Raw genomic sequence first — 121,896 nt, forward strand, 5'->3', positions numbered from 1 at the left:
CTGCCTCTGCCTCCCGAGTGCTGGGACTAAAGGTGTACGGCACTGATACCCGACTGAGAATTAATTTTTTGCAGCACTAACGTGGTGAAATTCTGGGGACTTGTTAGTTGTAGCAGACTGTGTTTACCATAACAAATACACAGTTCACAGTAGCAACAGAAGCAGATAAGATCAATTGTCTCTGGGAAAATCTGGATGTTTGTAGAACAATGTTGGGACAGAAACATCCACAAACAAAGAAAATGTTGGTGTTACATCTTTCTGTAATACACACAACAACAAGAAATATGTATATATGCATATTTTTTCATCTGTTGCATATTGATAGGGACATATTTGAAGAAATGTGCTGTTAGTTTTCCAACATATGAACATCATAGACTATACAAAAACTAATATGGCTATAAAGTCTCTAGGCAATAGAATTTTTGCCATATTTATTTATTTTTATGAGTTTGACAATTTGCCTTCATGTATGTCTGTGAATATATGCGTACAGTGTTCTTGGAGGCCAGAAGAGAGCATTGGATCCCTTGGAACTGGAGTTACACATTGTTGTGAGATCCACATGGGTGCTGGGAACCAAACAGAGGTCCTCTACAAGAACAGCCATTACTGCACACCAAGTCATCGCTCCAGTCCCTAGATGATCAAATCAGTGATGGCAGACGCCTTTAATCCCAGCACCCAGGAGGCAGAAGCAGGCGGATCTCTGTGAGCTGGAGGCCAGCCTGGTCTACTAGAGTTAGTTCCAGGATAGGCCCTAAAGCTACAGAGAAACCCTGTCTCAAAACAACAACAACAACAAAATCTTATGAAACAACTGTTGTACACATGATCTTTGAGCATTGCTTTATTTGTGTTCAGATATAGCCAACTCAAGATAGAGAACGTCTTTAGCAGCCAGGGAGAATCCATTACATATCTTTCCAATCAGTGCCCACCTCCTCCCAGATAACCACTCTTCTGAGTTATATCATGGTCAGTTAATTCTGTATATTTTTAACATTTATGATGGATTTAGACATTATTTACTCTTTTGGGGTCTCTTACACACCACAGAGTGTAAAATGATGTTGGTACAATAGTCCATCTTAGCCGGGCGGTGGTGGTGCACGCCTTTAATCCCAGCACTCGGGAGGCAGAGGCAGGCGGATCTCTGTGAGTTCGAGGCCAGCCTGGTCTAGAAGAGCTAGTTCCAGGACAGGAACCAAAAGCTACGGAGAAACCCTGTCTCGAAAATCAAAAAAAAAAAAAAAAAAAAAAAAAAAAAAAAAAAAAAAATAGTCCATCTTATTGTAATCTATGGTGTGATGCGACAGGGTCTGAATTTACCAGATAATGACTCATTTTTTTCTCTGTAGACATTTAAGCTATTCACGGTTCATGGCTGTTGTAAGAAAAACTGAAGAATAAGGCTATGAAAATTCGTGTATTTGTCGTTGTTGTTTTGTTTTGCGGTCAAGCTTTGTTAAGGAGATTCTTTTCTGGTTCATTTTTTTTTTCCAGGCTGTCCTGGCACGCTTCTAATGGCATCAGGATCAACTGGATCAGTGACAGCAGTGTGAACACTGTGTAGTATTTTCCACATCCAGTGCCCAGCTCAGGATTATTGCCCCTGCCCTGAAGGACACCAGTTCTGGCCGCTGTGCCATAGTGTTCTATTTCAGACTTTCCCTAAGCAAGGCACTTGGCGAGAATAACCAGCTGTGCTTTGCCCTGTCTGATTCTCTTCAGAGTCAGCTTGTCCCCCAGTGCCTACTGTCTGCTTTTCATAAAAAGTCATCGCTATGGTTGATCGATGCCAAAAAGTTGTTTTTTTTTTATCATCTTCGTGACCACCATTTTTTTGCTTTAAGTGCAAGATGACTCCCAGCCTAGGGCCATAGCCACCATGACCCGAGAGTGAGATGTGTGCTCTCAGTTTTTGAAGCTGCCTATCTATTGGTGGAAATCCTAAGCACAGGCTAGGCATATGCTTAGCATCTTGCTGGCTTTCTCCATGAAATCTGAGATTTGTTTTTCTAATTCTGTGAAGATCACTGGAATTTTACAAGTGTTTGGAATCTTGTCACAATTTTAATTCTATCAACCATGTTCATGAATGACTCATGAATGACCCATTCATGGGTCATTCTAGTGTCTTCTACAATTTTCTTCTTCTTCTTCTTCTTCTTCTTCTTCTTCTTCTTCTTCTTCTTCCTCCTCCTCCTCCTCCTCCTCCTCTTCCTCTTCCTCTTCCTCTTCTTCTTCTTTTGGTGTTTTGAGACAGGGCAGGGTTTCTCTATAGCTTTGGAGCCTGCCCTGGAACTAGCTCTTGTAGACCAAGGTGGCCTCGAACTCACAGAGATCCACCTGCCTCTGCCTCCCAAGTGCTGGGATTAAAGGCGTGCGCCACCACCGCCCTGCCCTCAGTTTTATTTCTTTCTCTTGACTTATTGCTTTGCTAAGACTTCAAGCCAGGCATTGAACAAAAAGAGTGTAACAATATTAGTGGCATATTTCTCAGTGTCTACTGAGCCATGTAAAGATGCCTTGGGCTGGGTCGGGTAAAGGGTTCAGTTACTAGGCTGCTTGCCTGTATGCATGAGGCCCTAGGTCCTGTCCCAAACATTAACATGGTAGTTCACACCAGTAATCCCAGCACTCAAGAAACAGAGGCAGGAAGATCAGAAGCTCAAAGCCTCAGGCTAGAGAGATGGCTCAGCAATTAAGAGTACTGACTGCTCTTCCAGAGGACCAGGGTTCAATATTCCCAGAACCCACATGGCAGCTACCAACTGTCTATAACTCCAAAATCTTGATCCCCTCCCACAGACATAAATGCAGGCAAAACACCAATGCAAATAAAATAAAAATAAATGATTTTTAAAAAGAAGTTCAAGGTCTTCTTTGGGTACACAGCTGGTGTTAGACTAACCTGGGAAACATGAGACCCAGTCTCAAACAAATAAATAATCCCGGCACTTGGGAGGTAGAAAGAGGCAGGTGAATCTTTGTGAATTTGAGGCTGTTTTGTTCTACACAGTGAATTACAAACCAGGTAATGGCTACATAGTGAGACCCTGTGCCAAAATAAAAAATTTCAAAGGCCCAGGAGATGGCTCAGCAGGTTAAGGTGACTATCAGCAACTGTGACAACCTGATTTCGACCCCACAACCACCCATTGGTTAAAAGAGGCAACCTACTCCTGCAAATTGTCCTCTGGCCTCTGCAAGCTCACTGTGACTCCACTAAAGAAGTAAATGTAACAACAAATATAGGCTAAAAATGTCTTGGACTGAGGATGTAGCTCAATGGTAGGAGGTGCTGGGATTGGTCCTTAGAACCATGGGGAAACAAGAAGACATTTTGTGCCTTTACTGTAAGATAGCTGTGTTGTAAGATGTCCTCTGTGTCCTCATTATTCAGTCAGGGGACTAAAAACAAAGAGACCTTGGAAAATTATACTAGTGGTTCATAGTTCTCTTGCCTCACTCCAGATCCACACAGCAGCCTGTCATGACTACACAGAGAAGACTTCAGAGTTCTGCAACAAGTAGTCTTCCTTTGTTTCCTTGGAAATAATTTTTCACTTGACATTCCAACCTACGGGCTTAAGTATAGCTCAGAGGCAGAGAGCTGTCCAATATATACAAGGTCATGGTTGTCCAAGTCCCAGCACCTAAATATATTGAGAGCACAAGGAAAGACCTTTATACACAAAGTTTTTTGTTTGGTTTTCTTACTGGGATTCCTTAAAACTGTAAATGACTGTCCTGTGGCTCAGTGGGTCAAAGTGATTGCCATGCGAGCTTGATGACCTGAATTCAGTTTGCAGAACCCACAGCAGAAGGAAAGGGCTGACACCCAAGGCTGTTCTCTGAACCCCACGTGCAAACACACCATACATATACAATATTAAATAATTTTTAAAAATCTACAAGATAATCAGAAGAAAGAAAGGTTTGAGACATGATCACAGCCAGGATGAACCTAAAGACACATCACAGCTGAATAATGTTTCTGTGCTGGCTAGTTTTATGCCACCTTGGCACAAGCTACAGTTATCGAAGAGGAGAAAACCCCAGCTGCGAAGATGCCTTTATAACATGGGATGTAGGCAACCCTGTAAGGCATTTTCTTAATTAGTGACGGATACGGAGAGCCCAGCCCCTCGTAGTTGGTATCATCCCTTTGCTGGTGGTACTGGGTTCTATAAGAAATCAGACTAAGCAAAGCCAGGAGGAACAAGTCAGTAAGCAGCACCCGCCCCCAGCCTCTGCATCAGCTCCTGCCTCCGGGTTCCTGCCCTGTCTGAGTTCCTGTTCTTACCTCCTTTGATGATGAACAGAGCTTATTAAAGGAATAAGTGAAATCAACCTTTTCCTCTCCAAGTGTTTGGTCATGGTGTTCCGTCACAGCAATAATAACCCTAACTAAGTGTCTTTGATGGGACTTTGGGTTTTCAGGCAGATAATTTTCTTGAATAAATTCTTTTCTTTTGTTCTTTTCCTTTTTAGAAGTTTGTGTATGTGGGGCATGTGCTCAACTACAGGCCAAAGATCAATGCTCAGGTGTCTTCTTCAGTCTCTCCCCACATTACTGTAGTGATAGGCGGCAGGCTGCGTCCCGCCACCCGGCTAGCTTTACACCCGAAATAATTACACGGATACTGTATTCTTTTAAACACTGCCTGGCCCATTAGTTCCAGCCTATTATTGGCTAGCTCTTACATATGGATCTAACCCATTTCTAATATCCCTGTAACACCACGAGGTGTCTTACCAGGGAAGATCTTAACCTGCGTCTGTGTCCGGTAGGAGAATCATGGCGACTCCTTGACTCAGCTTCTTTCTCCCAGCATTCTGTTCTGTTTACTCCACCCACCTAAGGGTTGGCCTATCAAATGGGCCTAGGCAGTTTCTTTATTAATTAACCAATGAAAGCAACAGATCAGAAAGAAAGCACTCCCACATCACATTACCACCACCACTACTACTACTACTACTACTACTACTACTACTACTACTACTACTACTGTTGTTCTTTCTTTGTTTTTTTTTTTCAAGACAGGGTTTCTCTGTGTAGCTTTAGAGCCTGTCCTGGAACTTGCTCTGTAGACCAGCATGGTCTCAAACTCACAGTGATTCGCCTGCCTCTGCCTTCTGAGTGCTGGGATTAAAGGTGTGCACCACTTCCTGGCTTCCACCATATTTTTCTGACAGGCTTTCTCATTGAACTTGGAGCTCACTGATTGGGCAGACTGGCTAGCCAGGGAGCCACAGGAATCTTACCCGTGCTGAAATTACAGATGTGCACTGGCCAGCTTCTCAGAGGGTGCTGGGGACCCAAATTCAGGTCCTCATGTTGATATGGCAAGCATTTTACTGTCTAAGGCATCACCAGAATCCTCTGAACAAGCTCATGTTTCACCAGGGCATCCCCAGTTCAGCTCTACTGGAGTGCACAGCCTGTTAGGAGCCCACGGCCCAGGAGGAGCCCAGTGCCCAGGAGGAGACTGGTGCCCAGGAGGAAACTGGTGCCCAGGAGCCACTTAGGTTCTCTGGTTTCCCTGCTTGCTTTCTGCTTAATGGAAGCATTCATCACTCACTTTAAAGCCTTTTCTCCCCAATATAAATATTTAATGCAAAAAAATATTTAATGCTATACTTTTCTCTGAGAACACTGCTTTAATGGCATTCCACATATTTTAATACTTGTGTTTTTAACCTTAATTCAGTTAAAAATATTTTTTTCTGATTTTTCTTGATCCAGGTATTTAAAGGTGTTGTTTTTATTCACTTCCATTACTTGTAGGGGAGTTTTAAAATACTTTTTCTGTTATCTAATTTAATCCTTTGTGCATGAATTCATTCATGTAGATGTGTGAGCATTTGCTTTATGTGTCAGTGTATAATGTAATCTAGTAATGTGCAGCGCTGTCTGGATGAGAAAGCGTCGTAAGTCAGGTTGATTGATATTCTCTGCTTTTCCTGATTTTGTTTGTTTGTTGTTGTGGTTTTCCAAGACGGGATTTCTCTTTGTAGCCTTGCCTATCCAGAAACTCAGTTTGTAGATCAGGCTGGCCTAGAACTCACAGAGATCTGCATGCCTCCTGACCCCGCAAGTGCTGAGATTAAAGGCGTGTACAATCACTACCTGGCCTGTGTTGCTGCTTTTTTTTTTTTTTTTTGATTTTTCGAGACAGGGTTTCTCTGTAGCTTTTGGTTCCTGTCCTGGAACTAGCTCTTGTAGACCAGGCTGGCCTCGAACTCACAGAGATCTGCCTGCCTCTGCCTCCCGAGTGCTGGGATTAAAGGCGTGCGCCACCACCACCCGGCTGCTTTTTGTTTTTAAATATAGAATGCTTCATGAATTTTTTATATTTATTTATTTATTATGTATACAATATTCTTTCCACGTGTATGCCTGCAGGCCAGAAGAGGGCACCGGATCTCATTACAAATGGTTGTGAGCCACCATGTGGTTGCTGGGAATTGAACTCAGGACCTTTGGAAGAGCAGGCAATGCTCTTAATCGCTGAGCCATCTCTCCAGCCCCTGCTTCATGAATTTTTGTGTCATCCTTGCACAGGGGCCATCTAATCTTTTCTGTATGGTCCCAATTTTAATATATGTGCTGTCAGAGCGAGCACAACTTTACTGTTAAAAAATTATTCTGTCAGTTATCAATAGCAGAGCTAAAATCACTAAGTCTTTGTATATTTCTCATTTAAATTTTGTTGTTTTGATGGTTGTGGGAGTACATTCCTTTAATCTCAGCATTTGGAAGGCAGAGGCAGGCAGATCTTTGAGTTGAAGGCCAGCTTGGTCTATATAGAGAGTTTCAGGTCAGCCAGTGATCCTGGGTAAGCTCTTGCCTAAAGTAATGACAACAGCAATAATAAAGCCTGAAGAAACGGTTCAACAGTTAAAAGCACTGGTTGCTCTGGCAGTGGTCCTGGGAGTGTTTCTTAGCACCCACATGGTAGCTCATAGCCATCTGTAATTCTTATTCCAGGGGATCTAAAACCCTCTTTTGATCTCTGTGGACACCAGGTACAGACATTGTGCACAGACACAAATGAAGGCAAATAATCACACACATAAAAATAAATAAATCCATCTAAAAACTAAAGCATAAGCTGAAACTTTAGACTGAAGAATTGAATGACACATAGATATAAATCGGATTGGTATGCCTCTTTGGGCTTGGAGTTCCCATGAAATAACAGGGTGGAGATACAGACTAGGCAGTTGAACAGATGCATCTGGTGTTCAAAGAAAGATGAGGACAAAGATATAAAACTGAGATATCAGCACACATGTGAAGTTGCACACATAATTCCTTAGGGAAAGACCGTACAGGCAGAACATCTGGGCGAGATAATTGGCACTTGCCGTCCCACTGCAGATAAGTAAAGAGATTTAGAAATCATGAAACATCTTGTAATTTTCTAAGAATTAGAAGCAAGACCTGAGCTAGAACTGGGGCCCAGAGTGAGCCATTTGTAAGCAATGTTTTTTTCCTGTGTTTTGTGCAGACCCTGTAGAGATGAATGAGTCACTAAACTGCTCATAAAAGGCTTCCTAAGCTGCAGGAATGAAGGCTAGATTACGAGTACCCCTCCAAGGATGGTGATCCACATCGATTTGAATAGGAACGTGGAGAGCTGTATTCTGAGAGGGAGGGTGTGGACCACAGTCCTTCAGGCCAGGGGTGATAGAGGAAACCACACACCTGTGTCCCGCACTGATGACTGCTTTGAGCACTTGGCAGATACAACTTGAATCTTTTGAGAAGGAAGCTAGCTAGCATCAGGTGATGTCTGTAAAAATCATTTCAAACACAGTATCCTGAACTCAGGAAAAGAGACATACAGAGATGAGAAGTCACGAGTCAGAATCATCAGAAAAAAAAAAGTTGTGGGCTGAACATGGTGGCACACACTTTTAATACCAGCTCTTGGGAGGCAGATCTCTGTGAGTTCGAGACCAGGCTTGCCAAAGTTCCAGTATAACCAAAGATGCACAGAGAAACCCTGTCTCAGAAAAACAAAAGCAAAAACAGAAAACAAAAAAGTGATGGGAGTCTCCAGAAACTGGAATTACTAGTCCCAGACTTGGAAAAACAATGACGAGTACTGTAGTTACTGGACAAAAAACCCTGAAATGTTTAGCAGGAAGCCATGAACTATATTTTTAAAACAATGACACAACACAGCATATTTGACACACACAAAAAATCTAGAAATCAAGAATTATAATCCCACCAGGTGGTGGTGGTGATGTACACCTTTAATCCCACCACTCAGGAGGCAGAGGCAGGTGGATCTCAGTGAGTTTGAGGCCAGGGCGGTCCTGAGTTCCAGGACTGCCCTGACTATACAGAGAAACACTGTCTCAAAAAATAAAGTTAACACCAATTTTTAAATGGCTTTAGTAGATTAATCCCCTACCAAAGAGAATGGAATGAAATTCCAGAATGAAGCAAAAAGTAATTTAAAATGAAAATAATTAATGTAGACACGGGAGTGATATACATATATATACATATATATGTGTGTGTGTGTATGTATACATATACATACATTTAAATATATAACACTCCCTGTGTCTGCATTATTTTCATTTTTAAATTACTCCTTGCTTCATATATATACATACACACACACAACAGAGCCATAAAGAAAAATGAAAGTTCTACTAGATATAAGTTTCATTGAAATTCTTAGGGAAAAAGAGAAGAAGGATTGGTCTTAGAGAGATGATGTGTAGTAACCCACTGACTCAAGAAACTCTACAGAGGCACAGAAGGATCAATAAAAAGAAATACTCACATCCACATTAAAACAGAACTTCAGTGAACCAAAACAGGCTCAATGTAGTCATAAAAAAAGCAAAAACAGTGTAACACGTTACCATTGAACTCAACACTGCCCTCACGGACAGAAGACAACAGGCTTCAAGAACAATAAAAGATCTATATTGCCACTAGATAACTACGTAAAGGATGCCCTGTAAGGAGTTCACCATGAAGAAAAGAAAAGAATCTGCATGAAAAAAAAAAATCAGGTGAGCCAGTGAGGTGACTCAGAGAGTAAAGGTCCTTGCTGCACAAGCCTGGTAACCTAAGTTTAATCCCTGGAACCCACAGAAAGGTGGAAGGAGAGAACTGACGCACACAGATGTCTTTCGGTCCACATGTTTAATGTGGCACATGCACTAACTTCCCATTATGCACACACAGAATAAATGATTTTTATGAGCCAGGCGGTGGAGGCGCATGCCTTTAATCCCAGCACTGAGAGGCAGAGGCAGGTGGATCTGTTGAGTTCGAGACCAGCCTGGTCTACAAAGAGAGTTCCAGGACAGTGAGGCTGTTGTTACACAAACAAAGAAAACCTGTCTCAAGAAAGCAAAAGAAGGCTGGGTGGTGGTGGGGCATAGCTTTAATCTCAGCACTGGGGAGGCAGAAACAGGTGGAACTCCTGTGAGTTCGAGACCAGCCTGGTCTACATAGTGAGTTCCAGGACAGGCTCCAAAGCTAGAGAAACCCTGTCTTGAAAAAACAAAAACAAAAACAAAAAAAAAACCCAAAAACAAAAAGGGATTTTGTTTGTTTGTTTACTTATTTAGACAGGGTCTTACTTTACAGTTCTAAATGACCCGGAACTCACTATGTAGACCAGGCTGACCACAAACTCATGGTGATCTGCCTGCCTCTGCCACCCTAATGTTGATATTAAAGGCAGGTACTACCACATTTGGCTATAAATATATTTTAAAATAAAAATAGAGGGAGGAGGCAGAAATTTAAAAAAAATAAATAAATAAAAATAAAGATAACAAAACAAAAGAAAAATCAGAGGTATAGAAAGCAATGGAAGCCAGGCGGTGGTGGCACACGCCTTTAATCCCAGCACTCGGGAGGCAGAGGCGGGCAGATCTCTGTGAGTTTGAGGCCAGCCTGGTCTACAAGAGCTAGTTCCAGGACAGGCTCCAGAAGTATAGAGAAACCCTGTCTCGAACCTCCCCCCCCCAAAAAAAAAAGAAAACAAAAGAAAAGAAAGCAATGGAACTTAAATAATAATTACAGCTGAGCCTGGTGGCCCAGTCCTATAATCTCAGCCATTCAGGAAGTTGAGGCAGGAGGATGGTAAATTCAAAACTTGCCTAGGCAATAGAGCAAGGTTGAAGCTAGCCTCGCTAATTTAAAGAGTTTGTTATCTCAAGAAACAGGGGAAGTTGGAGGGGATAGAGAGGGTAGTGAATAAGAATAGATCTAAATCATATTGTGCATGGAATCATATTGATTGTAAGCATTGTAGCTTGGACGGAAAGGATCCTGGCAGTCAGGAGCCAAGGAATACCACAAAGGCATTACAGCTCCGCTCTAGAAAAAGGTTATAATTTCAATTCCTAAACATCCTACCTTGACTTCTTCATGACTTCTTGTTTTGTTTTGTTTTGTTTTGTTTGTTTTTTTCAAGACAGAGTTTCTCTGTAGCTTTGGAGCCTGTCCTGGAACTCACTCTGTCACCCAGGCTGGCCTCAAACTCACAGACATCCACCTGCCTCTGCCACCTGAGAGCTGGGATTAAAGGCGTGCTCCACCACCACCCGGCCCTCTTCATGACCTTTTGTCCCTCTTGTAAGACTACAGTGTAAACCAAGAATGACTCAGTTGCTAAGAGCCCTGGCTGCTCTTCTAGAGGACCCAGGTTCAATCCCTAGCACTGACAGGGTGGCTCACATGTCACTCCAGTTCCAGAGGATCCAATGCCCCTTTCTGGCCTCTGTGGATGCTTCACACATGTGATGCACTAACAGAGACGCAGACAAAATACTAATACACTTTTTATTTATTTATTTATTTTTTTGGTTTTTCGAGACAGGGTTTCTCTGTAGGTTTGGAGCCTGTCCTGGAACTAGCTCTTGTAGACCAGGCTGGCTTCGAACTCAAAGAGATCCGCCTGCCTCTGCCTCCCGAGTGCTGGGATTGAAGGCATGCGCCACCACCACCCGGCTACACATAATTTTTTAAAAGCTAAATTTTAAAGACTGCTGCATGTGAATTTAAAATATTTTCCTTCTATTCGTTGACTTACCTCCACCCATTCAAAAATATTTACCTGTGTCTCTTTCATGTTACAAGCTTCTCATAAAACTGGCATTTCTAGCTGTCAATAAACATTTACAAATGTTGTAGCTGAAAAACCAAGCCTGAAGTCTGCACAAATGGTTGCCACCTACTGCTAGGCAGGTGTGGGCAGGTGGGGCCCCTGAGCATTAGAATGTGAAGTATTTATCACAGCTTGTCACACCAGCTGCTCTGGTTCTCCACAACTAGTTTAATCGGTTTCTCTGCTCAACTCCCTGCCCCAACTGTTAGCCGGTATTCAAAGGCCCAGGTACTATATTCTTTCCGTGTGGTGAAGAGACGCGTGGAGAGGACTGTCCCTGCCACAGAGAGACCTACAACTGCCCCTTCCACTGTTTTGCGTCTTGGTCTGAGTCCCAATCCTCTCCCATCCAGCCAGGCAGCTACCAGGCCTCTATGGCAGGAATCTGCTGCTGCCTTTCCCACCGCACTGCAGTTCGCACGTCTTGCACCTCTTCTCTGAGTTCTTTTCCAGACATTCAACAGAGGAACTGGCTTACTGATGACCTGATCCCATTTCCTTGTGTTAGGTTGGTACCTTTTTAATTCCCTTGTCAGGGTGACACTGGGGATGATAAACACCTGTGAACAGTCGTCTGCCTTTAACTGAAGGGAAAGATTAAGTTAAATCAAAGAATATTTGCTGTGTGAAGATCCTTTTAGATGTACTTTTTTTTCTTTTTTTAGATTTATTTATTAAAGATTTCTGCCTCCTCCCCTACACGGCCTCCCATATCTCTCCCCCTCCCCCAACCAAGTCCCCCTCCCTATCAGCCCGAAGGACCTCCCACCTCCTTCCAGGTCTAGTAAGGTGAGCATTCAAACTGCCTAGGCTCCTACAAAGCCAGTACGTGCAGTAGGATCAAAACCCAGTGTCATTGATCTTGACTTCTCAGCAGTCCTCATTGTCCGCTATGTTCAGCAAGTCTGGTTTTATCCCATGCTTTTTCAGACCCAGTCCAGCTGGCCTTGTTGAGTTCCCGATAGATCATCCCCAATGTCTCAGTATGTGGGTGCACCCCTCGAGGTCCTGAGTTCCTTGCTCATGCTCTCTCTCCTTCTGCTCCTGATTTGGACCTTGGGATTTCAGTCTGGTGTTCCAATTTGGGTCTCTATCCTATCCCTGGACCCAGCAATACCACTCTTGGGAATATACCCAAGAGATGCCCTATCATACAACAAAAGTATATGTTCAACTATATTCATAGCAGCATTGTTTGTAATAGCCAGAACCTGGAAACAACCTAGATGTCCTTCAACGGAAGAATGGATGAAGAAAGTATGGAATATATACATATTAGAGTACTACTCAGCAGTAAAAAACAATGACTTCTTGAATTTTGCGTGCAAATGGACGGAAATAGAAAACACTATCCTGAGTGAGGTAAGCCAGACCCAAAAAGAGGAACATGGGATGTACTCACTCATATTTGGTTTCTAGCCATAAATAAAGGACATTGAGCCTATAATTCGTGATCCTAGAGAAGCTAAATAAGAAGGTGAACCCAAAGAAAGACATATAGTCATCCTCCTGGAGATTAACTTTCATTGGGCGATGAAAGCAGACAGAGACCCAAATTAGATGTACGTACGTTTTTTAAATATTCACGGGGGAAGCCATACCGTGCACATGGAGAAAGTCAGAGGACAACTGACTCTTGCCTTCCACCGTGCGGGACTTGGACTCAGCTCATCAGTTCTGGTGTTGAACATCTTTACCGGGGGAGTCATCTCACAGGCCCCTAGATGTACATTTCTGGGAAAATGAACACGTCGCATTCTTCGAAAGGAACTGGTTGTTGAGACCATTAGCTTTGCTTCAGTAGGTGGCACCATTTCCCGGTTCAGCACTCCCATTTTGGAGACTGAGCAGTACCAATCTGTACAATTGAAACAAATGGGTTTTGGTGTTCGCCTTTATCAACATAAACGCACATCTCAAATCAACTGAAATCTCCAAACTGGTTCAAGTCTCTGAAGCATTAGCATAACGGTGACTTATGCTCTGTAGGCTGGCTGTTCACTGATAGAACACTTCCCAAGCCTCCATTAAGATCCTGGGGCTCCTGTATTGAATCCCCAGCACCTCAAAACATATTACCAGCTGTGCTCAGTACTAGAGGCATGCAGATTCAAGCCGTTAAGTAGTTCTTAAATCCCTGTTGAGGGGATTTGAGGAGATGACTCCGTGGTTAAGAGTCTGGACTAGTCTTGCAGAGAATCTGAATTCAATTTCCAGCACTCATGTGGGCTGGTTTCTAACAACCTGTTACTCCAGCTCCAGGGGCATCTGATGCCTCCGGCCTCATGAACACTGCACACACAAAAATCCTTTTTTTAAAAAAAAAAATCCCCTTTTAGTAATTGTACATGGCCAATTACAGTTCTCTGTTCTTTCTCTTTTATCCTATCACCCCAAGTCAGTCAAGATGTACTTACATAAGTAAATCAATACTAGGGCAATACATTTTAATGTTTTTAGAATATTTTGCCTGGTCTATGAATAATAATAAGAAAATGCATAGGGGCATCTTTACTTACTATTATAAATAAAAAAAATTAACCAGTATGTAGAACACATGTGAAATTATAATCTTCACAGGATTCATATAAACCTGGCTAATAAACACGAAATGTTAGAACTCTGAGGGCCTTTGCCATGTATGGAGTCTTATTTTTCAATAATCAGAACCTCACTTTCTTCTAGTGAGCAGAGATGAAGACTTCAGAATCTGTGGGTTTCAAAACCAGCATGGCAGAGCATGGAAAAGCACATAAAGCAACCTAAAGTCAAAGCTCAGCGCGAAGCCTGTGTTGGTTTTGACTGACTTTAGGAAAAGCCACAGTGACTAACAGACTAAGCCACCTCTGAGAATGGTTTTCACTCACCTGAGACTCTTCAGTCATGATTCTGGGCATTTGTCACCAATCGTGGGACTCTCGCGTTCTCTTTCATCTTTTGACAACCTTTGCTTAAAAACACTTTCCTGGAACCAGCGGTCCTCATCTGTACACAGAACTCAGCTTAATAACCAGAATGTTTGGGGATGCATGAACTTTCAAATGCTTGTCTTCAAAGTTCCAGGCAGGCTTTTTGTCTAAAGGATGGGTGGACTAAGTAGGTAAGACAGTCTCACTATGCAGTGTAGGCTGGCCTTGGTCGCAATAGGATCTTCCCGCCCCTATCGCTTGACTACTGGGGTCACAAGTGTATGCCACCATGTGCAACTAAAATTGCAGGTATTCTGTATCATTTTATTAGATGATCATTTGTGATATTAGTTTTTCACATGCCAAGCCACACAGTATTAGTTACTAATGAGTCATAATATCTTGAAGGCCATATTCAATGCAATTAGAGAAACCTAAAATATAGTAAATAGTCTTTAAAAATCTATTTGGATCCACATTGGTGGCGCATGCCTTTAGCCCCAGTACTTGGGAAACAGAGGTAGGTGAATCGCTGAGTTCGATGCCAGCCTGGTATACAGAGTGAGTTCCAGTATAGCCTGAGATAACAGAGAGACTCTGTCTCAAAAAATCAAAACAAAACTTCTATTTTGAGGTTATCATTATATCAAGCAGCTTCTTAATACAATTTACTAGAAGAAAATGAAAGCTGTGTCTGTTGACTACCTTTGTCTCTATCTCTTTGTATTTACAATAAAAGACCGTGTAGTGTACATGAACTACATGGTCTCTGCCATTAAGTAACCTAAATAAAATCTCATTTCTATATAAACAAACTTTTAGGGCCCAAGTAGAGAGCTCATTCAAATAAAACACTTGCCATGCTAATATGAGGTCCTGAGTTCAATTTCCCAGCACCCATGTAAAAAGCCAGGTGACGTGGCACTGCCTGTAACCCCAGTATAGAGAAGACAGAAGCCAGAGGATCCTGGGACTCGCTTGCCAGTCAGCCTAGCCTAATGGGTGAACCCAGGATCGATGAGAGACCTGATTTATAAAAACAAAAAGGATGGCTCCTTCAAGGTTGAGCTCTGGCCTCCATGAGCACATATGTATACATGGACCCACACACACATGCATAAGCGTCCACGTGCATACTTGTGTGTGCACACAGAGGAGCTGGAACCACATAAGCTAAACTTGCAGTTATGGGGTCTATAATGTTCTTCTCGGCTTAAATTTCCAGTGCATCCAAAAGGAGTTTGTTGTGAATCACTGAGTTTGTTCAGAAGCCCTTTGAGATCCTTCCCATCCTGTCCAAAGATTTCATGAGGAAAAGTAGTTCTATGTATACTCTCTGCGGTCTCCCAGGGTCTTCCCATATCACTGCCTTGAATCACTAAGTTTTGCTTCACTGTCTTCATTAAAAATCTGACCACATCTTTGGTTAATCTCAGTGGTAAAGTTGTGAAGTATGCAGTGGACTTTGGGTACTCCCCCCACCCCCCATTCACTTTCTGGTTTTTGTTCATTTGTAGAAACTATTCATTCCTTTATTTCTAGTGACTTAGTATGTCCACGTTTATTTTTGTATTAAAATTTTGTAATTGTTTGGATGTGTTTGGGTGTTTTGTCTGCATGTATGTCTGCCCAGAGAGGCCAGAAGAGAGCATCAGATCCTATGAACTGGAGTTATAGAGGTTTGGAGATACCATGTTGGTACTGGGAATTGAACCCAGGACCCTTGGAAAAAGAGCAAGTTTTCTTAACCACTGGGCTATTACTCTAGCTCCACGTTTGTGCTCATTTGCTTGGTTGGTTGGTTTTAGTTTTGTTTTTTTCAAGACAGGATTTCTCTGTGTAGCCCTGGCTGTCCTTGAACGTGCTCTGTAGACCAGGCTGGCCTCGAACTCACAGAGATCTGCCTGCCTCTGCCTCCCTGAGTGCTGGGATTAAAGGCGTGCGCCACTACCGCCCACTTTAGCTCCTCATTTCTTATTAATAATTTTTAATTTTGATTTTTACATTTATTCTGGGGAAGCATCACATGTGTAGGTCAGAGAACACTCCTCAGAAATCAGCATCCCCACCTCCATGTAGGCTCCAGGAATGAAGCTCCCATTATGAGGCTCAGTGGCAAATCCCTGGGCCCACACAATCCTGAGTCATCTCACTCCCCCCGATATTTCCATGTTTAGACCAAGCTCCTCAAACTCCTGCCTGAAATTAGACACAGAATTAGATGCTTAAGGCCCATGAACTCAGGCTAATGTGTTAAACTTCATTTTGCTGCAGTTCAAAGAATGCAGATTAGGAAGTTGGAGAGGCAGCTCAGTGATTAAGAGCATTGGGTGCTCTTCCAGAAGACCCTGGTTCAATTTTCAGCAGCCACATGGCAGCTCACAACTGTCTATATCAACAGTTCCCAGGGATCTGGACTCTGCAGACACTGCACACACATGCTGCACAGACATAAAAGTAGGCCAAACACCCATGCGCATAAAGATAGATAGATAGATGATAGATAGATAGATAGATAGATAGATAGATAGATAGATAGATAGGGAAAGCAATCGGATTTGGCCTGGAGTGCATACGAATGATCCTGACCCTTCCACAGGTGATAACTTCAATTAATTGCCAGTGATTTCAGGTGATTTGGTCAAAATTATAGACTTGTAGTATCTTAGTAAAAACGATACTAGAATCCAAAGCTTATTTCTCATTACAGTTCAATAAATACTTGTGGAATACCAGCTTTGTGCCAAAGAAAGATTTTTTTTCGAGTTTAGTGTTTTGGAAGATAGGTGAGTTCATATAAAAACTCTAATGAGTAACATATGAACATAGATGGGAGAGACTACAACAGAAGGAATGGTTACTGTCGGGTATGCAGAGAGGAAGCGTGTTGCACGAATTCTAATTGGTATTAATAAATAAAACCTGGAGTCAGATATTAGGTGGTGAACAATGAAGGATCATAGAAGCAGTGTGGCCAGCCACCAGAGAGATCTTTTACCTCTACCAATGTTCAGACCTAAAGGACGATCCTGTCCTCAGACTGCAACTGTCGCCACCAAACCTCAGATTGCACTGATTTCCTGTCTTATACCTTCTTATATTCTTCTCTCCCCAGCCATATCACTCCTGTCTCCACCTTCCTAGCACTGGGATTAAAGGCATGGGATCCCAAGTGCTGGGATAACCTTTGTGTGAGCTCTTTTTCTCTTTTAGATGGATTCAATCTCATGTAGCCCAAGGTGGTTTTAAACTAATAGAGATTCATCTGCCTCTGTCTCCCAAGTTCTGGAATTACAGCTGTGAGCCACCACTCTCTGTCCTCTAGTGACTTAGCTCTGCACTTTGGTCTTCAGGCAAACTTTATTTTGTTAAAGTTTGTTAAAGCCCTCAGAGAGGAGGGCTCTCGGGAGATGGCAGAGGCAGATAACACATGATGGCAGTGTGGAGGGAAGGGAAGGGTGTTTTCAGACAAAAGGGACAATGGGTGCAAAGATAGAGGGATAGGAAATACAGGCGTACATCCAGCAGGTCTGGGGTCAGGGAAGGGCAAACCTTGAGTCCTCTTGGTTTGTTGAAGGGAAAGAGTCAGCTAAAAAAGAGTGGAACAATCTCCTGGGGGAAAGTTTCGATGGAGGCAAATGGTTACTGATCAAATGAATTAGCCTTGGGTAGGAAAAGGGATACTCCTTGCACTCCAATGGCAAACGTAACTGTACAAACAGAAGGTTGTTAACTTCAGGGAGCAAACCCAAGGCTAGGACTGGAATGCTGAGATATACATTTTGTTTACCTGTTTCGTTTTGAAAAAGTTACATGAAGTTTAAGAAGAGCGCTGAAATCTAAATGGGGTTGTGGGCAGGATGGTAAGACCTGACATGAAAAGACACCACAGAATCTGGACTTTGGGTGGTTTTGTTTGTCAAACTAAGGATTTAGGACCTGAAGATGATGAAGAGTTATTAAAGGATTTTAAGCAGTTTATTGTCTCAGTTTTTGCCCTGTCCTGACAGTTATTTAGTGTACAACTGATGGGGGGATGGGAGTATAGAGGAAAACCCAGAAAACCAGAAGGCGGCTATTGTATTTCAGGCACGAGCTCTCTCCTTCCTTACTGGCCATGGTGGTGGCGGCGGTGGCGCACACCTTTAATCCCAGCACTCGGGAGGCAGAGGCAGGTGGATCTCTGTGAGTCTGAGGCCAGCCTGGTCTACAGAGCGAGTTCCAGGACAAAACTGAAGCTGCAGCACCTGACCTCTTGTCTCAAGTGTTTTCTAATGGGGCATCCTGTTTCTTTTGTCATCATTATCTCTGCCACTATGTCAGGGGCTAAGACAGGGTTTCTCTGTGTAGCCCTGGTTGTCCTGGGACTCACAGAGATCCACTTGCTTCTGCATCCCGAGTGCTGGGATTAAAGGCGTACACCACTATTTTGATGTTTTTTTCCCTGTCTTTTGTTTGTTTGTTTTCATTTTTTGAGACAGGGTTTCTCTGTAAAACAGCCCTGACTGTCCTGGAACTTGCTTTGTAGGCCAGGCTGGCCTCGAATTCACAGAGATCTGCCTGCCTCTGCCTTCTGAGTAATGGAATTAATGGCATGCACCAACACCACCCAGTTTATTCTGATGTTTTTAATCTGTGTTCCAATCACTCTATCCAGTCAGTCACTTCCAAACTTTCTACCTTGATAAATGGTACCTTGTGATTCATAGAGAAATCAAGGACATTCAATGGGCAGGCTTGATTTACCCCCATAAGCAAACAAACCTAATTTCATTTATCTTATCACTTCTTCTCACCTGTTTCAGTAGAATGAACTAATTTTATGTATCTGAGAACCCATTATTCTCCAAGAATTATTGGGTCCATTTTCATTTGCTTCTTTTTTCTTAACTTTCCCCATCAACATACCAAAAGGATTTTTTTGACTCTCTATTCTGCTAGATTTTTCTCTTTTTCATTCACTATTAATTTAATGAAATAGTACCAATTCTAGTGTAACTAATGTTCAATACTTTGTATACTAGGAATTCTCAGCTGAGATGCTGACATCTTAGTCCAGATGACTCTTTGCTGTGTGTGGTACCCTGCCTACTGTCTAGTGCTTAGCACCTCTTACTAGATATCAGTAGCATTTCCCCAGTTGTGACAACCCAATTGTCAAGTAATTCCTGAGTGTCAAAACCACTTTTATCAAGATAATTTATGAAACTGGTCATGTTTACAGATCTCTTTATTGTTGAACCAACAGGCATCTCATGAATCCTTGATCACACACTTCATTGTTAAATTCCACTGCCTGTGTATCTTGAGCTTCCTCCCTTCATCCTAACACATTAATTTCCTCTTGGAGTTTCTTTTCATCTTCCATTCTGTTTCCTCTCCCTTCTACTCTGGTCAAACTCATCAAAGTCATTGCTTCAACTGTCTAATGGAACATGCTAATGGATCCAAAGGTCCAACATTAGCCCAGTGGTCACCTGAAATTCAGACCTATGCACACAACAACCAAATGGAATCAACCCTTTAAGTAAACATTAGACACTTCAAAACTCTACTGGACAGAACAGACAAATCTGCCTCTAATATAAAGTCCCCAACCCAAGAAACTGAGTTTGGTAAACCTATCTTTCTTGAATGGCATGAGCACTAACCACACACCCATCACCTTAAACTCAGAAGAGACTTCTTCATCCTTACATACCATTGGCCACCATCTTTCTTCTCATTCTTATTTATTTATTTGGTTGCAGATCTTGTTTATATTGCTCTTCATAAAAACACAAACTTTTGTCAGAGAATTCATATTTTGTAAAATAGTGTGAATTATGCAATTAAAACATTCCACTTTAAGGCTGCAGACTTGGTTTCTTTTATTGATTAATCAATTAATTTTTTCACAGCCTGATCAGTTTCCCCTTCTTCCAGTTCCTCCTTCCACACCGCCTTCATATACTTCCTCTCCCATTTAGAAAAATGCACGCTTCTCAGGTATACGAATCAGCCATGGCATATCAAGCTGCAGCAAGACTAGGCATTTCCTCTCCTATTAAGGCTGAACTAGGCAACCAAGTAGGACGAAAGGGTCCCAAGAGCAGGGAACACAGCCAGAAACAGCCCCTGCTCTCTCTACCAGAAGTCCCACAAGAGGACCAAGCCACACAACTGCAACACATATGCAGAGGGCCCAGGTCAGTCCCATGCAAGTTCTCTGTTTGGTGGTTCAGTCTCCTCGAGCCCCCATGAGTCCAGGTCAGTTGACTCTGTGTGTTTTCCCATGGTGTCCTTGGTCCATCTGCCTCCCATAATCCTTCCTCCTCCAGTTCCACAGGATTTCCCAAGGTCTACCTAATGTTTGGCTGTGAGTCTCTGCATCTGTCTCCTTCTGTTGCTGGTTGAAGCTTCTCTGATGACAATTGGGGTAGGCAATTATCTTAGGTCCATAGATCTGGCCTGGATTCCAGTAAAGGAGCTGGAGGTGTGAGCGGGGATAGAGCCAGGGGAGGAGATCCCCATTCTCATTTCTATCATCCTCATCCATATTCAGTTGCAATCCTGGCTTGTCTCCTACCACTGCTCTTCCCTCTTCCCAGCCCACCCTCTACTCTACACTGCAATGTTATCTCCAGGACTCAATTCTGATCACCAGTGCTCAGATTATGCTTTTTTTTTTTTTGAGATAGGATCTCACTATTCAGACCAACTTTCCTTAATGGCTTTCCATAATTTTAAGTAAAAACTACACATATTAGTATTTTTTACCTTTTTTTTTAAAATTTCAGATGTCCTCAATCTACTTTTCTCTGTTCTTCTCACTCATCTTTTAGTTACTCCCCAGTAAGTCAGCCAGTAGATATTGGGAGGAAATTTGCTTGGTGCTGTTTCTGGCACAAAATTCGCTATCTTTTTTTTTTAAATATATTCTTTAACTTTATTTTATGTACATTGGTGTGAAGGTATCAGCTCTCCTGGAACTAGAGTTACAGACAGTTGTGAGCTGCCATGTAGGTGCTGGGAATTGAACCTGGGTCCTCTGAAAGAGCAGCCAGTGCTCTTAACCACTGAGCCATCTCTCCAGCCCCAGAATTCTCTATCTTACTACAAGTGACTCTCTGTCCAGAGGTCTCTATTTGCTTCATGTAGCTATCCTTTCTCGTGTTGTAAAATTTGTTTTAAAACTTACTTCCTCCAGGTTCCTCTGTCTTGTTCCCTCCTCTTGTTGTCACAGCAATCTGACACTACCTAAGCATGTCCATGTCAAATATAAAGGATGGACTTCCTTCTCAGAGCCTAAGGAAACAGGGCAAGTAGGGCAGTGGTGATGTAGTTAGTACCTGCAGGGTCTGGCATATTCGCAAGTGCTTGATCAATGGCCACTAAACAAACATCAGAGACACTGGAAGTTTAGACATGTGAAAAATATGCAGAGGGTAAGGGTGGGTTTGAAATAAGACAGAGGCAGAGCTGGAGGGATTTACCACTCAATTACAGGTAGGAAGTGAGGAAGACAGAGGACAGCAGAAGAGGAAGTTCAGGTTTCTATTTGGTGCTATTGACAGACAGGAGAGGATGAGACAGTGGAGAGCAGATTCTATAACAAGTATATTTTCTCATTTGGGGTATGATGTATATGAGATGCCTGTGTCAAAAACATATAATCATGAGATAAAATTACCTTTTGAGTTACTGGAAGTGATAGTGAAGAGTTTCTTTTTAAAAGCAGGTGGATAATATTTAATAGTGTATTTTCTTGTTCTGGCTGTCCTGGAACTTGATCTGTAGACCAGGCTGGCCTCAAAATCAGAGATCCACCTGCTTCTGCTTCCAAGTCCTGGAATTAAAGGTGTGCACCACCACGCCTGGCTAATAGTGCTTTTTCTTTAACCCAGTATCTTGATGTGGGAAACACATGCATATGTGTTGCTTTTATTTTTTTATAATTTATTTTGCCTTCAAAAATTTCTTTATTCTTTAGCTGAGCATGGGGTAAGGAGTATGTTTTCACCAGCTACAGTTAAAAATAGCAGCAGCAACAACCAAAAATCATTGTCAGTTTTTGTGCCCCACTATGATTGAATTTTCAACTGTGGCCCTGGGGGTTGAGACATGGGCTTTGCATACTAGAAAAGGTTCTACGACTGAGCCAAAACCAGGCCCAAAGCCATTGTTTTAAACCTGATGTCTAGGGCCAAAAGCCTAGAACCATCCTGTTTGGCCCTCAGGTGAATAAGTTTGTCCCTCTGTCATTACGTCTCAGCTCAGGGCCACTCAGTCTTGATTGCTGAACTGGAAATTTTAGCAAGGAGTTTCTTATAATTCATAAATATTTTTCCTAATTACTTTATAGTGAATACAAACAAACATTTTTCAGTTGGGGAACAATTGTTAAGTTATTCTCTACTTGGAGAACAATAGTTTTTGACATGTTTTTAGATGAAGCAACTGAAATTAGAGAGAGAAAAACCTCTTTTTGTATCTGTGTAGTTCAGATGGTGTCACTGTCCTTAACTGGAAACAGAATTCCGTGGTTGAGACTGTAGCTCAGAGGTAGAGAGCACTTGCCTCTCTGGGGTTCAATTTCCAGCACCATGTGTTGCTTTAATTGGTTAATGAATAAAGCTGCTTTGGACAATGACTTAGCAGAATATAGCCAGGCTGGAATATATAGAGAGAGAGTAGGCGGAGTCAAAGAGGTGCCATGGAACCTTACCAGTGGGCCACAGCTTCGTGGTAATACATAGATTAATAGAAGTGGGTTAATTCAAGATGTAAGAGTTAGCAAGAAATACTCCTGAGACATCTGCTAAACAGTGTTGTAACTAATATAGTTTCTGTGTGATTACTCGGGTCTGGGTGGCTGAGAAACAAACGAGCAGTCTCCACCTACAGGGTTTCTACTGTTGTGAAGAGACTCCATGATCATAGCAAGTTTATAAAGGAAAAACATTTAACTGGCTTTCATACATTTTCAGAGGTTTATTCCATTTTCATCATGGTGCGACATGGTGGCATGCAGGAAGACATGGTGCTGGAGAAGGAGCTGAGAGTCCCGTATCTTGATGCAATGGAAGCAGGAAGTGGTCTGCTTCACTAGGTGTGGATTTAGCATATATGAGACCTCAAAGCTCTCCTCCACAATGACACACTTCCTCCAACAAGACCACACCTACTCCAACAAGTTCACACCTCCCATTAGTGCCACTCCCTTTGGGGCACCATTTTCTTTCAGACCACCATACCCAGAGTTTCTCAACCATGAGAACACGTTAGGCCCAGGATGGGCATGTGTTTCAGTGGTAGCACACATGAGGCTCTCAGTTTGATTCCAAGCACCACAAAAAGAAAAGAAAAAAAGCAAACAAACGAAGAACAGTTTTGGTCTAGAGAATTTCATTGAAGGCAATCCTATGCAAATAGGTGGCATTGGCTGTATCCTTTTTTCCTGCTTAGATGGCCACTCCCTTCATGTTACAACACAAAACATTTCCAGGTGTCACTGGCCAGTGGGAAGGGATTAGGCCATTTGTATCTTGGCATGTGAGTGTTTCTATGATGCATAGCCAGAATTCCTGGCCGTTTGATACCGTGTTGGACTTGATTTCAGAATCAATTCACCTGAGTATTGAGTTCTTCTGATTTGTATTCAGTATCATGTGTGATTTGGGAATCATTTGTTGTGAAAACACCACAGACAATTTTGGTATCCATCAGTTTAATACAACAAAGTAAAAATATTCCTGAAACATACAATCAAAAGTAAAACGTGTTGGGCTTTTCACATTTTTGGACCGTCGCTCTGAAAGTTGATGTAGCTAATACAAACTCAATGGTGCTTTATTTCAAGAGTTCAAGAGCCATACGCGGTACGTGTCTTTACCTCATTAAAGAATACATCAAAAGCTTTAGGAAGAAAAGGAGAGGGCTGGAAATAGAGGCTTGAGATATCGTGAGTCAACATGTCAAGGGTTCAATAGTCCAGGTGGTATTCTATGTTTAAAGAGAAGCAATTAGGGGCACTTAGGAAATCTAGAACCAAAGCTCTTTCATTTTCCCTCGTTTTTAATTTAAAAACATCTTCTTCACTGAATATAGAAAACATGAGTGAATAGAATTATTGAAAAGCCGGTGTATAAGAACTTTATATGAATTGTCATATTTGACCTTACAAGATCTTTTTTTTTAAATAGCATGTAAGGATATCCTGGTTTATAAAGGAGGAAACTAAGAGTTAAAATGGTGTACTAAATCAGCTCTCCGACCGAAAGTCTGTCTGACTGCAGAACGCACACTCTGTCCTTGCCTCTTGTCCTCGTAGGGCACACAATGAAACATTGGAATCTTCTTGCTTTGTGAGGTTATTACGAAGTCTTCTGAGTATAAGCTCCCAGGCTATCAAATAGCACTCTTAAAATGATTCTGGAAACAATTCACTTCAACAGCGAGATGTGATCTCCGGTTTAGGTATCATTTGCTGGGAAAGACACTCATGTTTTTGCTTTAAGAGCTGCAAGTGCAGTCAAGAGGTGTAGTTGTAATTTCAAGCAGAGAAAAAGTAACCACGATGTGGGCAGAATTATGTTGAAGTGTTGTTGAGCCCAAAATCACCGAAGAAAATGAACCCAACGAGCTTATTTTTAACAGCGCTCATCTGGGCCAACAGTCCGCGAAAGCCAATGCAAAGGGGAAAAGGCTGGGACACGGCCGGGGGCGGGTCCGGTAGCCGCCGGTCCACGCACGCGCAGACAGATCGACGTGAGAGGGCGTGTAGGTCCGGCGCGCTTGCTTTCCGAACTGTCGTAAAAGGCCCCCGGTGTCGCGCTCGCGCAGTCGGGGAGGGCCGGGCCAGGCTGCGGCGGCGGCGATGGTGGCGGGGAGCCGGGACTGCGCGGCGTAGACACGCCGGCCGTTCAGGGTCGCGAGGGCGCGTGGGCCACGATCAGGTGTTCTGAGCGGTGTCGGGCCGAGCCGGGCTCAGCCGCACGCTCGGCCGCGGCGTTGACAGACGCCCTCCTGAGGAGAGCCACCCGGTCCGTCTCAGCCTCGCCTTACTTGGCCGAGCGGTGTTTGCCGGCCCGCGCCAGCGAGCCCCGGACCTGGCCGCACGGGGGCTGCGGACTCGGGTGAGGGCGCCGGCGGAAAGAGGGGTGCGGGGGAGGGGAGCGGCGCGGCGGCGCTTGCGCGCTGCGGGGGAGGGGCCGAGCCGTGGGGGGAGAAAGAGGAAGGGCCGCGGCCGGCGGCCAGGGTCGGCGGCAGGGGGATGACCGCGGGTCCCGGGCGGCGCGGAGCGGCTCATTGTGTCGGGGTGAGAGTCCGCCCGCGGACACACCCACAGCCTCCTGTGCGGGAGTGGGTGAGGGGATCGCGCCCTGTCGCTGCTGCTCGCCGGCAGGACGGGGGCTGAAGGCCGAGGCGTGGGGGTGACAATGGAGTGAAGAAGGTAACCCGGGCCGATGCCGGGAGCCGCCCGGGGCGAGCACGCGCAGTCCGTGGAGCAGGAGACAGACGCGTCTGATATTGTGTGGAGTTGGCTGGTTAGTCATTAAAAAAAGATGTTTTCTTTATCCTGCCTAGATAATTGATCGCAGTCAGCAGTGGTGCGGTGGAAGCATCGGTTTTTGTACTGAGAAATAGAGGTTTGTCACCACACTTCCTAGATTATAGGGCTTTGTAGATAACGTCTTAAAGCAAGTGTGAGTTTTAGCGTTTGAAAAACAAAACAAAACAAAAAAAAAAGAACCCCAACAACCAGGAAGTTATAGCGCCTTCATCTAATTTGCTCATGTCTGTAATTTGGGGTGACTCCATTGTACTGTTGAGAGCTTTCCTGTTATTTGATTTACGTACAGAGTGAGTTTAGAACTCCCGAGTAGCGGCGAGCCAGCTGACAGAGACTTCATTGTAAGAGTTCTGATAGCTCTTAAACCAGACTTGGCGTTTTGTCTTTAATTTTCGGCACCTCTTTCACCAAAACGAACAGAATGGGAAAAAAGATGAACTGAGGTTACCTCTCCTTGCCCGTTTGTGTTTGCAAAAACTATCTTGTGATCTTGAGTTTATGTAGGCCTTCTTTCCATAATTCTTACTTTACTTAGCCTTATTAGAATCGGGATCTACATTTAAAAAAAGTCGTTCGAATGAGTGTATGTCAGTGTGTGGGTCCGTGCGTGTGTGTGCAGGTGCCTTTGGAGGTCAGAAGAGGATCTAAGAGCTGTAATTAAGGGAGATTTTGTACTGTGTAGGTGCTGGAACCCCCATGTTGTGTCCTCTACAAGAATAGTAAGCACTCTTGAACCCGAACCATTTCTCCAGCTCCGGATCTATATTTTGATAGTTTCTTACTATGTGATTTTTGTTTTTGCTTTTTCTTTTAGTTACCAGTTTCTGTACAAACTGGTAACTGTAGTATTTTGTTACATTGTGACATAGGTTATAAGGAAACTCTTATAACATCTGAAGAGAGAAAGAAACAAGTTAGCTTTAAATGTTACCTTTGTAGCAGGAGTGCTGGGATGGCTCAAGCCTTTAATCCCAACATTCGGGAGGCAGAGGCAGGGCTAGCTCTGTGAGTTCAAAGGCTAGCCTGATCTACCTAGTGGGTTCTAGGATGGCCCCAGCTACATAAAGAGACCCTACCCTGTCTTAAATACCTACCCCAAAAATATGTATTACTTTTGCTACTCCGTTAGGGTTTAACCATGAACAAATTATTTCATTATATTCTGATTGCTTGTCACCTAAGAAGAGTCTCAGTAGTATTTGAAAAAAAAAAATAGGATATTTGTGAATTGGCCTGAATGACATTGGGAAATATTAACAAGACTAGCCAGGGCTGGGCGTCATATGTGTGTGGTTTCTTTTGTCATCTTTCCTCTTGGTCTCTGTCTGTTGGTCACTTGTATCTCAGATGTTTCCTGTGAACTAATTGTCCTTCAGCTCCTAGGCTCAGGGATCTTCTCGCTTTGGCTTTCTGAGAAGTTTAGACTACAGGTTTCTAATTCTGTATTTGGGTCTATATTTTAATGAAGAGTGCACGGGTTATGTTCAGCAGGTTTTGCTCTGGAACTTCATGTTTGTGAGAAATTGACATGTTTCTACTCATGTTCCAGGAGAATAGCAGTTACTTGCATGAAGCAAAGGAACCATAAATTATTCAGCAGGTGCATCTGTGTATGTTTTTTCTTTCAAGTTGAAAATATGGAATAGAAAACTCATTCCATCAAAACAGTGCTTTAAGTGTTTATTTTATATATGTCATGGTAAGGAAGGGCTTTGGTATTATATTTTAGTTATGGCTTAGTTGTATGTGCCCCTGCTTTGACCCTAACCTGGTGGGCTGGAACTTTAATAGGGAGAAATATGACTGGCAGTACAAAAAATAATAATTAAGATTTGTTAGACTATGGCATTCATATTCTGGGGGTGACGTTATCTTTAAAGAAGAAAAACCAAAACCGGTCTAGCCAGTGTTGGTGGCATATGCCTTTAATCCCAGCACTCAGGAGGCAGAGGCAGGTGGATCTCTGAGTTCGAGACCAGCCTGGTCTACAGAGCGAGTTCCAGGACAGGTCCAAAGCTACACAGAGAGGCACCCTGTCTCGAAAAACAAAACAAAAACCAACCAACCAAACAAATAAAAAACAGGTCTAGAGACAGTAATGTGGGTTTTAGGTGTAGTGTGGTTGTTATACATTGGCTCTTTGAGTGTATTGTTAACTTTACCTGAGTTTATAGCTTTCTCAATTAGTAAAACAAGTGTATGATTGATAAATGTTCATTTCTGGCCTCTGTTTTAGGGTGTGTGTGTGCTACATATAATAGCTTCTATTTTTAGTTCTTTTGGTATTCACTGTTAGATTCCTAGATCTCCAGAAATGCTCTATGGGGAGTATAAATGCAGTCATGATACATGTATGCAAATAAAAACCATACATATGTATTAACCTATGATGAAGCCATATCTGTTCTAAATAGTAATTTCTATTGGAGAAATTACTAAAAGTTTTTTGTTTGTTTTCTGTTTTCCTGAGATTTGGATTATAAGATTGCTTTAACCTGATTTTCACATATCTCAGGCTGGCCTCTAAGTCACGACACACTCCTGCTTTAGTCCCCAAAGTGACGGAGATTGAAGTATGAACTGCTATCCAGCTTTACCAATTTTTGCAGTTTTTAATAAGTTCTAAATACATGAATGTTCCCTCCCTTCTTCCGTCTCTCCTCCATCTCTCCCTCTGTTTTTTTGAAACCAGGTTTTCAGGTATCTCAGGCTGACCTTGAACTTGCTGTAAAGCCAAAGAGTGTCTGTCTGTTTTTTTTTTTTTTGAGACAGGGTTTCTCAGTCTAGTCCTAGCTGTCCTGGACTCACTCTGTAGACGAGGCTGACCTCAAACTCACAGAGACCCACCTGCCTCTGCCTTCTGAGTGCTGGGATTAGAGGCATGTACCACCACTGCCTGGCTGGTGATGGTGCTTTTAATTAAAAACAACAACAACAACCCCCCCCACACACAAAAAAAAACCCCTAACCAACAAAAGTCCCAAATAACATATTTTTCTTTCAGAAATGTATGATTATTGTTCAGCAAAGTCCAGAATTATATTTGACTGCCTTGTACTCTCTTCTCTCTCTTGTATCTCCCAGGTTGGTGCCCAAATTCCTACAGGTACTCAGAAATTGCCATCAGATGAAAAGCAAGTTAAAAATGATAAAAAACACATAGCAGAACTAATATTTTACACAGAGTCTGTACATGATTTTCTCAAGAAGTATGCATTGAATGTCTTATGCTGTAGGTACTGCCACTGACTGGTCGGCAAGGATGAAGGTGCTGTCTTCATGAAACGACATTCTGTTGAGTGGCAACCTCATAAATAGGATAGGTTGTGGTGAGTGCCTCAAAGGAATAAGATCATGGAGTAGAGAATGAGGGGAAGTGGGGTTCTTGTATGGATCGAAAGGTGGTGCAAGCACTTTTTAGAGGTGATCTCAGATGGGATAAAGATACTTTGTTTACTGATAATGTCCATAGATTTTGTAGGTGGAGACTGGAGAGCCGGGCGGTGGTGGTGCACGCCTTTAATACACCAGCACTCAGGAGGCAGAGGCAGGTGGATATCTGTGAGTTCAAGGCCAGCCTGGTCTATAAGAGCTAGTTCCAGGACAGGCTCCAAAATAAACAAACAAACAAACAAAAAGGATGGAGATTTAGTTCTGGGGTTGAGTTCATTGAGTGCTTGCCTTAATTTTTCAAGGCCCTGAGTTCAATAATCTTCAGCACTGAGAGAAAAGAAATGATATGGGTGGTTCAGTAGTAGAAATCTTATCTGTATCTATACATGTGTGCACATCTTCATGTGTATATGGAGGCCAGAGGACAACCTTGAGTGTTGGCCCTCAGGTGCCGTATTACTCAGGGTTCTCAAGAGGTACAGAACTTACTGAATGGATCTGTTTAGTATAGAAAGGGGATGTATTGGAGTGACTTACAGGTGTGACCCTGCTAGTCCAGCTGTGACTGTCTCCCAGTGGAAAGTTCAAGAACCAGACGGTTATTCAGAGGGTCTCAGCTCATACTGGTGTATGAAAGCATAGGTATACTGGATGTCTTCGTGTACTCCAGAATCCAGCAGAAGTAGGCTCCTATGCCAGTGAAGAAATAAATTTGCCAGCAAGAATGAGGTCAATCAGGCAAAGAACAAAAGCTCCCTTTTTCCATGACCTTATAGGCTGCCACCAGAAGGTGTGGCCCAGATTAAAATGGATCTTCCCACCTCAAAAGATCTGGATTAAAGGTAGGTCTTCAATGAAAACATGTTAATTTAAGCAAAATCTCTCACAAATGTACCCAGACACTTAGGTTTTAGTTAATCACAGATGTAGTCAAATTGACAACCAAGAATAGCCACAACGTATGCTGTCCACCTTTTCTGGGATTGGGGAGGAGATAGAGGTAGGGGACAGGGTCTGTTATTGGCCTGTCATTCAGTAGGCTAGAAGAGTTTCAGGGATCCACCTGTTTCCCTCCCCAGCACTGGTATTACTATGGAGTAATAATTATAGGCAATTCCTGTAATCTTTTAGTATAGTTCACAGCCATTCTACCACCTGTATATGGGTGTTTGTTTTATTATTTATCTTAAATTTATTTTGTTTTGAGACAAGGTCTTACTATGTAGACTTGGGTGGCCTGCTGCCATGTAGACCAGGCTGGCCTTGAACTTATAGAAAACTACCTGTGCTTCCCTAGTGCTGGTAGTAAAATTGTGGCACCATGCCCAGCCTTATTTTTAAAAATTTATCCATTTTTTCAAGCAATGTTTAGTTTATTTTTTTTAATTTTTTTAAAGATTTTATTTATTAAGTATACAGTGTTCTGCCAGAAGAGGGTACCAGATCCCATTATAGATGGTTGTGAACCACCATGTGGTTGCTGGGAATTGAACTCAGGACCTCTGGAAGAGCAGCCAGTGCTCTTAACCTTTGAGCCATTTCTCCAGCCCCTATTTAATTTACTTTTGAAACAACTGGATTACAGGTGGATGTTGCTGTGCCTACCTGTTATATATAACACAATCTGTTTGTTTTTGCAAGGTGTGCATTATTCAGTATTTTATTTGTTTATTTCAAGGCAGGGTTTTTCTGTAGCTTTGGAGCCTTGATTTTCTTAAAATTTAACCAACACAACCTATCATAAGTTCAAAGCTAAAGCAGATAATAGGAACTTGCTTACTGCTGTGAAACCAGACATTAAGAGAGTCATCAAAATGTATAGCATTTATTTCTCATTATTTTGGAAACTTTTATGTGTTAGTTTTTTAGGGTGTAATGCTATTACTTTTTACAAATGTACTCAGTTTTACTTTTGAATGTATCATTAGTAGATAAAAGCTGTATCTCAAAATTGGGATCCATAGGGTGTAAAGACCTTCAAGAGCCAAAATAGCTAAGAACTGCTGCTCCAGAGTGAGCATCTTTAAAAATCTTTTTTTACATTTATTTGTTTGTTTGTATACAGTGCATACACATGCAACATGGCAGACATGTAGAGGAAAAAACCACAGCGTCAATTCTTCTTCTATCATGTAGATCCTGAGGATTGAACTTTGGTCGTCAGGGTGAGCAACAAGCACCTTTACCTGCTGAGCCATCCTGTGGGCTCTGTCTTTTGGTTTCTTATGGTAAATGAGACTATGCTTCTTCATTTTTTTCCCCTTAGTGTAGTTAGTGGGCAGGTGGGGACAGGGCGTGGAGCCCCTGGGCCTCTTTCCAACATGCTAGGCAAGTGTAGCACCACTAAACTGTACTGGTTGCAATTTTTCAGTTATTTTTAATAGAACTCAGCAAACACTGATTGAATGCCAACTCTTTGTTCTACCTAACCTTTGGAATAGAAAATAAATAAAGTTTATAGAAATGAAATAGAGGAAATAGTGGTTGAAGTTAACTTTGTGTCTTTGTTTCCTTTTCATAAGCAGGTTAAAATTGTGATAACTCTTTAGAATTTGAAGTGGATAAGGCAGGTCTCTTGGACAAGGAAGCAGCTGAACACAGACTTAAAGGGAGGGAGGGAGCATTCCGGATGCCTAGATGCTGTTGCAGTCAGTTCCTTCTGGAACCCCGCTAGTCAGGAGGTGGTGGAGAGGGTGGGGAAAAAAGTAGGTAACTCTGGGGACAGAGCTAGCAAGGTTCTTTGATTTCTATCTCTATTTTGAGAATTTCTATCATTTGGATGACATTTATTGTCATCTCTTGCTTTTTGTTGTGAAATTTTATTTTATTTTTTTTAATATTTATTTATTTATTATGTATACAATATTCTGTCTGTGTGTATGCCTGCTGGCCAGAAGAGGGCACCAGACCTCATTACAGATGGTTGTGAGCCACCATGTGGTTGCTGGGAATTGAACTCAGGACCTTTGGAAGAGCAGGCACTGCTCTTAACCTCTGAGCCATCTCTCCAGCCCTGTTGTGAAATTTTAAAGGATTGAAGAGTATTTGAGGTGAAGCTATGTGAATCATTTACTTTGTCTAAACAGAGTAAACCTTTGTTTGTTTGTTTGAGTACTGGGATTAAAGGTGTGTGCCACCACTGCCCAGCTCAAAATGAACTTTTGATAAATATGGTTAAGTTAGATTACTGATGTGATCCCAGGCTTTCTTTGAAAATTTTAGTGCTAAAATAATGTTTATAATACGTAAAAAAATGCACTCTTTACATTTAAAGAGTAGATTGAGTTTACAAAAACTAAACCTAATACCTAATTCTTTAATATAGAATGTTTGTTAATGAAAAATTCATGTGTAAAATATTTAATTACAGAACATAATACATTATGTATTTGGTGATGTTTTCTTTTTTTATTCATTTTTATTGAGCTCTACATTTTTTTCTGCTCCCCTCCCTGCCTCTCCCTTTTATGATGTTTTCTAGGAAGTTACATTTCCTTTTAATTTTTTTTTTCTGGTTTTTCGAGACAGGGTTTCTCTGTAGCTTTGGAGCCTGTCCTGGAACTAGCTGTTGTAGCCCAGGCTGGTCTCGAACTCACAGAGTGATTCTCCTGCCTCTGCCTCCCAAGTCCTGGGATAAAGGCGTCCTCCACCACTGCCCGGCTAAAATTTTTTTATTTATTACTGTATATGTGTATATGATACCTGTGAGTGTGTATATGAGCATATCACAGTGCACACGTAAAGGAAAAAGGATGACTTTGAAGAATAGGGTCTTCCACAATGCAATCCAGGGACAGAACTCAGGTCATTGGCTTTCAGCGAGCACCCTTACCCTGAGATGTCCTACCAGCCCCAGTGCACCACCCATCAAAGCCCACCAGCTCTGCTTTTTCTTTCATAGTTGGAACAAATCACATTTTAATTATAAAACACCAGATAAGTATAGTCCATTGTATGTAGGAAGATAAATGGCTTGAAACATTAGGATCTGACAGCACAGCAAGATGCTCATCGCCTCAGAGGCAAATGAGAAAGACCAGCTCCAGAGCAGAACAGCCGTTGTGGGCATCATGACTGAGCAAAATGGCAAGCTCAGTCTATGTGGTTTAATTTACTGTTTTATTCAGATAGTTAAATTCTCATTTTTGTGTATAATGTCTGTCCAGTAGTATTCTATCAGAACTAGTTTTCAGTATTCTCCTGTCAGAGCCCCAGTTCTTAGTTTTATTTCTTTAGAACATATTTTCTAATTTCTAGATTATATACTTTGATGGATTTAAACCATATATGTAAAATACACACTTTATCTAAACAGCTTAAGGAACAGTTTTTCTCCCCAAACTAGATACTACATTCATTGAAGGGAAGGGAATTGTTTGTCTTTTGAGACAGGGTCTCGCTCTATGGTCCTAACTTGCCTGGAACTATATAGATCAGACTAGCCTTGAACTCATAGTTGACCTGCCTTCGTCAGTCCCCAAGTGCTGGGCTTAAAGTAGAGTACACCACCATTCCCTGTGTTGATCCTACATCCTAAGACCATCACCATGCTCTTTAATTAATTTTCTGGCTTTATTTTTATTCCAACCTTTTTTACCAGCCCCCCCCCCCCCCCCCCCAAGGATTTTCTGTGTAGCCCTGTCTGTTCTGGAACTTACTATGTATGTAGACCAGGCTGGCCTGTAAACAGAGATCCACTTGTCTCTGCCTCACAAGTGCTGGGATTAAAGGAGTGTATTGCCTTGTCTGGCTTTTTTTAAAAAAATAGTAAATTTTTTATTTATTTATGTTTGTTTCTTTGGGATAGGCTTTCTCTGTTGTAGTCCCAGCTTTTCTGGAACTCAGTCTGTAGACCAGGCTAGCCTCAAGCTCCGAACTCTGCTGGAGCTAAAGGCATGAGCCACTGCATCCTGATAGTTTTTGCCTTTTTTAAAGGTGGATTTTGAGATTCACCACTTGAGTGAGGTAGACTAGCTTGATGTAGGTATACTTAGAGAACCGAACTGTTTCTTCTCTCACCCCTAAAAGAGGAAAAACTGGAGGAAAGAAGGTTGTGGGCTTTTTTGCTTAGATGATTTCTAAAGCTATTTGAATTTTAACTTTAAAAATAGCAACATTTTAGCTTTAATGCACATATATTGTTTTAAAACATTTACAGCTTTTTGAGATAATAAATATTATCTTTTGAGATAATAAATATTTTCATTTTCAGATAAAGAACTTTAGATAGAGTTCAGAACTTGCTAAGATGAGACAAGGTGGTGGAACTGCAGGTCTTAAGGCAGTAAGGCTTGAGTCACCAAGTCAGAAACCTTCCTTTTGGGAATTCCTTGTTTTTTTATATCGCTTTCAACGGACTCAAATGTGTTTTTGTTTCTCATGGACATGGTCTTTATCCAGCAAGAAAGGGAGGCTGATGACGCTTTGGGAGTGTTATCATCCTTGATTATGCCGCTTCTTGGTGGTTCTTATTGGTTGGGAGGAACTTGATTTTTTGTGTACTAGCTTTTTACAGTGGACTTTAAAAATCACATACCTTACAGGTCAGTGAGTTTTGACAAATGTGTGTACATCCATGTAATGAACTGCTAGGCAGGAGTAAAATGGTTCATCATTCTGGAACATTTCTTTGTAGGCCTTTATCCTCAAAGTCACCTCCGTCTCTAGACAACCACTGGTCTGATGCTTTCTGCCTAGTTGTCTTTGTTTGGTAATTCATGTGCTCAGTGTCTGGTGTTCATTCATCACATATTTTCCTTCTGGTGTTTTATTAACAATTGCAAATGCTGTAGAAAACAAGTGGGTGGTGCATTGAACACCCAGAGTCTCTAATTAATTTGCTGGGTTTGTTTTTTCTTCAAATTTCTAGTCATCTGTCTATTCCTCTGCCAGTTAAGCCTTTTAATCACCTCTTTTGCAATAAAAAAATTATTAGATTTACTCATTTTATGTGTTTTCCCTGTATATATGTATATGCACCATGTGTGTGCTTCTGACCTTGAAGGAACTGGAATCATTGTGAGCAGCCAGCGTGGGTGGTGGGAATAGAACCCTGGTCTTCCTGTAAAAGCAACAAGTGCTCTTAACCACTGAGTCATCTCTCCAACCTCATTTATTTATTTATTTATTGATAGGATCTTCCTGTGTAGTTCTTGAAATTTGGAATCCTGCCTCCACCTCCTTGAGTGTTGGGATTACAGGCATATATCACCACACACAGCTAATATTTCTTTGAAATTAAGTTGGCAGGACTTGGGCTTTAGGTCAGTCTAGAGTTTCTGCTTAGCACATACAAGGCCCTGAGTTTAATCCCCAGCACCACAGTAAACAGAAAGAAAACAAATTATAGGCATCCATGCTATTTATTCCCCATCCTCCAGTTTCTAGCTGCGGCGGTGTGGCTGTGATACCAGCACTGGAAAACTGAAGCCTGAAAAATGGCAAGTTTGTAGCTAGTTTTGGGCTGCAGAGCAGAACTTTGAAAACAAGCAAACAACTCCCCACGCAAATAAAAAGAACACAAGTTCATTTCATTAACCACGGATGAATACTTGTTGATATTTATTTGCCTTTGAACTTTACTTTCAGTGAAGTGCCTCATTTTTGTTTTTGTTTTTAAAGCTTTGTCTCTTCACTACACTGAGCAGTAAGTGATAGTAGATCACAGAGTGCCTGTTATTCCAGAAGGGAAACAAAGGCGTGTTTCTTCACAAATCTCCTTGGTATTTAGCTCAGTCTGCCTGGAATATGCAGTGTGAATAAAGGAGAGGTTTCACAAGGGATTTGCCCCAATCTGAATTACTCTAAGTGAACAGTAGTTTCAAGTGCTTAGGCTGATCTCATCCATTCTAGAAGTTCCTCTAGAGGGAGTCACACGTCTGCTTCCCTCAGCAAAGGTTCTGAGGTTCTACTGTGTTGCTACACATCTCACTTTTATCTGTGTTCCGTCTAGAATTCACCATGGAAACTGTGAACATCCATATGCAAGCTTTTTATTCCCCCTGTGAGACAGGGTTTCTCTGTAGCTTTGGAGCCTGCCCTCAAACTCAATTGGTAGACCAGGTTGGCCTTGAACTCAAGATCTACCTGTTTCTGCCTCCCTAGTACTGTGATTAAAGGTGTGTGCTGCCACCACTTGGTTTATGCAAACTTTTTGTACATGTGTTTTATGGAGTTGTTGGATGATAGGTTAGATGTCTGTATAACTATTAGGAGCCTCAGAGTGTGTAGTATTTGATTGTGCCGCTTCTTAGTGGTTGGCTCTTTTTACTTTAGCCTTTTATTGGTTGTACAGTGGAGCTTACTGCCGTTTTCATTCATGTTTTTCTGTAATTTAGAGATACTGAGCACTTTCCAGATATTTTTATTGACTTTTTTTTTTTGCAGAAACGTCTGTTTACATCTTTTGTCTCTTTTATCCATTTTTTTTTTTTAGTTTTAGTTTCCATGAGTTGTTAGAGGTTCATATATATATCTTTTTTTTTTTTTTAAGTTTCTCTGTGAAACAGTTCTGTCTGTCCTAACGCTGTAGACCAGGCTGGCCTTGAACTCACAGATCCACTGCTTCTGCCTCCTGAGTGCTGGGATTAAACACATGCGCCACCACCACCCATTTGAGTTGTTAAAAGTTTTCATACATTCTGTGTGTGTGTGTGTGTGTGTGTGTGTGTGTGTGTATAAATTACATATACATTTATAATGTTCGCTTCTTTCTCAGTTCTTCACTGGTATCTCTGAAGAACAAAAGGTTTTGATTTAAGTGTTGCCTAGTTTATCAGTTAAGAAAGAAACAACACCTTTTGGGGGGAGGGGCTTAATTGCCTGCCTTTTTTTCTTGTGGAAGCTTTTATGGCACAGCTGTTAGGATAGATTTTGCGTTTGGGATGCAGATATTGAGACTCTTTTCTCCCATATTGCTTTCTAGTTGTTTTATCACTGTTTATTGGAAAGATTATTCCCTCCCTGTTGTCATTCTTGATAGAAATCATATGATGGTATTTATAGGTATTTCTAGGTTCTCTGCTTTTTTTTGTTGTTGTTGTTGTTCTGGGGATGGAACTAGGGCTTGGACATGCTAGACAACCACTGAACCACAGGTCAAGTTACCCATCATCCTCTAGTGCCGCTGTAAGTCATTGAGAGTATCTGTCAGTTATTTGCTGTTTGTTTCTACTCTTTGGTGTTTTAGTTTTCTTCCCTTCTCTTGCCTCTTTCCCATTGATTACAATGTATTTAACTCCACTGTTGGTTGATTTTAATTATTTTTAATTTTTATTGAGCTTTACATTTTTCTCTCCCTCCCTGCCTCTCCCCTCCCCCGGTTGATTTTAATTTTGTCTTTGTTTGTTTTCCATTTTCATTCACTTTGGGCTTATCCTATACCTTTTTTAACTTTATTACAGTCTGTCTGCCTTCAACGAATAATGGACTGTTATTTCATGTATAATATAAGTAATTTTGCTGCTCCAGAGGTTGAGGCATGAGGATCACAAGTTTGAGGATAGGCCCTGCAACTTAGGAGATACTGTGTGAAAATTAAAAAAAAAAAAAAAAAAAAAGCGGGATGTGTCATGGTAGAGACCAGCCCATCACTTTTTTTTTTTTTAGATTTATTTATTATGTATACAACATTCTGCCTCGATGTATGCCTGCACGCCAGAGGAGGGCACCAGATCTCAGTACAGATGGTTTTGAGCCACCATGTGGTTGCTGGGAATTGAACTCAGGACCTCTGGAAGAGCAGCCAGAGCTCTTAACCTCTGAGCCATCTCTCCAGCCCCCAGCCCATCACTTTCAAGGCCCTCTTGTACCAGAGCTGCCAAAGTGAGAAAATATTAGAAGTATGTCTGAACCTTGTGCTAGCATCTGCCTCTCACTATGACTTGGGGAGGGTTTCTCTGTGATGTAACAAGAATAATCCTTGTGTGTTCTGAGGGAAATGCTAACAGTTCTTGTTAGTTCATCCTACTTTTATGTGTTGACAAGATGGTGGTGATTTTATTCGGTAAGCTCTGGTTTTTGTATGTTTTTTGTTTTTCGAGACAGGGCTCCTCAATCACACAAAGATCCTCTTGTCTCTGCCTACCAAGTGCTCGGATTAAAGGCATGTGCCACCACTGCTCTGCAGAGATGTGTTATTTTTATTTCTTTTTTCAGATTTTCTTGCCTGGGGCCAGAAGATGGCTGGGTTCTGTATCTATCTGGAGCTTGGTAGTAGTGTAGAAGAGAAGGATTGGAGAGCTTCACATCTAGTGGATGCCTTCCTCTTGTTAAATTTATGTGCAGTTTTAGCTCTTTTGCGATTATGTAAGTCTTTATCTAGTCTTTCAAGTGGTGAAAAGTTCCTTATGAGAGGTGTAGAGATGGCTCATTAGTTAAGAGCCATGCTCTTCTGAGAACCTGGGTTCATTTCCCAGCACCATATGACAGCTCACAACTCCAGTTCCAGGGGATCTGACCCTTATACACATCCTAAAGGCATACAGAACACCAATACATGTGAAATAAAAATAAATACATGTAAAAAGAAAAGAAAATTACTTTATGAAGTCATCCCAATTCCCCTTTCTCTGCAGTAATCATCATTCTGGATGAGTAGCTGTTTGAAGTCGAATCCCACCTTTGAAGAATGTCACTTATCAGGTGTTTTCTTTTTCATTCTTTCAGGTAACTTGTGTGTTTGCATATACTTCACCATTAGACATATGGTTCTTTCAGGGAACCTTTGTCTACAGAAAGTAGGCAGTTGAGTTTTCTCTTTCCTTTCATTTTGATTTTTTTCTTGGTGGGGTCAGGTCCCCCGAGAACTTCTTTTCCCTAAGGTCTGGCATTTAGACAAAATCCAGCATACCCTCAAGGGCTTGACGATAGTTTCTACTTCCTGAGAGGAATTCTCCTTATCTTTGGCAAAAGGGGCTCTTCCATTAACATGTGACATGTGCCTGCTCACAACCTGTCCCAGGCACAGACTCCTTTCATCCCAGATACCCTATTCCCTTATAAACCTGGAACAGTTTCCCCTGCTGTTTCTCTCTGCTTTCCAGTGAGACAGCCTCAGCAGTTTGGAACAATTTTTTTCTCTTTCACACACTGAACAGCTATTTTTGGTTTCTTTCCTGTGTCCATTTCACTCATTTTTTGAGACATTGTCTTGCTACTTTGAATTCATTCTGTAGCCCAGGCTGACCTTGAATTTGTAGCAGTCCTCTGATTACAGCCTCCTAAATGCTGGGGTTACATGGTTCCCTTTTTTCCCCCTATGGAATGCTTTTTCTGGTCTACCCTCACTTTAAGGATTAGACATGCTTCTAGGACTGTTTCAATGCCTGTGTCTGCCTTAACACCTGCTTTGCTAACTTTGAATTACCCAGTGATAAGCCTCCTGTCTGCTAGGCTAGAATAGAGTAAGCACAGTTCTGTCTTATATTTGTCTCTATAATAACACACAGAGCATATTTAAGGTATTCAGACAGTGTTTATTACAAAGTCACCTAAACAGTGAAACTGCATTTATTGCCTTAGTGCTCTAGAGGTGAGGTTCAAGATCAAGTATTTGGCTGTTTCTGCTGAGACCTCTCTTTGGTTTCCAGTTAGCAACCTTCTTGCTTATATCTTCATATGGTCTTTTGTTTGTATGCTTGCACCCCTCCCCACCCTGTGCTTTTGAATTTCCTCTTAAAAAGTTAGACCTGGGAGGGAGTGGGTGGGGCTTGTCTCTTAAAGGGACAGGACAGATTATTACAACCACCATTCCATGGTAGCCACATGGCTATCAGTGTTGTTGACTGAACGGGAAAGGAGCTAGCATTTGCTAGGTTTCTCCTCGCACTTGCTCTCTTGTCCACTTGGGGGCGCTGGGTGAGGAATTGTTGTCTAACTCCTGAATGGGAGAGGATGGAAATAGTTGGCTTTCTTCTGGAAGAAAGCTTTGCTTATGGAAGTCTGATATTACTAGGGGTTAGAATCCAACACTGCATTACTTGCGTGGTTTTCACATTATTTTAGCTTTGCTCTGCAGAACTTTCACATGGGTTAAAAAAAAGTTTTGTTTTCTGTTTTGTTTTGTTTTTTTAAAGTCTTGTAGACTGTGCTAGCTTTGAACTCAGTATGTAGGCAAAGATGATTTTGAACTTCTGACCCTCCTACCTCCAAGCACAGGGATTCAAGGAGTTTGAAACTGGGGTTTTGTGCATGTAGGGGAAGCATACTGCAACTAAGTTAGAGCCTCTAGCCCCAAGGATCAGTCTTTCCTTTTTTTCTTTTTTAAGAGTACGAGTAATACCATGTGTGTGGGTACATGCATAGGTCAGAAGAGGATTCTCCCAGTAGGGTGTCTCTGGTTGTGAGACACCATACTATGTATGCGTGCTGGAATTGAATTTGAGTCACAGAGCATCTCTCCAGCCCCTACTCAGTCATATGCTAAGGCATTTTTGTCCATTTTGTTGGAGACAAATCAGTGTGGATACTGTCCTCGATAGCTCTTTTTACTTAACCTCAGTTCTGGGCCTAGGAAGTTTGAATCTGGATATTTGTATGAGTGGTGGAGTTGGTTCAGCATCATGCATTTGTATCACACTGCTGGGTAGCATCAGTGTGGTAACTCTTCTGCTATGGTAAGTAGTAGCTTTTTGTTTGTTCTGTGACATGGTCTCTCTGTGTAGCCTAGGCTGGCTTTGGACTCATTCTATTAGCTGCAGTCTCCAGAGTTCAAAAAGCCACATTTTCTTTGTTTTCCTTTCTTCCTTTTCTCTTTCCTTCCTTTCTCCCTCTTCTCTTTCCTTCCTTTCTCCCTCCCTTCCCTTTTTTTTCTTCCTTCTTTTTTTTCTGAGCGATTTGACTGCCTCTGCCTCCTGAGTGTTGGAATTAAAGACTTGCACCACTGTACTACAGTAGCACCACTTTAGGAAGTAGCTTTTAAAAATCTCTGTGAAGTTTTTTTATTTTTAAAATCTAGAGGATCAGCAAGATGTCTCAGTGGGTAAAGAGGCACTTGCTGCCAAGCCTGAGGACCTTTGACTCCAGCATGATGGAAGGAAAGAGATGACTTCTGCTAATTGTCCTTTGACCTACACACACACACACACACACACACACTAAATTTTAATAAGAATTTAAGTAAAAATTGCTAAGAAACTACAATGAATGCTTTCTTGTGTCATGGGTGAGTAATGAAAAGTTGGGCTTTTCTATTTTGTTCTTATTCTAAAAAAAAATTGTCTTGGTGCGAAGGGTAACTGCACTGGACGATATAGTAGTTATGAGATTTCCTAGGGAATCATCATCATTAAATAATGGACGCTCCCTCTCTTCTGTGTCCTTCCCTTCTCCTCTTTTCATTTCTCTGTTTGTCCATTACTGATTCCCATAGGCTCTAAAAGCTTTTTTTCTTTTAATAATGCTGAGAATGATGTTACGTCCATATGTGTATGTGTATGATTTGTATGTGTAGAGGTCAGAGAATAACTTCAGAGTCAGTTTTCTGAGGATCAGGCTTGAAGCCAGAGTTGAAATAAGTGCCCTCACAACTGAATCATTTTACCACCCCTTTCCTTTGTTTTTGTTAATATTTTATTTTTATGTGCATTGATGTTATTGCCATGGGTGTCAGAGACCCTGAAACTGGAGTTATAGACAGATGTGAGCTGCCATGTGGGTACTGGGAATTGAACCCAGGTCCTCTGGAAGAGCAGTCTTAGCTCCTGAGCCATCTCTCCAGTGCCCCCCCCCCCCCTTAATTTCTTTAGACAAGGTTTTCTCTGTGTAGCCCTAGCTGTCCTGGAACTAACTCTCTTGACTAGGGTGGTATCTAGCTCATAGATTTTGCCTGCCTCTTACTGTCTGTCTGTCTGTCTGTCTCTCTCTCTCTCTCTCTCTCTCTCTCTCTCTCTCTTTTTGTCTGTCTGTCCTTACCTACTTGCTAAGACAGGGTCTTACTGTATAGCTCAGGCTGTTCTGGAACTCACTATATAGTAGTCTAGGCTGGCCTCGAACTCCCAGAGAACCATCTGCCTCTGCTTTTGCCTCCTGACTGCTGGGATTAAAGGCCTGCACCATTATACCCAGCTCACCCCTTCCCTATTTATTATTGAAGTTCCTTAGAAGTGACTTAGGGGTTAAGGCAGGTGAGGGGGTGTGGCATCTTTTTCATTGTTGTAGTTCCATTTAATAGGAATTGAAACATTCTGCCTGTTTCCTCTTAGAAACCCTGTTAGACATTTAGAAAATAAGTGGATTGGTTTTTAGAAGAGTTTATTGTTGATTTTTTTTTTTAAAAAAAACATGATTTGAAATATCAACTGTGTTTTTTTTTCTTTTTATTAGCTGGAGGGACAGCTGTGGTGTTGGGAACTGAACTTATTTTTGGTTGTGAACCTAACCTTTAACGGCTAAGCCATCCCTCCAGCCCAACAACTACTTAAGAAAGGTTTTGGTTAGAACAATAGTTTTTCCTTGTCATGACAGTTAAAGGGAGAGCCAATAAATTTTACAAAAAAAAAAATTAGATTTTTTTTCTCATTTTTTGCCATTTTAAAATTCTATACCTAAGTCTTTGCTACTTTGTCTTAGATTTTAGGATTTGTACATACTTAGGGTCCAGAGTAGAAACTTAATTTTTTAAATTTTCTTTTTTTATTTTTTTTCAAAATGAACGATAAAGAATAAAAATGAACATGCTATTTTGATAATACAGAAGCCTACTTTTCTTTCTAGCATCCTGGTACTGGAAATGGGCAAAGAGATTATTAGTCACTCTTGCATGCTAACCCGTTCATTAGAGAGCTTTTCCCTGGGTGTCCTGGCTTTCCTACTAGCTTCCACCTTTCATTCCCTCATTATTAGTTAGAGCTCCATAAATGATGTTAGGAAATGTGATCCTTCATTCCTTGATAATGATTCCTCCTACAGAAGAAACAAAATCAGAAAAACTCCTTAGTGGTTAAGGTTCCTGCGTCTCTGCATTGTTAGACCTGAATGGCCTGCCTGTTCTCTCACCCTTGCTTCAGTCTCTCTTGGGCTTCATGGCTCCATGAGTTGGTGCCAGAGTCTCTGTTTGCTGGATCCATTGTGTTCCTCCAGAGTGTAATTTTGTGCATTTTGGCTCATTAAAGTCAGATTCTGTTTGATAGTAAATTTTGAGCTTCTTAGAGTATAGGATTATTTTTCTCTTTGAGACAGAGTTTCTTTGTGTAGAACTGGGCTATCCTGGAACTCACTGGGTAGGCCAGGCTGGCATCCAACTCATAGAGATCTACCTGACTCTGCCTCCTGAGGCACCACTGCCAGCTTTTTTTTTTTTTTAACATTATCTTGCTTTTCCCTCAACCCGTATCTCTAGCACATGGTTGTTTTGTAATTATCTGAGTAACTGAGCACAGAAACATTTTCATTTTAACTGTGGCTTACTGTAATTTTGCTTCACACTGCAAAATTCCCACAGTAGTTTTCATATCTGACAAAGGAGCATTTACTGCTTCAATGGGCTTGTTCTCTTTGAAGAGTTCTGTTGAAGCAGATCATGGTGGCATACATCTGTCATCCGAGGTAGGATTGGGAGTTTGAGGCTACATACTGAGACCCTGTCATAAACGAAATACTGTATGTGTGAACCATACTAAGTGTAGTTATGTATATTTTGAGATCTTTGTAGTAATTTAGCAGAATGGCAATGCTATTTATTTACATTATTGATAGAGATTTTTTTTTAAGTTCAAAATGTTAAATGTGCATCTATAAAGACTTTTAGCTTAGTGGTAGTTTGCTTAGCATACCTGAAGCCTGAGTTCAATCGCCAGTACTAACACACACACACACACACACACACACACACACGAGCTGACTTAAGACCCTGTTTAGCAATGTGGTTTCTGTTACTTCTTGTAGACTGTTATATATTATAGGCATGTAAAGTGAGCCATCGTTCTGTATTTTATAAAAACATTAATATGGGCATGGTGGTTTACACCTATAATCCCAGCATTCAGAAGACAATAACAATAATAATAATGAATATATAAAATAACAATTACTTTAAGTTTACTTCTGTTACTTTAAAATAGAGCAGCCTTCAGCTTGCTGCCTGCCAGTTAACCAAAGCTTGCATTTCAGTTTTAGGAACTGGAAGATAAAAACAAAAAAAAACAAAAAAAAACTCCACTGTTGTTTGTAAATTTAAAGCTTTGAACATTAGCAGGTAGTTACTTGAAGGGTATGGAGATTGTTTTTCTTACATGTTATTTTCTCAACTTTCTTTTTCCTCAGTGTTAGGAACTGAAGCCAGGCAGGTCCTTGAGATAGGTAAGCTCTTCCACTGAGTGAAATCCCCAAGCCTTATTTTTTTTGTTTGTTTTGTTTTGTTTTTGGTCTTATAGACAGTCTTTCTCTGTGTATCCTGGCTGTTCTGGAACTCTGTAGACAAGGTTGGTTTTGAATTCAGAGACCTGTCTCTGCCTCCTGATTAAAGGGTGCATCATCACTGTTGGACCTATTTTTTGGTTCCTTTTTTTTTTTTTTTTATTTTCGAGACAGGGTTTCTCCGTAGCTTTTTGGTTCCTGTCCTGGAACTAGCTCTTGTAGACCAGGCTGGCCTCGAACTCACAGAGATCCGCCTGCCTCTGCCTCCCAAGTGCTGGGATTAAAGGCACGTGCCACCACTGCCTGGTTCTTTTTTTTTTTTTTAATTTATTATGTATACAACATTCTGCCTCCATGTATACCTGCATGCCAGAAGAGGGCGCCATATTTATTCAGTTCTTATTGACCCTTTTTTTGACTAACTCAACAGTAATAGTTATTGTACTTTTAATGATATCAGGTTGTGTGAAATGGATAATGGTTACTCTTTAATATTAACATATCTAAAAATACTAATTTAGAAACTGTGGGCTCATACTAGTAATGAGATTACAGCCTGTATATTGTTGTACAACAGTTTCCTCTGAGATTGAAACATTCCATCCTGCTGGAAGCTCCTTAGGCAGGAAGGTAAACAATTCAATATGTATTCAGGCAGTCCCTGAAACTGACTAGATCTACTAGGCCCCTCCCTGCCAGAGTAAACAATAAGAACTCAGAGTTCTCAGACAGCTAGAATGGCAAGGAAGACTTAGAGGAGAAAAGCTGCAGAGAAGATGTGACCAGACCAGCTGTCTAGAAAAGGTTTAGACTAGTTACTTGGAAAGGACACTCCCCAATCTGTTGAGCTGCCTGTTGGCTGGACAATGAGCTCCAAGTTCCCAGCTTTTGTAAGCTGTCACTCATGCTGGAGTAGGCTTTGGTGATGCAGCTGTCTTTGAATCATTTCTGCTCCTGTAAGTAACTCCTCACTTATATTCCTGTTAGAAACTTCAATAAAACTCATTGCTTCACCAAATTGGACTTTGGTGGTGTCCATAATTTGTTATTTTGTCGGATCCCTATCTGGAGTGAGTAGGTGTGGGTGTGTGTGTGTGTGTGTGTGTTGCGTTCTCCAGGAAAAGTTTTGTCACACAACAGTTGTGCATCCTGGGATCACATTGAATTCCCTATTAAGTTTTTGTGTAGTAGCATAGTTTATATAGTTGACTTAGGTCATATAGGCTCCATGTGTCCCTTTTTGTTTTTGTTTTTTGTTTTGTTGTTTTTTTTTTTTTTTTGGTATGGTGTTTCTCTGCGTAGTCCTGACTGACCTGGGACTCACTCTTTTACCAGGCTGTCCTTGAACTATAGATTCACCTGCCTCTGGGATTAAAGGTTTTTGGCATCACCACCCCGCTTTATGTGTCTCTTATTAGTTTTGGTAGTTTGATAGTAGCTACTTTACCCATGTTTGTGGGTAGTTTGTTATTGTATGTTTTCTGACTAGCTGTTGTTTGTATATAAAGGACAGTTGGTGATTCGTTTTTGACCATGGTAAACATACGTACAATGGCCTGTTTTGTTTCCAGTTGTTTTCATCCGTCAGTTTCCTGCAAATAAAAGTTTCCTGATTTTTCATTTTCTGTTCATCTTCATTTGAAAGATATGGCTTATAGTTCCAGAATAATATTGTATAGCAGTGAATACTCATTCTCTTCCTGACTTTGATTAGAACACATAGGCATTTCAACATTTATCACTGTTTGCTCCCTCCTTCTCGCCATTCTTCCTTATTTTCTTTCAGATTATGATGGACATTCAAAATGAACCTGTGAGCAGGATCTAGCCAGTCCTCAGATTTACTATGTAAACTTGAAGCTTGAAATCTTAAAGGAATCTAGACTTTCTAAAGACATGGTTATTTTCCTTAGAATATTTGCTATTAATTATAAAGTAGCATGTGCTGGCTGTGTGTGGTGGCATGCAACTTTAATCCGAGCACTCAGGAGGTAGAAGTAGGCTGATCTCTGTGTGTTTGAGGCCAGCCTGGTCTATAGAAAGTTTCAGGACAGTCAGAGCTACATAGGAAGACCATGTTTCAAGAAACAAAAAAAAACCCTATAGCAAAAAAGTGTTGTGTGGTTTGGCTTAAGGGTTTAATACTTTGATAAAAAAGAAACTCACTTGGTTCCTTGTACTTCTCTTTTATGCTTACTTTTTATGTTTTATGATATGATGGACCCCAACTATAAGATAAATATCTTCCTTAGACCCAGAGCCCCAAGACTGAATGTAGCACAATGGTGAATATTTAAGAAACATGTACATTGTTGCCTAATCTTGACTAATATAACTTTTCTCATCCTGGAGATACTGTCTCTTGCTGTCTTAGTGATGGGTGTCAGTTTTTTTTTTGTTTTGTTTTGTTTTTTTTGTTTTTCTTTTTTTGTTTTGGTTAATTGAAAGAGTTTCTCTGTAGCTTTGGAGCCTGTCCTGGAACTAGCTCTTGTAGACCATGCTGGCCTTGAACTCACAGAGATCTGCCTCTGCCTCCCGAGTGCTGGGATTAAAGGTGTGCGCTACCACCGCCCGGCTTCAGCTACTATTTTTATACCTTTCCTTTTCTCATTAATGCAAAAAGAGGTCAGTTGAGTACCTAATATGTGTCAGGCAACTCTCCTTTTTGTTTGTTTGTGTTTTTTTAAGTAGTAGTTTATTGAGAAAGGGGTAAAGGGGAGGAAAGAGGGAAAGATAAATACAGAGAAAGAGGAAGAAGAGTCAAGGAACAGCCGGTCTCTTTGGCATAACAGTGGGAAAGAAACCTTTTTTGGTTTTTCTGAGACAGGGTTTCTCTGTGTAACAGCTCTGGCCATCCTGAAGCTCACTTTTTAGACCAGCTGGCACAAACTCAAAAGATCTGCCCACCTCTGCCTCCTGAGTTCTGGGATTAAAGGCATGCACTACTATGCCTGGCTCTCAACTCTCTTTTCTTTTTATCTTTCTTCCTTTCTTTCTTTCTTTCTTTCTTTCCAGGTTTATTGAGTACACTACAAGAAGCTGCTAGCTTGACAGTAGTGAAAATGTTGTCTGCTATTTAAAAACAATTTTTAACATTTTTTTTATGTATATGGGTGTTTTACCTGTATTTATGTCGGTACCATGTGTGTACAGTGCATTTGAAGACCAGAAGATGGTTTTGGCAACTCCTGGAACTGGACATAAAATTAGCTACCATATGGGAACTAGGAATTGAGATGAGGTCCTCTGACAGAGCAGCCAGTGCTCTTAACCACTGAGCCCCACTGAGGCATCTCTCCAGCCATCTCTCCCTGTTTTTTTTTTTTTTTTTGTAGTCCAGACTGGTCTCAAACTTAGAATTTCCCTCTCTCTGGGTGCTAGAATTATAAAGTATGCATTCATACCTAGCCTAGCTTGTTTTGTTCTGTTGTATCCTCCTGTTCCTTCATCTTCCCCAAAAGATGCAGGTCTCATGTTGTCCAGGCTGTCCCTGAACTTGTGATAGCCTGCCTCAACCTCTCCACTGTAAGTGGCTCATCTTAATTATACATAACCATTTGGCAGTAAGTACATTTTCATTGTTGTACAGTCCTCTTCCCTCTCTGGAAAATTTTCATCTCAAGCTGAAGCTCTGCTCATTAAACACAAACTCCCATTCTTCCCTTCCCCTGCCTGTCACATTATCATTCTCCTTTCTCTGTGTGATTTGACTGGTCCAAATCCTTCCTGTAAATGGAATCGGTGTTTGTCATTGGGCCTTTAAGGTTTGACAGTATTGTAGCATGTGTCATGATTTCCTATTTAAGGCTTGCTGCTATTCCATTGTGTGTATGTATCAACATGTTGTGTAGCTGGTCATCTGCTAGATGCTTGGGCTATTTCTACCAGAACTTAAATTACTACATTATGTGGTTCCATGTTGATACTTGAGGAAACATCGTACCATCTTCCACAGCTGCCATTCTACAGTCTCACCAGCACTGAACAAATGTTCCAGTTTCTCCACATCCTTGCCTGCATTTGTTATTCTGGGTTTATGGAATTGCTACCCCAAAGGCATTCATTCCCTTTGCAGTGTCATTGAGCATGTTTTCCTGTGCTTACTGGTTTTGAAGAGCTGACTGTCAAGATGATTGTCCGTTTTACAATCAGATTTTGTTGTGTTGTAGTTCTTTTGTGTCCTAGAAATCAGTCCCTTGTCAGATAAGATTTGGAACATTTCCTAGCACATTGCATGAGTTGTTGTTGTTTTACATTATTGATAGCTTGTGTTGTGCCTTCTATAGGTTTTGTTAGGGAAATACCTGTATGGAAATTTGGGGGTGGGAGAGACAGAGAAGACAGAGCTCTCAGACTGAGGTGGAAATCTGATTCTCAGTGAAGGACATTGGGCAGGGATTCTAAAGTCCAAGGCAGTTGCAACATGTTCGCCAGGGTGCCATGGAGGAAACCCTGTGTTTCCCACTCACTACCTTTGCCATTCTCAGTTATTCAGCAGGGTACTCAGTGAGTGGTAGTAAGTGGGTTGTGGCTGGAGGCTGCTCGTTTGTTCCTGGCAACTCAGACCCAAAATAATCACACAGAAACTATATTATTTGCAATACTGTTTGGCCAATAGGTTAAATGTGCTTCTGGTTAACTCTTGTCTTAAATATTCCCATTTCTATTAATCTGTGTATTGTCAACGTGGCTATGGCTTACTGGCAAGGTTCTAGAGTGTCTCCATCTCCAGCAGCAGCTACATGGCTTCTTTTTGACTCTGTCTCCTTTCTCGCTATATCTTCCTGCCTGGCTATATTCTGTTAAGCCATTGGCCAAAAGCAGCTTGCTTGCTTATTTATTTATTTATTTATTTATTTATATCTACTTTATCTTTTATCATAACTAAGGAAAACTATAATTATAACCATCTATTTATTCTTCAACTCCATCAAATACTCCAGAAGTATACAATATTACCTAAGTAAACAAGAAGTGTAATGTAAGCAACTTTCAAAACTCTAGAATTGATAGAGACATGTCACTTCCTGGACAGTAAAACAGAATTCTTCTGTAATGTTTCGTCATCCATCAGCCTATAAGTCCATAGTTTCTGGCAGACTTTTCCATGAAACAGGAAATTTGAAGATTTGTTCTGCCTTGTAATGGCAAAGTCCATTAGTTGCTTTCTTCTATGTCCTGCAGAATGTCTGGCAGACTTTTTCATAAAGCAGGAACTCCGAAGGACAGTCTCACCTTTAGGCAAGTTCAGCAGTCCTTTCTCTGTGGGTCCTACATATCCAGTTCACACAACATCAAACAGTCCAGGCAAGAGCAGTTTCTTGACCAAATGGCTAACAAACTCCATGAGAAGAACTCTTGGGTGTCCATCATCCTCTTGAAGTAGGTTGATGCTGCCAAGAGTAGATGTGTCTCATTGTCATAAAGAGTCCTAAGTTATTGAAACAATTTAAATGCTATATTCCATAGGTCTTTGAAAGGTTTGAAGGTTATCTAACTGAACATATCTATATATCTAGAAAACCTAACTACCATGACTACAAACTTGACTATTATAGATGACTATTAACCTGTATTTCTTTTAATTATACATTACTTTTTAAAATGAGTGGCACAATACCTTAAAAGCAGAAATATACATGTAACAAGATTGACCTAAAATTTGTATCAGTAGACCAAGATCTATACCAATGCAAAGTATTCATCTCTATGGGTTATCCCCCTTTAAATGTAAATAAGTGTTTATAAACAATATTTGGGAATTTGGGCGTAGTTCTTTCCAAACTACTGCCTGCTTTTTGTTGGGCGAAGTAATTTTGGAGGTTCACGGAGACCTTTCAGGGGGTCTTGGCCCATCAAACAACATTAGTTTGGAAGGAGTCCACAGGTTCTCATCCATTGGAAACAAAAGCAGAACCTCTTTTCCAAAGCAACAAATTCTTGGACCCAAATTGTGAAATCAAATACCTTAAAAATATATGTTGGTTAAACAGCCAATATAATGAAATGTCTGTCTGTACACAGACAAAAAAATTTAAAGAAAACACAATAATGTACATAATCCAAACTCTCTGTGTATATTCCATCTTTATGTGACTTATTGTTTTTACTCCTTTTAATCTATGACTGTCTGTATTCTGTCTCTTTAAAGACTTTACTTAAAAAAAAAAAAGATTTCTTTCTTTTTTTTTTTTTGTTTTTGTTTTTTGAGACAGGGTTTCTCTGTGGCTTTGGAGCCTGTTCTGGAACTAGCTCTGTAGACCAGGCTGGTCTGGAACTCACAGAGATCCGCCTGCCTCTGCCTCCCGAGTGCTGGGATTAAAGGCGTGCGCCACCATCGCCCCGGCAAAAGATTTCTTTTTATAGCTGTCTATATTCTTTTTCTTTTCTCTCCCAAGCCTTTGTACATTTATCCAACACTGTGACCTATCTAGAGATTTTTTTTTATTCTGATTTGTCTTTACTGTGTATCTAATTATTTTCTGACCATAAGAGCCCCTCCCCCCTTTTTTTAATGCTAAGCGGGCATGGCTAGGACCAACTCTGCAGCACTATCTGTTGGCTTCACCCAGTCCAACATGGATGGCAGGGGCATGTTCACTGTCTCTGAGAGTTATTCCCTCTGACCCAGATCCAGGGTCAGGTCACAGAGGGCCTGTGTTGCCATTAAGCAAGTTGTCGCACTCTACTTAGAAACTCCACTTAAATGCTCCATAGCCAGACCTCCCAAAAGAGTCAGAGCCTTTTGTGCTGGCAAACCAGGAAGCCACCTTTTTTTTTTTAAAAAAAAAAGCCTTGTAGCCGCGCACGCCTTTAATCCCAGCACTCGGGAGGCAGAGGCAGGCGGATCTCTGTGAGTTCAAGACCAGCCTGGTCTACAGAGCTAGTTCCAGGACAGTCTCCAAAGCCACAGAGAAACCCTGTCTCGAAAAACAAAACAAAAAAAAACAAAAACCAAAAAACAAAAAAGCCTTGTAGTAGTTTTTACTGCTAAAGCTGAGTCAGAAAACCCCTTAAAGGAGCTACATCTCTGCTTTCTGCTAGCAAACAGAGCAAGAAGCTGTGTTAAACTCTGTTTTTTTTTTAATTTGTGTGTGTATGTGTGTGTGTCTAGAATTCCTTTTCAAGCTCTCTCAAGTTTTTAAGTAGATTTAGTTGATCACATTGGGCACCTATTTGTAGCTAGAGGCTGCTCATTTGTTCCTGGCAGCTCAGACCTGAAATGATCACACAGAAACTATATTATTTGCACTACTGTTTGTCTAATAGCTTAAGCATATTTCTGGCTAACTCTTATATCTTAAATTAACCCATTTCTATTAATCTGTGTATTGTCATGTGGCTGTGGCTGTGGCTTACCGGCAAGGTTCCAGAGTGTCTGTCTCCATCTCTAGTGGCAGCTACATGGTTTTTCTTTGACTCTGCCTACTATTTTGCTATATCTCTTTCAGTCTGGCTATATTCTGTTAAGCTATTGGCCAAAAGCAGCTTCTTTATTAACCAATGGCAATAAAACATATTTATAGCGCACAGAGGGGAATCCCACCTCAGTGGGTGACCTGTGTGGCCTGTGCAGACACAGGGATAGATTTTAGATTTGCAGCTTTTAATCGGGTACTTTTTTCTTATTTGGAACCCTGCCAGGCACACACTCCTTGTTGCCATAGAACACCCAGGAAAAACACTAGAAAGATAGGACATTTAACACAAGATCTCAGGCCTTGTTGGGCAGATCAACAAAGGCCCAACCAAGACTGAAAGCTTTGTCACAGGTAAGAAAGGAAGAAGAACAGTTTGACTGTGGTGGTGACTGAAAGGGGAAGCTAGGAGTAGCTGAAGACGGAGTGTGAGGTCACTCAAGAAAGAGTTGCGGCTTTATTTTTTTGGTATATTTATAAACCACTGAACGATTTCAGTGAGGGAATGGAATGTGATCTGATTTATATTCTTGGAGTTCATGCAAGTGTATAGAAAAGAACTGTTAGAACGAGAAAACTAGGCCTCTGTAGCAGGGATCCGGGCAGTTCATACTAATTCAGCTAGGATGACAGCAGGAGGTGCTTCCTGTACAGAGGCCAACAGAACTGTGGTGATCCTGGATTTTATGATTATTGTGTTTTAAGGAGTCTAGTGTCTCCTTGTCTATCTTTGTATGTCCTTGCTTTGTAGAAGTAGTGACCTTTTAATTGTTATTCTGTCTCCAGTTTTGGCCTCTTTTGATCCCTATTTCATATTGTGCTATACTATATGAGCCATTGAAAATGTAACTGTAATGATGTAAATTTCAGTTTAAAGTTTTAAAGGTTTAGAATGTTTTGCCTCTTCTTGTTTTCTACCTGCATTTATCCTCTTTTTAGTTACCATTAAAGTAATAGGGCTCCTTCTTTAAGCCTTGCCAGTCTCCATCTCTGCTCTGACTCACAGTTCTTTCAGTATTATCTCCTTTGTGTTTTGTGGCCTATATTTGTCTCTTCTCCATCTGTTATTTCTTTGTGGGTCAGTGCTGTTCAGTTCTTGTGGATTTTGGCTCTTGGAATGTGGTTATGCTCATCAATGTCCCTGAGTCCTTCAACCTCACCAGAGTAGACTTTCTAGAATTGGTGATTTCAACAAATGCAGTTTTTGTGTTGTGTAATTTTATCCTAGAGGGTTTTTGGTGCTATCCTGTTTCTGTGCTATGTCTGGAGAGACTGCTTTAGTGGTTAAGAGCACTTGTTCTTGCAAAGACCCCAGGTTTAGTCCCCTACTCACATGGTGTATCACAACCATCCATAACTCTAATTCCAAGAGATCTGGTACCTTTGTTTGACCTCTATAGGCATCTGGCTGACGTGCAGTACTCACGTACGTTCAAGCTGTAGTGGTTTGAATAAGAATGACTTCCAGCTCAGTGGTGGCGCACGCCTTTAATCCTAGCACTGGGAGGCAGAGGCAGGCAGATCTCTGGGTTCGAGGCCACTTTGGTCTACAAGAGCTTCTTCCAGGCAGGCTTCAAACCTACACAGAAACCCTGTCTCAAAAAACAAACAAAAAGAATGACTTCCATAGACTCGCAGATTTGAATGCTTGGTCATGAGGGAGTGGTGATACTTGACAGGGATTAGTAATTGTAGCCTTGTTCGAGTAGGTGTGGCCTTGTTGGGAAGTGTGTGACTGGGGGTGAGCTTTGTAGTTTCAAGTGCTTCTCTCAGCCCAGAGTCTCACTTCCTACTACCTGCCGATAGAGGGTTAGAACTTCCCACTACCTCTTCAGCACCATGTTTGTCTGACTGCCCTTATGGCGATAATAGACTAAACCTCTCAACTGTAAGCCAGCCCCAACTAAACTCTTTTCTTTATAAGAGTTGCTGTGTGTGGTCATGGCATTCCTTCATAGCAGTAGAACACTGACTAAGATGCAGTCCAAACACTCATGAATGAATGAAAAGAAAATTGCCCTCTTAGAGCAATTCTGAGTTGTCTGTAATAGTTTATATATTTCATCTTGATTCCCATGGTAAAGGATCCAAATGAATCTTTTATTATGATTTAACTATATTGTCTTTTTAGGAGAGGTTGCCAAGATCCTTGATCTGTTTTTATGTTCTCATTTTTGTCCTAACCAAAAGAAAAATAATTTAACACAGCTGGGTATGCTCACTCATGCTTGTAACCCCAGGCAGGAAGATAGCAAGTCCAGGGCCAGCCTTGGCTTCATTGTGAGACCTTATCATAAAACAAAACAAGCTTCATTTAATAACAGTTTTCTGGGTGTCATTTCTTTTTTGCTATTAGGAGGTTGCAAGTTAGTTATTCGCTAATATATTTATGAAGGTTCTTACCACTCTTTTCATAATTGTATTATTTAATTCTTAGATTTCTATCAGAAATCTCTTGAGAACTTAATTATAAGCACTTCGAAAATACAGTTAAGAGTTTAGAGGGCTGGAGAGATGGCTCAGTGGTTAAGAGCATTGCCTGCTCTTCCAAAGGTCCTGAGTTCAATTCCCAGCAACCACATGGTGGCTCACAACCATCTGGAATGAGGTCTGGTGCCCTCTTCTGGCCTGCAGACATACACACAGACAGAACATTGTATACATAATAAATAAATAAATATTTAAAAAAAAAGAAAGAAACTATAGCTAAGACAGCTACCATGTCCAACTTCAAGTTTTAAATATATATATATATATATATATATATATATATATATATATATATATGAGTTTAGAGTGACTGGGTGGTGGTGGTGCATGCCGTTAATCCCAGAATTTGTGAGGTAGAGTCTGGTGAATCTCTTGTCAGTTCAAAGTCAGCCTGGTCTACAGAGTTCCAGGATACCTAGAACTACCCTGTCTTGAAAGAAAAGAAAAGAAAAAGTTTAGAATGATGTCTTTGGGGAAATATGTTACTTGCTAATTACAGTTTTGATGTCTGGGGACAGCTAAGTGAGCAGCTGTCTTCAAGCGTCATCAGTGGTAGTGACAGCATTGGATACTAAGAGTGGGTCTGTCAGGCAATTGATTTAATATACTCAAACTGGCAAAGTCTAAAGTAACTGCCTGAGTTCAGAAGAGAGTTAAAAATTTCAGATATCACTCCACGTAAGCAGTATCTTTGGGACACAACTTTTTTCACTTGTATAAAACCATATTTAAAAGCATTAGCCATTTAGTGGTGGCGCACAGCTTTAATTCCAGCACTTGGGAGGCAGAGGCAGGGGGATCTCTGTGAGATCAAGGCCAGATTGGTCTACAAGAGCTAGTTCCAGGACAGGCTCCAAAGCTACAGAGAAACCCTGTCTTGGGGAAAAGATTAAAAAAAGCATTAGTGTATCTAGTTCATTTTCTGATTATTTCTAGAATTTTTATAGAGAAATAGCAGATCTCTTATGGCTTTAAAAATCTTCTTTAATAGCTATGTAAAACTATCTTTTTTTTAAAGATTTATTTATTAATTATGTATGTACACAGCATCTGCCTGCATGTATCCCTGCAGGCCAGAAGAGGGCACCAGATCTCATTATAGATGGTTGTGAGCCACCATGTGGTTGCTGGGTATTGAATTCAGGACCTCTGGAAGAACAGTCAGTGCTCTTAACCTCTGAGCCATCTCTCAGCCCCCGTAAAACTGTATCTTTAGGGCTGGGATGTGCTCAATTGATAGAGTACTTGTCTTTTGTCCCCAGAACCTGGGTTTGACTCCAGGCACTGATGTTTAAACCAGGTGTGGTGACCTGGGGATTTGGGAGGTGGAAGTTTAGGGTTCTCCTCGTGAGATTGTGGCCAGTCTATGGTAAGTACCTGAGTCCCTAAAGCAAAATAAATTTGCCAGTAGTGGTGGCTCACTTTTTTAATCCCAGCACTCTGGAGGCAGATATAGGCATATCTCTTTGAGTTCAAGGCCAGCCTGGTCTACATAGCAGTTTCAGGACACCCAGGACTACACAGAGAAACTCTGTCAACCAAGGGCTTGGAGAGGTGGCTCAGAGGTTAAGAGCACTGGCTTTTTTTTTTTAATTTATTTATTTGTTCTGTATACAGTGTTCTGTCTGAATATATACCTGCAAGCCAGAAAAGGGCATCAGATTTCATTAAAGATGACTGTGAGTCACCATGAGGTTGCTGGGAATTGAACTATGGTCCTCTGGAAGAGCAGAGGTCCTGAGTTCAATTCCCAGAAACCACGTGGTGGCTCCCAGCCATCTGTAATGAGATCTGGTGCCCTCTTCTAGTCCTTGCTCTAGGTTTGCTGTACCGACACTAAAAGTACTAGTAGTGTCAAGCTTCTGTTGGAATTAGGTTCTCATTAGAAAAAGGATAGAAAGAGTCATAGGAGAGAGAAGCTGTATTTTTATGTTAACTATGTAATGTCAAAAGCATCTAAATATACAGAAAGTACTTATTAAGACAATATTAATGGGTTAATATCAAAGGGAAGACATGAACTTTCTGAAGATAAATGAGCGAATGTCTGCTCATCCTAAGTGGCACCAGCGATAGAAAAACCAATTGAGCTGTGGCTTGGTGAACCAATGTTTAACTGGGTTTCTTAGGTGCGCAGGTGGCTACACTACAGAAGCAGTTTGTCTCCCAGCGGCAGCTATTTCCTTTCAGCTCTTGGGGAAGTCACCCCACCCTGCAAATCTTGGGGTGGGGTGACTCAACCTCTGTTTTAACAGTGGTTTTCTGTAAACTCTTGGGAAGAGGTGGGCCTCATGAGTCCCTTTCCTTTGATGAGGGAAAGTTAATGACCCAATCTTGTATAGTCTTCTGGCACTCAGATCTGCGGGCATTTGAAGAGGGTAATAACCATGTTATGCCTTGAAGGCAGTATTTCACAATGCGGGGTGACTAGTCTTTGGAATTCTTTTTTAGTTGAGGCTGGGTGTTGAGCTGGGGGGTCTCTTGAAATAGAGTCTTGTTGTGACTGGCTTTGTATTCATTGTTGCAATACTCCTGCTTCAGCCTCCAAAGTGTTGTGATTTGATGACTTTATTATTTTTTCTTAGAATTTAAATTACATTGAAAATTTAAGTTTTTACTGGCATTATCAGTTATCTACAAGATGGCTTTTGTTATGACATTTTTATCCATGTATATATGGTATTTTGATCATACTCACATCTAGTTCCCCTCTCTCGTGTCTTTCCTACTCCCCTCCCATTGATCCCTTTCCTCTTCCTAAGTTGTTCCTCCTTTACTTTTACATCTTTGTTGTTGGTGATAGTGAACTAGAGTTTCATTAAGAGTTGCTAACAGCAACATGAGTAAGGGGGATTATTTACAGGAGCATGGGCAGTTTATCAGTGTCTAGACCAGAGAAGAAAATGCCTCCCCCTCCCCCAGCAACCATTGACTACCCATAAATCCTCAAGAGTGTAGCCTCCCTAAATTTAGTTTTAAATGATGCTAAAACATTGTAGATATTTTTCAGTATCGTGTGATGTTTTGATAAGTTTGTTCACAGTGTGATATTTCAGTCAGGTTAGCATATGTGCCTCCACAGACATCTTTCTCTAAGGTATAGTTTTTTAAAATCTTCTCTAGCTGTTTGAAACACACAGTATAGGATCATCTGGAATCTCTTATTGCACACTATCACCAAAACTTGTTGTTTGTATATAACTGTGACTAGTATTTGTTGATCAGCCATCCCTTACCTCACCTCTCCACCCCATTCTCTAGTCTTTGGTAACCTTTATTCTGCTCTCAGCTTCTGGGAGATTAAATTTTTTCGATCTCACATGTGAATAAGTTCATGTAGAAATTGCTTTTCAGCTTTCCTTATTTCACTCAATGTAATGATTTGTAATTTTGTCCAGGTTATTACAGATGAGAGGATTTCATTTTTTTATTGGGTGAATGGCATTCCACTGTGTATCTACTATATTTTCTTCGTCTGTCATTTGGCTACTGAGGTCGATGTTGTAGTGAATGCTGGTGACTTCAGCAGAATGGTTTCCTTTGACTGTACCCAGTGGCGGCACTGCTGGCAATGCAGATGGCAGTCTTTTGAATTCTAATTCTCTTCTCTAGTTTAATGAAGTAAACTGAAAGGAAGTGTTTGATTTTGACCAAATATACTATATTGTGAAAGCTAGCAGGAATATTACAAGGTCCATTTGGTTACTATTAAGTTGTTGAGTAGTGTATGCTAGTTAACTGTTTCTGAAAGTAGGGGTAGAAGCAGAGGTACTAAAAGAGTGTTCAGTGAGAAAGTTAAATGGCTGGTCTAGCTTAGTCATGTTGTGTCTGCTGTAAGCTTTAGTCACTTCTGTAGCACATACATACTGAGTCCTTTCAATGTCTGGCTTGTGTCTCCTAGGCCTTCCTTAAAGTTTCCCATGTCTCAATGGACTCCTGAATATAACGAGTTCTACACCCTAAAAGTGGCTATGAAGAGTGGGACTCCTGATGTGCCCACAACACAGGAGAGTCTGAAGGGGGTCCTTCTGCACCCACAGCCCTTAGGGGCCAACAAGAGCTTCCCTGCAGAAGTGGAGATGATTAACAGCAAAGTGGGGAATGAATTCTCTCACCTGTGTGATGATTCAAAACAAGAGAAGGACATGAATGGCAACCAGCAAGAACAAGAAAAAAGTGGTGTTGTGAGGAAAAAGCGCAAAAGCCAACAGGCCGGGCCCTCATATGTACAGAATTGTGTCAAGGAAAATCAGGGAATCCTAGGGCTGAGGCAACATCTAGAGACACCAAGTGATGAAGATAATGACTCTTCCTTCAGTGAATGTCTGTCTTCTCCCTCATCTAGTCTCCATTTTGGGGACTCTGATACTGTGACTTCAGATGAAGACAAAGAAGTCTCAGTGAGACATTCCCAGCCTGTTCTGAGTGCTAAAAGCAGAAGTCACAGTGCACGGTCCCAAAAGTGGCCTCGGACTGAGGCAGAGTCTGTGTCAGGCTTGTTGATGAAAAGACCTTGTTTTCATGGTAGTGCACTAAGGAGATTCCCATGCAGAAAGAGACTAGTGAAGAGCAGCTCCTCTCAAAGGACACAGAAGCAGAAGGAGAGGCTGCTGGTGCAGAGGAAGAAGCGGGAGGTGCTGGCCCAGAGGAAGTATGCGCTCCTCCCCAGCTCCAGTAGCTCCAGTGAGAACGACCTCAGCAGCGACTCTTCTTCTAGTTCCTCAACGGATGGAGAAGAGGACCTGTGTGCATCTGCCACTGAGAACCCCAGCAACTCCGCTGCCCCCTCAGGTGAGGAGGCTGGTGCAGTAGGTGCTGTGCCATTGTGCTTGCACCATGTTCTCAAACATCCTTATGCAGTATAACTAACTGTTAAACTGTGACTAATTCCAGGATGCTTACAGAATTTCTCGTGACAAAAATTAAGTCAAAATTAATTTTTGTATATTAGTAAATTTTTTTAAGTAACTATTTTATTCATAACTTGATGACAGTAACAATGATGCTGGTGATGATTATGAGACAGGATTTTACTATGTGGTCGTGGCTGGCCTGGAACTCACTATGTAGACCATTCTCTAGAGAACTGGGATTATAGATGGGAGTCCCATTGCCTGTCTCATAATTAGATTAACTTTATTCTTTTTTTTTTTCCTTCAAGACAGGGCTGTCCTGGAACTTGTGTTATAGACCAGGCTGGCCTTGAAGTCACTTGTCTCCACTTTCCTAGCCACCACACCCAGCAAGATTAACTTTCAAATGAGTTGACTTATGGCCCATGTTTTTCTTTATTACTCGTAATATGTTTTACTTTTGTGATCTCTTTTTTTATAGGTAACTATTATTTCCCCCATGTTCTATCCTATTAAGAACATTTGTAATTGCTATACAAGTCTGCTTAATCTTTTCATTTACTATGTTCTTGTTTACTGTTTTTCTTTTTGAGACTGCCTACTTGTTGTGGGTGTCCTTGATGTTCTTGGATCTTTGTGCTTTAGCTTCTCAGTGCTAGGATTTCAAAGCCAATAATGTGCCACCATACTAACTTTTCAAGTTAGTGGTTCTTGGAGGCAGAGGCAGGTGAATCTTTGTGAGTTCCAGAACACTCTGGGCTTACCCAGTAAGAGCCTGACCCCTAGGAACAAAATAATAAAAATAAGTTGAAATGTTTGAGTGGTTTTGTTATTTAGTTTTTACATTTTGGGGCTTGAACCCTGGTCCTTAACATGTTCTAAGCAAGTGTGTACCTAGAGTGGTAGGGCTCACTTTAATCCTGACAGTGCCAGTAGAGTACATGATCATTTCCATGTGTGCCATGTGTTCTCCTATTCAACCCCACCTCCTTTCTCTCAAGCACATGCATACAAAAACTATATTTAAGTAGAATAAACTTGTGTACTTACCACCCTGGAGGTGAGTATGTGGTGTTTGCTCTTGTGTGCAAACAGTCCTGATAATGCATTGTTTCTGAAGTTATAATTTAAAAAGCTGTTGTACTGACATTTGAACTGGTAAGTCTGAACTAAGATTGGAACTAAGGTTAACTTGAAATTAGGAAATTGGGGGATCAGGAAAGTTGTTTTTGGTGGGGTGTGTGTGTGGAGGGGTCAGGTCAAGCCTGAGTATTGTTTCTTGGGAATCTTGTTGTGTCTTTATCTTTTGAGATAGGCTCTTGCCGGGATCTGGGTGCTCATGGGTTCATTTAGGCTGGCTTTGAGGGATCCTCCTGCCTCTACCTCCTGTCACTGGGATTTATTTTTTTAAAGACCATGTCTCTTGGGGGTTGGAGAAATGGCTCAGTGGTTAAGAGCACTGACTGCTCTTCCGGGGGACCCAGGCTCAATTCCCAGCACCCATATGACAGCTCACAACTGTCTATTATTCCAGTTTCGGGAGACCCAACACCCACACCCATGACAAAACACCATTGCACAGAAAATTTAAAGAAAAAACTGTCTCTTATTTATTTATATTAATATGACACAACATTTCTACCTTTCCTTTCTTCCCTCTAAACCTTCCCATATACATCTTCCTGCTGTCCATCAAATTCATGGCCTCTTTTCTTATTATTGCATGCGTATATGTACATTTTTATATATGTATGTGTGTATGTATACACACACACACACACACACACACACACGTATATATTCCTAAATATGACCTATTCAGTCTGTATGTTACTTGTGTGGCCATTTTCAGATCTAACCATTTGGCACTGGACAACCTCTACTGCTCCCAGCTTAACTCAGTTGCCTGTAGGCAACTCAGTTCTTGGTGTAGGTTTGATACCCTGTGGGCTTTTTCCCGTCTATGTCAGCATGTCCTTTGTTTCACCCTTGAGTTATTATTTTGTTTGTTTTGTTTTTGTTATCATCATCATTATTATTATTATTGACATGGTGGTAGGGCTCTCACTTGCCTCTGCTTGCATAGCACTTTAGTTTCTGAGCTTTTCCCAGCCCTGGGAGAGCTTTGCAGAGGTCTAGGGAAGATTTTCAAGTATTGTGAAGGATGTACCCACTCAACCTCCCCCCCACCCCCGCCGCAATTTTTTTTTCCTCCCTGAGACAGGGTTTCTCTGTGCAACAGTCCTGGCTGTCCTGGAACTTGCTTTGTAGATCAGGCTGGCATCGAACTTGCTGAGATCCGCCTATCTCTTGTCTACTGAGTGCTGGGATTAAAGGTGTGCACCACTTGACCAGAACTTTCCCTTTTTGTATGATGTTCAGCCCGCCAAGGTTCAAGCCTCCAGTTCACTGTTGAAACCTGCCATTTCCCTCCATTTTCCTCCTTCCTCCATATTATTTAGTCAGCATTTATTCTTTCTTTGTCATGTTTCATTTTTTTCCGGTATTGAATGTTGTTTTGAAAAGTGTCCACTGAGCTCATATGTTGCCGGAGAGTTTCATTGTGGTCCTTTGATGGAGGAAGGTCATTGGCTAATAAAGGCACTGCCCTGGCCCATTTTATTGGTTAGAGGATAGGTGGGAGGAGAAAACAGGACAGAACACTGGGAGGAAGAGGAAGTGAGGTCGGAGTCTCCACAGCTTTCCTCTCAGGAGCAGACGCCTGAGAGAGACGCCATGCCCCGCTCCCGGCATGAAGACCCAGGATGGACTAGGCTAGAATCTTCCCGGTAAGACCGGTTCTCACAGATTATTAGAGATGGGTTGATCGGGATGTGAGAATTAGCCAGTAAGGGCTAGGGCTAAAGGGCCAAGCAGTGCTTAAAAGAATACAGTTTGTGTGTTGTTATTTCGGAGCATAAGCTAGCCATGTGGGCGGCCGGGTGTGGGGGACGCAGCCCTGCCACCCTTATTACTTCATATGGCGCCCACGTGGACAACTGCTTCCACATAAAGCCTGAGACAGCTTGGGAAGTAATTCTAGAACAAAATGAAAGCATTGTGCCTGGTTTCTTGGTAGCAGCAATTTCTCGGTTCTACTCTGCTTGCTAGAGGCAAGCAAGCGCCTCATCTAAGAGAGGCTTCCTGACTCAGCTTTAGCTGCAAAGCCTGCAGCTCATTAAGAGGTCCTGCCACGAAACACTTAAACAGTGTTGACGAAAAGCTGAACGCATGCTTTTCGGTTTTCAGCCGTAGCAGGAAAAAAGCTGCGCTGTTCAAAAATGCCGGCTTTCTGGGCCATCCTGCCAGGGCAAACTCTGACTGTTTAAGGCAGGAGGGCCGGCTACCAAGAGAGGACGTGAGTGTTGTCTGTTGTAGCTCACTTGCTGGCAGGGACCTTGAAATGCCATACAGTTGTTGCAGTAAACATGGCTACAGCCTGTATATCAGCCATGAGGCTGGAAAGCTAAGGAATGGACTGGATCTAGCTGGCAAAGCCACGCCTTTAATCCTACCCATATTGCTCAGTAATTTAAAGATTCATGTGGTCAGAAAAAGAGAGATATACAGTAAAGAGAGATTCAAAGACAAAGAAAATTTCTGAATGGTTTAAAGTGTGTTAAAAATATATGCAGACTAAAAGTTGAAGTTCTTAAAGTAAAAAACAAAAAAAGGAAGAGAGTTGTTGTGTGTGGTAGCACACGCCTTTAATCCCAGTGCCTAGAAGGCAGAGGCAGGCAGATCTCTGTGAGTTCAAGGTGTAGTAGTGTACACCTTTAATCCCAATGCCTGGGAGGCAGAGACAGGCGGATCTCTGAGAGTTCAAAGACAGCCTGGTCTACAGAGTTACTTCAGGTCAAAGATACAGAGAACCTGTCTCAAAAAGCAAAAAGTTAAAAGTAAAAATAAACGAAATAGAGGTTAAAACAAAGCTGTACAAAGATGGAAAATACACAGAGAATCTTGATACTGTATGCTATTATGCTCTCTTTGAATTATTTGAATGCTGAGGAAGGAGCAACAGCTGCTAAAAGATATTTATTTATAAATACTGCTGAACTAATCCAACATAGATATCTTGAATTTGGATCTAAGGATATGATACTTTGGAAAAGAGTTCCTTATTTTGTTTTCACAGAGGATGAGACGCTGTTTATTTCTTCTATTCCGATTTGGTATGATGGACCACGTCTTCCTGAATGGTTCCTGTGCACGCCCTCAGAAAATTGCTTTGCTCAACTGCCAACTTAGATGAAACTAATACACAGGCTATAACATGAAAGACCTAATTAACGACGCCCCCATTCAGCAGGAAGCAGTTTGGAGAGAAATAACTGCACCCATATTCCCAAAAAATGTTTATAAATGTTCTTTTACATTTAAAGGGGGATATGATATAGGTATGAATAATTTACAATAGTATAGATTTTGCTTTATTGATAGAGATTTAAGGTCAATTTTGTTATATGTATAAGTGTTTCTGATTTTGATTAAGGTATTGTGATTGTGTAGTTCATTTAAATATGTACTGTATAATTAAGAAATATAGGTTGTTAATGGATAATCATTGATAATAGTAAAGCTTGTAGTCATGTTAGTTAGATTTTCTAGATATATAGAGATGTATTTCAGTTAGATAGACATTCTTCATGTCTTTCAAAGATTACAGAATAGGACATTTAATGTTTTAATAACTTAGGACTTTTCATGACAATGAGACACTCTGCTCCTGGCAGCACCAATCTACTTCAAGAGGAAGATGGGCATCGAAGAGGCACCTTATGGAGTTTGATAGCCATTTGGGCAAGAAACTGCTCTTGCCTGGACTACTGCATAAACTGGACACAGAGAACCCGCAAAGAGAGGACTACTGAACTTGCCTAAGGTGAGATGATCTTTCGGGGTTCCTGATTCATTTTGAAAGAGTCTGCGAGATATTCTGCAGGACACAACAGATAGTGACTGAACTGACTTTGAATTTTCCTGCTTTATGGAAATGTCTCCTGGATACCATGGGCCTGAAGGCTGAAGATGGATGCCCCAACGGTACAGAGGAATTTTGGGTGACTGTCCAGGCAACGAGATGTCTCTGTCATTTCTAGAGTTTTAAAAGTTGCTTTTTTCTTGTTTGCTTAGGTAGTATTGTATCTTTGTGGAGTCTTTGATGGAGTTAAGAATAGTTAGTTATAGTTATAGTTTTCCTTAGTTATGATAAAGATTATTGTAACTTTTACTTGATAACTGTTTTGTTATATGTAATTTTGCTATGTTAAAGTTAAAGCTTTTTTTTTTTGTTTAAACCGAAAAAGGGGAAATGATGGAGGAAGGTCATTGGCTAATAAAGGCACTGCCCTGGCCCATTTTATTGGTTAGAGGATAGGTGGGAGGAGAAAACAGGACAGAACACTGGGAGGAAGAGGAAGTGAGGTCGGAGTCTCCACAGCTTTCCTCTCAGGAGCAGACGCCTGAGAGAGACGCCATGCCCCGCTCCCGGCATGAAGACCCAGGATGGACTAGGCTAGAATCTTCCCGGTAAGACCGGTTCTCACAGATTATTAGAGATGGGTTGATCGGGATGTGAGAATTAGCCAGTAAGGGCTAGGGCTAAAGGGCCAAGCAGTGATTAAAAGAATACAGTGTCTGTGTAATTATTTTGGGCATAAGCTAGCCGGGCAGGCGGCCGGGGGTGCTGGGGAAGAGGCCCTGCCGCCCCCAATTACTACAGTCCTTCCTCCATGTGTCAGAGAAGAGGAAAGCACTTGGGGTTGTACTCAGTTGGTCGCATTTCTCTCATGTGGTCAGAATGTTAAGACGGATACTGGGAGCAGGAGCAGCAGAGCCCAGTGTCTGTTTTAAATCATGATGTTCAAGAGCTTGTTTTAGGAAATGAAAGTAAACACCAGTGTGTTTATGGGGAGCATATGCTCAGCTGTTCTTCCTGGCTGATACTATGTAATTATTGATGCACTTATGTCCTGTCTGTCTTGGTGGTAGTAAATTACTTCCACTACATTGCTTTTGGAAATTAGCATCAGGGGCTACAGCTCAGAGAGTAAGAGCATAAGCTACTGTTGTGGTGACCTGGATTCAATTCCAAGCACCCAAGTAGACTCACAACTGTATGTAATTATAGTTCCAGGGGATCCAACGCCCTCTTTTGGCTTCCTTGGGCACCAGTCACATACTTGCATACATATAAAGAGAGCACTCATACACATAATATAAAAATAAAAACAAGCAAGCATGTGAAACATCAATCATTTATCAGGGGAAGCATAAATCCGAAAAGTTAAAATGAACCCTGACATTTTTCATTTCAAGGGAAATTATTTTAAAATAATTCTGGGGTTTTTTTCTGTTTTATTTTTTTGTTTGTTTTGCTTTCCAAACAGAAACAAATAAGGCCTGGAGAGATGGTTCAGTGATTAAGAGCATTGATTCCTTTATAGAGGACCTAGGTTCAGTTCCCAGTAGCACGTGTATATAACTCTAATCCCATGGGATCTGACCCCCTCTTCTGTCCTATGCAGGCAAAACACCTATTTCTGTAAAATAAAGTAAGTTTAATGCACACAATACAGAATTATAAAAGCACTTAAAAGCATAAAATAAATTTTCAGAGTTCTCATAATTAGTGCTCAGAAGTAATAACTGTTAAGTTTCTCTCTAGCAGAAAATATGAAAATATGCAGAGATAAATAATGAAGGTCTTTTCATATCAGCATGCACAATTACTTATTCAACAATTGTACAGTTCCTGTGCTTGAATGTTTCATAGTTCAACCAGCTCTTTTTGATTAATATTTGCAAAATAAACTTGTGTACCTGTGTAATTATATCTGAGTTAACATTTGAAAGTGTGTCATAGTTTATATATACTAAAATGTTACTAGCTGCTGTGCCAAGCATTCCCACAAAAGTTGTGTCCAGTTCCTCTGCTCTCAACAATGGATGATGCTGTAAAGGGTGGTAGTAACTCCAGCCATAGTGCAGTTCTAAGAGTTTTATGTCTCTCATTTAATCCTGTGCTTTTCTAATTATAGCTGGTACATTTGGAGAATCATTTTAGAATGGCTTATAATTCAGAAGAAACTGAAATATTGATGGGACTTAGTTCTGTATTTAGAAAATTTCCACCCTTTCAAAGAATTGAGTTTCTTGCATTCTTCGTAGGTGTTCGTGTTTGATAACGTCAGCTTTATTGGGTGTAATTTATATGTCAGTTCATTCAGATGTGCTTTTTAAATCTTAAACTGTAAAACTGTGACCACAGTGCAACTTTAGAGCATTTCTGTTAATTCTGTTACCTGCCTCCTGCTTTTTTAACTTCTGTTTCTGCTTCTCCCCTCAGTCTCAAGCAGCCTTTCTTCTCTTTTTGCCAGATAAGATTTGCCTTGTTTGGGTGTTTTGTTTAAATGAACCATAATATGTGGCCCTTTCTATGTGCTGTCTGACTCAGCATAAAGTTTCAAGATTCATTCCTGGACCAGCAGTTAGTTTCTGCTTGTCTTGTTTCTTCATACACATATGCCTTATCCAGCTGATGACATTTGAATTGTTTCTCATGGTTGACTTTAGTGAATATGTTGTCATGAACAACTGGGTAAAAATCCCTCTGTGTGTGTATTTTTTGATTTCTGTTGGGTATTTTATGAAGTGAAAGAAGCCAATCGTAAACGGTCAGTGTGTCATTCTAACTGTGTAATAAGTCATCTGACACAATTTTTTTTTCTCCTTTTTGGATTTTTTTTTTTTGAGACCATGTTTCTCTGTGAAACAGTCCTGGCTGTCCTGCACAGTCAAGTTCTTAAACACAGTAGAATGGTGATAGCTGGGGTGTTGGGAGGAGGGAAAGGGAAGGATGCCTTCCAGTTGCAGGGTGAGCAGGAAATTGTTCACAGCAGTGGGATAACTACCCAGTGCAGATGAGCTTGCCCACAGTGACCATGGCTCTTAAATGCCACACTCCATTTCTCAGCCTTCACAGTAAAAAATCCTGCTGCCTTAATTTTAATCACCTACCAGTACAGATGCTAGCTAAAAACTTTAAGTTATGTGGGTAGTAAGGTTTCTGTCACAGTTTTGAGAGTAAGAAGTGAACATTTTCTTCTTGTGAGTTCTTCCTTGCTGCTGTATACAGTGTCCTGATTGGCACAGCTTCCTGTGATTCCTTCAAAACTGTAGAAGGAATGGCAAACCCTGAGTGAGAGAGCTCTTGGAATGTGGTTCCAGTGCCAAGCTTAGGCTCTTTACACACCCTCAACACTTGGTTATCATTCCCACCCCAAGTACCTTCCACTACCAGCTGCTCTTATTCCCTTTCCTGTCTTTTGCCCTATACTTAACATTTCTGAAGTTGTGGCAGTTTTGACTCATTTGGCTCATCTGTTGACTCTTCAACAACAAAAAAGAAATGCTGCATAACTCTCCATTATTTTCATATTAAGTTAATAGTTTTCAAGGTCAAGCTAAAACTTTTGTTCAGTGATTAGCCTACACATGCCTCTTAAATGTTTTGCCTTTTGTTTTCAGGAAGTATTGATGAAGATGTTGTGGTGATAGAAGCTTCCTTCACTCCCCAGGTCACTGCCAATGAAGAAATTAATGTTACCTCAACTGACAGTGAAGTGGAGATTGTTACAGTTGGAGAAAGCTATCGGTGAGATTTTTTTCCCTAGTTGTATACTTGAACTTTTTTTTCTTTTTCTTTTTTTTTTTTTTTTTTTTTTTTTTGGTTTTTCGAGACAGGGTTTCTCTGTGGTTTTGGAGCCTGTCCTGGAACTATCTCTTGTAGACCAGGCTGGTCTCGAACTCACAGAGATCCGCCTGCCTCTGCCTCCCGAGTGCTGGGATTAAAGGCGTGTGCCACCACCGCCCGGCTTACTTGAACTTTTTAAATAAATCTTTTTTTAAAATTTTATTATGTATATAGACAGTGTGCTGTCTGTGTGTATGTTGCAGGCCAGAAGAGGGCACTAGATCTCATTGCAGATGGTTGTGAGCCACCTTGTAAGGACCTGGAAGAGCAGCCAGTGCTCTTAACCTCTGAACCATATCTTCAGCCCTTTTAAATGTAGATATTTTAACATATTTGTTACCCATTCCTTCCAGATCCTCAGCTTGATTATAATTGTTACTAGAGTACTAGTTTTAAAGCCAGGCTACTTTAAATTCTCCTGGGGAAAGTAAGGCTCACTGTTGCAAACATTCTATCCCTTACCAGCAGAGCTAGAGTCTTAGGGGATATACTATTTTTATCATTACCCCATTTACTTTAAATAAAAAGCAATTTTACTTAATAGTTTAAAAAATGGGGTTTAATTTGTTAACGCTGGAATTCATGAACTATGGAGTTTAGCTGTGAGTAATACATAAATATTGGGTATAATTCTGAATTTACTTATTGATATAAAAATAGCCCTTGTTACTTGCTTATTGTTCTCATTGATATGCATGAAAATTGTGCTATTATGTTATGGTGTAGTAGGGAGGCTGCTTGTTAGTTTCCCGGCTGCCCAGACTTCCGAAATAACTGCACCAATTTCTTAAGCATATGTGAGTAGAAAGAGTTCATTTGTTTAGATAAATATCTGGACATGCCATGCCTCTTTTGTAGAATTACTTCTGATACCATGGCCCCTTGTCTGAAAAAAATATGTACCCTGTGCTTAAGGTGATGCCAAATATTAGTGGTAAAGAATTACTTATCTAATACACCAAACTAGTCTGTGGATGAATATTAATTTTCATGTTAGATGTCTTTAGACGTTCATTTGAGGATTGTGTATGCTTTTCTACTTGCTACTCCCATTAGAGTATGGCTTCTCATGGCAGGAAAGTTATTTTTGGTTTTTCTCTTTTTTCTTTTTTGGTTTTTCGAGACAGGGTTTCTCTGGCTTTGGAGCCTGTCCTGGAACTAGCTCTGTAGACCAGGCTGGTCTCGAACTCACAGAGATCTGCCTGCCTCTGCCTCCCGAGTGCTGGGATTAAAGGCGTGCGCCACCATCGCCCGGCTTTTTTCTTTTTTAAAGAATAATATTTTTAAAAAATGTGAGGATTATTTTTTGTATAGTTTTTGCCTGTGTGGATGTATGTGCTGTGCCAATCGAGGCTAAAAAATGTCATCTGATTCCCTAGAACTGTAGTTACAGAGAGCCAGTAAGACAAACCCTTGTCCTCTGTAAGAACAGCCAGTCCCCTTAACAGTTGAGTTATTTCTCCAGTCTCATCCCCTTGATTGCATTCTAAGTGATTTCTTCAAACGGAGGAAATTTGCACTTTACAGTGTGTGCCATAGGCTGTCACAAGTATCCTGCCACTGCTCCAGTTCAGTTTTTGTGTGTTATCTCTCAATTATTAGAAAGTAAGACTTGTTTTCCTCGTGGAATTGGAGGTGCTTTTACCAAACAGAAACATTCCTTCAAGAGACAGTGATCTTGAAATGAACCCAGTCTCATGATACTTAGGTAGTTTCCTTTTATTCTCTGAGGTACAGTTTGTCTTGGTTGGACTGGTTCTCGGCCCTGTGTAAGAGAATACTTCATTCAGTCTTTCCTGTTAGGATTTGACAGTTGCCACTATTATAGTGGCTTTGAAGACCTCTGCGATATTGTTACCTTATGTTTGGACTTATGCTCTGTCCCATAGTCTGTCTGCCAGGGTAGGCGTGGAGCTGCCTGCTATTGACGACTTCCATACTCACCATAGATTCTGGGCTTCTCAGTAATTGTTTTCTTAATTTTTTTTTAACTTAGATTGTTTTTATTTTTTATATTCATTTTATATATGTATTTTGTCTACATGTTTTTATGGGTATCATGTGTGTGCCTAATGCCTACATAAATCAGGAGAGGATGTTTGATTCCCTAGAACTCAAGTTTCTGTGAGCAACCGTGTAGATGCTGGTATTAGAATTAGGGTCCTCTACAAGAACAAGGAGTGCTTTTAATTTCTAAGCCTTCTCTCCAGCTCTAAGATTATTTTATTTGTGTGTGTATGTGTATATGAGTATGTGCACTTTAGTCAGATACTCAGAGAGGCCAGAACAGAATGTCAATTCCTTGGGAGCTGGAGTTAGAAATAGTTGTGAGGCACCTGATGTGAATGCTAGGAACCAAATTCGGGTCCTCTGCAAGAACTGCAAGTTCTCTTATTAACCACGGAGGATTTCTCTAGCCCTTTCTCAAAAAAAAAAAATTTAATGGAGATTTTTGTCCTCATAGATTATTTTGTTTTAGATTTATTTATAATGATGGCTCATGATGTGCAATGCTTTCTCATATGCATTATCATTGGTTAGCTTGTCTTAGGAATTGCCTTTGTATTCCTGTCTTTTCAGAATTTTAGGTCTTGAATTTATTTTTCAACTTGTGGGCTTTAGCATTGTTAAGGACAGTTTAGCCCACTTTAAATTTGATATTTTTTTCTTAATGGTGACACCCCTGCTTAACCTTGCATATTAGTGGATCTGGCTCATGTTTGCCATACATGCTGATGATAAACTTACAATACGTGTAGTTTTACACTTTATCTGAGCAGATGGAAAATACAAACTCCATAGCAACCTTTGGTTTATTTGCCCTCCCGTCTCTGTCTCTCTCTCTCTGTCTCATTTGTTTATTGAGACAGTTTTTCTACGTAGCCCTGGCTATCCTGGAGCTCACTCTGAAGACCAGGCTGGCCTTGAACTCACATAGGTCTGCCTGACTCTGTCTTGCAACTGCTGGGGTTAAAGGCTCATGCTATCGATACCCAACAATTTGCCTCATTTTGCAAAAACAGATTAAGGCCTGGAGGGATGGCTTTAACCGTTAAAGGCTAGACTTACAACAAAAAATAAAAGAGCAAAACAGATTTAGTTGTTTCACCGAAGCCTTAGGTAGGGTAAGAATATTTTCACCATCCCTAAATATTCTTTCGTCATATTTTTTGAATATTCATCATATTTTGAATCCTTAAAAAAACATCTAAGTGCCTGCAAGGGATTGAGAAAAGTACAATGCCATTCACTTAAGGTATTTAAGGTTGTGAGTCAATGCTTAAAATAGTTTATACAAGCAATGCTTTTTGTGACTCCCAAACTCATAGACTAGCTAGCTAGTGACTTCATCTCTGCCAACTCCAGGAACTCTGTCTGCTGTCTTCTGTGTATTACATTAGGATAGGACCAGAAGCTTGGCTTGGCACAGGGTTCCCAAGGTTAAATTCTGCAAACCTAACCTGGGGCATGATTATACAGACATGACTGTGTGTATCATATTTTGGATTTGTGTGTATGTTCCTTTATTATAATGAATACCTTGGGACATTCCTTGCCGTTTATGGTAATATTTATAATCCAAGTGAATATTCAAAGCAATGGTTACCAAGAACAGCGTTTTGATCTTTTCATATGCTTGAATGGTTGATCTGATAGCAGCATCTCTTGTCTGCTTTGGTCATCTTGTTGGTGGCACCTTCATTCAGTGGTTTATTGAGTGCCTGACATTGCATTAATCATTGTTTTTAATTCAGTGACTTATTTCTTGGGAGAAGTCTTGTATGAAGAACTTAAGTGCTTTATAAGAAAAGCTTGTGAAGTTTTAGAGCGACTGAAAAAAATCCATCCTTCATTTATATTTGCTAACTTGATGTTGACATCATTTAAGGTCTCGTTCAACCCTTGGGCACTCCAGATCTCATTGGAGCCAAGGTTCAAGTTCGCATACAGGTCGGCCACAGGAGCCTCGAAACCGCAGTAGGATCTCTACTGTTATCCAGCCCCTGAGGCCGAGCGCAGCAGAGGTTGTGGACCTTACTGTTGATGAAGATGGTAAGTTGGAGTTGTAGCTGCTGGGTTATGAAGAGAATTTGATAAAATATCTGAAATGATCATTTTGTTACCATATGTTTGAAGTTTACCTCATTCATAATTTAATTTATGAGAAAGAAAGTATTAATCAGTTTTACCACTCATAAAATCTATATTCATTTACATTTGTAAAAACTTTCAGAAGACATCAACATAAATATTAAAAGTTATAGCTAAAGTTATAAAAATGGTCTGTGTCTAAAGGGTGATAATGAGGTGCATTATAAACGATCACATTTTGTCCTAATAGTTCTTTGCAGAAACACCTGTTGCCTTCTTAGTTTTCCTGGTGAGGACATGGAGAGTGGTTAATAACAGTGTTGTCATGCTGTGTTCAAATCAGAAGCACTGGCTGGGCAGCCTGATCTTGGGATTATGCTGTGCCAGAGAGTGCACTTGATGGTTTGATAGTCTGACCACGTGGCCCAGCAGTGGAACTTGGACTTCGCTCTCACTCTTTTCTTTGTGATACAAATAGACCAGAAAACTTAGTTTTTTTCTCTTAGTTCTAGGGATCAAACGTAGGGCCTCACACATGCTAAGCAAGCACTTTACCACTAACATACACTCCTAGTCCTACTAGAAAGCTTTGAATATTCGTTTAACTAGATTATATAAGCACGTGTTGGGGTTTTTAAATATAGTTCTTACCTTTCAATGACATTTTGGTTTGATGTTGCAGTGAAGTTTCATGAAAGCTTTCTTTACTGTGTGTTATGCTTACTAGGAAGTTTGTTCTTAATGCTCGTATCTTTATTTTAGTCATTATCATAGTGGCATTAACTTGTTCATGTGTGGGGACTATTGCTATAACCAACACTTGACAGGCCATAATAGAGGAATTCTAAGACCAGCCTAGCAAGAGACTGTCTCAAACAGGAAAAATAAGTTGATAATTCAAATTAAAATCCATTCTTTAATCTGCTGTGAAAAGCTAAGTTGGTGTTTTGTGTTTTGTAGAACCTACTGTAGTACCAACCACTTCTGCCAGAATGGAATCACAAACTACTAGCGCTTCCATTAGCAATTCCAATCCGTCTACCTCTGAGCAAGCCTCTGATGCTACTTCAGCTGTGGCCACTAGCCAGCCTTCCACAGTGTCAGAGACTGCAGCTACTCTCACAAGCAATAGTGCGGCTGGTTCTTCTGTGGGTGGTATGTAAGAATGTTGGTACTCTTTCACAGTGTCGCTGAGTGTATTCTTAGACTGTGAGGTACTCCTGTGAGCAAATCATTGTGTATTATAATTACACTGTGATATAGTACTTGAATTTAATGTGTTGTATGTCACCAAAATAGTTTAGCTCAACTAAGAGAACTTGAGGAAAACCAGGTAGCTGATAGGGAACTCATGGACAGCAAAGAGAAGGTAGATAAATTAAATTTCATCAAGACTTAAAACTTGTGTATCAAAGTAATATCAAGAAAGTGAAAATCCATAGAATATAAGAAAAATTGTCAGTCATGTCTAATAAGGGTTCTAGTTCCCAGAACACATAAAGAACTATGAAATAATAAAAATAAAACAACATAATTTTAAAATAGACTATGAATTTGAACAGATAGTTTACAAAGGCCAGTGAACAGTGAATCCCATGCGCAGTTGATTAATGATATGAGATTAAATCAGTGTTGACATACATGGTTGCATCACACCTACACAGGTGTCCATAATTTAAAAATAACAGTAGAGAAATTGGAACTCTGGTGACGGATGTTGGTAGAATGCAGGAAGATAAGCTGCTGTGAAAACCCTGACTGTTCCTCGTGAAGTTCCAGAAGTTACACTCCTAGGCATATTCTGAAATTAAGATGGGGATAGTTTTCAAGGTTTCAATGATGTCATTTATTCTACTTTTGTTGCCCCTCGTTCTTCTGGCATTAACGATAAGAAACATTGCTTAACCCAAAGGTCAGAAAGAACTCTTTTCTGTTTGTTTGGCTTGAGCCCAGGACCTCGAATATACTGAGTGTGTTTTCTATCGCTGAGCTATATATCCAGTCTAAAGAGTTTTGTATTTTTATCTCTGATTATAGTATTTCTTGTGTTTCACTTAGCAGTTATATTGCTGGCTGTCTTGCTTGCTTAAGGCAGCTTGTTGTCTGTCATGGACAGTGGTACAAACAGAAGCTTTCTAATAAGGACAGATCAATAGATGCTATAGCTCATAAATTGACTATATCAGTATTTTTAATGAGAACACTTCATGGTGTAAAATACATTTTGCTTTTAATTCTGATAATATCTCTGTGAGTTTCATTGAGCAGTCTGGAAAATTACTTAATGGCTACTAAATGGCTAGATTCAGTAAGACTTTCTTTTCTGGAAAATTGAAGACAGAATTGAGAACTATCCATGGAGAGATTTCCCAAGGATGTCTTTCATATACCATGAAATTCCTTGGTATTGATATTGCATTTCTCAATTTTATATGAAATCTCAAAGTTAAATATTTTGATTGGAATCAGTAGCATCTTTCTTCATTCACTTCTCTCTAGTAGTGTTAGTAGTCATATTCCTACCTCCATTTCATTATCATCCTAAGCTTTAATTAATTAACTAATTTCTTTTCTATTTAGTTTTTTTTTTTTTTTTTGTGGCAGGGTTTCTCTGCATAACAGCTTTAGCTGTCCTAAGAACTCACTCATGTAACAGGAGGAGTGGGCTGCTTGTCATCCTGGCTGCCCAGCTAGCTTAACCCCCAAAATAATCACACAGAAATTGTATTAATTAAATCACTGCCTGGCCCATTAGCTCTAGCCTCTTACTGGCTAACTCTCACATCTTGTTTAACCCATTTCTATTAAATCTGTGTATCACCATGTGATTGTGGCTTGCCAGCAAGATTCTAACCTACGTCAGTCTCAGGAAGGAGATTCATGGCCTTTGCCACTCTGCTCTTCTTCCCAGCATTCAGTTCTATCTACTCTGCCTATCTAAGTGCTGCCCTATCAAAAGGCCAAGGCAGTTTCATTATTCTGCCAATGAAAGCAACACATAGAAAGAAAAACCTCCTACACCATTTCCCCTTTTTCTGTTTAAACAAAAAGGAAGGCTTTAACTTTAATGTAGTAAAATTACATATAACAAAACAGTTACAGTAGTTATATCTATTTTATCTTTTATCATAACAAAGGAAAACTATAATAATAACTATCCATTCTTCAACTCCATCAAGGACTCCAGAAGGATATAATATTACCTAAGTAAACAAGAAGTAAGCAACTTCCAAAACTCTAGAAATGACAGAGACATCTCGCTGCCTGGACAGTCACCCAAAGTTTTTCTGTACCATTGGGGCATCCATCTTCAGCCTACAGGCCCATAGTATCCAGCAGACATTTCCATGAAACAGGAAATTTTAAAGACAGTTCAGTCACTTTCTTCTGTGTCCTGTAGAATGTCTCGCAGACTTTTTCATGAAACAGGAATCCCAAAGGATCATCCCACCTTTAGGCAAGTTTAGCAATCATCTCTCTGTGGGTTCTTGATGTCCAGTTTATGCATCAGTCCAGGCGAGAGCAGTTTCTTGCCCAAATAGCTAACCAACTCCATAAGAAGCCTCTTAGATGCCCATCTTCCTCTAGAAGTAGCTGGTGCTGCCAGGAGCAGATGTGTCTCATTGTCATGAAAAACCCTACGTTATTAAAACATTTTAAATGCCATATTCTGTAATCTATGAAAGATATGAAGAATGCCTGTCTAATTGAAATATATCTCTATATATCTAGAAAATCTAACATGACTACAAGCTTGACTATTATCGATGATTATCCATTAACAACCTATATTTTCTAATTATACATTACATTTTTAAATGATCTACACAATCACAATACCTTAATCAAGTGCAGAAATATACATATAACAAGATTGGCCTTAAATTTATATTAATAAAGCAAAATCCATACCAATGCAAATTATTCATATCTATATCACACTCACTTTGTACAACAGTCTGGCCTTGAACACAAAGAGATCCGCCTGCCTCTGCTGCTTTCCAAGTGCTTGGATTAAAGGCCACCATCACTGCCCAGCGATAGCTTTTGTTCATGTATTATGTATGACCATTTGTTTTAGTACTTTCTAAATGTTTCATTTTTTAGGTATTAACTTCACTGTATTCTCTGAAAGTTCATTTTGATATTAGACTATACTTGCCATCTTTGAGACAGATATTTGTCCCAAGACAAATTGTTCTGTAGAAACCTGATGGGAATGTCATTTCAATTTCTACTTCCCATGTGTTTCCCTGTTTTATACAGATTTTCAGCCTTGAATCACTTAAGTCAGTTAATTAGACTCATATCCAAATTCCTAAATGGTGATGACCAGGTGCCATGAAGGCTGCTACCTCCACAAGTTCTGTGTCCCTCAAAGAAGACTGTTGATAGTAACTCACCTCGGTGTCATGTTGGTTCTCTTTCTTTCCCCTCCACAGTTTTCTAAAACTCTTTCCTTTTTCTCAGGGCTTTCATCCCCCTTGGGAAGGAAATTAAAGAATAAAATTCTTGGGCATGTGCTCCTACAACACCTGATGTTAGCCTTTGTAAAAGCCTTTGTGTCTTCATGCCTGCAGTTCTTTCCAAGTGCCTTTTCCACTACCAATCCACTGTCTGTTAGAATCTCAAGTCTGTGTTCTGTCTCTAGACAGAACATTATATTCCCCTTGTCTTCGCAATCTTCACCAGTTCCATTTCCTAGTACCTGTATAGGTACTCCTGAGTTGTCTGTGTGTACTTAATATGAGTTGTTTCCATTTTATGTTTTTCTTTTATTACTAAAATATTTACTTTTCTCTATTGTGTGTGTATGTGTGCACACGTGCATGGTGAATGTGGAAGTCACAGGGCAACTTGGGGAAGTCAGTTCTCTCCACAGTATGGGGTCCAGGAATTAAACACAGGTCCTCAGACTCAGTGGCAAGTGCATTCACCTAGAGTGACTAAGCAGGCACTATACGTCTGGTGACAATCTTCTTGTCTTCTTCCCAGGCCTTTCCTTGGCCCTCCTGTTCCAGAATTGCATTGTTTACACCCATCACCAGGAAGCTGGTGACTTTCATCCCGTGATTTAAAAAAAACAAACACCATTCTCCTTGTTTTAAACTTTATAGCTAACCATTCTTGGACCTCTCCCCTGGACCATTCGGGGGTCACCTTCAAACTTACCATACTCAGCATAGCTCACTTCTATAGCATGTGCATGTGCTTGAATTATGCTTCCCATCTGCTGTATTTATATGTTCAGCAAATAGTCATTGAGTTGATACTGTGTTATCACGTGTTTTTCTCCCACTAGGATAAGACAATCTTCATTCTAGCATTCAATATATAACATGTGTCCCCTCCACTATAGAACACATAGTAAAAAATAGTAATAATAATAATAAGATTATAAAAATAAGCAAATGAAAAGATTGGCAGATAGTGGTCCAGTCAGATATTCATTCACTGAGGTGGATGGCCTCAAGTACAGGTACCCAACCTGTGCAATGTGGGAAAGTGATTGGTGATACTGACTGGAGGGATTCATATCTTTTCCTTTGTAACATAAAGTATAAGAATTCACATGATATTTCTGAAAATTTATTGATAACAAGTATTAAAAAAAAGATAATCTCTTGTCAGATTTATACATCATGATACATATGCACCCTCTGAAGAATTTGTATTTTCAGAAAAGTCTTAGTGGAGACTACACAGAGTTGCATACTCTGTATGTTAAGCATATGGCACCATCACATTCATATTTATTTTAAAAATTACATCAATTGATTGATTTTTTTGTATGTGTATATGCATACAATTCAGATGACAACTTGAGGTAGTCGTCTCTCCTTCCACTGTGTAGGTCCCAGGGATATAACTCAGATGGTCAGACTTAAGCAGCAAGTCTGTTAACTCACTAATGAATCTCACCATCCCACTGTCACATTAAATCTTACTTACAGATTAATACACAGTACTTATTTTTGTGACATGGTATTTGATCATGATTTGCATTTGTTTCCGTTTAAGATGACTCGAGGAGAACTACATCCAGTGCTGTTCCGGAAACGGGCCCTCCTGCAATGCCAAGGCTCCCTTCCTGCTGTCCCCAGCACTCGCCATGCGGAGGGACTTCACAGAGTCACCACGCATTAGCACATCCTCACGCAAGTTGTTTTCAGCAACATGGCCACCATTTTCAGCATCACCACCACCACCACCATACTCCCCACCCAGCGGTCCCAGTTTCTCCTTCCTTCAGTGATCCCGCTTGTCCTGTGGAAAGACCTCCTCAAGTACAGGCTCCTTGTGGTGCAAATAGCAGCTCTGGTTCCAGCTACCATGACCAGGTGTGTGGCTTTCACCCATAATTTTCTCTCTTCTCTCTTTCCCTCTCTCTCTGCCTCCCTCCCTCCCTCCCTCCCTCCCACACACACGTTGTAATAGGGAGCGGCCGACTACGTTCCTGGCACCCGGCCACCCGCACGGCTAGCTTTACCCGAAATAATTACACGGAACCTGTATTCTTTTTTTTTTTTTTTTTTTTTTAAATATTTATTTATTTATTTATTTATTTATTTATTATGAATACAATATTCTGTTTGTGTGTATGCTAGCAGACCAGAAGAGGGCACCAGGCCCCATTACAGATGGTTGTGAGCCACCATGTGGTTGCTGGGAATTGAACTCAGGACCTTTGGAAGAGCAGGCAATGCTCTTAACCTCTGAGCCATCTCTCCAGCCCCCCTGTATTCTTTTAAACACTGGTTGGCCCATTAGTTTTAACTTTATATTGGCTAGCTCTTACATATTGATCTAACCCATTTCTAATATCCCTATAACACCACAAGGTGGCTTACCAGGAAAGATCTTAACCTGCATCTGTCTGGAGTGGGAGAATCATGGCGACTGCCTGACTCGGCTTCTTTCTCCCAGCATTCTGTTCTGTCTACTCCGCCTAATTTTCTGTCCTATCAGGCCAAGCAGTTTTCTTTATTAGTTAACCATTGAAAGCAACAGATAAGATACAAGACCCACCTCCATCATTTCCCCTTTTTCTGTTTAAACAAAAAAGGCTTTAACTTTAACATAGCAAAATTACATAAAACAAAACAGTTATCAAGCAAGAATTACAGTTACAATATTTTTATCTATTTTATCTTTTATCATAACTAAGGAAAACAATAACTATAACTAACCATTCTTCAACTCTATCAAAGACTCCAGAAGGATATAATATTACCTAAGCAAACAAGAAATCCAAAATTCTAGAAATGACAGAGACATCTCGCTGCCTGTACAGTCACCCAAAGTTCCTCTGTACCGTTGGGGCATCCGTCTTCGGTTGGGCGCCACTCTGTTGTAATAGGAGTGGCGGGGCTGCATTCCTGGCACCCGGCCGCCCGCACGGCTAGCTTATGCCCCGAAATAATTACACAGAAACTGTATTCTTTTGGACACTGCCTGGCCCATTAGTTCCAGCCTCTTATTGGCTAGCTCTTACATATTGATCTAACCCATTTCTAATAATCTGTGTAGCCCACGAGGTGGCTTACCAGGGAAGATCTTAACCTGCGGCTGTGTCGGGTGGGAGAATCATGACGACTGCCTGATTCAGCTTCTTTCTCCCAGCATTCTGTTCTGTCTACTCTGCCCACCTAAGGGTTGGCCTATCAAATGGGCCAAGGCAGTTTCTTTATTAATTAACCAATGAAAGCAACAGATTAGAAAGAAATCACTCCCACATCACACACACACACACACACATACACTTGTGTTGCCTTCAGAAAGAGTTTCCAGTGATGTGTGTGTAGTGCTGTCAAAGTGAGTATAAGTCATATTCTTGAATGCTAAAAGGGACTAATTTATTGTGAATTTAAATTAAATCTTGGTGTAGAAAGTTTAAATTATTACAATTCTGTTCACTTTAGAGCAGTGTTTCTCAACTTGTGTGTCGTGACCCCTGTGTGAGGTGGGGGCGGGGGTAGGACGACACTTTCACAGGGGTTGCCTGAGACCATCAGAAAACATAGATTCCTAACAGTAGCAAAATTATAGTTTTGAAGTAGCAACAAAAATAATTTTATAGTTGGGGATCACCACAACATGAGGAACTGTATTAAAGGGTAGCAGCATTAGGAAGGTGAGAATCACTGATTTAAAGGAAAGGTTGGCTTAGTTCACAGTTGTCTTATGTTTAACAGTCTGGTACTAATAGTATGAACCCCAGAATCACCCTTTCTGCCTCTCCAGGGCTGAGGTTATAGGTGTGCACTTAACTTGTCATGTGGTTTCTGGAGAAATCAAACTCATAGCTTCCTAGCCACATGTGACTCTTTGGAGATAAAATCGTTAGTGTGTCGGCTCAAAGACAGGTATATTAACCACACCTGGCTTTACTTTCTTTGGATAGCTACAAGTATACTGAGCCTAACTGGTAGACAACATCTTTAAATTACTTAAGGAGGGGGGCAGGCAATTCTTGCTTTAGAATTTGCTTTAGAGTAAGATCCTAGTATTTGCTTGGGATTTTACTTCGGGAGAAGTTGTTTTTTAGAGACAGTGTTTCTTTGTGTACCTTTGGCTATCCTGGAACTCACTTTGTAGACCAGGCTGGCCTCAATCTCCCAGATCTGCCTGTCTCTGCCTCCAGAGTGCTGGGATTAAAAGTGTATACCACTATTGTCCAGCAATTATTTAGGGTTTTAACTAGCACATAGTTGTGTATATTCCTCTGTGTAGTAATTTGATACATGTATATATAATGCATGGTGATCAACAGAATAGCCTGCATGTCCATCACAAACAGTCATCATTTCTATGTAGGGAACTAAAGACTTTTGTAGTTATTCTGAACTACTAATTGTTATTAATGAAAGTTACCCTAGTGTGTACTTTGGACTTTTTAAGTCACATGCTTTGAGGAGAGAAAATGTTAACTTTTCCTAACTCACTATGTAGATCAGACTAGCTTCTAACTTACAGACATCCTCCTGCCTCTGTCTCCTAAGTATCACCATGCCTTGAGCCCCCCCCATAAGAGTTTTAGTTGAATGTTATAAAATAATGCGAAAGTTTGGACACACAGGTTCTAATAGCAAGCATGCTGTTCAAGGAGCACTACAGTTCTGATTAGAGTTTAGAGGAAAGCAGGTCTGCTTTCAAACCCTCTTTTCTTTTGGTCTCAGTTGTGCATAATGTAATAAATAAATCTTTAAAACGTTTTCAGATTATTTTATGTTTATGTATATATTCCTACTTGTCTCTGTGTACCACATTCATGCAAATGTTCAGGGAGGTCATAAAAGGAGCATCAGATCCTCTGGAACTAGAGTTTCAGGTAGTTGGGAACTACTTACTGTGGGTGCTGGGAATCAAGCCTAGGTCTTCTACAAAAGTATTGTGTTTTTAACCAATGAGCTATCTCTTTAACCCCCCCAAAAGTCATAAATAACATATTAGTTAAATGTTTATCTTGTATCTTATACTTCATTTAAATAGAGCCGATTTCACATTTTATGTGTAAAATGCTAATTTTAAAGTTTAGGCTTTGTATGGTATTATCTTTGTGTTTGATTTTTCTCATACAAAGAATTACCATTTCCAAATTATTTGAATATCTGGTTTTCCTAGAGAGCACCAGGGATATTTTGTCATGTGACATGAAATATTTTTATAAAACTTTAGAAAGGTAAACTCTTAATTGTTCTTTACCCAGCAGGCATTGCCAGTTGATCTGAGCAGCAGCGCTCTCAGGACTCATGGAAGTGGGGGTTTCCATGGTGCATCTGCCTTCGACCCCTGCTGTCCTGTCTCTTCTTCCCGAGCTGCAGTCTTTGGCCACCAGGCTGCTGCTGCCCCGACTCAGCCTTTAGCAATAGATGGCTATGGTTCAAGCTTGGTTGCGCAGCCCCAGCCCCAGCCACCTCCACAGCCTTCTCTCTCATCATGTCGGCATTATATGCCACCTCCTTGTAAGTATAAATTTTATGGGCAAAGAAATAGAGTATGTAAATGAACCTTGTAATTCCTCCATTGAATTAGAGTAATCATAGTTTGTCATTTATTTGGCTTAAAAATGGGAATTACTTTTTCCATACAGTTGTCTGTGAAGTTGAGATGTATTGAGTAGCACCTTACATTTGTAAGCAAGGAAGTTTTAAGGTAAATACTTTAGTTTTTAAGAGTAACAGAAGAAATGTGAAAGTTTTGTAATATTTCTAGGCACAATAAAGGAAATTTTATTCAAAATTCTCAAATTTTATTCATAGAATTCTGAGTTAACTAAGGCATAAGAGAGGGCTTTGACAGAATGACTTGCTGTTTGGAAAAAGAATTGTATGTTCATTTGTTATGAGCATCTACAACTACTCGGCATGGCAACTCTAAGGAAATTGGAATCCATTAGATAGCCTTAAATTGATAACTCTCCTTGAGCTATGTAACATAGTACCTTGATTGAGTCTCAGCTAATTATGAAGTTGAAGCTTAACAAATACTTGGTGTAGTAAATACAAAGTTTAAGCAGTTTTCATACTATAAGTGACAAGTAGATCTGGTTTTTTTTTTTTAACCAAAATTTCTTTTATACAGAGTATAATTGCATTTCTACAAGGTATTATAGGTAAAGTGTTGTATTCATAAATAAGCTAAGTGAAACGCTATACAATAAAAGAAACATCAATGGGGCAAATATAAACATGAATGAAGATTTTCCTGATTTCCCATGTTTCATTGAGCATCAGAACCCACCAATCTGGCTGGGCAGCTGTGGCACACGTTTTTAATTCCAGCATTAGGGAAGCAGAGGCAGGCGGATTTCTGTGAATTCGAGGTCAGCCTATATAAACTATATAAACTGTTTATACAGTGAGTTTCAGGACAGATAGATCTGTTTACACAGAGAAACCCTGTCTTGAAAAGCCTAAATAAAACCAAACAGCCGATCTTTTAGTCCTTTTCTTGAACTTTATTCTGTATCCACATTCTCTACATCTCATTGGATCCTTGGATTTTACTTCATTTCCAGTGTGACACTCTCCACGAGTATATTATTGGCTGTTGCTTTGGGGATTGAATGTCTTTCTGGATGTCCATTGTTAGTGCCACCGCAGCTTGAAGAAGCTTCCCTTCTCTGTGGCAAGTGGAGCTTTTAGGAAGCAATTTCATTTCTTTTTTTTTTTTTTTCTTTTTTTGGATTTTTCGAGACAGGGTTTCTCCGTAGCCTTTTGGTTCCTGTCCTGAAACTAGCTCTTGTAGACCAGGCTGGCCTCGAACTCACAGAGATCTGCCTGCCTCTGCCTCCCGAGTGCTGGGATTAAAGGCGTGCACCACCACCGCCCGGCAGGAAACAATTTCAAAAGGAAATTAAACATTAATGTGTAATTGATAGGCATCTATATACTTAAACAGATTTTTCTGATTGGTGAGAACACCCATAACTTCCAACAGAAGATGGACTATGGTGGTGCATGCTCGTAATGCCAGCACTTAAGAGTTGGAGGCAGGGTATTGGGAGGTTAAGGCCAAGCTGGGCCACAGAGCAAAACTTTTCTTCTGCTTCAAAAAGAGCAAAAACTGCTGGACATTGTGGCACATGCCTGTAATCATAGCACTTGAGAGGTTGAGACAGAATAATATCTTAAGGTTGAGGCTATTCTGGGCTACCTAGTGAGACCCTGTGATGAGAAGCCAAACCAAAACATAATTAAAAGTGACTGAAAAGGAATGGGAATGAATAGCAGGTAGCCTGTATAGGCAGCAGTCTGTGCTTGTTACATAAGTCATCTCTTAGAATGCTCACTGAAGAGGTAAGGGGACCCATTCAAAAACAGAACTGACTTTGTAAAACTTGTAAGTGTGGTGTGTTGGAAAGCTCTGAAAGATGCTTGGTGTGAGTTGGAGAAAGGTGATTAGGAATTAGAAATAGCGTAACAAGTAACTTCTTTGTCACCTGAGTTCTGGAGCTGTGTGCCCTCTTGAAGAGCAAAGCGTTGATTTAATAAAAAAGACTTTCAGAAAAATTGTTTGAAACATGAAGGTGGGCAAACAAAATAGTTTTAAAAATTATAAACCATTTTGGGAGTACCACCACTCCAGAGGCAGAGGCAGGTAGATCTCTGTGAATGCAAGGTCGGGCTACATAGCAAGACCCTACCCTATCTCAAACTAACAAATAAGTAAATGGTGGAAAAAAATAACCAAATAAATAAATGATGTATTAATACAACCAAGTGTTCCCCTGCCCTCCACACATATGCCCTCAGGTGTGCCCACTGACACACAAATAAATACAGTTTTACGAATTAAAAAATATAATAACTTGGAGAGATGGCACAGCACTGGCTGGTCTTCTAGAGGGCCCAGGTTCAATTCTCAGCACCCACAAAGCAGTTCAAAACTAACTTGTCTATAACTCCAGGGAATTGACACCCTCACACAGACATATATGCAGGCAAAACACCAGTGTATACAAAATACAAATAAATTTTTAAAAATTGAATTAAAAAATGACTTGAAGATAGTCCTCTGTTGATAAACTATAAGGTAACCATACTCCAAACTAGAGCACTATATCATCCTCAAATGACAGGTTAGGAGAGGATGGTCAGTAAAGTGCTTCCCATGCAAGCATGAGGACCTGAGTTCTATTTCCAGAACCCATGGAAAGCTTAGTATAGTGGCATGTGCCTACAATCCAAGTGCTGGAAGATAAGGTTTATTGGCCAACAGACTTAAGTGCACTGAATCAATGAACCCCACTTCCCAATGTGAAAACCTCTCAACAAATAGAGTTATCCTATTTAGGGTTTCTATTGCTGCAATGAAACGCCATGACCAAAAGCAACTTGAGGGGGAAAGGGTTTATTTGGCTTACACTTGCACAACATAGTCCATAGTCCATGAAGGAAGTCAGGACTAGAACTCAAACAGTACAGAAACCTGGAGACAGGAGCTAATGCAGAGGCCATGGAAGAGTGCTGCTTATTGGCTTGCTTCTCCTGGCTTGCTCAGCCCACCTTCTTATAGAACTCAGGACCACCAGCCCAGGGATGGCACCACCTACTATTGGCTGCGTCTTCCCCCTGTAGTCACTAATTTAAAAAATGCCCTACAGCCCGATCTTAGGTAGGCATTTTCTCAATTGAGGTTTCCTCCTTTTAGATAACTCTAGCTTGTGTCAAGTTGACATAAAACTAGCTAGCACAAAAGTTAGTAAGAATGACACTTGATGTCAAACTTTGGCTTACATACACACACTAGTATGTCCATGTGTGCACACACACAAAAATGTGCAGACTCACTAAAGAATACTGTTCTGCTGGGCATGGTGGTGCGTACCTTTAATCCCAGCAATTGGGAAGCAGAGGCAGATGGAGCTCTGTAAGTTCGAGGCCAGCCTGATCTACAGAGCAAGTTCCAGGACAGGCTCCAAAGCTACAGAGAAACCCTGTCTTGAAACACACAAACAAACACACTTTCCAATGAAATGAAGTTTGTACTAAAATCCAAGGTTTCTTATTTCTGTTTTTTTTTTTTTTCCTTTTTTCACTGTGTTGATCAGCTTGGTTTGAATTTAAGATTCTCCTTCAGTCTCACCTTTCTAGGAGCTGAGATTGTAGATGGCACATTCTGCATAGATTGACTTTTTTTTTTAAAAGTCAAGTAGATGCAGGTTTTTTGGTAAGAGAGATGAGTATTCCAACAATGACTTAGAAATGTAAAGATTTTTATTGAAGATATGAGAGAAAGCATCTTGTTAAGGGCTTACTTTGTGGCATTTTCCTGACCTACGTGCCTTATCTGTCTGTAGCACAGGCTGGGACATGAGGTGTGGAAGGCAAGGTCAGCAATAGAAGTGTTGCACACTCGTGTTTAGGAGACTGAGATTCCCTTTCCTCTGTACAGCACTCTGACGGTAAATCATTAAGGGAAGTGATACATGTTTAGGAAGTAGCTGCATGCTTGAATTCCAGCACCCAGGAGGCAGAGGTGGGAAGGTTGCAAGTTTGAAGTCAATTTGGATTATGTAGCAAGGCACTGTATCAAAAAACAACAAAAAGTTATAATTAATGGAAAAACATTTTCATTTGTATTGTTGTGTCCTGTAGTCTTCCCCCTCTCCAGTTTATGGACAGGACAACTGGCTGCAGAAAAACAAAAACTCATTTGATAGGAGAATAAAGAGAATTTGGAAAAATGTCTATACTTTTTATTACAAAATTTCCACAAAGACAAATAGTACTTTAAATAAATAGGAAAATGCCAAATAAACAGTCTAAGAATACAAATCAATAATTGTGGGGAAAAAAAGCAAGTGATTAGAAAATAAATTATTTTTCTTATCATATTTACCTTTTTTTAAAAAATGTGCATTGGTGTTTTGCCTGTATGTCTGTGTGATGATGCCGGATCCCCTGGAACTGGAGTTACAGACAGTTGTGTTCTGCCATATAGATGCTAGGAATTGAACCCTGGTCCTCTGAGCCATGTCTCCAAGCCCTCATATTTACTTAAAAATTTTAGGCCCAGCACTCAGGCGTCAGAGGCAGGCAGATCTCCATGTTAGAGCCCAGCCTAGTCTGCAGAGTGAGTCCTAGGACAATCAGGGCTATACAGAGAAATCCTATCTCGAAAAACAAAAAATTTAGGGCCCTGGAGTGATGGTTAAGAATGTATACTCTTCTTCCAGAGGACCCAAGTTTGGTTTCTAGCGCCCACGACATGTAGCTCCAGCTCCAGGAGTTCCAGTGGCCCCACAGGCCTCCATGGGCACCTAAACATACAGCAGTCACTAAGACACACACACACCCCACATGTCTAAGTAAAAATAATGAAAATTAAATCTTTTATTAAATGTTAGGTTGATTGTGTGAGGTCAGTTTATACGTATACTATGTCTTATAGATGAGTATATTAATTATGGTAACCTTTACAAGGGTGTTTTATTAGCAGCTATCTGTATTTAAGGTAATTTTTTCTGATAGAAAACTCATAAATTTTACTGTATATGTGGTCTGAGAGTGCATGCATGTGGGGAGGGGGGAGCGAAGAGGGAACAACACATAGGGATGTCATCTCAGCATTTATCAGTTTTTATCAGGGTATTTTTTCCAAAAATTTTAGTTCGGTCTCATAATAGATTGTTGTACATTGTAATGCTGTTAATGAAGTAGATGTATATGTATTGACAGGAAACACTTTTCTTGCAGATGCTTCCTTAACAAGACCACTGCACCATCAAGCCTCGGGTTGCCCTCACTCTCATGGAAATGCCCCTCCTCAGACTCAGCCTCCCCCTCAAGTGGATTATGTTATTCCTCATCCCGTACATGCTTTCCATCCTCAGATATCTTCTCATGCAGCATCTCACCCTGTGGCACCCCCACCCCCAACTCATTTAGGCAGTACAGCTGCACCCATCCCTCAGCATCTTCCTCCAGCTCACCAGCCAATTTCACACCATATTCCAGCCCCAGCACCTCCAGCCCAGAGACTGCACCCTCATGAAGTGATGCAGAGGATGGAAGTTCAGAGGAGGAGGATGATGCAGCATCCAACGTAGGTCTCCTGGTTTTAAGGAAATTGTGCTTGCTTTCCTTCTTGTTCCTTTGATCTTTCACATATGAAATCTTTTGTGTTTTGAAACTAGGTTTCACTGTACAGACCAGACTGTTCTTGAATTTATGAACCTCCTTCCTTAGCCATACACCATCATACCTAGTGGGTTTATGGTCACATAAAACAAGACAGAATTACTATAGAAAATCTTTAGTGTCTACCACTGGCTGAGCTTTATCCCCAGCTGGAGAGTTGCCAACCATAAAATAACTTTATTGTGTCCTATCCTGCATTGTATATGTTGACCATGTGAGTGTCTTCAAGCAAATAAGTCTGTGTTTCTAATGATTGATATCAACTTTGATTCTGAAGAACAAGATTGAAAAATGTCTAAGATTTGATTTGATTTGATTTATCATGTTATTAATAAGAGGAAAGAATAGTAATAGAACTTTCTAAAACTGGGTGGGTGATGGTGGCACACGCCTTTAATCCCAACACTCAGGAGCAGAGAAAGGCAGATCTTTATGTGTTCAAGGCCAGCTTGGTCTACAAAGCTACTTCCAGGACAGCCAAGGCTACTCAGAGAAACCCTGTCTTTAACAAACAACAAGAAGTTTCAAAAACTGACATAGAATTTGGCAGTGGTGGCACACGCCTTTAATCCCAGCACTTGGGAGGCAGATATAGGCAGATCTCTGTGAGTTCAAGGTCTACAACATGGTCTACAAGAGCTGGTTCCAGGACAGGCTCCCAAGCTACAGAGAATCCCTGTCTCAAAAAGAAAAAAACAAAAAACAGAAACTGACATGAAAGCTTGGAGTATAGCTCAGTTGGGGGAAGGGGTTGCCTGGCATGCTTGAAGCCCTGAATTTAGTACTCTGCATTGCATAAGGACTAGGCATGATGCCCTACTTGGAGGTGGAAAGTAGAGGAGGATCAGAATTCTATTCAAGACCAGCCTGGGCCACATAAGCTCCAGTCTTAACAAAGTCTTAATAACCTTCTAATAGTATAGTCCCCCATATTTATAATAAGAAAATGTTTTCTTTTGACAATTCAGGATTTGGTATTCACAATCATCTGATTTATGAATTATTAGGACATTGGGTTGTGGCCCAATGCACTGTCAATTTTTGTAAATAAAGTTTTATTAAGAAACAGCTTAACTTTTTTATTCACATATTGTCCTACATTTTTGGAATGACAAAGACCTACCTGGTTAGTTTTTTCATAGATCGTATGACTATAAAACATACTGATGTTTTAATGGTCAGCCTTTATAGAAAATGTCAATGAAGCCAGCAAGATGGCTCAGTGGATAAAGGTGCTTACTGTCAAGCCTGAGAACCTGAGCTTGATCTCCAGGGCTAAGTGATGGAGTGAGAAAACAGATTCCTGCAAACTGTCTTTTGACCTGTCTCCAAGGGGCGGTGTGTGTGGGGATGGGGTGGGGGGGGACTCCTCATATTCTTATTAAAATGATTGGATTTTTTTAATGATTGTAGTAAAATAAAATTTTCTCTTGTCCTGCTTTATATGTTTATGTGAAGTAGCTAACTGGTTTAAACACACTTTTTAAAGTTTTATTTCCATTCTGCTGTTCTCCTAATTAAAATACCTATTGTAGAAGTTTTAAGGGAATGCCTAAATTACCATTTTTGTGGAATGTTTTCGTTTTGTTTTAAGGATCTTACTGTGTAGCCTTGGCAGACCATGAACTACTTATGTAGACCAGGCTAGCTTCAAACTTAAAGAGACCCGGCTGCCTCTGGCTCCCAAATCCTGGGATTAAGTGCTTTCACCACCATTCCTGGAGTCTGGGATGTTAATAGATTGGAGATAGTAGAGTAAATGAGCAGTAAGTTTGTGTGGAGAATTTCATGTGTTTTTTAATTTAATAATTTATGGTACATGTTTATAAGTATAAATTTTGTCATGATTATTTATATATTTTCATAATTTTAACAAGTTTTTTTCACATTAAGAAATAACCAATTATTCACTTATTTCCAGTGGTCTTTTTGTGTTCTGTGTTTCCAGGCGGGCACATGAACGTCCCCCGCCCCATCCACACAGGATGCACCCAAACTATGGCCATGGGCATCATATTCATGTGCCTCAAACCATGTCCTCACATCCTCGCCAGGCTCCAGAGAGAACTGCCTGGTCAGTATTTTACTTATTTCAAACTGTGCTAAGCAGCTTCTAGTAAAACTGGGGAGAAATCCCTTATAGTGGAATGCATATCACAGAGAGCAGCTGTGTGGAGGGACAGTTCTGCTGGGAGGAACTGTCTGGGGAGTGAAGTCTGGAAAGACAGAGGAAGATCTTGAGTTCTGGGGCGGGAGTCTCTGGAAGCAGGAAAACAGCTGTTGATTTTGTTTCTTTTGTGCCAGGTAATAACTGTATGGACTGGGAACATTGCAGAATGATAACTCATGTTAATTAGTGTATCCATACCTCAATATTTATCATTTAATATGATGGCATTTAAAAATCCCCCTTTAAACAGTTTTGAGTGTATATCTATTGCTTTCTACTCAGCTATGAGGAGATGCTGTAGAAACCCAGAACTTAGTCCTGTTGAAGTGAATGCTTGCATCTGTTGATTATAGCCTGTGTTCCCGTGTGCCTCTCCTTCCTAGCCACACTCTTCAGTTCTCTACAACCGTGTTTGACTTTGACAAATTCTTTATATAGTTGAGAGGACTTGTATGTGGAGTTTTCCATCTAGACCTCCAATCAGCTCTGTCCTGCCAGCTACTCCCAAATAACCAGAGACTTAATTATAAATGCTAAGCCTATAGCTTACGCTTGTATTTAGCTAACTCTTACACCTTAAATTAACCCATTTCTGTTCATCTTTTTGCTGCCCCAAGGCTCATTTACCTCATCTATTTACTTCCAATCCTATGTGTTCTTTGCCTCCTCAAACTACCTTGACTCCGTCCTTCTCCCTAACATTTTCTCTGCCTCAAAAATCCTGGCTAGCTATTGACCAATCAGCTTTTTATTAATAATGAAAACAACACATCTTCACAAGGTACAGAAGAATTATTCCACAGCAAGGAGTAGAGTATTTCTTCTGTTTTCATTAGTGTCTGCTGTGGTCAGACTCCTGATGCAACCATGCTTGCCTGACTTCCTTTTCTACCTCCCTTGTCATGGTTATGTTTGCTTCACTTGCAGTGTCCACCATTGAAAAGAGAAACCTAGTTTGTTCTGGAGTAGTGAAATGGGTTTTCATTACATTTTCATTTTAATTCACTTGCAGTCATTGCAGCAGCACAGAGTAGGAGTAAGCAAGTAGAGCTTCATTATGTACCATGTCTGCCCTTCTTGTGGGGTCACTGCTCAAGGTTTTAGGTGTAGAAGCTCTTGTAATTGTCACCGACACCAAGAACCCAGCAAACAAAGGCCTGGGGAGCATGTGTCACATTCTGAAGGCCCAACAAAGTCAGCTCTATTGGTGTGCTCCTTGAGGAGAGCCAGGTTGATTAGAAGGGACTCTAGGAACCACTCTGTCTGTCCTGCTTTTATGACTGAGTGAAACTGAATTAAAAAGCTTTTCTGCTTATACTCACAAAATGGAGCTTTTTGAACATTTATTTCTGAAATATACTTGAAGTTATTAGTAAAATTTGGGGGGAAGGGTCTAAGTTACATTTGCCTTAACTTTATAAGTAAAGAAACATAAGGATTATTGAAATTGCTTCTATTTCTCTTGGCAGTAAAGAGACTGTAAGGAAGGCACAAAGATAACTGCTCTTGCTCTTTCTTAGGGAACTGGGGATTGAAGCTGGAGTGACTGCAGCTACCTACACGCCTGGCGCACTGCACCCTCACTTGGCCCATTATCATGCCCCTCCTCGACTTCATCACCTACAATTAGGAGCACTTCCTTTAATGGTAAAATGGAATTTTAAACATTCTGATGGATTTGCCTTCTAAAAGTAACTTTTCATTCTAAATTAAATATTGTATTAAAATATTTCAGTACAGTAGATATTTTGCTAGAATTTAGAAATCATTCCACTAATTAGTTAGATATGGTACTATGAAAAGATATTAGATATATTGAAATCTGAGTCTGTTGTAAAATATACTCTTGATGTACAAAATGCTGAGAAGTGAACTTTTCTGCACACCGATTGAGATGAACATGACCTGCTGTCACTGAGACACGTGCATCAGTGAATTTGCCAGCAGTGGATTGGGTCTGCTTTGATGCCATCATGCTGTTGCTGCTTCTCGCTCACAGGTGCAGATTGTGTTGCCACAATGTTGAAAAAAATCACTATAAAACTAGATACAGATGTGAGGAGAAAAGGACGTTCTCTGTTGTACAGAAGGCACTGTAGAGAGTACTCATTGTCCCTTGTCCTAGGCTTCTGTGGACTTCAGGGTGCTGCCTTTGCAGAGGTTGATACTGGTCAGGAGCTGTCTAACAGCACCAAGGACTAAGAGTCCACGTAAGCTTGTGTCTCCAGATGTGCCAGCTAGGGTAGCTCAGTGCCAGCATTTGCCCAGCTCTTGTGAGCCTGTATTCACCACCAGAGAGATGGAGTAGGGAGGAGGGGGTTAAAGGAGGAGGGGAGGAAGGAAGGAATTAAGAAGGAGAGAATGAGAACACAAAGCTGCTTTGACAGGAAACTGGGTCTCAGCAGCCACAGAAGGGGAGTTTGTTGTTGCTCTTGTTTTATTTTGAGATAGGGTCTCTTTCTGTAGCCTTGGCTGTCCTTGCACTCAGTATGTAGACCAGACTGGCCTCAGACTCAGAGATATGCCTGCCTCTGCCTCTCAGCTGAGATGTTTTGATTATATTTATGCTTTTTGAGTGATTTAATGTGATTATACTTGAAAAGAACACATCTCAATTATGGGAAAAGCAGATTTTTTTTTAAAGATTTATTTATTTATTATGTATTCAGTGTTCTGCCTGCATGTGTCCCTGCAGGCCAGAAGAAGGTACCAAATCTCATTACAGATGGTTGTGAGCGCATGTGGTTGCTGGGAATTGAACTCAGGACCTTTGAAAGAGCAGGCAAAGCTCTTAACCCCTGAGCCATCATCTCTCCAGCCCCTGGGAAAAGCAGATTTAGAGGTGGGAGAAGGAAACTCCTTTAAATGTTTTGGTAGAAATGTTTTGGTAGAAGAGTAAAGTTTAGTAAGTTTCTGAAATAAAAGTACTGATAGACTTTGTTGACAGACTCCCCATGGGAGACCCTACCCTTTCTGAAGTGGGTGGGAGGAAGGTGGGGGTGAGCAGGAGAAGTGGAGTGAAGGGAAACTGGGTTTGTATGTAAAATGGGAAAAAAAAACTTTTAAATAAAAAATTAAAAAAAAAAACTGGTTTAAAAAAAAAAAAAACACTGGCAGATGGCAGGAAAAGCACCAGGGCACAGTGTAGTAAGTGAGTAATTCTTAGGATGGCTCCAGGTTTTTAGTGTGGGTAAAAAAGTGTAGTGCCTTTCATTGTATTGGAGAATGTTAGATGGCTTGAAAAATATTAGATGAGATTTTAGACCTACTAATCTGAGATAGCTGTGTCCACTAAGAAAGATATCTAGGCTAAAGATATGTTTTTGAAACCTGACAAGATGTCATTCAGTGCTAAGGAATCCAAGGAAGAGGAGTGTGTAAAGCGGCAGGAAGGTGAGTGGATAGGAGAAACAGCATTTAGATGCAGTCAGATGGCAGCTGCTCACGTGAGAAACAAAACTAGAGTATTCTCATAAACACGTGTGGTCGGTTAGTGCCTTATGAAAGAATAAAGCTTGGGGAGTATTGATATCGTAATGGCTTTGTCAGTGGTTAACAGTGAGAAATGGAGATGGTTCTGTTTCCTCTCCTTCCCTCTCTTCTCCCATCCCCTTTTTTGACATGGCAAAACTGAACTCAGAGTCCTGTGCTCTCTAGGCAAACACTCTACCACTGAGACATACTGCTAGGTCTTGTGGGACTTTTTCAAAAAGATGAGAACTTGCAGACAGTAACTATACAGTACTTGTAGCTTGCCTATGAAGGGCAGATTTAGTATAAATTCCAGGATTAAGAGCATTGAGGTTTGGAGGAACAAGAAACATTTTGACTTGACAGAAAGCCAGTACAAAGAACAGCTTGTTCAAAAAGAGAAATGGTAGTCTATTAAGTATGGACCAGGGTGGGAAACAGAAGACTAAATTTGAGTAGGAGAAGAGAAGGTAGAGGAAAAAGACAGGAAAAGTTTTTTGAAAGGAAGGTTTAGAATATGTGGAGGCAAATTTCTTTCTAAGTTGCTTGGAGGATGTTGTCAGTTACTTCCTGTGCTCTTGGTTATAAGTGAAGCTGCGGGTATAAGGTAACAATGTGCCATGAGAGACTGGGAGTGTACAGATGGTTGTGGGCCACCTTGTGGGTGCTGGGAATTGAACTCAGGACCTCTGGGAGAGTGGCCAGTGCTCTTAATCTCTGAGCCGTCTCCTCAGCCCCTATAAGTAAGTTTTGATTCAGCACAGGCTGATTAAAAACAATGCTGGAGAGCCAGGCAGTAATGGCGCACATCTTTAATCTCAGTACGCGGGAGGCAGAGGCCGTGAGTTCCAGTTAGGGTTACACAGAGAAACCTTGTCTTGAAAAACAAAATAAAACCAAAAACCAAAAACAAATAATAATAGTAATGTTGGAAATAGTAAAGAAAACAATTTAAAATGTTGAATTTTTTGGTTTTTTTCGAGACAGGGTTTCTCTAGCTTTGGAGCCTGTCCTGGAACTAGCTCTTGTAGAACAGACTGGCTTCGAACTCAGACATCCGCCTGCCTCTGCCTCCCAAGTGCTGAGATTAATGGCGCGTGCCGCCGCTGCTCAGCTAAAATGTTGAAGATTATTTATAAAGATGGATGGTACTGTCTCCTTCATATAGTCAGTTCACTTGGATGACTGCTGCTGTAACTGCACAACCATTACAGAGAAGATGGAGTGTGCTGCAGTCTTTTGGTTTTGACCCTTGGTTTGTTCATGTATTTGTTTGATCACTGATCTGATATATAGTGATGGTTTGTTCACAGTGATTGTGCAGCAGTAGCACTACAGTGCACATCTGAGCAAAGCTTACCTGACACAAGGCGAAACACAGCCTTCCTTGGGTAGAACCCCTAGATGGTGCTTGAGAACTGTATTTGGAACCACATTAAACTTGAGAGAAAGCTGGTGGCAGAAGTATGCCACTAAATAGATGTAGGAAAGCTGAGAAGAGAAGGCAGAGCCTGTTCAACATCAGTGGGAGCACCAAGCAGCCAGTGCCAGTTTCCTAGTGCACACTGAATGGCCATAAAGAACAAGTATCTCTGGGGTAACAGATAAATTTAAATTTGTGGCCAGTTCACAAAAAATGAAATCTGAAATATTCAGGATTCACTATACCGAACAAAACAATTTTTTATTTGTTTTGTTTTTTGAGACAGGGTTTCGCTGAAGTTTTGGAGCTTGTCCTGGAACTAGCTCTTGTAGACCAGGCTGGCCTTGAACTCACAGAGATCCACCTGCCTCTGCCTCCCTAGTGCTGGGATTAAAGGCGTGTGCCACTGCTGCCCAGCTGAACAAAACAGTTTTTTAAAAAGCCTGTTACACGTAGGCAAGAATATTTCATGCTTTATTTACTATTGAGAGGTTGTCATGGTCATATAAAAGCTTTAATTTCTTAAGTTTGTTTGCTACTACTAAGAGATCATAGGGCTTAAAAATTTAAGCTTGAATATACATAGACATTTTTTGTTTTATTTTTGAGACAAGGTTTTTCTACATAGCCCAGGCAATTCTGGAACTCACTACTTAGACCAAGTTGACCTGAAATTCACCTGTCTCTGTTTCCTGAGTGCTGGAAATTAAAGGCGTGTACAACCACACCTGACTTTTTTTTTTAAAGTGGGGTGGACAGAGTATATTTCACTGTTGCCCAGGCTGACCTTGAAACTAGACCTAGCCTCAAGCTGCCTTAGCCTACCTCAGCCTTCTGAGTAGCCAGGGCTAAGTATGTCTCACCATACCCAACTATATGCAAAGTTCATGTAAGAAATTTGTTACCTCATGAAACAGCTGTTTCCCTTATTTCTTTCAACCATCTTTTCAGAAATGAGAGCTTGTGTTTTAAGGGTCACTTAATTGTTCCTCTTAATAGAATGTGTAGTTAGAGTCATGTTTGTGATGATATTTTTGTTTGTGCTAACAAATAAAGCTTGCCTGAAGATCAGAGTGCAGAGTTAAGCCACTAGTTAGCCATAGAGGCCAGGCAGTGGTGGCTCACACCTTTAATCCCAGCACTGAGGAGACTGAAGCAGATGAGATGGTTCTCCATGAGTTTAAGGCCACCCTGGGCTACATGAGATTGAATCTATCTAAAAGAGAAACAGAGCTCACACAAAGGTGATCCCAGCAGTTGGGATCACATGCCTTTAATCCCATCACTAGGGAGCTGGAGACAAGAGTAAACAGAAGCTCAGATAGAGTCTGAGGATTCAGTCTTAGAAACAGTCTGAGGTTTCATAGAGAGAGCATTCAGTCTTAGGTCTGAGGTAGAGGTAAGAACTAGTGACTGGCTGTTTTGCTTCTCTGCTCTTCTTCATTAACATCTGTATCTGACTAGATTTTTATTATTAAGAGCAATTAGAATTCGTGCTACACATGATTGTCTTTTGAGTTGAGTTCATTACTTGAATGGAGGTTGAGTATCTTCAATGTTAGCAGTAAAATACGAATCTTAATGACTTCATCTCTTGTATTAAAAACAGGTTCCTGACATGGCAGGCTACCCTCACATCCGTTATATTTCTTCAGGATTGGATGGAACATCGTTCAGAGGTCCTTTCAGGGGCAATTTTGAGGTATGAAGTAAAATAAGTGAAGATATTTGCCATTGGATTTTTAGTGCAGAGTTGATTAAGTAGAATGACCACTGAGCTGGGAATCAGAAAGCAGTCAGATGTCTGATTTTTCTCGATTTTGCCTCAGGGACTTATACAAAGATTTATGAAGAGTATCTTAAAAGTCAAAACTTAACTGTTTAAAGACTTTGGATGTGAATATCTTAAAGACATTGAATGTGAATTATCTACCATAAAAGAATATATAAGGTTTATTGAACTGGTTATGGTGGTACACACCTTTAATCCAAGCACTTGAGAGGCAAAAGCATAACCTTATAAGTTGTGTGTGTGTGTGGCAGGGGGCGTTGTTGTTGTTGGTTAGTTGGTTTTGGTTTTTTGAGAGAGGGTTTTTCTATATAGCTTTGGAGCCTGCCCTGGAACTAGCTCTTGTAGACCAGACTGGCTTCGAACTCACAGAGATCTGACTATCCTCTGCCTCCTCCGTGCTGGGATTAAAGGTGTGCGCCACCACTGCCTGGCAACCTTGTGAGTTTTATGCCAGCCTGGTCTACCTAATGAATTGCAGGCTAAGTAACACTACATAGTAAGGCCTTTTCTTATAAGAACACAAAAAAGGGGGCTGAAGAGATGGCTTGGTGGTTAAGATCACTGGCTGCTGCTCTTCTAGAGGACCCGGGTTCAACTCCTAGTAACCACATGGTAGCTCACAATTGTCTATAATTCTGGTTTCAGTACCCTCTTCTGGCCTCCTCAGACACCAGGCATGCATATGGTACACAAAAATATTACACACAAAACATCCATACGCATAAAATAAAAAATTTAAAAACCTACCAAATCAGTAAAATAATCCAATGAAGAGCCATTTGCATATGGGAAGAAAACTGAGCTTTCTTGGTAGAGAAACAGTCTAGAGAAAGGAAAGCCAATTTGTGTGCAGCTGAAGATCTCATCTTTGGTTGGATAACTTAAAACTGCTCATTTCCTTGATGTAGTACAAGGGATTCAGATTCTGCAGCCATGTGCACATCCAGACTTCTGCACTGCCACATGGTTACAACCTGATTTACAGGATAGTGTTGCGTTGCCAGCATTTATAGTATTTATATTGCAGGGTTATGAATATTTAAATTTGTTGCCTTTGTAGCATTGATCATCCTCTATTTTTATTTTATTTTATTTGCATTGGTGTCTAGCTTTCATGTTTGTCTGATCTTGGAGTTACAGACAGTTGATTGTAAATAGACATTTCTCTTGTGCTCACCCGTTCCCAAATACCCAACATCCACTTCCCAAATAATTGAATTGGAGGCTTAATATAAATTATGAATGTTTGACTGATAGCTCCGGCTTATTATTAACTAGCTCTTACGTTTTAAGTTAACCCATATTCCTTACTTATGCTCAGTCACATGGCAGTATCTTTAATAGTTTCTTGGCACATTCATCTTCTGTTCCCTCTACATCTGGCTGGTGACTCCTTGATTCTTCTCCTTCCCATCATCCTTAGTTTGGCTGACCTGTTTGTACTTCGTGCTTGGCTACTGGCCAATCAGCCTTTTATTAAACAAATTTGAGTGACAGATCTTTATAGTGTACAACAGGATTATTCCACACCAGTTGTTAACTGCCATTTAGGTGCTGGGAATTGAACTCTCGAAGAATAGTCAGTGCTCCTAACCACTGAGCCACCTCTCAAGCCCTGACAATACGGACAATAGTCATTGTGGTTTTAATACTATTTATGTTTCACTTTCAGGAACTGATTCATCTGGAAGAAAGATTAGGAAATGTCAATCGTGGAGCATCCCAGGGAACAATTGAAAGATGCACATATCCACATAAATATAAAAAGGTGAGGATTGTTATGATAAAAATGGAATCTTACAGACCCTTGATTCTGTAATAGCAACTGTATTACTATTGAAGTGATTTCCATAATGAAATTATATATATAGTTTTTATATATATGGGTGGTAGTGGTGCACACTTGGGAGGTAGAGGCTGGTGAGTTTTGAGACCAGCCTGTTCTACAGATAGCGATCCAGGACAACTGGGGCTATTACACAGAAAAATCCTGTCATGGAAAACCAAAATAGCTAAAACATCTAGCCAGTTTTCTTTTCACTGATGCCTAGTTCACATTTCTGTGTTGTTCATATTATGTATGTGGAAATTCCAAACTATATGTGAAATAAGCTGAACAGATAATGCTCAGTGCTGTACAGAAAACAGTGGAGCTCACTGTTGGTATTTTTAATGTTGTCTAAGAGTGTCAGTCAGGCGTTAACCACACTGTATCTTGTTTAAACTAAATGCTATAAATTAGAGTTAACTTAGAGATGCTTGAAATAGTCATTAGAAGAATAATTTGCTTAACTGTGTTAAAATAATAATTGTGCAAATTATCATTGTCACGAAATAACAGTAATAGGGTTCAACCTAGAGAATCTCTTACATTTTGACTTTGCTTTTCATGCTCACTTTGAGGAGTCAGTAATTAATTGGTAGACACTCAATCCATCTGTTAATTCATGACTGTTGTGTAAGAAATAAGTTACATATGAATATGTGGTCTTTTTGTTTTGTTTTAAATAAACACAGACTTTACTCAGTTGTTCAATAATGTCATCTCTGCTAATAAGGTAACAACTGATTGGTTCTCACAGAGGAAACTGCACTGCAAACAAGATGGGGAAGAAGGGACTGAGGAAGACACAGAGGAAAAGTGTACTATCTGTTTGTCTATTTTAGAGGAAGGTGAAGATGTGAGGTAACTAGACATTTCTTATTTAAAGTCCACTCTTAAATAGAAAGAACTGGATTGTGGCTCAGTGTCAGAGTCCTTGTCTAATTGCACAGCCATGGCTTTGTTCCTCAGCACAGATAATTGATTCACAAATAGATCAGTAGGTCTTAAAGGGCATTCATTTAAAAGTAAACGAATCCAAATAAAGATTATGTTCTGTATGCAAAAGAATAAAAAGGATCAAAGTCATGAGGGTGTGCACTTCCACTCTGGACTCCACCAGAGGCTGCATGGGGAGCTTCTGTAACACTTTCAGGAATTAGAATTTGAGAGGATTTTGCTATCTAGATTATAAAAGGTCAGGAGCATCTCTATATACTCTATTGCCAGCATGCTTCACCACCCTCCCCCCTTTGTTTTCGGATTTTTTTGTTTGGTTTGGTTTGGTTTGGCTTTGGTTTTCTGAGAGGTTGTTGCCACTGGCTGGCCTTACTCTTCTGGAGGTTTGCCCCTGCCTCCCAAGTGCTGGGAATTACAGGCACATGCCTCTATGCTCAATATAACCATACTTCTTTTGTGATTTAGTGTATGTTCTCATCCTGACCTAATATTATTTGAAGGCATTTTTTTTGTATAGTTTGTAAGGTAATTGCTTTATAATCTAGATTTTTAAAACAGTAACTTATCCAGGCCATGGTTACACACGCCTTTAATCCCAGCACTCAGGAGGCAGAGGCAGGCGGATCCATGTGAGTTCGAGGCCAGCCTGGAATATAGAGCAAGTTCCAGGACAGGCTCCAAAGTTACACAGAGAAACCCTGTCTTGAAAAACCAAAAAAAAACTACAACCAAAACCCAATAATTTAGTATTATATCAAGCATAATAGCTGTGGGTAATAATTTTTTCTGTTTCTAAGGATAATGTCGTCAAACTTTGTTTTTTTTCTAGATAGGATTTCTCTGTGTAGCCCTGGCCGTCCTGGAACTTGATCTGTAGACCCCTCCTGGCTCATCATACATCTTCAGCTAGTGGTTGAGAGAGGAGAAAGATACATTATTGTCAATTTTTTAAATATTAAAAGTGAATTACTAGGGCTGGAGAGATGGCTCAGAGGTTAAGAGCACTGACTGCTCTTCCAGAGGTCCTGAGTTAATTCCCAGCAACCACACGGTGGCTCACAGCCATCTATAATGAGATCTGGTGCCCTCTTCTGGCATGCAAGCATACACGGAAGGAATGTTGTATACATAATAAATAAATAAATAAATAAATCTTTTTTTAAAAAGTGAATTACTAATTTTCTTACGTGTGTGTTTTACCTGCATATAAGTTTGTGCATCATGTGCATGCAGGTGTTCAAGGAGGCCAGAAGAGGGCATTGGATCCCTTGGAACTGGGTGCTGGGAATCTCACGGCCCTCTGGAAAGACAGCCGGCACTCTTTGACTGTTGAACCATCTCTGCAGCCCCTGTGGTTTTGTTTTGTTTTAAACATTCTGTTTCTAGTGAAGGCATGTAGCTATTGAATCAGTCTCTTAACAGTGTTAATGATAGTGTCCAAGAAGGAAGAGAGCACTTCTAGGTATTATCTGTGGAAATATTAGGCTATGAGGGCATGATTAACAGCTCTTAATAGTAAGTAGTAGAAAGTTATTAAGCAGCAACTTTCATTTTACTCTTTAGTTTGAATTTAGTGTTACCCTCTATTTACTTTGCAGTTTCTATTGAAAATAATATTCCTTACCTCAAGCATGTGCTTCAGCCTGACGTATAAAGATCCTTGGGGTTGAAGTCATGGTGCATGTTACGGCTTTCTTTAATTCCTACAGCACAGCAGTCTCCAAAGCTTTTCCATTGGAAGACAGTTAAATGAATATGTATTTCAAAGAATCTTCACAAGCATCATAATGATTTGATATTTAAAGTGTTTGCAGCATCATAAAACAGGGTATTTTCATCTACCCTGCCTTGGCTGCTCATGTAAATGACAATACTAGACTAATTGCCAGTCTTATTCTTTATTTGACAGTTCTGAGTTTTATATATTTTGCCTCCATAGAAGTGTCAGTTATTTATCTTGGTGATTCATATATTGTCTGAAATGCCGTTTTTATAATGAGCAATTCCCCTTAGAGATGTAGGTGTGTGTGTATGTGTGTGTATGTGCATGTGTATCACAGTGCGCATTTATAGGTCAGAGGACAACCTAGAGTGTTGGCCCTCACCTTTGAAACGGGGCTCTGTTTGTGTTCTCTGTTCTATACACCAGGCTAGCTGACTATCCCGCTTCTGGGAAATTTGTTTCCATCCCGTATCCTGGATTACAGATGTGGCATATGCCACTGCATGCTGCTTTTTATGGGTTCTGAGGATGTGAACTCAGGTTGGCAGACTTGCATAGCAATTACTTTGCCCGCTGAGCTATCCTGCCAGCTCTAGTCTTTGTGCTTTTAACATAAAGATGCTTAGTGACTTCAAAACACTTTATTTGCAAATCTGTGCCCTATAGAATTATCATAAAATTAATTTTTGCTGTTTGTTTTCTTCATCAATGATAGGCGCCTTCCATGTATGCACCTTTTCCACCAAGTGTGTGTTGATCAATGGCTAATCACCAATAAGAAGTGCCCCATATGCAGAGTGGACATCGAGGCCCAGCTGCCAAGTGAAAGTTGACACCGTATTTCAGAACTCTTACTGTCCCTCTCATTCCCATTCTTCCTGGTACTGCAGTCAACCAAAGATGGCATGACTTCCCTGCGCAGATCTGGAAGCCTTGAACTCGGATGCTGACTCTGCTACATGGTACAGCTACCGCTAGACCTACAACTTATGTACACAGTTGATTTTGATGTATTTATAAAAGCTTTTGTGGGTTTTTTTTCTAGATTTGACATTTCTTCCTGTATCATTTTACTGTATTTTTGCATGATTCCTTGTATTGCATTTCTTTGCACATATTATGGGCTTGTGACCCTAAACTTGCAGGCAAGATTAGCTGCTTTAGTAAGTAGTATTTTGTGATCTTTTTGTTGTTGTTTTTTTTTTTTACATAGTACCTTGAGAATTATGAATTTTTTTATCCATTACTAACCTTTAATTTAATCAATCATGTACTTTAGTTTAATGTATAAAGATTCTCTAGAAAATGATAATATTGTGTATTAAGACATTCCTTAATTAAATTAGGACAAAATGGCTGCTGTATATTTACAATATGGAGTTCTGAGTTAAGTACCACTCTTAATACTGGGAACAGAATGCAACCCATGTCAATCAGATGCAGGTGGTACTCACATGACCAGAGTGATCAATAGGAATTTTCTTGGTGTATCCTTTCTTCCAGCACAGTGCAAGATAGAGTTGCTATTGATGCCGTACGTTTAGACTGCTGTTCTGACCCTATTTATCTTTCTCTATGCCATTTGGAACTTTATTCCCTAATCCAGTTTTTGCTGCTGTGAAACAGCTTTGATGAACACTAAATATTAATTTGAGTTAGCTGGATTGTATATACTTGCAGATTTAAAAAAAATAGGGAAATTGAAAAAGACATGTAGAATTTTGTTAGGTCTTCTGCTAAGCACGAATAATTAAGATATCTGCTTACATTAATTTTATAAAGTCATTCAGTCAGGATTTAGGATTCAGTCATTGGCAGGTATCTATGCATTCGTAGAACTTCTAAGGGTCCCAGGTTCACTTTTAAGGGATTTTTTTTTTATAGTTTAAATAAAGTCAGCTGAATCTACATGTCTCTTGTTTTCTTTCTCTCTAAACTTGAAAACAATAAATCTGCAGATACTGTGAGGCACAGATTGTATTGTCAGGCTACTGTTGGCTATGGTCATAGACACCCACTTCAGACATTACCAAGAGTCGATCACTGATTTAAAAATTTTAATTTCTATAGTTAAGATTTACAACATAATATAGAGTAAAAGTTAACATACTAACATTTCTCCTTTGGAGGAAGTTTTAATCCACTTCAGGATGCATATTATCAAGATACTTTCATATACAGGATAGCCTAATTTTATTTGTTTAAATATGCTTAATATGCCCAAGATTGCAAATGCATCCAGTCAGTAATAGCACTGTCTGTATGTGGAAGACATGTTCCCATGGATCATATGTGAAGATGTCAATAAGCTTGCATTAAGCCACCTGCTTTGTAAGTGGATTGATTAATAAATAACTTATATTTCTATTGTCTTTGTGTTTCATAATTAGTGTTTATAGAATGGTTAACTTTGGCCATCTTGGAATTCAAATCAGATCCATCTAACTGATATTTTCATAATCTGGTGCTTGTTTTCATTCACTCTTGCCTTTTATATTTCTAAATATCACAGTAGAGTAATTTCATTATCAACATGTGTCTACAAAGTGTGCTTTCTGATGGAGGGTTGATTGAGCTAAAAGTATACTTGTGAGCCAGAGTGTAGCCTGATGTTGAAACATTTCCAAACCCCAGGCGTCCTGAGTTCAATGCCTAACACTGCAAAAAGAAGATAAAAGAAGTACATTTGATTACCAGTCTACTTTATGGAAGGTCAGGAAAGAATGGAACAGTGACCCAGGTCAACTTCCTCACCAGGTAAAAGCCAAAAAGTGGACTGATGTATATAAGACTGCCATTAGAGAGCCCGAGTCTGTACAGGGGCTGAGAACATAGAAATGAAAAGGAGGAGTGTGTGGAAAGATGACTCCGTGATTAAGAGTGCAGACCGCTCTTCTAGAGGGCCTGAGTTCAGTTCCCAGCATCCATGTCAGGTAGTTTGCGGGCTCCAGGGGGATCTGGCACTTTTGGCCTCTGCAGGAACTCATGTGTGCATACCTACACATACGTATTTATATATGTACATACATATTTATTTATTTGGTTTCTCAAGACAGGATTTCTCTGTGCAGCCCTGGCTATCCTAGAACTCTCTCTGTAGTCCATGCTAGCCTCCAACTCAGAGATCCATGTGCCTCTGCCTCCTGAGTGCTAAGGTTAAAGGCATGTGCCACCATTACCTTGCCATACACATTTCTTTTAAAAAAGTTAAAATGGAAAGAATTCCATGCTATGGGTTCCTCTACTGTTTTTCCAGAACATAAAAGCATAGATTTCTCTCTCGCACACATTATATGTGGTTTAAATACATACCTGTTGACCTGTTTTATAATTGCTGCTAACTCATTTATATGTTTGTTTGTTTGTTTGTTTTTTAAGGCAGGGTCTTACTATGTAAACCCTAGCTTAGAACTCATGTAGACCAAGCAGGCTCAAACTCACAGAGATTAACCTTCCCTCTGCCTCTCAAATGCTAGAGTTTTTCACTATACCACATTCCAAGATGCAAATATACAGTGATAAAATAAAAAATAAATCTTAAAAAGATAATTTATTGCTTTAATCCCAAAATGTTTGACGTTTCAAAGCAAATGCAGTATCATGAGATGCTGCTAACATTTCTCTTGCAACAGGTCCAAGCAACTAGTCACTAAATGGGCAGGAACAGTTCTCTTCTGCATTCACGAGGATGTTACTTCCTGTTGTCCTACAGTCACAGAAGACTCAGGACTGTGTGCCTTTTGCTTCTCCCGTCATAATCACAGCACATAATCACAGTGTGCAAGTCGCTGCTGAATAATGTGCTGTAGTCAGCTACTGCCAAAGGGGAGAAATGATGCCCTCTGCCGTAAAATTACATTTTGTATGTGGTGGTGGGGTGTGAAGGGGCGTGAAGGGACGAGGTCGATAATTAACCAAACCAACTTAAAATAATATTCAGCTTTAATAAACAGAAGAAAGGAAACTTACAAAACCAGGGTTCCAGTGATCCAGGAGAGCAGGGGGCAAAAAAAGAGGAAGAAACAAGTGCACCTGGGTATTTTATCTGTTTTTCTGTGGCCCCAGGGGGACACACCCTAAACAGAAGGTGATTGGCTAAAGTCCCCCATCAGGGGTGTGTCAGTGTATAGAGGCTATAGTTCATCATTGGGCACCCTCTTCAATTGCTTCCTGTTAGCCAGAGCCATACTATTTTGTCTGTCTAATATTTTGAGTGTGGGTTTCTTGCCAAGGCCTTGCTCTGGACATAGTGTCTTTTGTAGGTAAGCATTCTCTCTGACTGGTGTCAGGACTTCTCAAGTTTCCAGTTGCATGTAATTCTTGCTTCCATGTTGGATAAACATATTTTTAAGACATATCAGTCAAATGGTAAAACATCTGGAAATGGCAAATTCAAAACACGTACCAAGACAGCATTGAGAATTGAGATTTTAAAGAGATCCCATGTCTCAACCACTATAATATGTATGTTTGTGAGATTGTGGCCCTGTGAGAAGACCAGAAGACATAGATGGCCATCCACAAAAGGCTTATTGTAGGTCATAGAAATACCCTAGGTAAGTATATCTTTTATGTATTTTGTGACAAACCTACCACAAGTGTGGTTTCAGGTACTTTTCTTTGCTCACAGATGCTCAGTTTGGGTAGGGCTAATGGAATCTAGCTCTCGTCTTTCTTTGTGGTCTTCCTGTGACTGCATCCAGCTTGGGAGCACTACTGGAATGGACTGTCTAGTGGAGCCCAGCTTAGACATCTGATGCTTTTGTTGGGATGTTGAGAAGAGTCCTTCACTGTCATCTCTCTAGCAAGGGGTAACTAGACTTCTTTACACCTTGGGCCAGGAATCCTGAAACTGTCAGGCCTTCTTAGAGCCTGGAGCTGAAGTGTCCTCCATTTTTGTCATTCGTTGGTCAAGAGAATATCAAGGCTAGCTAAGATGGGGGTGGGATAGAATAGGCCCCAAACCAACAGTTTGGCCTTTTTAAATCTAACACAGTAGGACTTGGCCATGCAGCCCAGATGGTAGAGTCCCTAGCACTTAGGAAGCCCTGGGTTCTGACACACAATGTCATTTAAACTAGGGTTGGTCGTGCATGCCTATAATCCCTTCTACTCAGTAGGTAGAAGCAGGAGGATTAGAAACTCAAAGTCCCCCTCAAATTATGGAAGTTGTAAACTAGCCTAAGATACATGAGACCCTGTTGTAAAGTTCATTACAGTAATTTAAATCGCAGCCCATTGTTTTGTTAAAATGACTCCTTTCATTTAGAGGTAGGGGTCTCGTTGTCCAAGTGGTGCAGAAATTATGAGTTTTTAAGGGGGCCTCCTGCCTTAGCCTTCTCAGTAGCTGGAGTTACAGGCATGTGCCATAGTGCAAGCTGCTGAGCACACTGTCTTCCTCAGCTCCATCCAAAACTTTGCAGGAAGAGAAGCTACTTGTGACATCTGTGATGTCAAGGATGGTGGCCAGAGGAGTCAGCAGCCACAAAACTTTGATCTCCTGAAGCAGGTATTTGAGATGGACTATAGCTATTTCTGTTCCTTTGATTTCTCCATTTTCTTGTGTAAGTTAGGGTGAGGGAAAATTCCACCAGCCTGTTTTCCAGGTGGGAGGGACACTGGTTCTTTCTGTCTTTAGACTCAGATTGGAAATTGTCAGATAACAGATTTGGGTAGAGGGAGAAAACCAATCCTGATCAGTTACCCTTATTTAAGGCTCTCCAACCACAGTATTTGTAGTTCCCAAGCAGAAGAGACTTGAACTAAAACAGTGATGGGGAGCCTGATGTGAGTCACATTTGAGATGGATCTCAACCTCACGTCGTTCTGCTGCCTTTGAGCACGGAACCATTTTCTGTGTTTTGATTTTATCTGCTCTGCTGGGAGGGAATACATCTTCAGGGCTTTCTTTGCACATGCATCATACAACTAAGCAACGGCTCCCCACCTCAGCCTTCTTTTTCTGTCTTGACCACCTTCTTTTCTCCAGGATAACATTCTGTTCTTTGGCCTCTTCTCTCACTGTTCACAACTTGTGACACACGGTTTTCTTCTTGAAACCTTGTGCACATTAATTTCACTGTCATTTGACAAATACTTCCGAGTCTGGCTGGTATTAGCGAGTTGACACACAAATCACTTTCAGTTTGATTTGTGCTTCTGCTGGGTATCTGTTGTCTTAGGAAGTCTATAATGTTGCACACGTTAGATTCTCAATCATGGTGTAGCTCTGAACGACCTGAAGACAGTGGCTCTATACCCCAAGCCAAATTCCCAAGTATATGTTTCCGGAAGAGGAAGCAAGGTCAGAAGTAGCATTTCCAGGATATTCATTCACTAGAGCCCACTTCTGGCCCACCCAGAACTTCTAAAGACATCTGTCCGTAGGTGAGCTTTTTTTGGTCAAAATTAGATTAACTTTTCCAATGGGAGAAAAAATGATCTCAGGGACTAGATTTAAAAATAAAACCGTAGGCAAGGAAACAACAAAGCCTTGCCGCCTCGCTGGTTGCTATAACAAGTAAATAGGAGTCAGCCAATCAGTGTGCAGAAAGACCTCCAGGCCCAGCCAATGGGGAGCGCGCGCCGTGCGTGCGGCTGCCCAATGGGGCGCGAGCGGTGCGGTATTTGAATCGGCGACCCGGCCGTGAGAAGTGAGCAGCGAGACCCTGAGACTCCCAACGGCGCCGCGGACTCCGGTGGCTGCCCCAGTCCGCACTTCCCAGCGCGGCCCTCATGGCGCTGCTCCGATGCCCGACGGTGAGTGCGCCCGGGCTGCGGTGTCCTGCCCTGCCCGGTGGCCCGGGAGGCTGCCGGCGAGGTCTTGGCAGAGCTGTCTAGAGGCAAGGGCCTGGGGTCCCCATCGCTGTCACTCACTGCTCAGGGCTGCGCTGCGCTGGGGATGAGGACCAGGAGGAACCGGGAAGCCCTCCAGTACCTGTTTCTGCTTTTCACATTTTTTTCACAGTTTGCTTTGTGTGAACTTCCCGTTGGCATCTGCACACTGTCTTCCAGGCCACGTTCATTAAAGTGTGGGTTTGTCCCCTTAAAAACAAAACAAAACAAAAACCCACCCAAGTGGAAAAGTGCAAAACTTGGACCCCAGTATTGCAGATGAGGGGGAGGGGGGACGACACGTACAAATTCGTATTTTGAGAATGAAAATATTACTAGCTTTTAGGCTGGAATTGTACCTGGGTCCACTTTATCTTGTTGAAAACGAGAGGCGCCGACACAGCTGGCTGCCATTATCCTGGCTAGTTAAAAACTGCCAATTCCTCTTCCATGTGAATTCAAACCTAGTCTTCATTACCAGGCTTTAACCTGGAAGACGTTGAACTTTTAAACACATTCTGAAATTAGCAGTGGGGTGCTGGCAAGAAAGATTCGACATCGTGGCTTAGGGAATCTAAATCCTAAAAATTGATGAATATACAGTCAGGGTTCGAGTCTTGTAGATATAACTCCCACTAACAAGTAATTTTTGTCTAATTGGTTCTTTCAAGTTATTTAATACTTAAACTTTTTCTGTTGGGATGAGCTAGGGTTTTGCCTGGCTTATCCTGAGAGGTCAGTTTACTCTGCCCCCAGTTGGGAGGTATTTTAGAATTAGGGACCCCCTCTCAGGGACGTATTTCCTTATGAAATATTTATTTTTTTTTAAGATTTATTTATTAAGTATACAGTGGAACAACTTTTTTTTCCCTTGGTTTTCGAGACAGGGTTTCTCTGTGGCGTTGGAGCCTGTCTTGGAATTCGCACTGTAGACCAGGCTGGCCTCGAACTCACAGAGATCCGCCTGCCTCTGCCTCCCGAGTGCTGGGATTAAAGGCGTGCGCCACCACCGCCCAGCCATGAAATATTTATTACTTCTACAACAGAGTAAACTTTGGGATATGAATAACAAACCTTGTTTTGTTAACTGTCAGTAGTTTTTCCTTTTTCATACAATTGTATCTCTCCTGTTTCACTGCAAATAACTTTAACTTGAGAGAGTCTGTGCTATAAAAAGCTGTGTTTCTGTAAAAAGCCCATCTCTGTAGGTGTCATTTCTTATTCCTTATTTCATTATAATATGAAATATTATAATGAAAGCTACTGTAGGTCTGAGACACGGGCGTTTTAAACAACCGGACCTATTATTAACTAGTGGTATCAAAGCTCTTTATCATTACGGATATACTCTGAAGGGAGGTTTCTAACTAAGTGACTACAAGGATCGCTTGACACAGGCTTATGAGAAGCAATCATTGAGGCGTGGAACTTTGACATCTCTTAAAGACTATTTGAATATGTAGAACAGTTCGCAAGAGCAGTAGGGAGATCTTTGTTTTACAGGTAAGGTAGGTGGGGGATTTGCCTAATTTTAGAGTGATACTTCAGATAGCAGTTTCAGATTTCCTAAAATGCACCTTTTCCCTTTAAAAATGATAAACGTTTATTTATGTGCACGAATACTCTTCCATGTGTATGCAGTACGCTGAAATCCAGGGCAGGGCGTCAGACCCCTGGAACTAGCGTTACAGGCTGGGTGCTGGGGTTGTCCGCTCAGGGAGCAGCCAATGCTCTTAACTTCCTAGAGCCATCTCCAGCCCCGCTTTCCCCCTTTATAAATAGAGTGCGGTCTGATCACCTTGTCCAGAGCAGTTCTGGAGTATCTGACATTAGTAGGTGGGGATTTTTTTTCATTTTCTCTGTTTAACTTTTTGTTTGTTTGTTTGCTTGTTTATTTATTGTCCGTTGTGGGTCTTTTGTTTCTGTTTTGTTTTAAGGTGTCCAGTGATTTGAAGAATATTGACACAGGAGTTAATCCGAAAGCTAAGAGCCATGTGACTATCCACCGGGGAGTTTTAGAAGAAATTGGAAATAAAGTTATAACCCGAGCAACCCAAGTGGCTAAGGTAACAGGGGCGAGGTGACCTGTGTGGAGAGCCACACTCTATAGGGCCTGCACTGGTTGTCTTGCCCTGCTCACTGGTGGTTTTTTTTTTTTTTTTTCCCTTATAGAAACCTCAGAACATCAAAATACCAGTTCAGCCCCCCAAAGTGACAAATGCCAACAAACAGCCAAAACCTACCGCTTCCGTGAAGCCGGTGCAGATGGAGACGCGGGCTCCAAAGGTAGGAAGACCAGAACTTACCTGTATGCATTTCCGTTCTTTAATTTTAATGTCTCAAGTATGGGTATTTTTCCTGCATGTATGTCTGTGCGCCACTTTCGACTCTGGTGACCTGAGGGGCAAAAAGAAGGCATAGGATGCCCTGGAACTGGAGTTCCAGGAGGTGTGAGCTGGCGTGTGGGTGCTGGGAATCAACCTGAGCCCTCTGGAAGAGCAGCCAGTGCTCTTAACTGCTGAGTCATCTCTCCAGCCCCCAACTTGGTGGGTTTTATTAAAATAATGCACAGTAGGAATGACCTTCCTTACCACTGGAAGCCCACCACTCTGAAGCCTGAAACTTACATAAAAATAAGATAATCCCTTAATTGTACATTGATTAATGGGGGTCTCTGTAACTGAGTAGCTCAGCTGGACTCAGAATGCTAGGGAATGGTGGCTTCCCCATCTCCCTAAGGTCAAATGTATGCATGCTCTCATATAGAATTGCTATGAGAGACTTTGTTCGAGTGACAAACTATGGCAGTGAGCATTTCAGTGTGTCTGTCTTTGAGTGTGTGTTGTATGATTTCACTTCCAAGCGAAACTAGAGACATTCTCGAGAAATCCCTATACTGCGCACTTACTGTACACATCCAGTTGTGTTACGGATCCAGCGATGTCTTGTATCAGGAGGCATATCTAGGAGGGACCTATGTTCCCTGAAACAAGGTTAGCAATCTTACGGGGTGTCATTAATGACTTGAGGTATCACAGTGTCGGGTGACTGGGAAGGCCGCAGTCTCTGGAAGACAACTCAAGAAGGGCACAGATTCTAAGAGACTCTGTGGCCCAGGGCTACTTGGTTCTCAGAGGGGTGTGTATGTCTGAGGATAATCTTAGATGTTGTTCCTTAAGCAGTATGGCCTTTTTTTTTTTTTTTTTTTTTTTTTGAGAAAGGATCTCACTATATAACCCCAGCTGGATTAGAGCTCATAGATCTGCCTGCTTCTGCCTCTCAGGTGCTGGAATTAAAGGCATGTACCATCATGTTAGGTCTGACAATTTTTTTTTCCTCTCTCCTTTTCCTCCTTACAGGGTCTCTCAGGTAGCTAGGAGCTCACCCAGTAGGCTATGCTGATTGGTCAGTGAGCCTGCTAAGATTGTGTATCTCAGACTCCCTAGCCCATGTCACCACCACTGTTAGCTTTTATACTGATTTGGATTCTGGGGATCAAATGTGGATAAGTATTTTACCATGTGAGTCGCAGGGTTAGGATGGCAGAGAGTGCCTTTACCCACCAAACCATCTCACAGGAGCCATCTCTCCTCCTCCTCCAACCCTTCTCTTTCAGGGTCTTTCACTGTAGCTCAGGCTGATCTCAAACTCAGAGTAGTCTCCCTGCCTCTGCCTCCAAGTGCTGGAATTATAGGCATATGTCAGCATATGTCAATCCCATGCCTGGCCAATGAATATTTATTTGATAAGAATAATCTCTTTTTTTTGTTTGGTTTTTTGAGACAGGGTTTCTCTGTAGCTTTGGAAACCTGTCTTGGAATCATTTCGTAGACTAGGCTGGCCTCGAACGCATGGAGATCCGCCTGTGTCTGCCTCCCAAGTGCTGGGATTAAAGGCGTGTGCTACCACCTCCCAGTGAACAGAAATAATCCTAACTGGGAGATCCATTCAACATATTTAATGAGATCCTATACAATCATAACTATGAATTAGTACAGCATTTAAAGATGTAAAGATGCTAGGAACGTTAACTGACAAAATCAGATTATAACACTATGTAATGTGCAAAATCAGATTTGCTCTTTTTCTTGGTGGTGTTTCAAAACAGGGTTTCTCTGTGTAGTGCTGGCTATCCTGGAACTCAGATCTGCCTGCCTCTGCTTCCCAAGTGCTAGGATTAAAGGTGTGCGCCTCCCCCAGCTCAGATTTGCTCTTTAAAGCATGCATTTGTGTAAAATTTTAATCAACATTGTATTTTTGAATATTGGCTTTAAGAAATTCAGGCTTCAGGGTCAAGGGATACAGCTCAGTTGGTGGAGTGTTTGCCCAGCATACATGAAGCCCTAGGTTCAGTGCCCAACACTGCATGAGCTAGTGCATGGTGGTGGCCATCTGTAATCCTAGCAGGAGGATCAAAGTTCAAAGCCATCCTTGACTACTTACTGAGTTCAAGGCCAGCCCAGGATAAATAATTCAGGCTTTCACAGAAAACTGAAGCAAAGAAGAAAGGCATCTATTTGTCAATCAAGATGGCGGTAGCTCAGCTGTAGAAGCTGTGCTTAGCATGTAAGAGCCCTGGGATTTAGTCCTCAACATTAAAAAAAAACAAAAACAAAAAACAAAAAAAGTGTTTATAAAAGAAGAAAGAAAAGGTTGTTTCTTCCTGTGACCTTCAATGCTCCCCTCGCTCTGGTTTTCTTTTTTCCATGGCTTGAGGCCTCCTGTTTCAGACAAAAAGGGGGCTAAGAGCTCAGTCCATGTAAAATCCCTTCCAACTTCTCGGGACTAGAGAGATGACTCCACTTGCTACTCTTACGCAGGACTGGAGGACTTCATTCCCAGCACTTGTGCTGGGTGGTTCACATAACTTAGTTTCTGGGGATTCAACCAGTTCAACCTCTTCTGGCTGCTGTGGGCACTGCTGTGCAGACCCGCTCCCCCCCCCCCCCCCCACACACCACTGGTTAGAGGATGTGCTGGGTGTTGTGATTTAGGATTATCATCAAGGAGCAGTTAGTTACTGACACACTGACTTCAGATTCATAGTAGCGAAGGAAGCATGGAGCCCACAGTGTCTGCAGGAGAGCCTCGCCTCTGGCAGGAGAGCCCTCTTTGAGCCTGGCCCTGGCTGTTACCTGCCCTTTTGCTGCCACTTTACAGACCGTCTCTGGAGTTGTGCACACACCAGTGGAGCGTAGGGGTTCTAGTAACTTCCCTAGAAAGCTGTTGATCTCTGTGTCCATGAAAGCAGATGTTCCCAGAATCCCAGGTTATAAACCTGGAGGTGGGGGCGTCTTGCTGTGTGCATGAGGCAGCTGCTTCTCTGATGGCTGAGACTTAACTCAGGCGTTCACAGCACTTCTCACACAGCATTTGGTGTGCGTGGGGGGAACGAGGAGGGAAGCGACTAGTGTTTTTTTCTGAGCTGGAAGGCCTCGGTAAACACTGACTAGTTTGAAGGAAGAAGGATATTTGCTGCAAATTTGGGCAAGCATGGGCAAGCATGGGTATGGGCAATCAAGATTCCTAGGGCCCAGACAGACCAGGCAGCTAAGGATCTTGGGAAGTGTTTTTCCGTTCACAGCATTACAGAACAGTGTGGTGGCAGGCGTCCCAGCTCTGACGGAGGGGCTGGGGGGGGGGGGCAGTTCAAGATCACCGAGTTCAAAATCAGCCTGGGCCACGGGAGACCTCTCAAAAGAAAGAATGTGAAAGAAAATAAACAAACAAAACCTGTAAGTGAATGGAAAATAAGCACTGTGCTCTTCGCTGTTTAAATAAAAGGAGTAAAATGAAACAACTCTAAATCTGGGCAATATGGACAGGACACAGCTAAGCCTCTGTGCTGCCTCCTGAGACCCGGGCTGTGTTCCTAACAGTCACGGTAACAGGTTCTGCTCTACCACTGCCCTGATCTGAGGAACGCTTGTTGGAGCAGTTCCTCATGAAGACCCTCCCTGCTGCACTTCTCTATTGCCCAGCATGGAGGTGTGGCCCGGAGCCCCAGCACTGAGGCAGGGCAGTAGGACTGTAAGGGCCAGGACAGCCCGTTGCTTTTCACAGCAAGACCCCGTGTCAGCAAAACAGGGAACAAGGCAGCAGCGTAGGAGCGCTCCCTGTGCTCACCCCTGTGACAGCCTCCACCCAGCCCTCCATCCTTCCAAATAAGGATGACTGAAGTCAGATGGCAGGCACATCCTCAGCTTCTGACTGGCCTTTCAGTTATCCATGGCAACCAATAGGCTTCTTTGTTAATCTAGTTTGAAGGTTTTAACTTGCATATTACTTCTGCCATTTTAAAATTGCTCTTAATAATTCATTTTTTTTTCTTTTTTTTTTTTTTGGTTTTTCGAGACAGGGTTTCTCTGTGGCTTTGGAGCCTGTCCTGGAACTAGCTCTGTCGACCAGGCTGGTCTCGAACTCACAGAGATCCGCCTGTCTCTGCCTCCCGAGTGCTGGGATTAAAGGCATGCGCCACCATTGCCCGGCTTTAATAATTCATTTTTAAGGACAGTTGCTGACCCTAACTAATGATGTTTAAATTTCATGTTTATATTTGTTTTTTTAACTGATGCATAAAATGGCACTTATTCCTGCATAATCATGTGACCCTTTGAAATACACACACCAGGCAAATGAAGGTTAAACATTTATCTCCTGCACCATTCTTACTGGCAAGACCTTCAGAGCTCTTCCCAGTAGCTTTGGAGCGATGGGCAGCATGCCATGAGATCTGAAGGAAAGACAGAGGGGCAGCCACTCAGTAACACCATAGGCTGTATTCAGGATGGACCCACAGCGGGGTCTCTGCTTTAAGAGTTGGAGCCCTGGGGCTGGAGAGATGGCTCAGTGGTTAAGAGCATTGCCTGCTCTTCCAAAGGTCCTGAGTTCAATTCCCAGCAACCACATGGTGGCTCACAACCATCTGGAATGAGGTCTGGCGCCCTCTTCTGGCCTTCAGGCATACAGACAGAATATTGTATACATAATAAATAAATATTTTAAAAAAAAAAAGAGTTGGAGCCCTTTTAGCTCACAGGCTGGGGTTGCTATAGGGCAGAAAGGGGACTAGAAGTCTTGCCTGTTCCGCCTGCAGCTGGCCATCGTTAAGGGTAACTGAGTGCTGGATCAGTGGGGAGGGCAAGAAGCTAGAAAAACAAGTTGCTTTAGCTCTGGAGCCAGAGTACTTTAGTTTCAGGACTTGACAGTGTTCAACTAAAATGGAGAAGCTTTAGCAGGGGGTGGTGGTCCATGCCTTTAATCTCAGCCTCTAGGAGGCAGAGGCAGGTGAATCTATAAGTGTGAGACCAGCCTGATCTACAAACTGAGTTCCAGGACAGCCAGAGCTGTTACACTACTATCCCTACAGATTTGAGACAGGCTCCCGCTATGTAGCCCAGGCTAGTTTAAGCGCTGATCCTCTTAGTGCCTCACGCAGTGTACAGAGGGTGGCACGGTGGGCCTGCAGCACTTAGTGACATGTCTGAACAGTGATGGAGTCCTGGAAAGGGTCATGCTTACCCAGGAATCTGTATCTCATTCGTTCCGAATCTCTGAGGTTTTAGCCTTTGTTGGTCTGGACCTTCGTATATCGCTGAGGAGGCCGATCATGTTTTGAACTGCCTCTTCCCTAACCCTCCACCTCCTGTTTCCTACTCTAAGACTAGAAATTATTAATCTTCAACATAGTTAAAATTACCTATGTGGTTTTGTTTTAACTTTTTGTTATTTTTTAATCATTTTCTCACCCTAGCGCTGTTAACCTGGAACTTTATAGCTCAGGCTGGATTCGAGTTCACGGCTATCCTCCTGACCTACCCTTCCTAGTGCTCAGACTCCAGGCCCAAGTCAGCACACATCCTGCTGGCCTACATGAGCTGTTCTCTGGGTTTGCATTTTGTTCCCGTAATATGTATTCTTCATGGTCTAGAAGTCAGTCCTGTTCGGCACTTTGAGAGGGGCCGCTTATTCTTTTCAAACAATAGTTTATACTTCATTATGAAATATTTATTTGAGCCGGGTGGTGATAGGACACGCCTTTAATCCCAGAACTCAGGAAGAAGAGGAAAGTGGATATCTGTGAGTTTGAGGCCAGCCTGGTCTACAGAGCAAGTTCCAGGACTGCCAGGGCTACACAGAGAACCTGTCTTAAAAAACCAAAAGGAGAAAGAAAACACAAAGAAAATATTTGTTTGAACTGCATAACTTTTTAATTTGTGTGAATTTACAAATAACCAACCTGTCAGCATAATAAGTAGATAGATCCAGGCTGCATCCCTGCTAAACCTTGTCGTCTCCTTATTCAGAGAACGTCTGCCTTCTGCTTGCAGGGTCTACACTTAGAAGGAGTAGTGGAAGAGCAAAAACATGCCTGCAGGGGAGGTTGCTGCCGGGAGCCATCAGCTCCGGTGTTCTCTGACCTCTGTGGTCTCACATTCGTTACTGAACACCCACTGTGTGAGGGCTCCTGTGTGAACAAAGTAGTTAACTAGATACACAGAAGCTCGCGGGAGACAGAAAACAAGCCACCTCTGTATCAATAGTGTGCGGGATGCAGGGGTAGGCGCTCCAGCAGCACAGTAACTCCAGTCTTCCCTACCGGATGTAGGATCCTTTGCCTGCGCCTGAGGATGTCTCCATGAAGGAAGAGAACCTCTGCCAAGCTTTCTCTGATGCTTTGCTCTGCAAGATTGAGGATATAGATAGCGAGGACTGGGAGAACCCTCAGCTCTGCAGTGACTACGTGAAGGACATCTACCAGTATCTCAGGCAGCTTGAGGTGGGCAGGCCTTTATGTCTGGGTTGCACTAGTGGTGTGGTCCTTAGCAGGGATGTGGGGAGGAAATGACATCAGCTTGTTGAACTTTTGAATTGCCCCAATAGGTTTTGCAGTCCATCAACCCGCACTTCTTAGATGGAAGAGATATAAACGGACGTATGCGTGCCATCTTGGTGGACTGGTTGGTTCAAGTTCATTCCAAGTTTAGGCTTCTACAGGAAACTCTGTACATGTGCATTGCCATCATGGACCGGTTCCTCCAGGTGAGTGCAGCTGGGGGTGTGGTGCTGGCTGCCCTGTGAAGTGGAAAGCTGAGCTGGGGCTCCCAGGAAGGAAAAGACTGGCAGCCTAGCGGAAATGCCAGAGAGTTTCACAGAGAGTTTCAGTTGCTAAAATGGGGAAGCAGGCCAAAGGTGTGAGGCCTTTAATGCTGCTGACCAGCTCTGGGCAATCCTGTTCGCTCCAGGACACACATTCACAGTATCCTTTCCTGAATCTTTTTTTGATTTGATTTGCATATAATGGAAGTATCTTGGGGGATGGGCCTCAGGTCTAATCCTGAGGTCACTGTGTGAAGTCTTGCATGTATACCTTGTATTTCAAGGCTAAAGGCAGTTTTATCTACTAATTTCAGTATGTTTATGTTTTGACTACAGCTTGTCACTTAAGGACAAGTATTTTGGTTTTGGTTTATGGGTTCTGCATAGCTGTGGTCATTTATTAGGGAAATAAACCATCTTGTGGCACAGAAGTGAGCCGAAGCCTCTGCTGGTGCCCACACCATTTTCACTTCTGATGCACTCAGTGTCCATGCTCCCTCATCTCAGAGCTGAGGGAGAGAATTTTGGTTTCTCTGTGTAATTGCCCTAGCTGTCCTTGAACTCACAAAGATCCACCTGTCTCTGCCTCCCAAGTGCTGTGATTAAAGGTGTGTGTGCCACCACCGTCCTACTAAGAATCTTGATTTCTAACTAGCTGTGGTAATGAATCACCACAGAAATGCAATAGAGGACTGGAGAGATGGCTCAGAGGTTAAGAGCACTGTCTGTTCTTCCAGAGGTCCTGAGTTCAATTCCCGGCAACCACATGGTGGGTCACAACCATATGTGATGAGATCTGGTGCCCTCTTCTGATGTGCAGGAAGAACACTGTACACATAATAATAAATCTTTTTTTTAAAAAAGAATTCCATGTACTTAGTGTGGCAGCCCCTGTGGAGGTGAGAGACGGCTCTGAGAGCTGCTTCTCTCCTTCCACCTTGTGGATGCCGGGGCTCAGGCTCGGATCCAGGTGTGGTAGTCGTCAAGCCTTTACCGCCGAGCCATCTCGCCAGTCTGTTTTAGGAAGTTTAAAGCACACACTTTAGCTCACTGAGGTTTTACCCCCAACTCTGAAGCATTGGGGAGAGATTTTTGTATGCGTGTGGCAATTTGTTTGAACAAGAGGCTTTTCAAGGTGGTTAGTAGGTGTACTTTTGAGTAGGGGGTATTTCAGCCTGCCAATCAGTTCTCACTTCTTGCTGTGACTTGCAGAGCACACCAAGTACCAAGTCAAGGTCGTGCAGACATTTGGGACCACCCAAATCTCTGGCGTCAGGTCCTCTGGGAGGACCCAGTGAGATGGTGTGTTGGAATCTTACTGCTAGTGATTGCTCAGTGATTGCTCTTACCACCACGGTTCAGGTCTCCTGTGTCCTGTAAGAACTTGGTTCCATCACCCCATCCGCCCAGAGCTCTGGTGGAATCTGATCAGTGGTGACTCCAGGTGTGTTTGTTTTCAATCAGGCTCAGCCCGTCTGCCGGAAGAAGCTGCAGCTGGTTGGGATCACAGCTCTGCTCTTGGCTTCCAAATATGAGGAGATGTTTTCCCCCAATATCGAAGACTTTGTTTATATCACGGACAATGCTTACACCAGTTCCCAAATCCGAGAAATGGAGACTCTGATTTTGAAAGAGCTGAAATTCGAGTTAGGCCGGCCTTTGCCACTCCACTTCTTAAGGCGAGCCTCCAAAGCTGGGGAGGTGAGTGCCACTGTCTCTGGGAAGGTTGGCTCGTGCTCAGTCTCACCCCAGCACAGCCGAGAGAAGGCTCCCGTAGACAGCTTCTGGTGGGAGGTGAGTGGCCCCATGCAGGCGCTCAGTGTGCTGCTGTCTCCTAGGTGGACGTGGAACAGCACACGTTAGCCAAGTACCTGATGGAGCTGACGCTCATCGACTATGACATGGTGCATTACCACCCTTCTCAGGTCGCAGCTGCCGCCTCCTGCCTGGCTCAGAAGGTGCTGGGCCACGGAAGATGGGTGAGTTTAAGAGAGAAGAAGAAGGCTGCATTTGGAGCCCGTGTGCTGTGAACTCGGGGCCCTGGGGCTGCGAGGCATGTACTTTACTGACACAGTCACTTCTCAAGTCCGAATTTCACTGTGCTGCGGCCAGGCCCGCAAGCTTCGGCTAGTACTGCTTACCCGGCTGGGAGGCGGCTGGGAGGCGGGTGCCACTCTGGGGAGAGGGCCGGTACTCTCTTGTGTGTTTCTCTCTGCCTTTGCCTAGCAAGGGGTGGAAGGATGCTTGTTGCTTGGAGCACTCTCCAGACCTGTGCAACCGCTCTCAAACATGTCATGAGCACTTGGTCTGTTAGAGCTGAGCGTTTTTTACTGTCCTAAGCGAGCCTTGTCTCAGGGACGGAGCTACGCTCTGTGGCTTGGTGCTGGTGAAGTGGTTGGGCTGGACTGGGTTTTACAAGGTAAAAATTTCCCCACTTTTTTTTTTTTATTTATTTATTATGTATACAATATTCTGTCTGTGTGTATGACTACAGGTCAGAAGAGGGCACCAGACCTCATTACAGATGGTTGTGAGCCACCATGTGGTTGCTGGGAATTGAACTCAGGAGGACCTTTGGCAGAGCAGGCAATGCTCTTAACTTCTGAACCATCTCTCCAGCCCCACCCCACCCCACTTTTTTTCTTTTTAATTTTAAATTTATTTTAGACATATTTTGGGATGGACCCCAAGCCCTCACTCATGCCGTCACAGCTGTATCTCCAGCTGTTATCACTTTGATACAGGGTTGCACTATGGTGTCCTGTCAGCCCTAAACAGTCGCTGGGATACAGGCCTGCACCACCAGCCCAGCTCCCTCGAGACGTAGCGTTTGTTCTCCTACAGGGAAGGAAGCATTTGGGAGCCCTTCATGGCTTCCGCTTGTGTTTCAGAATTTGAAGCAGCAGTATTACACAGGATACATGGAGAGTGAGGTGCTGGAAGTCATGCAGCACATGGCCAAGAACGTGGTGAAAGTCAATGAAAACCTCACCAAATTCATCGTAAGTGCTGGCAATCCTGAACTCGGGAGGTGTTTGATTCTGGGCTGTGTGTGGAAGTGTGTTACTAGCGAGCGTGATGCTCTTATAGCATAGGCTCCAAGAATGGAATGTACCGATTGCTTAACCTTGGCTAGCTAAGTAAGCTTGGTGCCTGCTCAGCCAGCCCCCTGTGTTCCCACACCTGCATCCGCATCCTGAGCAGGCACACAGCAAGCAGGGAAGACGGTTTGCCATGGGACTGGAAAGAGAGGACCCCCTCTAGTGGCCTCCCGTTCAGCTCATTGTTACTCAGGCCTTTTGAAAAGGCTCCTAGTGAGTGAATGTGGAGAAGGGAGAGGGACCTATGCTGGGAAAACATGGGGGCGGGGGTGCTGTGCCTGTGGGACACAGTATCAGCATTCCCCAAGAGACCAGTGACAGAACAAAGCTTTTGTGCCCTTACTGCATGATCTCGCTGGTGCGCAGTTCTGGTGTGACTGTGAGCTGGAGGCATAGTGACTGGGATTTGTGAAGTTCTAGTAGCCATACACTCTTAACTTTTTAAGACAGGGTGTCTCTGTATCCCTGGCTGTCCTGGAACTCACTTTGTAGACCAGGCTGTCCTCAAACTCAGAGATCCGCCTGCCTCTGCCTTCCGAGTGCTGGGATTAAAGGCATGCGCCACCACCACATGGCTTAGTTCCATTTTTAAAAAGCATGCGTATGAGTGTTTTGTCTGCATATCACATACATACCAGGTGCCTGTAGAGGCCAGAAGAGGGGGTCTAATCTACGGGTGGGGTTATAGATGGTTGTGGGCACTGGGAATTGAACTGGGGTCCTCCTGAAGACCATAGAACCACCTCTCCAGCTCCCTTTTCCCAGTTTGTACTGTCAGTCCCAATATCACTTACAATGACAGTGCCCTCACCAGTCAGATAGCCCCCAAGAGGGCCTCTTCCTCGGATCTTGAAACTGTCTCTCTGCTGTGCGACTAGCAGGGCTGGAGGGGCCTGCTTGGTGCAGGTGGTATGAGGGGAAGACCCAGGGACCGGCATCATCAGCTGTCTGAGATGCTGGAAATGGCGGCCACTGTCCTCACAGCTGTAGGTTAGACTAGGTATGCTGGGCGGTCCTGAAACCTACTTAACCACAACTGCCTTCTGCAGGCTGTCAAGAACAAGTATGCCAGCAACAGGCTCCTGAAGATCAGCACGATCCCCCAGCTGAACTCCAAAACCATCAAAAACCTTGCCTCCCCTCTGTTGGGCAGGCTCTAGGCATCTCTGATTTTGTACATACTCTAGTTTACTTCACAAAACATCTTCTCAGACTCATTTTTTATGTGTTGAGGAAAAATAAAGCTATCAATTTTCTTAAGGTATCCTGTGTATATTTGTATACTCTATCCTGAAGAAATGTAAAGGGTTTACCCTAACTGTGCTTTGTATTGTGGAAGAATAAAGCTATTGATTTCCTTAAGGTATCCTGTGTATATCTGTATACTCTACACTGAATGGGTCTAAGCAGCAGATAGAACTTTATCCCCAGACAAGTCTTAGCTGTTGGTCTGTGCATTGGGAATGGGGATTGACAAGCGTTCCTTTTAGAGTCTGTCAGGAGCCATTTCAGGCTTCTCCTTTCTCACATCTCACAGGGCCTTGAAGTAAAAATCTTGAGACAGAAAACTTAAAGTTAGCCAAAACATTACGTGCTGACTGTGGAGACTCAAGTTCTGGAAAGCACCACAGAGTGTCTTCCTGGCTTGCTGCTTATCACTAACAGCAGGTGTTCTAGCCACTGACCTTGCAACTGCCCTGCTTAGCTGCAAACTGCCCTGCTTAGTTGCTTAACTACCGGAGCCCCTCCTTCCCTTCCCCCTTCATCCTTCCCCCTTTCCTCAGTTCCCCCTGCCCGAGCTCCTTACTGAGGAGTATTTAAGACATGAAACTTGCTTCAATAAATGGATGCCTTGACAAAAGAAT

General features: G+C 41.4%; 2 protein-coding genes and 1 non-coding gene across 7 annotated transcripts; 2 read left to right on the forward strand and 1 right to left on the reverse strand.

Moving 5' to 3' along the window:
* Positions 1 to 6,532: 6,532 nt before the first annotated feature.
* Positions 6,533 to 6,638, reverse strand: LOC121466259. Its single transcript, XR_005976741.1, has one exon. It is a non-coding gene; the product is annotated as a U6 spliceosomal RNA (small nuclear RNA).
* A 17,929-nt stretch (positions 6,639 to 24,567) lies between these two features.
* Rnf111 (ring finger protein 111) lies at positions 24,568 to 103,369 on the forward strand. Of its 5 annotated transcripts, none has more exons than XM_041679601.1 (14): positions 24,568 to 25,194; positions 58,188 to 59,077; positions 67,672 to 67,798; positions 71,787 to 71,950; positions 72,950 to 73,144; positions 78,011 to 78,330; positions 81,699 to 81,954; positions 87,193 to 87,541; positions 89,585 to 89,710; positions 91,327 to 91,453; positions 96,310 to 96,402; positions 98,165 to 98,260; positions 99,051 to 99,178; positions 101,713 to 103,369. In XM_041679601.1, the coding sequence occupies exons 2-14, from the start codon at positions 58,207 to 58,209 to the stop codon at positions 101,828 to 101,830; spliced, it is 2,970 nt and encodes a 989-aa protein (XP_041535535.1). In that variant the 5' UTR covers positions 24,568 to 25,194; positions 58,188 to 58,206; the 3' UTR covers positions 101,831 to 103,369. The 5 variants fall into 5 exon arrangements, with proteins under 5 accessions (XP_041535535.1, XP_041535537.1, XP_041535539.1 ...); XM_041679603.1 differs by having other exon boundaries at positions 24,569 to 25,194; positions 81,702 to 81,954; XM_041679605.1 differs by having other exon boundaries at positions 24,622 to 25,194; positions 99,075 to 99,178.
* A 4,249-nt stretch (positions 103,370 to 107,618) lies between these two features.
* Positions 107,619 to 121,407, forward strand: Ccnb2 (cyclin B2). Its single transcript, XM_041679703.1, has 9 exons — positions 107,619 to 107,756; positions 109,769 to 109,897; positions 110,004 to 110,117; positions 116,440 to 116,610; positions 116,715 to 116,873; positions 118,395 to 118,631; positions 118,769 to 118,909; positions 119,822 to 119,932; positions 121,081 to 121,407. Exons 1-9 carry the CDS (start codon positions 107,733 to 107,735, stop codon positions 121,189 to 121,191), a joined length of 1,197 nt encoding a protein of 398 aa, XP_041535637.1. The 5' UTR covers positions 107,619 to 107,732; the 3' UTR covers positions 121,192 to 121,407.
* The last annotated feature ends 489 nt before the right edge of the window (positions 121,408 to 121,896 follow it).

The sequence above is a fragment of the Microtus oregoni genome, unplaced genomic scaffold, assembly GCF_018167655.1.
Source record: "Microtus oregoni isolate MIOR12 unplaced genomic scaffold, Mior012 000032F_ref0000030, whole genome shotgun sequence".
NCBI classification, from domain to species: domain Eukaryota; kingdom Metazoa; phylum Chordata; class Mammalia; order Rodentia; family Cricetidae; genus Microtus; species Microtus oregoni.

What these genes read in the sequence shown, in the direction of transcription:
- Rnf111 (XM_041679601.1), top strand. Translation starts at nt 58,207, where the DNA reads ATGTCTCAATGGACTCCTGAATATAACGAGTTCTACACCCTAAAAGTG. An exon ending in ACAGTTGGAGAAAGCTATCG is followed by an intron (nt 67,799 to 71,786) that starts GTGAGATTTTTT and finishes ACATCATTTAAG; the next exon opens with GTCTCGTTCAACCCTTGGGC. An exon ending in AGGATGATGCAGCATCCAAC is followed by an intron (nt 87,542 to 89,584) that starts GTAGGTCTCCTG and finishes CTGTGTTTCCAG; the next exon opens with GCGGGCACATGAACGTCCCC.
- Ccnb2 (XM_041679703.1), top strand. Translation starts at nt 107,733, where the DNA reads ATGGCGCTGCTCCGATGCCCGACG. An exon ending in GAGCCTCCAAAGCTGGGGAG is followed by an intron (nt 118,632 to 118,768) that starts GTGAGTGCCACT and finishes GCTGTCTCCTAG; the next exon opens with GTGGACGTGGAACAGCACAC. An exon ending in AAAACCTCACCAAATTCATC is followed by an intron (nt 119,933 to 121,080) that starts GTAAGTGCTGGC and finishes TGCCTTCTGCAG; the next exon opens with GCTGTCAAGAACAAGTATGC.